Here is a 144,179-nt window from a genome sequence, read left to right on the forward strand (position 1 = left end):
ATCTGTCGTTCTGCACCTGAACAATGCAGTTAACCCACTGTTCCTAGGCCGTCATTGTAAATAAGAATTTGTTCTTAACTGACTTGCCTAGTTAAATAAAAAAACTAAAAAAACCTGTGTCTACAAAATGGAATAGGGGTCCACACAAGCAGTGTAAATTTGGACGTTTTTCTTTTTTCCAGAAATATTACATCTCGATGCTGTCTGAAGGTGTACCACAAAGACCCTGCACATGCCTTCAATCGCAGCAACGCAAGGCCTAACAATGCTGAGGGCAGGGTGAGTGAAGCCCAAATGATAACACAGCCAAGCACACAAACTCCCCTAAGTCCCCTAAATCCATCTGTCTAGTGCTCTACCTTTGACATCAAGGAAGCTTCCGGTCCTAAATCCCTAACCATGGGCCCTTAGCTCATCATTCTGAGACACACACAGGGATAAAAGCAGCCTTGTGTATTCTTGATTGTAATAGAAGTAGGATCAGAAGCAGGGTTATTCTTCTCTATGTTTGGGTATACCCTGCCAATCAAATATTTTTAGTCACATGCGCCGAATACAACAGGTGAAATGGTTACTTATAACCAACAATGCAGTTTAAAAATGTGAATAAGAAATAAAAAGAACAAGTAATTAAAGAGCAGCAGTAAAATAACAATAGTGAGAATATATACAGGGGATACAGGAACAGAGTCAATGTGCAGGGTTAGTCGAGGTAATTGACATAATATGTACATGTAGGTAGAGTTATTAAAGTGACTATGCATAGATAATAACAGAGTAGCAGCGGCATATAAAAGAGGGGGTGTGGGGAAATGTAAATAGTCTGGCTAGCCATTTGATTAGATGTTCAGGAGTCTTATGGCTTGTTGCTGTGCGGTATTAGAGAGAACGGTCTATGACTAGGGTGGCTGGAGTCTTTGACAATTTTTAGGGCCTTTCTCTGACACCGGCTGGGTTAGCGGTCCAGGATGGCAGGTAGCTTGGCACCAGTGATGTACTGGGTCGTACGCACTACCCTCTGTAGTGCCTTGCGGTCAGAGGCCGAGTAGTTTCCATACCAGGCAGTGATGCAACCAGTCAGGATGCTCTCGGTTGTGCAACTGTAGAAACGTTTGAGGATCTGAGGACCCATGCCAAATCTTTTCAGTCTCCTGAGGGGGAATAGGTTTTGTTGTGCTCTCTTCACGACTATCTTGGTGTGCTTGGACCATGTTAGTTTGTTGGTGATGTGGACACCAAGGAACTTGAAGCTCTCAACCTGCTCCACTACAACCCTGTCGATGAGAATGGGGGCGTGCTCAGTCCTCCTTTTCCTGTAGTCCACAACCATCTCCTTTGTCTTGAACACGTTGAGGGAGAGGTTGTTGTCCTGGCACCACACAGCCAGGTCTCTGACCTCCTCCCTATAGGCTGTCTCGTCGTCGGTGATCAGGCCTACCACTGTTGTGTCATCTGCAAACTTAATGATGATAGTGTTGGAGTCGTGCCTATCCGTGCAGTCATGAATGAACAGGGAGTACAGGAGGGGACTGAGCACGCACCCCTGAGGGGCCCCTGTGTTGAGGATCAGCGTCGTGGATGTGTTGTTACCTACCCTTACCACCTGGGGGCAGCCCGTCAGGAAGTCCAGGATCCAGTTGTAGAGGGAGGTGTTCCGGGGTGTTCCGGGGTCCTTAGCTTAGTGATGAGCTTTGAGGGCGCTATGGTGTTGAACGCTGAGCTGTAGTCAATTAATAGCATTCTCACATAGGTGAGCCTTTTGACAGGGTGGGAAACGGCAGTGTGGAGTTCAATAGAGATTGCATCATCTGTGGATCTGTTAGGGCGGTATGCAAATTGGAGTGGGTCTAGGGTTTCTGGGATAATGGTGTTGATGTGAGCCATGACCAGCCTTTCAAAGCACTTCATGGCTACAGACGTGAGTGCTACGGGTCAGTAGTCATTTAGGCCGTTTACCTTAGTGTTCTTGGGCACAGGGACTATGGTGGTCTGCTTAAAACATGTTGGTATTACAGACTCGGACAGGGAGAGGTTGAACATTTAGTGAAGACACTTGCCAGTTGGTCAGTGCATGCTCGCAGTACACTTCCTGGTAATCCGTATGGCCTTGTGAATGTTGACCTGTTTAACGGTCTTACTCACAACTGCTGCAGAGAGCGTGATCACACGGTCGTCCGGAACAGCTGGTGCTCTCATGCGTGTTTCAGTGTTATTTGCCTTGAAACGAGCATAGAGGTAGTTTAGCTCGTCTGGTAAGCTCGTGTCACTGGGCAGCTCTCGGCTGTGCTTCCCTTTGTAGTCTGTAATGGTATGCAAGCCCTGCCATATCCGACGAGCGTCGGATCCGGTATAGTACGATTCGATCTTAGTCCTGTATTGATGCTTTGCCTGTTTGATGGTTCCTCTCTCTGTAATTCCAACCCAATTTTCGGGCAACCCAAGAGGAAACACCGGCGTTACAGAGGCAAGAGAGGGTGGATCGGTCACCTCTTCCCTCCATTCTACTAGCTAATGTACAGTCACTTGATAATAAGATGTATCACCTCCAATCGTGGATTTGCTACCAACGGGGACTCTCAATATTCTTTGCTTTTCAGAAACATGGCTCTCGGACAGGATAACCGCCATGGCTATCCAACTCGATGGCTTCTCCATTCACCGAGCGTACAGGACAGTGGAGTCGGGGAAATCGAGGGGGGGAGGGTTTTGCCTCATGACTCTGTACTCTTGCTTCCGGTTTACAAGCAGAAGCTGAAACAGGAAGTACCCATGGTTCTCTCTGTTGAGAAATGGTCACCAGAATCAGAGTTTATGCTATAGGACTGCTTTGCTAGCGTTGATTGGAATATGTTTTGAGACTCCACCCATAACATTGATGAGCTAACCACCTCCGTCACCTGTTTCATTGGAAAATGCATCGGCGACGTTGTACCCACGGTGAGGGTTCGCTGCTTTCCCAATCAAAAGCCCTGGATTAACACCAAGGTTGGCACTAAACTAAAGAGCAGGGCTACCGCACACAGAGCTATCGTAGACAAACCTGATGCTACGGCCAAAGACAGGAATAAGTACAAGAAGGCCTGCTATGACCTCCGCAGAGTCACCAAATGAGCTAAAGGACAATATAGGAATAAGTTGGAATCATATTACACAGGCTCTGATGCCTGCCGCAAGAAGCAGGGGCTACAGTCCGTTATGGATTACAAGGGAAGACCCAACCGTTATCTGCCCAACGATGCCTCTCTACTAGACGAACTCAATGTATTTTATGCACGCTTTGACAACAACATTGAGCCTCATGCCACAATGACTTCCGCCCTGTAGCACTCACTTCTGTAATCATGAAGTGCTTTGTGAGGCTGGTTATGGCACACATTAACTCTCCCATCCCAGCCACCCTAGACCCACTCCAATTTGCATACCGCCCCAACAGATCCATAGACAACGCAATCTCAATTGCTCTCCACACTGCCCTCACCCACCTAGATAAAATGAATACCTATGTGAGAATGCTGTTCATTGACTACAGCTCAGCGTTCAACACTATTGTCCCCTCCAAGCTCATCACCAAGCTTTGGACTCAGGGTCTGAACACCTCCCGCTGCAACTGGATCCTGGACTTCCTGACGGGCCGACCCCAGGTGGTAAGGGTAGGCAACATCACTTACACCACGCTGACCCTTAACACAGGGGCCCCACAGAGGTGTGTCCTTAGTCCCCTCCTGTACTCCCTGTTCACCCATGACTGTATTTCCACGCACGACTCCAACACCATTATCAAGTTCGCTGACGACACGACGGGGGTAGGCCTGATCACTGCCGATGATGAGTCAGCCTACAGAGAGGAGGTCAGTGACCTGGCAGTGTGGTGCCAGAGCAACAACCTCTCCCTCAACGTCAGCAAGACCAAGGAGCTGATCGTGGACTACAAGAAACGGGGGGGAAAGCAGTGGAGCAGGTAGACCAAGTGCTCCTCAAGTGCCTCAGTTTCCAAATCACTGAAGACCTAAAATGTTCCAAACACACATGCACAGTTGTAAAGAAGGCGCAACAGTGCCTCTTCCCCCCTCAGGAGGTTGAAAAAGTTTGGCATGGGCCCTCAAATCCTGAAAAGGTTCTACAGCTATACCACTAAGAGCATATTGACTGGCTGCGTCACTGCTTGGTATGGCAAACGCACCGCTCTCGATCACATGGCGCTACAGAGGGCATTGTGGATAGCCCAGTAGATCACTGGGGCCGAGCTCTCTGCCATCCAGGACCTATATTTTAGGCAGTGTGAAAAGAATCGCAAACAAAACAGCTACACGGACTGAGTTTACCTTGTATCTTTATTTACCTTTTATTTCAATAGTCGCTATGCACACTCACAGGGCCCTGCACACTCACACACACTGTCACTCCAACACACACACACACTAACTCCATCATTTGGTCACTGACACATAATATTCACGTACATTCATACTGACTACACACCTGCACACCCACTCACATGCAAGCTGCTGCTACTCTGTTTATCTGGTATCCTGTTGCCTAGTCCCCTTACCCCTATATACAGTGGGGCAAAAAAGTATTTAGTCAGCCACCAATTGTGCAAGTTCTCCCACTTAAAAAGATGAGAGAGGCCTGTAATTTTCATCATAGGTACACTTCAACTATGACAGACAAAATGAGAAAAGAAATTCCAGAAAATCACATTGTAGGATTTTTTATGAATTTATTTGCAAATTATGGTGGAAAATAAGTATTTGGTCAATAACAAAAGTTGATCTCAATACTTTGTTATATACCCTTTGTTGGCAATGACAGAGGTCAAACGTTTTCTGTAAGTCTTCACAGGGTTTTCACACACTGTTGCTGGTATTTTGGCCCATTCCTCCATGCAGATCTCCTCTAGAGCAGTGATGTTTTGGGGCTGTTGCTGGGCAACACGGACTTTCAACTCCCTCCAAAGATTTTCTATGTGGTTGAGATCTGGAGACTGGCTAGGCCACTCCAGGACCTTGAAATGCTTCTTACGAAGCCACTCCTTCGTTGCCCGGGCGGTGTGTTTGGGATCATTGTCATGCTGAAAGACCCAGCCACGTTTCATCTTCAATGCCCTTGCTGATGGAAGGAGGTTTTCACTCAAAATCTCACGATACATGGCCCCATTCATTCTTTCCTTTACACGGATCAGTCGTCCTGGTCCCGTTGCAGAAAAACAGCCCCAAAGCATGATGTTTCCACCCCCATGCTTCACAGTAGGTATGGTGTTCTTTGGATGCAACTCAGCATTCTTTGTCCTCCAAACTCAACTCGTCGTGTTTTTACCAAAAAGTTCTATATTGGTTTCATCTGACCATATGACATTCTCCCAATCTTCATCTGGATCATCCAAATGCTCTCTAGCAAACTTCAGACGGGCCTGGACATGTACTGGCTTAAGCAGGGGGACACGTCTGGCACTGCAGGATTTGAGCCCCTGGCGGCGTAGTGTGTTACTGATGGTAGGCTTTGGTCCCAGCTCTCTGCAGGTCATTCACTAGTTCCCCCCGTGTGGTTCTGGGATTTTTGCTCACCGTTCTTGTGATCATTTTGACCCCATGGGGTGAGATCTTGGGTGGAGCCCCAGATCGAGGGAGATTATCAGTGGTCTTGTATGTCTTCCATTTCCTAATAATTGCTCCCACAGTTGATTTCTTCAAACCAAGCTGCTTACCTATTGCAGATTCAGTCTTCCCAGCCTGGTGCAGGTCTACAATTTTGTTTCTGGTGTCCTTTGACAGCTCTTTGGTCTTGGCCATAGTGGAGTTTGGAGTGTGACTGTTTGAGGTTGTGGACAGGTGTCTTTTATACTGATAACAAGTTCAAACAGGTGCCATTAATACAGGTAACAAGTGGAGGACAGAGGAGCCTCTTAAAGAAGAAGTTACAGGTCTGTGAGAGCCAGAAATCTTGCTTGTTTGTAGGTGACCAAATACTTATTTTCCACCATAATTTGCAAATAAATTAATTAAAAATCCTACAATGCGATTTTCTGGATTTCTTTTTCTTTTCATTTTGTCTTTCATAGTTGAAGTGTACCTATGATGAAAATTACAGGCCTCTCATCTTTTTAAGTGGGAGAACTTGCACAATTGGTGGCTGACTAAATACTTTTTTGCCCCACTGTATATCTACCTCCCTCACTCCAGTATCCCTGCATATGTAAATATGGTATTGGATCTGACTTTTTAAATATTTAATGTATATAGTGTGCTTGCTTGCTTACTTTATTGTGTATTTCATAAATCCTTTTCTTATTTATTATGTGTTTTCTATTAATACGTTGTTATTGATTATTGCATTGTTGCGTTTTGAGTTTGCAAGAAAGGCATTTCACTGAACTTGTGCATGTGACATTAAAACTTGAAACTTGAAGAATATCATACAAAATTATTTCCTGATGATCTTCTGAACTTTCCAATACCTTTCAAACCATACTTCCTTCAGATTGACAGTATTTTTGACTGTATTTCAGACTGATTTGTAATAGACTTTCATAGGTAATCAACGGCCAACTAGCTAACTTTTGTTTTACATGGTGGGGTCGCAAATTTCATTTTATATCAAAATAGGGTTGCGGGCCAAAAAAGTATGTTTTCAGGAACTCTTCTGTCAGTCAGTATACTATGACCCTGATAGTATGAACAACTCTCATCTTGTAACTGTCTTTTTTCCAATAATCACATTAGCCATGTCATCCCACTAGGCAAAAACTGTGGTTTCCACGTTATTTCAACAACAACAACATTTTATGTGATGACTTTGATTCAATGTGGAAAACTGATTGGATTTGCAAAAAGCCATCAACATAAAGGAATGTAGTCTTTTTTTTAACCCAACTTTTAACCTAAATCCTTGATTTCATGTTGAATTCACATTAGTTGACAGCTCAACAAAATGTAAATAAAAACTAGATGTTGAAATTACGTCTGTTCACAATGGGATAGGATCACTTTATTGGACTGAATTGAAAGCATGCCACTAATGTACTACTGACTATGTTGATCCTTTCAAGGCAAGCTCCCATTCTGGATTAGAAATTACAAGTATTTACTGTAGAATTTTCTGAACGTCTATTACAGTTACAATCTGTCTCCGAAATAGTTACACTAGGATATTATTGACCATCACGGAGTTAGTTCATGTCATATAGAAATAAAACCAGAGGAAAGTAATACTCCACTGTAGCCTTCAGAAAGTATTCATACCCCTTGACTTATTCCACATTTTGTTGTTACAGCCTGAATTCAAAATGGATTAAATATATATTTTTAGCCTCCATTTATACACAATACCCCATAATGACAAATTGAAAACATGTTTTTAGAAATGTTTGCAAATTTAATAGAAAATGGAGTACAGAAATATCCAATTTACATAAGTATTCACACCCCTGAGTCAATACATGTTAGAATCACCTTTGGCAGCAATTACAGCTGTGAGTCTTTCTGGGTAAGTCTCTAAGAGCTTTGTACAGCTGGATTGTCAATATTTGCACATTATTCTTAAATTATTAAATCTCTGTCAAGTTTGTTGATCATTGCAAGACAGCCATTTTCAAATCTTGCCATAGATTTTCAAGCAGACTTAAGTCAAAATTGTAACTAGGCCAGTCAAAACAGTCAATGTCGTCTTGGTAAGCAACTCCAGTGTATACTTGGCCTTGTCAGAGCTGATAGGAGTACTGGGTGGAGGAGTCAAGCGCAGAGAGCAGGTATTCAAGAACGTGGATTTATTTCCCCTTAGACAGGGAAAACGATCATGCCCAAACACACGGGCGCATGAAAATACCAGTCCAAACACACAGGACTAAACTGTCCGGAAAATAAAGAATCCACATAAAAATCCAACACCAAGTAACAGAGAACAAGCCCGCACAAAAGCCAGCGGGCCTACTGCCCTTAAATGGCCTACCCACAAAACTAAACTCAAAACAGGTGCACCCAATCAGCCCAAACTAACAGAAACAAAAAGAAGAGAATCGATGGAAGCTAGTAGGCCGGTGACGACGACCGCCGAGCGCCGCCCGAACAGGAAGAGGCACCATCTTCGGCGGGATTCGTGACAGTACCCCCCCCCCCCCTCTGACGCGCGGCTCCCGCAGTGCGCCGACCCCGGCCTCGAGGACGACCCGGAGGGCGAGGCGCAGGGCAATCCGGGTGGCGGCGGTGGAAATCAACCAAGAGGGAAGGATCTAAAATGTCCCTCCCCGGTACCCAGCACCTCTCCTCCGGACCGTACCTCTCCCAGTCAACGAGGTACTGCAGGCCCCTCACCCGGCGTCTTGAGTCCAGAATAGCTCGTACTGTGTACGCCGGGGACCCCTCGATGTCCAGAGGGGGCGGAGGGACCTCCGGTACCTCACCTTCCTGAAGGGGACCAGCTACCACCGGCCTGAGGAGAGACACATGAAACGAGGGGTTAATGCGATTAGTAAGAAGGGAGTTGCAATCTATAACACACCTCATTTATCCTCCTCAGGACTTTAAATGGCCCCACACACTGCGGCCCCAGCTTCCGGCAGGGCAGGCGGAGGGGCAGGTTTCGGGTCGAGAGCCAGACCCTGTCCCCTGGTGCGAACACAGGGGCCTCACTGCGGTGGCGGTCAGCGCTCTTCTTCTGCCGTTCACTGGCCTGCCTGAGAGAGTCCTGGACTGCCCGCCAGGTCTCCCTAGAGCGCTGTACCCACTCCTCCACCGCAGGAGCTTCGGTCTGGCTCTGATGCCACGGAGCCAGGACCGGCTGGTACCCCAGTACGCATTCAAATGGCGACATGTTAGTTGAGGAGTGGCGGAGTGAGTTCTGGGCCAACTCTGCCCACGGGACGTACCTCGCCCATTCTCCTGGCCGGTCCTGGCAATACGACCTCAGAAACCTACCCACTTCCTGGTTCACTCTTTCCACCTGCCCATTACTTTTGGGGTGATAGGAGCCTTACTCTGTGCGCATACCGAGCAGGAGGAGACATAGAGTCTCACGTCCTTAGCCAAGGTGGGCCACCAGTATTTCCCCTTAAGACCCCGCACTGTCCTCTCAATCCCCGGATGACCCGAAGAAGGTAGTGTGACTCCTCCAGCACCGGTCCGAAGTGTGTCCTCTCCGGCCACAGTAGGTGCAAGAGGAGCCACCTCCTCCGGTCCCCCTAGATGCAGCTCCTCCCAACTCCATCGGAGTTGGAGCGGGAGGGCTGGGAGGTGGAATTGACAGGACCCCCTCTGAACGCCCGCGGGCAGCTAGCAGGTTATCTAGTCGGATCGACATGTCTATCAGTTCATCGAGGGAGAGTGTGGTGTCCCGACAAGCTAGCTCCCGGCGGACGTCCTCCCTGAGGCTGCAACGGTAATGGTCTATTAAGGCCCTGTCATTCCACCCCGCACCAGCAGCCAAGGTCCGGAACTCTAAAGCGAAATCCTGGGCTCTCCTCGTCTCCTGTCTGAGGTGGAACAGACGCTCACCCGCCGCTCGGCCCTCCGGTGGGTGGTCGAACACCGCTCGAAACCGGCGGGTGAACTCCGGGTAGTGGTCCCGAGCCGAGTCTGGGCTGTTCCAGACTGCGTTGGCCCAGTCCAGGGCCCTACCCGACAAACAGGAGACAAGGAGGCTTACACTCTCCTCACCCGAGGGAGTCGGACGCACGGTAGCCAGGTAGAGTTCAAGCTGGAGCAGAAATCCCTGGCATCCAGCTGCTGCTCCATCGTACTCCCTCGGGGGGGGTGAGACGCAATGTGCTGGTCCCAGCCGATGACACGGGAGGAGTGGGTTGTGTCGTCTGCAGGGGAGCTGAAGGGGGCGTCTGGAGACCACTCATCTCCCATCGCTCCATCCTCTCCATCATCTGGTCCATCGCTGACCCGATTCGATGGAGGACAGCTGTATGATGACGCGCTCCTCCATTGTTGGGAGAGGGGTGGTCGCTGCTTCTGCTGACTCCATTGGGTGGTGCGGGCTTCTGTCAGAGCTGCTAGGAGTACTGGGTGGAGGAGTCAAGCGCAGAGAGCAGGTATTCAAGAACGTGGATTTATTTCCCCTTAGACAGGGAAAACGATCATGCCCAAACACACGGGCGCATGAAAATACCAGTCCAAACACACAGGACTAAACTGTCCGGAAAATAAAGAATCCACATAAAAATCCAACACCAAATAACAGAGAACAAGCCCGCACAAAAGCCAGCGGGCCTACTGCCCTTAAATGGCCTACCCACAAAACTAAACTCAAAACAGGTGCACCCAATCAGCCCAAACTAACAGAAACAAAAAGAAGAGAATCGATGGCAGCTAGTAGGCTGGTGACGACGCTCGCCGAGCGCCGCCCGAACAGGAAGAGGCACCATCTTCGGCGGGATTCGTGACAGGCCTTGTGTTTTAGGTTATTGTCCTGTTGAAAGGTGAATTTGTCTCCCAGTGTCTGTTGGAAAGCAGACTGAACCAGGTTCTCCTCTAGGATTTTGCCTGTGCTTAGCTCTATTCCGTTTCTTTTTATTAAAAAATTCCATAGTCCTTGCCGATCACAAGCATACCCTTAACATGATGTAGCCACCACCATGCTTGTAAATATGACGAGTGGTACTCTTTGTTGGATTTGCCCTGTGTTTGAAAAATGCACTGCTTGACTGAGGGACCTTACATATTACTTTATTTGTAGGGTACAGAAATGTAGTCATTCAAAAATCATGTTAAACACCATTATTAAACACAGAGCGAGTCCATGCAATTTATTACGTGACCTGTTAAGCACATTTTTACTCCTGAACTTATTTAGGCTTGCCATAACAAATGGGTTTAAATCTTATTGACTCAAAACATTTAAGCCTTTCATTTTTTTTCTTCCATTTTGACATTATGGTCATTGTGTGTAGGCCAGTGACACACAATCTCAATTTAATCCATTTTAAATGTAATCTGTAACACAACAAAATGTGGAAAACGTCAAGTGGTGTGAATACTTTCTGAAGGCTCTACCCTACCAAGCAAAGAGCAGTAACTGCTCATAGAGTGAAAATGAGAAATTACTTCTAAGTTTTTTTATTTTTTTATTGTCCAGCCAAATGAATTGTAGGCAGATCGTTGGAGATGTGGTTGTTTTACTATGTTATTTTTTTATTAATATTGACCCTGACCTCTGATATGACCTGTGACCCTAGACTTCAGTTACTGCCTTCTTGCTTGGTACACCCACTGGAATACGCTTCCATGACAACATTTTGTTTTAACACAAACTTGTTTTCATATTTATTTGTATGTGGTTGTCAGTGTCATATAGTTTGTTACTTGTATCAGCAAAGGACAATAAATAATGCCAAGGTAAACCGTAGACACTGCAGCCCAAAGATCAGTGAAACCAAGGTAAAAGGCAGTAACTGATGTGAGTGATGGCAGTTACTGCCTTTTTCCTTGGTTTCAATGGAATTTTCTGCAGTTACTGCAAACATGACCCCCCCCTCCCCAATTTTCTCCATAACACAACACAATGGAGGCAGTATATTTTGTCCACATGATAAAGCATGTATTTAATGTATAAAATAATAACACTTTTTGACCAAATGTGCATCGACTGCTCTTTTGCTTAGTAGGGCAGAGCTGTGTCTTAACAAACTGTTGAAAGTTATTTGATATTGTCTCGTTGTTTTGGATAATGGACGTCTGCACAAGTGGAGGCTCCTCAGAGGGGGAAGGGAAGGACCATCCTCCTCAGTGATTTTATTTTATTTAGTGAAACATAAAAAAAGTTATCCTTTTTAGATTAAACTATACTAAATATATTGACATGTCACCAAATATTTGATTAAAACATAGTGCTTTGCAATGAAGCACTCTAGGGTAGTCCCATTGTGTAGCCGGAGGACAGTTAGCTTCCGTCCTCCTCTGGGTACATTGGTTTTCACCTGCTTCCATAGACTTACACAGTAATTATGACAGGTTGGAGGACGTCCTCCAATCAGAGCTTTTGCTGAATGAACTGCGACATGTTGTCCACCAATCAAAGGTTTAGAGAATGCATCTAGTACTAAAAGCATAAGCTACAGCTAGCTAGCGCTGCATAAAATGTGGTGAGTATTTGAAACAGAGAGAATGACAATAGTTGAATAGTTTTGACAAAATTAATTTCTACAAAAATGAAGGAGAAGCAAGAGAGCTATATTTAGTCATTTTTATTCACTTTCTCTTTTACTTACTTAGCTAGCAAATGCAGCTAGCTAGTTAAGCCTACTCAAACACCCAGCTCAAACGGAGAGGGATGCTATGTTATCTAGCTGGCTATGACTATCCAACACTGGAACTCTTCCAAGTCTAGGCAAGCTTTTGGTCTTACTAATTTATTGCCACCGGGGCCCGCTGGTGTAGCTGCTAAACTGCTTACTGACTTACTGTACTGCATGATTGTAGCGGGTTTGCTAACACATTAGTTCTATTTGCTATGTTGACTATGACATAACTTTAGCTAATATGTTGACAACGATGTAGGCTGTGTGTAGTGGTTATGATATGGTATGGCTTGGAAAGGTTTTTTCACCTGGTCACAGACAGCTGTTGTGTTGTGCATTGAAGTCCACAAGCGAAGGGAAAAGGTGAGAGGAGGAGAGCGAGTAGATGCCTGAAGGAATACGTGGCTGCTAAGAACGTGAACTGTGTTTACTTGTGATCAGGTGTGTATTCATTCCACCGATTCTGTTGAAAAACGTTTCTCACACGGAACCAAACAGGGATAAACATACCTGAATTTGTCTAATAGAAACTATTTTACAACTGTTGGACCAATGATTACACCCCTAGATCCACTAGATGTAGGCAAGAATATGCAAGGCGGTATTGAATTTGACTATCATGTAGTAGCCTAAATCTATCGATGTTACATTGAACTGGGTGAATAGAATATGAATGACAGTCATCCAATATGCTGTAATAGAAATAAGGCCACTCTCATAAAAAGTAAAAAATGTCCTCCCTCATCTTAAACGGCTCTGACCGCCACTGGTCTGCACCATATTGACATAGTGCAGGGGTAGGCAAACCTGGTCCTGGAGTGCTGCAGGCACTTCATGTTTTTTATTTAACCAACCTGGAAGGACAGGTGTGTTGAATTTAGGCAATCACTGAACTGATCAATTAGCTCAGTTGGTCAGGTGCGCTCCTGAGTGGCCCAGAAATTGGGAGTAGGGTTGCAAAATTCCAGGAACTTTCAATAAATTCCCTGGTTTTCCCTCCTGATTCTGGGAATCCTCCAACCAGGATTTCTGGAAAACAAGGCACTTCGTTGAAAGTTCCAAGAATTTTGCAACCCTAATTGGGAGGCATGTAACCCTGCTGGGAAAGAGCTCAAATTCCTTTGGTGGGTGTTGTTCTCAGCACGTTGTGTTGTGGTCTGAGGAGAAGTTGTGCCTAGTGATCAGAGGCCTTGTTGCTCGGGAAAGTAGAGTTCTGTTAGGTTGACGGATGGACGTACTGTGTACAACCTTGTGTTGCAACACCGAAGGAAGTGGCCGACCATCCTGGACATTCTTTATTCTCAGATCCACTTGATTTAACTCACACCTCACAAGATATATATATATTTTTTTTTTAAAGTGTCACATACACCTGATGGGTGCAGTGAAATGTATTGTTTTACAGGGTCAGCCATAGTAGTAAGCCGACCCTGGATTAAGTGCCTTGCTCGGGTATTCGAACCAGCAACCTTTTGGTTACTGGCCCAACACTGTAACCGCTAGGCTACCTGCTGCCCATAAATGTATGTGATGTCTGTGGTAGTGCAGATCTTCCTCTTCACAGAAAGAAAAAATGTGCTCCCTAGAACCCGAAAGGGTTATTCGTTTGTCCCCATAGGAAAACCCTTTGAAGAACCCCTTTAGGCTCCTTGTAAAACACTTTTGGGTTTCAGGTAGAACCTTTTTGAGTCCCATGTAGAACCCTTTCCACAGAGGGTTTTACATGGAACCCAAAAGGATTCTACCTGGAACCAAAAAGGGTTATCCTGTGTGGACAGCCGCGTAACTCTTTTGGAACCTTTTTTTCCTAAGAGTGTAGGCACAGAGACATTTAGGCTTGTGGATGAAAGATGATAACACTTTTACCCTGGTCTGGAATGCATGTCAGCATGAAAATGTGTCTTTGTTTAAGTTTATTACTGTACCCACTGGTGGTCAGCCCAGCATGTTTTTCCATAGATGGAATAGCCCCATGTGTTTTAGGGTGTTTCTGACCAGATAAGATTGATAATGCCATATTCTCAAAATATTTCCTGTTTGAGGCACTCCTGTTGTTTTTGCACAGGTTGAGAAAAGGTGAAATGGGGGAAAACAAGAAGAATATTTTCATTGTAGGAGGCCTATGTTAAATGTGTCTGCTTTGTTGTGGAAATATTTGGGTATCAATGTTATGCGCAAAAGATCATGAAGGGAATTTTGCTAGAATTATGCACAAACAAGAGTGTAAAATACTACAACAAACATATTAGATGACTTGTTGTGTATGAACGAGCTGCTCTCTTATTTTCATAAAACAATACAACCGGTTTTCACTTTATTCCCAGTCGTTGTGAATAAGGTCACCTGTTTGACTCTAGGGTTATTCTAGAATATTCCAAATGCAGTTTTATCTGTTATGACAAGCCACCTTATGAAAGGTGAATAGATAATCCCTATGAAAAAGCAGAACGCAAAGTTAGCCAACACCCCTCTTGCATCATGCAACGGTTCTATAACTTTCTGATCACTGTTCAAATCTGCTGAACTGCTGAAGGTAAAGCATGTACCTGCAGCACGAGGACTAGGAAGAGTGTGAGTACCATAAGTATATTCTTGAGTCTATAGTCAACTATTACTGGCTAATGTAATTTTGCTTAGATTAGCTCCAGTTCAGTGATTGGCATGTTTACACATCAACTGACAATGCTTGATTAATGGACTTTTTCACGGGAATCGTGTCAAGAGTCCATTTTACGTGATTGTATGATCTGAACAAGTTGTCTTCAGATTGTTGTTGTGAAAAGACTCTGAAATGAATACAGACAAAGATGCAGATCAGGGAGAATTATGTGTCAATGGTAATGTTGGGAGTTACTCATACTGCGTATTGAACTAGTCCTGCACGCACAGCATACACAACAAACGCTCTGTTTCTTCACTCTGCACAGTGACACATGACTGTGCAACAACGACATGTCTAAACAGAGTGTTGTTTACCTGTGGTACAATTCCACCTTTGTGGATGTGGTTTTCCTCTTTTTCTCCCACACTGTGTTTGGCCTTTGTCAAAACAGATGCACATTCTGTCTACGATTTGTCATTTTGAAAGCAACATTTGATTCATAGATTAATTTTTGGGGGGACAGACATACCGTTAACCTAATGACTGTGAGTCTCTCTGCATAGCACATCAAGTCTCTTTCCATTGACTTTGATGATCTTTTCTCTGATTTTCCTCCTGTCTACAGATACCAAGGGAGATACTGTATGGAAGTCATAGCCCTGTGCACACTTTACAATCCACCTGCAGTCCTGTCCACTCCATACAGGGGTCCATGTCTCCCCCCACAGTCCGCTCCATGCCCTCCTCTCCCTCCAGGATCCCCTACAGCCCCAGAGCTGGGGGAGGGGTGCCAGGCAGTGCCACCCTCCCCAGGGCCGGTATGTCCAGTGGGCCCCCCAGCAGGTCCGTCACACCCTCCCCCAGTGCCATCCTGGAGAGAAGAGACGTCAAACCTGACGAGGACCTGAGCAGTACAAGTATGGCGCTGGTGCGTGCCGACGGGTTGTATGTCAACGTCACTGACCCCTACGCTGTCCAGGAGGGCCGGCTGAGTATCGCCTCCTCCCAGGGGGGCGGCCACACGGGAGACATGGTCGACATAGGTGGTGGTAGCCTCCACCGAGCCTTGGTCAAGTCCACAGCCTCCTATACAGAGAACCCGGAGCAGCAGCACTCCCTCTACAGGCAGAAGTCTCGGAGGTACGGGGAAAGCCAGGGGCCCCTCGGCACCAAAACCCCGCCCCCTTCCCCTCACAGATTGAACGACAACCACGGCCTTGTGGCCTCAGAGAGGGGCTCTCCTATTCGCCGGTCTCTGCGGAAGGAGAGTAATGGTAATACAGTGGAGGTGGTGACCAGGACCAGGGGTAGTGTGTCCTCTGTGTCCTCCTCTCCTGTGTTCGTGGAGCTCCCCCCAGGGCACTATGGGGACAGGCTGTTTCAGGGACACCTCACCCCCAATGACCCCCAGACCAGGTGAGACTCAGACATAGAATTACTCATTCTATAACTATGTTGATACTCAGGTAACAGAGGGCTCATTTTATTTGTTTAGTCAGGATAGTCCACTCAGTAACGACTGCCTCTGTTTTCCAGGGAGTCCTGGGTGACTAACTACCACTTCAACTTTGGGTTTTTGATAAAGCACGTTAGAAATACAATGCGTTGTTGTTGTTGTTGTTGTTATTATTATTATGTATTATAGGTAACTGACAAAATAATGGAATATCTTGAGTAAATGAGGGATACAAAGTATATTGAAAGCAAGTGCTTCCACACAGGTGTGGTTCCTGAGTTAATTAAGCAATTAACATTCCATCATGCTTAGGGTTATGTATAGAAAATCCTGGGCAGGCCATTATTTTGGTTACCATGGCTATGCCCCCATAGGATGACAATGCCCCCATCCACAGCACAGGAGTGGTCACTGAATGGTTTGATGAGCATGAAAACGATGTAAACCATATGAGAGATTCGGGAGCGGCACCTGAGACAGCGTTTTCCACAACCATCAACAACATTTCTTGTGATTTTCTTGTGAAAGAATGGAGTTGCATCCCCCCAATAGATTTCTTGACACTTGTAGAATCTGTGCCAAGCTGTTCTGGCTCGTGCCAAGCTGTTCTGGCTCGTGGTGGCCAACGCCCTATTAAGACACTTTATGTTGGTGTTTACTTTATTTTGGCAGTTACCTGTACATTGCACAGTATTGTTTTTGGCTGAACATGTATTGCGTTTTGCAGTGAGCGAATGAAGGCCATGGAACAACAGATTGCCAGTCTGGCTGGCCTTGTTCAGCATGCACTTGCTATTGGGCCAGCTGAGATCGATAGGAGGACTGCTTCTCCTTTCCATGTTAACAACAGTGCAGGTGCTGTTATTACACAACTATTAGTGTTACAAAGTCAAATCAGGATTTGTTTTTGTGGTTTCATGCATGGATAATTAAAGTTATTTTGAATCTGCCCTATTTTAATCTCGCATTACAATAACTCATAGTTGTCTCACTGATCTGATGTGTAGGAGTGTCACCAGTTCCTGCATCCAGAACCCCTGCCCTCTTTGCAGATGGCTTCAATGCTCTAGACCCTCAGGCCCCTTCCCCTGACTCCACCCTGCAGGTCACACTGACCACGGTCAGGAGGAACGTCACTGACCTCCGACAGCAGCTTCACCAACTCCGACAGCTACAGGTACTTAAGACACCTGCACATTACATTCATCCATTATCAGAATTGTTTAAAGATGCACTATGCAGAAATCGCTCCGCCCTTTCCTGGTTGCTAAAATTCTAATAGTTCGCCTAATTTCAGTTTGTCACAAAACAAGCAAGTACAGTGTAGAGAATCATTGTACCATCTAAACCACTGTGAAATATATTTTCCATAACCAAAAATATTGTATTTTCAGCTGTTTGAAACTGAAAGTCAAAGATGCAAAAACGAAACTTAAGAACGGGAAGCCGCTTCTTGGACTTGCTTTCAATGGGAATGACACTTCTATATATAACACACATTTCTATGTGAATTTGTTTGGGTCGCCCAAAAAGTTTCCTATTGCAGCTTTAAGTGATACCTCTTGTCATCCAAGAACCATAAGTGAAAACACAAACGTAAAAGACAGATGTACAATATTCACAATAGTGGTATCTGAGAGAATCTGCATATATCTTGATCCAATATATACAGTATACCTTGATATGGTGTGTGTTCATATTATGTACTCCGTTATATTCCTCCATCACGTATAGTGCATCTCATTCATTGGGTGAGTGTTGTAATGCCACTGTGTATGGTCCATTACTAGATGCAGAACCAGGACAGTGTGAAGCGGATGCTGAAGAGAGCAGAGGAGGAGCTAGCTGAGGTGATGTCTGAGACCCTACAGAGACAACAGCAGGAGACCGAGCCTGGCCAGAGACAGAGGACCACGGTGGACGAGGAGAGACACAAGTACCAGGCCATGGAGGAGAGAGTGCTGGCCCAGCTCAGGTAAGGGTTTGGAACCCCACACACTGACTGACAGGATATGTAATTTATTGAAGGCATTGACTTTGTTGAGCCCACCTTACTTTTACACAGCTATTGTTAATAACAAGAGTACAGATTATATCCTATGGCAACAAAAAGAGAAATCATCTACTTCCTACAATAAACAGTGATCAGACGATAGTAATACGTAATTGCTCCAGATGCCCTATTCGTTTTTTTTATCTGGCTAAACTGCTGAAGCTAACATTGCAACAGAAGATCACGCTCACAATGTGAAATAATTAGTTGCAGCTAAAGTGGGATTAGTTAATCTACTCTGATTATGTAATCAGAACAGATTCCAGTGAATCAGAACACAGTCTATCTACCAGCATGTGGTACGTACACTAACTCAGCTATGGAATGAGTCATTGGTATTCAACCAAAAATTGTTAGTAATGTTGCACAATGTTTAAATGAGTGCTAATGAGGTTGTTAAATGTGTGATCTGGGGGGACTGTGGTACTGACGGGGATGGGAGAGATTAGTAATGGAGTCAAAGCCAATGTCTTACTTTACTAATGTCAGATCACTGGGCCAAATTCATCTTGGGGACTGGGGGGGTTAGACAGTACTGTATGTGTTAAACACCTGTGTTACTGTATGTAGCTGTTATGTAATCTTGAGAGCACCATTTGGGTGGGAAAACGGATATTGGGAAACATTTCTCACACTTTTTCACACTTAACATACACTATATATTCAAAAGTATGTGGACACACCTTCAAATTAGTGGATTCGGCTATGTCAGCCACACCCGTTGCTGACAGGTATACAGTTGAGCACACAGCCATGCAATCTCCATAGACAAACATTGGCAGTAGAATGGCCTTACTGAAGAGCTCAGACTTTCAACTTGGCACCGTCGTGGGATGTCACTTTTCCAACAAGTCAGTTCGTCAAATTTCTGCCCTGCTCTAAGTGCTGATATTGTGAAGTGGAAATGTCTGGGAGCAACAACGGCTCAGCCGTGAAGTGGTAGGCCACACAAGCTCACAGAACCGCCAAGTGTTGCAATACTCACTACCGAGTTCCAAACTGCCTCTGGAAGCAACGTCAGCACAAGAACTGTTCGTCGGGAATTTAATGAAATGGGTTTCCATGGCCGAGCAGCCGCACGCACACAAGCCTAAGGTCACCATGCGCAATGCCAAGCGTCGGCTATAGTGGTGTAAAGCTTGCTGCCATTCAACTCTGGAGCAGTGGAAACGCTTTCTCTGGAGTGATGAATCACGCTTCACCATCTGGCAGTCTGAAGGACATGCCCCAATGCATAGTGCCAACTGTAAAGTTTGGTGTAGGAGGAATAATGGTCTGTCGCTGTTTTTCATGGTTCTTGCTAGGCCACTTAGTTCCAGTGAAGGGAAAACTTAAAGCTACAGCATACAATGACATTCTAGACTATTATGTGCTTCCAACTTTGTGGCAACAGTTTGGGGAAGGCCCTTTCCTGTTTCAGCATGACAATGCCCCCGTGCACAAAGCGAGGTCCATACAGAAATGGTTTGTCGAGATCGGTGTGGAAGAACTTGACTGGCCTGCACAGAGCCTTGACCTCAACCCCCTCGAACATGTTTGAGATGAATTGGAACGACGACTGCGAACGAGGCCTAATTGCCCAACCTCCCTAATGCTCTTGTGGCTGAATGGAAGCAAGTTGCCAGCAGCAATGTTCCAACATTTGGTGGAAAGCCTTCCCAGAAGAGTGGAGGCTGTTATAGCAGCAAAAGGGGGACCAACTTCATATTAATGCCTATTATTTGTCAAGCAGTTGTCCAAATACTTTTGGTCATTTAGTGTAGACGTTTTTTTATTTTTTATTTAATCTTTATTTAACTAGGCAAGTCAGTTAAGAACAAATTCATATTTATAATGACAGCCTAGGAACAGTGGCTTAACTGCCTTGTTCAGGGGCAGAACAACTTTTTTTTTTTTTTTACCAGCTCAGGGTATCGATCTAGCAACCTTTTGGTTATTGGCCCAACGTTCTAACCACTAGGCCGCCCCCGGTTGGGTTGTTTAGCAACAAAACCGATGTGTGCGCAACCCTTGGGGCAAAACAGACAGGGTTGGCTTAGAATCAAAGGATTGTTATCAACATGTAAACTATATTTCCTCTCCAAATTTATGACGTTGTCAGGCAACCCAACTATAGTTTTTATGGATAGTGAGGCCTTTCTAGGTCCAGACATGCATGTACTTTCTTTGTGACTTTGGATTAAACATAGTCACTTCAAAGAGTCCAACCTTTGGTCCCTTTATATTCGTCGTAACCATTTAATAAGGAAATTAATTGACTAATACTTTTAGATTGGTCATTGTCATTGTTCTGCATCTGGCCATCAAACACCTGTTTTGAGTGTTATTTTATGTGGAGTACTTTGATAGCAGCAGCTGACAGAGACTGCTCGTCAGACTGTTGTCAACAAACAGCTTCTGACTGAGCACGTCAAACAGGTTTCTTATCTGTCAGCAACAGTGTGTCTTTAAGTTTGAAATCCCTCCTGACATAACATCAGTGCTTGCTTAGAATTGGGTAGAAGGTTAATGGGAAGCTTATGTTTTGTCTATAACTACGGAAGCTCTGAAGCCCATGGCAAATAAATAAAATAAAATGTAGACTCTTAGAATTATTTTGTTTGAAAGACTTAGTCGTTCAGATGAGATACTAAGTAGTTTAAACAAGATATTAAGTCGTTTGAACAACTTAATTGTTATTTTGTCTAATTAGGCATAATTTTTGTTATGCAGCTTGTCAGACTGTGTAATGGTTGCTGCAGCCATTAGTTCACTGATTCCATCCATTTATATGATTATTCATTGACAGCTCTTTGATAGCCTAAAGCAGGGCTGCTTTTAATGCCAGAGTATATAAGTGGGCGAGTGTGGAGAAAGTAATTCAAGCAAATTTTAAAAAATAAAAAAAATAAAAAATGTTGTTGGCCTTCTCCTGCTCCAAATTCACTTTGGTACTGCTTAGCCACAAGCTCTGGGCATGTTCTCCCTAGCATTTTTTTGTTTAATTAGGCCTATCAGGTTGTAATTATTTAGCCTACCCCACCCACAGTAGCCAATATCTATACTGAACAAAAATATAAAAACAACATGCAACAATTTCAAAGATTTTGCTGAGTTACAGTTCATATAAGGAAATCAATGAATTTAAATAAACTCATTAGGCCCTAATCTATAGATTTCACATGACTGGGAATACCGATATGCATGTTTGTCACTGAAAGATTAGTGGAATCTGTGTGGATAGCTGGACAGGTAGGATGACTGACTGTGAAGGTGAACAGGTGGTCACAGGTCAAGTGACCGAGGAATGGATGAGACTGAGGCAGGAATCACTTTAACCATAAAGTGGTATATTTACTGGGTCGTCTGTCCTGCATAACAAAGGAAACAGAATAACATGTTATAACATGTATCCAATCAAATTGATAATCACAAAGATCAAATCATGGCATTCATTAACATAATTAGGTAATTTCAGCAATTCAGTTTAATAAGAAGTCAATAGGAATCATCCTTGAGTCATTTAGGCTTGTAACTATTCATCATAATCATGAGAAGAATAATACAAATAATTCAATCAGTGGTCGGTTATTCAATCTATAATCCCCATTAGTTTGATATCAGAATTGATCAGGTCAGGAAACAATGACGTTTCATATTTCACCCTTTCAAGTTTGTCTTCATATGTACATGTCATTTCATTACATATTAACCATATCGATGGTATAATTGGCCTGTGATGATCTGTAGGGCTGTGATCATTGACCATTTACATCACACAATAGGTTTGAAGCGTGCGCTCCAAGCCGCCCCTCGTGGTAATAACTACACTGCTCAAAAAAATAAAGGGAACACTTAAACAACACAATGTAACTCCAAGTCAATCACACTTCTGTGAAATAAAACTGTCCACTTAGGAAGCAACACTGATTGACAATAAATTTCACATGCTGTTGTGCAAATGGAATAGACAACAGGTGGAAATTATAGGCAATTAGCAAGACACCCCCAATAAAGGAGTGGTTCTGCAGGTGGTGACCACAGACCACTTCTCAGTTCCTATGCTTCCTGGCTGATGTTTTGGTCACTTTTGAATGCTGGCGGTGCTTTCACTCTAGTGGTAGCATGAGACGGAGTCTACAACCCACACAAGTGGCTCAGGTAGTGCAGCTCATCCAGGATGGCACATCAATGCGAGCTGTGGCAAGAAGGTTTGCTGTGTCTGTCAGCGTAGTGTCCAGAGCATGGAGGCGCTACCAGGAGACAGGCCAGTACATCAGGAGACGTGGAGGAGGCCGTAGGAGGGCAACAACCCAGCAGCAGGACCGCTACCTCCGTCTTTGTGCAAGGAGGAGCAGGAGGAGCACTGCCAGAGCCCTGCAAAATGACCTCCAGCAGGCCACAAATGTGCATGTGTCTGCTCAAACGGTCAGAAACAGACTCCATGAGGGAGGTATGAGGGCCCGACGTCCACAGGTGGGGGTTGTGCTTACAGCCCAACACCGTGCAGGACGTTTGGCATTTGCCAGAGAACACCAAGATTGGAAAATTCGCCACTGGCGCCCTGTGCTCTTCACAGATGAAAGCAGGTTCACACTGAGCACATGTGACAGACGTGACAGAGTCTGGAGACGCCGTGGAGAACGTTCTGCTGCCTGCAACATCCTCCAGCATGACCGGTTTGGCGGTGGGTCAGTCATGGTGTGGGGTGGCATTTCTTTGGGGGGCCGCACAGCCCTCCATGTGCTCGCCAGAGGTAGCCTGACTGCCATTAGGTACTGAGATGAGATCCTCAGACCCCTTGTGAGACCATATGCTGGTGCGGTTGGCCCTGGGTTCCTCCTAATGCTAGACCTCATGGGGCTGGAGTGTGTCAGCAGTTCCTGCAAGAGGAAGGCATTGATGCTATGGACTGGCCCGCCCGTTCCCCAGACCTGAATCCAATTGAGCACATCTGGGACATCATGTCTCGCTCCATCCACCAACGCCACATTGCACCACAGACTGTCCAGGAGTTGGCGGATGCTTTAGTCCAGGTCTGGGAGGAGATCCCTCAGGAGACCATCCGCCACCTCATCAGGAGCATGCCCAGGCATTGTAGGGAGGTCATGCAGGCACGTGGAGGCCACACACACTACTGAGCCTCATTTTGACTTGTTTTAAGGACATTACATCAAAGTTGGATCAGCCTGTAGTGTGGTTTTCCACTTTAATTTTGAGTGTGACTCCAAATCCAGACCTCCATGGGTTGATAAATTTGAAAAAAGTATTTAATAAGAATATTTCATTCATTCAGATCTAGGATGTGTTATTTTAGTGTTCCCTTTATTTTTTTGAGCAGTGTATAAACAATAACTGATGGCCCGCTCTCCCGATCACAACAGATAGTTCAGATGAAAAGGTAAGATTTGGTGGACTTACGTGGATTCATGGACGCGCAGAACATCTGGATTAGACCGAGTTAAGGAAGAGAAAGCAGCGAAGTCGGGCGATGGCAATTTCCTACTTTTAATGAGTTGAGATCTGTCGGACATTTCCACCTGACCTAATTAAAGCGCCCCTGGCCCAGCTGAGCAACTGGCCATGAATTAAAGGATTCTTCCACCAACTCCATGGGCCTTTTCTACAGTCACAGATACCTTAAAAAAATTTAGGGGTGTACATCCAAAAACCAGTCAGTATCTGGTGTGGCCACCATTTGTCTATGCAGCCCGACACATCTTCTTCACTTAGAGTTGATCCGGCTGTTGAATGTGGCCTGTAGAATGTTGTCCCACACAATGGCTCTTCAATGGCTGTGCGAAGTTGCTGGATATTGGAGGGAACTGCTCAATGGGTGACATGTCTGGTGAGTAAGGAGGCCATGGAAGAACTGGAACATTTTCAGCTTCCAAGAATTGTGTAGAGAACCTTGCGATATTGGGCCATGCATTATCATGCTGAAACATTAGGTGATGGCGGCGGATGAATGGCACGACAATGGGCCTCAGGATCTTCTCATGTTCATTGTCCGTAGCTTATGCCTGCCCATACTATAACCCCACCGTCACCATGGGGCACTCTGTTCACTCCGTTGGCATCAGTAAACCTCTCGCCCACACGACGCCATACACGTGGTCTGCGGTTGTGATGTCGGTTGGACATAGTGCCAAATTATCTAAAATGACAGAGGTGGCTTCTGGTAGAGAAATTAACATTGGGTTCTCTTGCAACAGCTCTGGTGTACATTCCGGCAGTCAGCATGCCAATTGCACGTTCCCTCAAAACTTCAGACATTTGTGGCATTGTGTTCTGTACCAAAACTGCACATTTTAGAGTGGCCTTTTATTGTCCCCCAGTATAAGGTGCACCTGTGTAATGATCATGCTGTTTAATCAGCTTCTTGATATGCCACACCTGTCAGGTGGATGGATAATATTGTCAAAAGAGAAATGCTCACTTACAGGGATGTAAACAAATTTGTGCACAGAATTTGAGAGAAATACGCTTTTTTGTGCTTATGGATAATTTCTGGAATCTTTTATTTCAGCTCATGAAACATTGGACAAACACTTTGTGTTGCGTTTATATTTTTGTTCAGTATATGGTTTCTACTTTTTAACATTGGTATACAGTTGAAGTCGGAAGTTTACATACACTTAGGTTGGAGTCATTAAAACTAGTTTTTCAACTACTCCACAAATTTCTTGTTAACACACTATAGTTTTTGCAAGTCGGTTAGGGCATCTACTTTTGCATAGTAATTTTTCCAACAATTGTTTAGACAGATTATTTCACTTATAATTCACTGTATCACAATTCCAGTGGGTCAGAAGTGTACATACACTAAGTTGACTGTGCCTTTTAAACAGCTTGGAAGATTCCAGAAAATGATGTCATGGCTTTAGAAGCTTCTGATAGGCTAATTGACATCATTTGAGTCAATTGGAGGTGTACCTGGTGGATGTATTTCAAGGCCTACCTTCAAACTCAGTGCCTCTTTGCTTGACATCATGGAAAAATCTAAAGAAACCAGCCAAGACCTCAGAGAGAAATTGTAACCGCCACAAGTCTGGTTCATCCTTGGGAGCAATTTCCAAATACCTGAAGGGACCACGTTCATCTGTACAAACAATAGTACACAAGTATAAACACCGTGGGACCACGCAGCTGTCATACCGCTTGGGAAGGAGACGCGTTCTGTCTCCTAGAGATGAACGTACTTTGGTGCGAAAAGTGCAAATAAATTCCAGAACAACAGCTAAGGACCTTGTGAAGATGCTGGAGGAAACGGGTACAAAAGTATCTACAGTGGGGCAAAAAAGTATTTAGTCAGCCACCAATTGTGCAAGTTCTCCCACTTAAAAAGATGAGAGGCCTGTAATTTTCATCATAGGTACACTTCAACTATGACAGACAAAATGAGAAAAAAAAATCCAGAAAATCACATTGTAGGATTTTTAATGAATTTATTTGCAAATTATGGTGGAAAATAAGTATTTGGTCAATAACAAAAGTTGATCTCAATACTTTGTTATATACCCTTTGTTGGCAATGACAGAGGTCAAACGTTTTCTGTAAGTCTTCACAAGGTTTTCACATACTGTTGCTGGTATTTTGGCCCATTCCTCCATGCAGATCTCCTCTAGAGCAGTGATGTTTTGGGGCTGTTGCTGGGCAACACGGACTTTCAACTCCCTCCAAAGATTTTCTATGGGGTTGAGATCTGGAGACTGGCTAGGCCACTCCAGGACCTTGAAATGCTTCTTACGGAGCCACTCCTTCCTTGCCCGGGCGGTGTGTTTGGGTTCATTGTCATGCTGAAAGACCCAGCCACGTTTCATCTTCAATGCCCTTGCTGATGGAAGGAGGTTTTCACTCAAAATCTCACGATACATGGCCCCATTCATTCTTTCCTGTACACGGATCAGTCGTCCTGGTCCCGTTGCAGAAAAACAGCCCCAAAGCATGATGTTTCCACCCCCATGCTTCACAGTAGGTATGGTGTTCTTTGGATGCAACTCAGCATTCTTTGTCCTCCAAACACGACGAGTTGAGTTTTTACCAAAAGGTTCTATTTTGGTTTCATCTGACCATATGACATTCTCCCAATCTTCTTCTGGATCATCCAAATGCTCTCTAGCAAACTTCAGACGGGCCTGGACATGTACTGGCTTAAGCAGGGGGACACGTCTGGCACTGCAGGATTTGAGTCCCTGGCGGCGTAGTGTGTTACTGATGGTAGGCTTTGTTACTTTGGTCCCAGCTCTCTGCAGGTCATTCACTAGGTCCCCCCGTGTGGTTCTGGGATTTTTGCTCACCGTTCTTGTGATCATTTTGACCCCACGGGGTGAGATCTTGCGTGGAGCCCCAGATCGAGGGAGATTATCAGTGGTCTTGTATGTCTTCCATTTCCTAATAATTGCTTCCACAGTTGATTTCTTCAAACCAAGCTGCTTACCTATTGCAGATTCAGTCTTCCCAGCCTGGTGCAGGTCTACAATTTTGTTTCTGGTGTCCTTTGACAGCTCTTTGGTCTTGGCCATAGTGGAGTTTGACTGCGTGTGACTGTTTGAGGTTGTGGACAGGTGTCTTTTATACTGATAACAAGTTCAAACAGGTGCCATTAATACAGGTAACAAGTGGAGGACAGAGGAGCCTCTTAAAGAAGAAGTTACAGGTCTGTGAGAGCCAGAAATCTTGCTTGTTTGTAGGTGACCAAATACTTATTTTCCACCACAATTTGCAAATAAATTCATAAAAAATCCTACAATGTGATTTTCTGGATTTTTTTTCTTCTCATTGTCTTTCATAGTTGAAGTGTACCTATGATGAAAATTACAGGCCTCTCTCATCTTTTTAAGTGGGAGAACTTGCACAATTGGTGGCTGACTAAATACTTTTTTGCCCCACTGTATATCCACAGTAAAACAAGTCCTATATTGACATAACCTGAAAGGCCGCTCAGCAAGGAAGAAGCCACTGCTCCAAAACCGCCATAAAAAAGCCAGACCACGGTTTGCAACTGCACATGGGGACAAAAATCATACTTTTTGGAGAAATGTCCTCTGGTCTGATGAAACAAAAGTAGAACTGTTCGGCCATAATGACCATCGTTATGTTTGGAGGAAAAAGGGGGAGGCTTGCAAGCCGAGGAACATCATCCCAACCGTGAAGCACGGGGGTGGCAGCATCATGTTGTGGGGGTGCTTTGCTGAAGGAGGGACTGGTGCACTTCACAAAATAGATGGCATCATGAGGAAGAAAAATGATGTGGATATATTGAAGCAACATCTCAATACATCAGTCAGGAAGTTAACGCTTGGTCGCAAATGGGTCTTCCAAATTGACAATGACCCCAAGCAAACTTCCAAAGTTGTGGCAAAATGGCTTAAGGAAAACAAAGTCAACGTAATTTGACAAAAATATTTAAATTATAATCGATGGTGGTCTTTAGAAATGTAGTGTTATTAACAAAATAAATTACTTGCAATTCTTTAGTGGTCTGACTTATACTTTATTTCTCAAGAAAAGCAAAATGTTTATTTTTTGGTTTCTATTTTTTAACATTCTCTCGCACAAATTGTGGGCAAACCTGACTCAGTTACACCAGCTCTGTCAGGAGGAATGGGCCAAAATTCACCTAACTTATTGTGGGAAGCTTGTGGAAGGCTACCTGAAACGTTTGACCCAAGTTAAAACTTCTTGATGCACGGATCCCTTTAGCGGGATCATTTTCGTAAACAGCCGCTGAATTGTAGAGCGCCAAATTCAAAAAGAATTGCTAAAATATTTGTATTCATGAAATCACATGTGCAATATAGCAAAACACAGCTTAGCTTGTTGTTAATCCACCTGTCGTGTCAGATTTTGAAAATATGCTTTACAGCGAAAGCAATCCAAGCGTTTGTGTGAGTTTATCGATCACTAGACAAAACATTAAGAACACCTAGCAGCAATGTATATTGGTCACGAAAGCCAGAAAAGCAATAAAATGAATCGCTTACCTTTGATGATCTTCAGATGTTTGCACTCACGAGACTCCCAGTTACACAATAAATGTTCCTTTTGTTCGATAAAGATTATTTTATATCAAAAAACCTCCATTTGTTTGGCTCGTTATGTTCAGTATTCCACAGCCTTAGGCAGGTCATCAAGGCTTGACACAAATTCCAAATAGTATCCGTAAAGTTCGTAGAAACATGTCAAATGTTTTTAATAATCAATCCTCAGGTTGTTTTTAACATCAATAATCGATAATATTTCAACCGGACTGTAAACTATTCAATACTGGAGAGAAAGAAAATGTCGAGCAACCAGTGTCGAGCGCATTAACTAATGTAAGGACTTCCGTCTATCCACTGACGCGTTTTGATAAATCTCGCTCATTTTTCAGAATAAAAGCTTGAAACTATGTCTAAAGACTGTTTACACCCTGAGGAAGCCATTGGAAAAGGAATTTGGTTGATATCCCTTTAAATGGACGAAAGGCAGGCAATGGAACAGTGATTTTTCAAAATAAGACTCACTTCTGGGTTGGATTTCCTCAGGTTTTCTCCCTCAAAATCAGTTCTGTTATACTCACAGACAATATTTTGACAGTTTTGGAGACTTTAGAGTGTTTTCTATCCTACTCTGTCAATTATATGCATATTCTAGTATCTGGACCTGAGAAATAGGCAGCTTACATTGGGAACGTTATTTTTCCAACATAAAAATTCTGCCCCCTAGCTTCAAGTTTAAATGTATTTGGCTAAGGTGTATGTAAACTTCCGAATTCAACTGTATGTATTTTTTCTATTTTAGATGACTTTAAATGTATTAATGGATGTTTTAGGTAGGCAATACATAGGCTAAAATAACATTTCATGTATTTTAGTTTTTCTTGGAATAGAAACACCATAATATACATTTTAGCTTTCACTATGCAGAAATCGCTCTGCCATTTCCTGGTTGCTAAAACTCTAATAGTTCACCTAATTTCAGTTTGTGGCAAAATAAGATGGTACAATGATTCTCTATGCTATACTATCTAAATTTGGTCGGGTCACCCAAAAAGTTACATATTGCCATTTTAATTAAGCTAAAATATCAGAAATAAATCGTAAGTAATGAAGGCCAGTATCAGCTTCTTTTCATAAATAAAAGAGAATAATTAATCTCAAACTGTAGCAGTCAAATGATTTGCGCACAAAAGCAAGCTCCAATTTAATTTGCATTTAGCGTGGGAAATGCTCTTTACAAGTGAAATATTAGTATTATAAAGACAGAAAAATACACGTCAAAGTTTAATTACACAAAGGAATATTAGTGGGAATATAACCATAATATAAAGAAGAGAATGGAATATATTTGAAAAGCCTAAAATTGAAAAATACATCCCCGTGTGGATGCTATTTTCCTTTCTTTTTTTTCTTTTTTTGATTGGAGAGAAAAAAAACAAGTAGGCGGCAAGTACGGTGCAATAGACTTTAGTGAACCATTTCCAGAAAATGTATACAAAAGAACACATTTAGGAGCAAAACATCCTGAATATCAGGACGCACAACTGCAACGCGTTTCGACTACTAATTCATACGCACATTGCATCTGAAACTGTTCTTTAGAGATTGCAAACCATCTGTCCCCATGAAAAGTATGTTTAGGGCTCCATCTACGTTCATTCCACCTGGGACAGGACAAATCGTATTTGTGATATCAGGCCAGGTTTAGCAGAAGGCATGAAGAGCTCTGCTTAGCTTCAAATGCCCAGATTTATGCATTGTGACACTTTTGTTTACCTAGGGCCCCACAATAAGACATTAGCTAAACTTCTTCCCGCTAATGAAAACAACTCCACAAAGTATTATTGTCCAAATAATCTGTGCACACCTCAGATTATTTTGGCCCAGTAGGTGGCGTTTGACTCCTTGTAGCTTGAAGTGTTTGAAATAGTCTAATTGGTCTGTGTCAGCCTGTGCAGAATAGTAAGGTAGTAATCATTTTTTATGAAGTCTGGTACACCCTCCTGTAGACTCTTAAAAATGGTTCTTCACCAACATCTTCCTCAGTGTTGGAACCAAATAATGTCTCATTATTTGTTTTTCAGATTAATCTTGTGTTTTGAGAAAGTAGATAACAGTTTAATACTAACATGTATGAATAATTTAGGTAAAAAGTTGGATATTAAATGATGTGTGGTCTGTCGTGCAGTCGAATTTTACAATATACAGCGTGTCCCCCAAAATGTGTATATACAGTGCCAGTCAAAAGTTTGGACACACCTACTCATTCAAGGGTTTTTATTTATTTAGACTATTTTCTACATTATAGAAAAGTAGTGAAGACATCAAAACTATGAAATAACACATATGGAATCATGTAGTAACCAAAAGTGTTAAACAAATCAAAATATATTTTATATTTGAGATTCTTCAAAGAAGCCACCCTTTGCCTTGATGACAGCTTTGCACACACTTGCATGAACTTCGTTTACTTCGCTGCCATCTGATGTTTATTGCTCGTTATTACATTAGGAGAAATCACCATGCAAAAACTACAGCGCCTGGGAGAAGATGCAAAAACTGAACCATTTATTAGTTGAGCAGTGAGCACCATCATAATGTAGGCCAATCACCAATGTCTTTCCTTGTCATGCCAAACATGAACATTGGTTTTACTGTAATGTTATGACCAGATGTGGAACCTGTGTCTCTCAGGGAGCTGGAGGAGTATGTGGACCGTCTGAGGAGAGACTCGTCCTCCGGCAAAGGTCAGCTGTCAGTCACCCTCAGGGACGTGGAGGAGGGAGCTGTCAACCTCAGGAGGGTGGGAGAGGCCTTGGCTGGACTTAAAGGTGAGCACTGTCTGGAGCTGCTGCTAGAGGTTAGCACATCATTGACCACAGGTAGATGTTCAAGTGATTAAGTTACCAATAGCAGGAGATACTCCATAGCAGCATTAATCATATACAACCAGTCAGTTCTGTAATGTTTTAAGATATGTGAAGGGTAAGAAAGGACACCGTGGATAGCTGACGCCTCTTCGATGTGTGACAACTTTAGGATTTATGGTCCCTCCCTCCCCTCTGTCAGGTGAGTTCCCAAGCCTGCATGGGAAGATGCGGACGGTGCTGCGTGTGGAGGTGGAGGCGGTGCGCTTCCTGAAGGAGGAGCCTCATAAGATGGACAGCATGCTTAAGAGGGTCAAAGCCCTGACAGAGGCTCTCAGCGGTCTCAGAAGGTACATGCTGACCCTATATATCATCCAGGACATGTAAGAGGATGATTGATGATCTGAGTAGTCAAATAAAGTCGTGCTGTGTTCCCTTCAGATGTGTCACAGAGAATCATCCTCACAATCCCGAGCCTGGAGCAGCCAAAGCAGCCACAGCAGAGGGGGGTGTAGAGCCTGCCACTGCCCAGTCTGAACCCCTCCGGAAGAATCTCCCCACCATGGAATCCCCCAAACCTCAGCCCAGGCCCTCTGTCAGACCACCCCAGCCACAGGTCAAGAACCCTGCAGGCAGGCCAGACACAGCCCCCACCTCACCTGACATTGTCCACCGTGTGAAGAGCTCTCCCGTCAACATGCAGCCTTGTCAGCACTCAGCGGCTCTGCCACACCACCCCAGCCCCCCACTGACCTCCACCCACGGTCGAGACTCCCCCACCGTGGCCAAGGTCAGTCCCCGCAGCCGGGAGAACAGCCCGGCCCTGCAGAAGAGAATAGTCCCTTGGTGTGGCGATGGACCGGCACCCACGGCCAGCAGCACTGAGACCACCTCACAACCACCTGGCTCAGAGGAGATCCACACCAACAGGGGCAGCATCAAACACATCGTCATGGATGTTGAGGTAGTCATAGTCAGTCTGATAATCCTAGTAATTATTTTATCGTCTGTAAAAACACATGGGGTCAGTTTCCTGTTTAAGCCTAAACCGAGAAAAAAAATATTCAATTGGGGTTATTTTTAGTCTAAGACTGGACTTAATCTGGGTCCGGGAAACTTGCTCAAGGTAGCTGGGTTGAGATGAAGAAAGTCTTTAAAACTGAGATGACTGTTACTTACTGTGTAATGTAATATATACCACACTATCACTCAAGATGATTAAACAGAGCCCTCTACTGAGATTGGTTTATGTTAGAGAACTGGCAAAGTGCATCTACATTTCTGATCGGTATGCATTGAGATGTCTGGGCCATTCTCCTCCACCCCACAGACGGCAGAGAGAGAGCAGGACCTGGAGGAGGGGAGGTCACCACAGAACTCAGCAGCCACCTCTTCTGGGAGTGAGTTTGAGCAGATTCTCCAGGAGGCCCAGGCCAGCCTGATGAAGGCCATACCTGACCTGGAGGTGACCGAGACAGGGAGAAGGGAGGCTCAGTCCTCCCCTCCACCCCTAGCTCCAGACCAGCCATCTCTCCCAGACCCAGAGCTTCCCCTCAACACTCCACTGCCAGACAAAGTAGATGCCCCTCAACCTACTGAGGCATCTCTTCCAGGTAAGAAACTATGGAAGTTAATAGATCAATTCAATTGTTGGAAGCATCAAAGTTACCAGTTTGCTGTAATTTTGGGTATTTTTGTAAGAAACTCTGGAAGGACGCAGAATGCAGAACCATTGTACAAACTGGCAGATTTTTCATCATCCCCAAACAAAACTGAAGGTGTAAATAATCATAATGATACATAAGAAATGTGGAAATAACCATCTTGGTGAAAGGCAAAGACCAATAAGGCAGAATCACTTTCCTTAAATGTATCCATAATGGAAAGAAAATTGCCTTTATTAATGTGTATGCTCCAAATTCATATTATCCTACTTTATTTGATTCTCTGAACAGCATATTGTTAGAATTAACTGAATTCCATCTGGTTATTGGGAAAGACATGAATGCCATTTTGGACATGCGGGACAAATCTAATAAGACTAACTACAATCCACATGCAACCAAGGCTCTCCAGCATATACTCTCTGATTACAATCTCAGTGATGCCTGGCAAGCACATAATCCAAAAGCAAATTAGTAAATGATCTACTCAAACAGGCATAAAACATTATCCTGAATCAATTGTATATTATTTATCTACACCTCTATTTTCTAAAATTAAGAAAATAGAAAATCGAGCTTGTCCGATCACCACGCCTACTACTGCCAGTTACACATTTCAGATTCTCCTACAAAATGGCGTTTCAACGTTTTATTACTACAAAATCCTACATTCTGTGATCAATTTGAAATTGAACTAAATTGATTCATAATGATCAATAAAAATTCAGGCGAATACCCCCAGATTCTATGGGATGCCACCAAAGGTTTTTATTTTATTTTAAATAATGCAACTGCATTTGCATCTGGGTTGAATAAATCACAATTAAAGAAGATATCAGAATTGGAAATGCTGTTAACTGCGTTAGAGCGTTCTCAATAAACACTTTTTTCAGACTAGGTAGCTGTTACTCTTTCCAAAGTCAATACATAACTTAATTTATTGATAAGACAGAGAGCATAATTTGCCGTCTTTCGAGTTAGACTCAACCATAACTTCCATGGTAATCGTCCCAGTTGTTTACTGGCCAACAAGCAGTAATGATCAATTAGCTGATATAGCAACTATTGTATCTGAATCCTAAATACATTTTTTTTTTAAATATATTTTACCTTTATTTAACTAGGCAAGTCAGTTAAGAACAAATTCTTATTTTTAATGACTGCCCGACTTGTTCACGGGCAGAACAACAGATTTTTACCTTGTCAGCTCGGGGATTCGATCTTGCAACCTTTCGGTTCCTAGTCCAACGCTCTAACCACTAGGCTACCAATCAAAGCTTATCCCCCTTCTATAAAGAACTGTACACCTCTGATTGTGAATCCACACCAAGCCAGACTAAGTCCTTTCTAAAAGAATAAAGAACTCCTCTTCTCTCAACAGAGGAAGCCACCTCGCTGGGAGCCTAAATCTCTCTCAATAAACTCAAAACAGCATTGGATAGCATAAATAAAGGCAAATCACCTGGATGGGATGGTATTGCCCCTGAGGTCTATACATTTCTTTGGAATCAATTAGGTCCACCATTGCTCAAAATTATTTATACAGCCGTTCACAAAGGTTCATTTGGGAGAAATGTGTATACAGCACTAATTTTGTTTTTATTTTAAAAAATTAAGAATGCCACCCAGTGTTCTCACTATCTTTGATAAACACAGATATTAAAATGTTTTCCAAAATGTTGTTGTCCCATCTCAAGACTCAAAACCTTTATCCTCGGATAACCTCCATTGACTATTACATATCTTAAATGCTTCATCAGAAACAACAGCTGTTTTATTTTATTATTATCTTTTACCAGACCCATCAGCTTGTTGCCAGATCTTAGAAAACTGTTTTGCCTTGACCAAATACATTGCCTTGACCAAATACAATGCTATTTCTCTGTGAACAAATTGACAACAGACTTTCAGCGTTCTTATAGAGAAGAGCACTCAACATGTACTGCATTGACACAAATGACTCATGATTGGTTGAAAAAATATATATAATAAGATTGTGGGAGCTGTACTGTTAGATTTCAGTGGAGCCTTTGATATTATTGACCATAACCTGTTAACTTACAGTAGAAGTCAAAAGTTTGGACACACCTACACAAAGCAAAAGGTGGCTACTTTGAAGAATCTGTAACGGCATTCCTCCTCCTCTTCATACGAAGAGGAGGAGTAGTGATTCGACCAAAGTGCAGCGGGTTTTGAATACATAATGATTTAATAAAGCAAACGACGAAACACGAAAACAAACACTTGGAAGGATACAAAATAACAAAAACGAATGTAGACTGACCTAAACCATGAGAACTTACATACAACACGAAGCACGTAGGAACAGGTACAGACTATTACAAACGAACGAACAAACGCTACAGTCCCGTGTGGTGCGCAGACACAGACACGGACGACAATCACCCACAAACCAAACAGTGAGAACAACCTACCTTAATATGACTCTCAATCAGAGGAAACGTCAAACACCTGCCTCTAATTGAGAGCCATACCAGGCAACCCAAAACCAACATAGAAACAGAAAACATAGACTGCCCACCCAAAACTCACGCCCTGACCAATAAACACATACCAAACAACAGAAAACAGGTCAGGAACGTGACAGAATCTCAAATATAAAACATATTTTGATTTGTTTAAAACTTTATTGGTTACTACATGATCCCATGTGTTTTATTTAATAGTTTTGATATCTTCACTATTATTCTACAATAGAGTAAAAATAAAGAAAAACCCTGGAATGAGTAGGTTTGTCCAAACTTTTGACTGGTACTGTATGTTTTATGCATTTTCAACCTTAGATTGCCATATCGTGGATTCAGAGCTATCTAATTGAACTCAGAGGGCTTTCTTTAATGGAAGCCTTTCTAATGTGAAACTTGTAGGGTGTGGTGTACCGCAGGGCAGCTCTCTAGGCCATCTATTCTTTTATATTTTTACCAATGACCTGGCACTAAACAAACCCTTTGTGTCACGGTTTTCTCGGTGCTCCGATCCAGGGCGAACAATTTAATACTTGACCAACACCTCCCCCACCGTGTTAATGTTGTAACATTTAATTTGGAATCAAACCCAATTTACTAATCTGGCTTTTTTTCTGAGAATGTTGGCATTTTTATCGTAAAATGTTGAGACAACAACAGCCGCGGGCCACAAAGGAGCAGGCCTCTGCTGAAACCTCTGGCTCACCTGACACGGACTCTGATCCCCCCCCGACCTAGACATCGTAGTGGTGGCTATCATTAAATCTGAACAGACTGTGCTGGCTAAGGTGGAGTCATTATCCACTGACCTTTCCACACAAATAGCTATTCTCACCACCGAGGTCAACATAAAGATCGACTCTGTTAATGAAGACTTGGTGAGACATGACACCCGTCTGAATAGCCTGGAAGATGGTGCAAATATTTACTCCGACAAAGTGGTGACACAAAGAGCAAGTCACCCGGCTATCATCAGATGTCGTCAAACTCACTTCCAAGGTTGAGGACCTCCAGAACAGACAGCGCCGGGGGAACAGTCAAATTTTCGGTGTGAGAGAGGGACTCGAGACCGTAAGCGGAATGCAACCTACCCTGTCCATAGCTAAACTGCTACAGGAAATTCTAGGCCTCGATTACGCCCCCACCCGCACAAAAGCATACAGTCCGCACCGAAAAGTTAGTTAAATTCCACTACATTCAGGAGAAGGAGGATGTCTTCCGTAAGGCAGCGCGAGAGGCTCCCATCACCCACGACGGCCGGAATATTTGCATTTTCCCGGACTACACGGTGGCAGTCATGAAGAAGAGGTCAGCCTTCAACGAGGTGAGGGGGCTCCTACACCGCTGTCTGGACACCAAGTTCGGCATTCTTTACCCAGCTGTACTGAAGATAACTACTCCCAAAGAATACATTGTCGCGCACCTACATCCACAGGAGGACAGGCGGCATAATACTAACTAGCCATTGTGGGCTGATACTGTGACCCTGCACTATCCGTGCTAACTCAACCAAGGACCAACTAGTGAATTCATATCTTGATTAGAAACGTACCTCCACCCTGCTGCCAAAAAAATGACAATTATTCATCCAGTAATTTAACGCTATGAACAATGATGGTATGTATAGGGTGACATGTTCTCACAAGGACAATATAGTTTGAATAGTATTTTATTTACAGTACATGGCACAATTGGCTTTTACCAACTAGCTGCGGCTGTATAGGCACAGTGCTAGGTGACGCGGTAATAATTAGCCTAGTCGCTGCCTAAGGCTAGCCACTGAGCTCTCTTTCCATGCCTTAATAGGATACCCTACTAACATACTGTGAGCATGTTTAATACATATACGTTTATACTCCCAAAGGACCATGTGTATTATTCTTTACTATTTAACTGGTTGGTCCGCTCTGGTGCTTGTGGGCGGATGGCACGGGTTTGCAGGTTGTATAGCCGAGCGACGGGTATTAATTACAATGCCAGTCCATTTTCAGTGTTCTGGCTTGTTAGGATGTTCAACAGAGGGTTATATTTATGCAAATGTTGAATTTTACTGGGTTTGTTTTCCTATTTACTTACTTAATTAAATGTTTTTGGTGTGTGTATATATATTACACACACACACAGTTGAAGTCGGAAATTTACATACACCTTAGTCAAATACATTTAAACTCAGTTTTTCACAGTTCTTTACATTTAATCCTAGTAAAAATTCCCTGTCTTAGGTCAGTTAGGATCACCACTATATATTTAGAATGTGAAATGTCAGAATAATAGTAGCAAGAATGGTTTATTTCAGCTTTTATTTCTTTCATCACATTCCCAGTGGGTCAGAAGTTTACATACACTCAATTAGTATTTGGTAGCATTGCCTTAAACAATTTAAACTTGGGTCAAACATTTTGGGTAGCCTTCCACAAGCTTCCCACAATAAGTTAGGTGAATTTTGGCACAATCCTCCTGACAGAGCTGATGTAACTGAATCTTGTTTGTAGGCCACCTTGCTCGCACACACTTTTTCAGTTCTGCCCACAAATTTTCTATGGGATTGAGGTCAGGGCTTTGTGATGGCCACTCCAATACCTCGACTTTGTTGTCCTTAAGCCATTTTGCCACAACTTTGGAAGTATGCTTGGGGTCATTGTCTATTTGGAAGACCCATTTGCAACCAAGCTTTAACTTCCTGACTGATGTCTTGAGATGTTGCTTCAATATATCCACATAATTTTCCTGCCTCATGATGCCATCTATTTTGTGAAGTGCACCAGTCCCTCCTGCAGCAAAGCACCCCCACAACATGATGCTGCCACCCCCGTGGTTCACGGTTGGGATGGTGTTCTTCGGCTTGCAATCCTCCCCCTTTTTCCTCCAAACCTAACGATGGTCATAATGGCCAAACAGTTCTAATTTTGTTTCATCAGACCAGAGGACATTTCTCCAAAAAGTTTGATATTTGTCCCCATTTGCAGTTGCAAACCGTGGCATGGCTTTGTCCTTTGCTGTTGTTCTGGGATTGAATTGCACTTTTCGCACCAAAGTACGTTCATCGCTAGGAGACAGAACGCGTCTCCTTCCTGAGTGGTATGACGGCTTCGTGGTCCCATGGTGTTTATACCTGCGTACTATTGTTTGTACAGATCAACTCGGTACCTTCAGGTGTTTGGAAATCGCTCCCAATGATGAACCAGACTTTTGGAGGTCTACAATTCTCTTTTTGAGGTCTTGCCCGATTTCTTTTGATTGTCACATGATGTCAAGCAAAGAGGCACTGGATTTGAAGGTAGGCATTGAAATACATCCACAGGTACACCTCCAATTGACTGAAATGATGTCAATTAGCCTATCAGAAGCTTCTAAAACCATGACATAATTTTCTGGAATTTTCCAAGCTGTTTTAAAGGCACAATCAATTTAGTGTATGTAAACTTCTGACCTACTGGAATTGTGGTGAAATAATCTTTCTGTAAACAATTGTTGGAAAAATTACCTGTCATGCACAAAGTAGATGTCCTAACCGACTTGCCAAAACTATAGTTTGTTTACAAGAAATTTGTGGAGTGGTTGAAAAACAAGTTTTAATGACTCCAACCTAAGTGTATGTAAACTTCCGACTACAACTGTATATGTGTTTTAAGTCATCCCAAGTGAATGGGGTTGGTCGGGGGGGGCATATACCTCCTTTTTATATATTGTTTTCCTAACCCTCAAATATGCATATAGCATAAGATACCTTGGATGGCTGAGGTGGTTCTATCAGGGCACAAGGCGAGACCCAAATGCAGAAACAGGAGCCAGATGGTATCGCTCCGATATTTATTATAACAAAGGGAGTGGTCAAAGGCAGGTCGGGGACAGGCGAGAGTTCATAAACCGGGTCAGAGTACAAACAGTACCAGACGATAGGCAGTCTCGAGGTCAGGCCAGGCAGGGGTCAGAAATCAGATCCGAGTCCGAAACAGTACAAGGGGATAAGCAGGCTGGTGGTCAGGCAGGCGGGTTCGGAGTCAGGACAGGCAAGGATCGAAACCAGGAGGACTAGAAACAAACAGAGACTGGGAAAAAATAGGAGCAAGGAAAACCGCTGGTTGACTTGGCAAACAAGACGAACTGGCACAGAGAGACAGGAAACACAGGGATATATACACCGGGGATAATAAGCAACACCTGGAGGGGGTGGAGACAATCACAAGGACAGGTGAACCAGATCAGGGTGTGACAGGTTCCCTCCAGAATCCCCTTCCCTAGGTGTAAACTTGATTATGTTTGCCCTGGATAGAGCTTTACTGAGGTTGTTTAACACGGTAGCATGTTGCTCTAGTCTAGGAGAGGTAGATGCAGCCTTCCAACAGGGGGAAGGCCAGCACAGGGGTCCAAGTTTTTCTTCAGGGTATTTTACTGTTTTTAGCAGTTTTTTTAATTTTCTTTATATTTTATTACTCTGACCTTTCAGCACACTGGCCATGTGATTGTACTAACATTCATTTCTGATTACTATGATTATGCCTAATTCACATACTCTAGGCTCCACTTGCTTTATCAGCTGGAACGTGATAGGAATTCACCAGGTGGTCAAGCGTATCTTAAGTCCTTAAGTCCGGACATGGTTTCTTTCCAAGAGACCCATCTCCGGTCCAGCGACCATGATAAACTAAAGAGAAAAGGGGTAGACCAAATATTTCACTCCAACTTTGGTGCTAAGGCCAGCGGGGTAGCCATCCTTATCAGAAAAGGCACCCTGTTTGTCTCCTCCAAAGTAATTTCATACTAATGGCAGATATACACTGCTCAAAAAAATAAAGGGAACACTTAAACAACACAATGTAACTCCAAGTCAATCACACTTCTGTGAAATCAAACTGTCCACTTAGGAAGCAACACTGATTGACAATAAATTTCACATGCTGTTGTGCAAATGGAATAGACAACAGGTGGAAATTATAGGCAATTAGCAAGACACCCCCAATAAAGGAGTGGTTCTGCAGGTGGTGACCACAGACCACTTCTCAGTTCCTATGCTTCCTGGCTGATGTTTTGGTCACTTTTGAATGCTGGCGGTGCTTTCACTCTAGTGGTAGCATGAGACGGAGTCTACAACCCACACAAGTGGCTCAGGTAGTGCAGCTCATCCAGGATGGCACGTCAATGCGAGCTGTGGCAAGAAGGTTTGCTGTGTCTGTCAGCGTAGTGTCCAGAGCATGGAGGCGCTACCAGGAGACAGGTCAGTACATCAGGAGACGTGGAGGAGGCCGTAGGAGGGCAACAACCCAGCAGCAGGACCGCTACCTCCGCCTTTGTGCAAGGAGGAGCACTGCCAGAGCCCTGCAAAATGACCTCCAGCAGGCCACAAATGTGCATGTGTCTGCTCAAACGGTCAGAAACAGACTCCATGAGGGAGGTATGAGGGCCCGACGTCCACAGGTGGGGGTTGTGCTTACAGCCCAACACCGTGCAGGACGTTTGGCATTTGCCAGAGAACACCAAGATTGGCAAATTCGCCACTGGCGCCCTGTGCTCTTCACAGATGAAAGCAGGTTCACACTGAGCACATGAGCACATGTGACAGACGTGACAGAGTCTGGAGACGCCGTGGAGAACGTTCTGCTGCCTGCATCATCCTCCAGCATGACCGGTTTGGCGGTGGGTCAGTCATGGTGTGGGGTGGCATTTCTTTGGGGGGCCGCACAGCCCTCCATGTGCTCGCCAGAGGTAGCCTGACTGCCATTAGGTACCGAGATGAGATCCTCAGACCCCTTGTGAGACCATATGCTGGTGCGGTTGGCCCTGGGTTCCTCCTAATGCAAGACAATGCTAGACCTCATGTGGCTGGAGTGTGTCAGCAGTTCCTGCAAGAGGAAGGCATTGATGCTATGGACTGGCCCGCCCGTTCCCCAGACCTGAATCCAATTGAGCACATCTGGGACATCATGTCTCGCTCCATCCACCAACGCCACGTTGCACCACAGACTGTCCAGGAGTTGGCGGATGCTTTAGTCCAGGTCTGGGAGGAGATCCCTCAGGAGACCATCCGCCACCTCATCAGGAGCATGCCCAGGCGTTGTAGGGAAGTCATACAGGCACGTGCAGGCCACACACACTACTGAGCCTCATTTTGACTTGTTTTAAGGACATTACATCAAAGTTGGATCAGCCTGTAGTGTGGTTTTCCACTTTAATTTTGAGTGTGACTCCAAATCCAGACCTCCATGTGTTGATAAATTTGATTTCCATTGATAATTTTTGTGTGATTTTGTTTTCAGCACATTCAACTATGTAAAGAAAAAAGTATTTAATAAGAATATTTCATTCATTCAGATCTAGGATGTGTTATTTTAGTGTTCCCTTTATTTTTTTGAGCAGTGTGTGTATATATATACTGTAGTAACCTGAAATATTTATGTTGAGTATTATGTTTACCAATAGATGGCAGTATTGATTCAATACAGGGTTTGCTTTCTGCTATCCGTCGACGTTTAAATGTCTGCCATATATATCGTGCTCGAGAAAGCCTCAGGTAGTTTTACACCAGGTGCATTCCGGTAAGGTTATTCAAAGTTACCATTAAATACTAAAACATACTTACGTGTCCAGTGTCATCAATCTAAGAAGCATCCTAAGATACTACATATACGGTACCTACCTCGGTTAGGGGATAAGGGGTAGGGGGCAGGTAGATAGAGATATGGGGGGGTGGGGACTGACAACCAACCTGTATTGCCAGGCGGGTGGTAAGGGGTGGAAAACATGGTTTAATGAAACTTCTGTCAAGATGTGTATGTATTATTTATGCTCTACATACAGTATAAATTGTCTGTGTATGTGTGTTGTTACCTGACAGAACCCACTCAGCCAGCTGATGTGGCTGCTGAGGTGACTGTTCAGGTCAGCCCTGAGCGACCACATAAGTCTATGGTTGAAAAGCCTCGCAGGCCCAGTGTGGAGAGAGAGATGAAGAACAGCCCAGAGAAGTCAGGGAAGTCTCTTCCACCACCCCCACCACAGAGGTTCTTCCCTTCACTGTCAGGCCCAGGGCTGACCACAGGGAGGTCTGGAGAAGTCATCTTTACTACCAGGAAGGAAGCCGCCACCGCCCAGGTGTGCGACTCATTTGTTGGCAATTTCACTAGTCAAGCAGCATTCCCAGACAGCTGTCATCAACAGGATAACCTCATAACACTGTCAGTCAAATGGTTGTCTTTAGTATTGTATGCACACATGACCTAGTGGGGGATACAGTGGCAATTTATCTAAGCCAGTTTTGCTCTGTCAAGTATTCCAGTGTCCAAGTCAGTGTGTTACTATCCCCTTCAGGATGATGAAGAGGTGGTGGTCCCTCAACCCAGTCCCAAACCCACCAGACAGCCCCCAGAGGTCAAGCCCAAGCCCCAAACCACTCCTGTTTTTATAGCCTCAGTTGAGCCAGGGGAAAAGGAGGATGAAGAAGAAGAGGATGATGATGATGAGGAGGAGGATAAATTCATGAAGGAACTACAGGTAAAAATACACTGTCACATGTAAACCACAAATATGTACAAAGCCTTTGTCTATTTTTTTTTTAACCTTTTTTAACATAAACAGTAGCACTATTGTATGTGGTCTTATCTTACCTGCATTACTACGAAAATCTCATGAAAATGTGTTCATGTCTCCCTCTGTTGTTCAATGGAGGAATGGGTTTTGTCTGTGTGAACAAGAATATGCCTGGCCTAATATCAGTTACTGTGATATTTAACTCAGCCTTTGTTGTACAGCCACAGAGGCCTTGTCATGATATACGATCTGTGATCTAATCAGTGCAATTTGACCTCCTCAGGTGTTTCAGAAGTACACTCTTAGAGATGTAAGCACAAAGTGTGTCATAGACCTTACAAGCACTGCATCTCAAGTCAGACAGATAGAGCCAGAACTCTCCCTCTCACCCAAAGACCCAAAGGTAACAGATGTGGTACCCTTTTTCTAACCCGTTCCGGCCCCCTTAGGCATGCACATCTTGTAACTCACTCACTGCTTATCTGGCCTCTAACACTAATCTGATCTGGGGCCTGCCTGTCTGTGCTGTCTGTGTCTGTGCTTACAGCTTAATCAGCCTCTGAATCTGGTCTGAGCTTGGATCTAAAGCTTGCTTTTGATTGAATGTGCTTCTGAACACTGGTCTGACTGCCAGTCAGTGCTGTGTTCAGCTATTGCTGCTATTGGAATGGCCTGGGGGGCCGGAGGTTTGGTGTTTCTTTTGGTGTTTCCTGTCATGTTATCAATGCCTTTCAGAGAATTGGCTGATCTCATATAAAAGGTGTATGATGTCTCTTGGTGTTGGAAAATGTTTGCTCTTGATTTCCAAATGTGATATTATCTTCAACTAATTTCCATTTCCTTCCACTCTGATATTACAGACTTGTCATTCACACTGTGCAGTGTTCTTGCCTGGCTCCGTGAATGAATCTGCATCTGATATTTTGTAGCATATCTCTCTTATGACATTGTGCTTGACTCTATTTCCCTTAGTTTTCTAAGCATGCTCTCTTGGCTGCCAAGGCTGGTCTCCTCAATGTAATTTGAAATGTAAACTGAACTCAGAGAGCTGTTGTGCAATGATGTTATCTCCTAAACTATCCTAGCAGAGTCAGGAGAACAAGGGTAAAGAGAAAAGTGTGCTCAACACTGATGAAAACAGAGTTGACATTGTTCCAAAGAGTCCCAGGGTAAGTCTTAACTCCCCCATGTTCCTCAGTCAGAATACAGTATATACAGTATATTTTTTTATGTTGATATTTCCCCGTTTTTTTTTTCTCTCCCCCAGGTCATGTATTATGTCACAGGACAGTTATCCAATGAGAAGCCTCCATCGGGAAAAACAGACCAATCGGAAGGCAGGGAGGGAACATTGTCCCCCTCACAGGTGGCAAACTCAAATACATTTGACTCCCAGCAGCCAGAGTTACTAATAGCAGACACGTCACCTCTGGTATCATGTAACTCAGTGCTGGAAAGCCAAGATTGTCCTCCTAATACACAGAAGATAGCAGTTGGAGAAGATAGTGGGAAGGAGAGCCTCGTTGATGAGAATATCCGGAAGGATCCTGTTCAGAGTCAGAAAGTGGGGGTAGTTGAACCTGTGTCTTCTCCAATACCTGCAGAGAAGCAGGACATATCTGAACCCTCTCAGCAAGACTGTTATCTTACTAACAGTAAACCATCATCTTCGTCATCATCACCACCACTTCCACTATCATCATCTTCACCAGTACCAGTAATCCAATTTGTGAGTAGTACAGGCCAAGAGGTTTCAGGTAGTCCAGGGTCTCCACCAGAGAGCAGGGGCCTGGGTGACAGCCAGAGCCAGCAGGTAGTGTTGAGGTCCTCCAGAAGCAGAGCACCACGGTATGTAGAGGAGGGCAGCAGCCTGAGCCCTGACCTCCCAGATGAGGAGGGCCCTCCTCCCCCTGAGAACATCTCCTTCATGATGATCACCAGCAACAGAGTGCAGGCTCTGTCCACTGGGGAGTACCAGGAGATAGTGAATGGTACCAGCATGTCCGAGGTTCAGACCGTCAGTGTGGGGAACGACACCACCAGTATCAGCCAGGAGCACAGTGGCTTCGACAGGAAGCCTGTGATTATCATATTCGACGAGCCCATGGACATCCGGTCGGCCTACAAGCGTATGTCCACCATCTTTGAGTGTGAGGAGGAGCTGGATAGGCTGCTGCACCAGGAGAGCATCAAGGAGGAAGCAGAGGAGGCAGGATCAGAGAAGAGTGTACCTCAGGTAAAGCCTAACACTTATCTACATCAGGCAAACAAGACAGCAGTGACAGGAAACACTGCAACCAGTCACAATAATACTCCTGCTGTGGTTGCGCAACAGAAGAGTACAGCAGAGTGCTCATTGCCAGAACAGTCTAAAACAGAGCCCTCAAACACCAGCAAACCAGAAGCCAAAAAGAAGTTCAAATTCAAGTTCCCCAAAAATAAGCTGGCGGCCATCAGCCAGGCGATTCGCACTGGGACCAAAACAGGGAAGAAGACACTTCAGGTGGTGGTCTATGAGGACGAGGAGGAGTGGGACGGACACATGAATGAGGCCGAAAGGTTTGAGATCAACAGCAGTAGCATACCACAAACTGACTTTAGTCACCTCACCTCTGTGGATAACATCACGTCACCAAGCACTCTCACCAGGTCAAACTCTAAACGCAGAACAGAGGAGATCTGTAAGAATGCCTACGACTCCATAACCAGTCTAGAGGAGACCATTAAACAGCTGGAGATCACTGTGGACAATATAAGCCCAGCAGCGGCTAACACAGACGCCTGTGAAGAGTCTCCAGCCACAGTGAAATCCCAACGAGAGAGGGAGGGCAGTCCCTCCAAGAGGCCTGCCCCTCCTCAGGTCTCAAAGTTCCTGAAGCATCCTCAGAGTAAGAAGTCCAAACCAGAGCTTCCCAGGCCATCCATCACAAGCAGCTCCAAGAAACAGGTCTCTCTTAGAGATCCTTCCCCCTAACGCTGCACTGGTGGCTGGGTCCCTGCGAGGGCTGGTGGCTGGGTCCCTGCGAGGGCTGGTGGCTGGGTCCCTGCGAGGGCTGGTGGCTGGGTCCCTGGGAGGGCTGGTGGCTGTGTCCCTATGAGAGCTGGGCTGGTGGCTGGGTCCCTGGTAGATTCCCACCTTCTCCCTCTAGCCACTAAAGATTAACATGTTTTTCAGGCGCTGCTGGGGATACAGCTGGGATCTACCTCTGCTTATAAGCTGTCTTTGTGGTGTCAGCTGACATGATTGTTGTACCTGGGTTGCTATGACGTGTGTTTGTCTCCTAATTGTGGACTTTGAACAGTGAACTTTGTCTGGTTCAAAGTGACTGGCTTTAAAATGACTGGCTTTATATTGTGGCCATGGTTCCACTGTGCATGCTTTGATCTCAGTGTTGATGGAGGCGGGTCAGTGGCTCCTGAACTTTAGGGGGGAAATGAGGACTCCTAACTTGACTCAGCAGCTTTCTAGATCTTCCCAAAGCCTGTATCACAGGCAATATAATGTTATTACTTTATGAGAACATCTCTGGCATACCGCAACACCATAAATAAATATTCTTTGTTATTAACCATCAATTACAAGGGTGCTAATTTATCCTCAGCTGATAGTAAAATAACTTAATTAGCTTTTACTAATAATGTCCAAACAGCATGTGAAACTATAAGTGCAAACTACACAAAGAATACAGCTGAACACAAAATCCCCCATTACAGTCTCAGATTACCCCCTCGAGCTGGTAACTCTACTAATACCTCCATTTGGGAAAAACAGATCTACTGTAAGCATACTGCCATCTTATCTCTGGATACATGTCTTTTTTGTTGTTGTTGCTTTGGCTCTTAGGTGTTTTCACAATCTGTTCCTAATATATGATTTTTGTCTGTTTTTGAATATTTACAGAATACCAGTGGCTCTCCTTCGAGTCAGATGTCACTTTCTGTGTCTGCAAAGTCCTGGCAGCAACCAGCCGGGTCAGCTGACAAACCAGGAGGAAAAACTCAGAAGCTCCAGGCCAATCAGAAGCAGTTTCCACAGGTAGTTTTACTGTAAGATGGCCTGTGTTTGGAAGTATTGGAGAAACTACTTTCATGATTTCGAGAAGTTTACATGAAGCCTTGGAAAACTGTACAATTGTAGGATATGTTTGTTGAATCCACTCACTCTCTGTCTTGTTCTCCTACTGTATGTCTTCAAGACCTTTTGACTTTTACCATCTGTACCCTCTTCTTCACCTCTATATGCTCCTTGAGCATGCTCACCATGTAACTGTAATTCACTTGGAGGTGGAGGCAAGGATAGAAGATTGGCAAGGATATATTCACTTCACTTTTTCAACATCTTCAACCTTAAACTAAATCAACTAAACCTATTTTCAAACTAAACTCACCCTCTGTCAACTGTCAAAATATTATTTAACCCTCTATCTCACCCTGAGAAGCATGATATTTATGTCATAAACACTGCATGTGTGTGATGAGTTAGTGCATCGAATTAGTGAATTAGTGGGCATCGTTAACCCTGTAGATAATTTCCTACTACTTCATATTTTCTATGAATCATCTATAATTAGTGTATTTTAGTGCCATCTCTTTGCTTTCTAACATGATGCTTATTTATCTTTGTATAATAACCCTTCTTTTGCCTTTCTTGACATTCCATATCTCCCGCCATCTTTGTTTCGCAGGCTAACAGAAGTGCTGAGAAAGCTGGTGGGGATAGTAACCATTATTTCCTTGCTTTACCTGCTTCTAAGATCCCAGCCTTTTGTCATAGCTCTGGAAAAAATATGTCATTGCCCGGTCCAAACACTGTGTCTAACCCTATTAAATCACCTTCCTCCTCCCCGTCCTCCTCACACAAATCTTTCATCCCGTCTCTTAATCTGAGTCGTCTCGTCCCTCCTAGCCCTTCTCTCAATGACAGACGTCAAAATCTTTCGCTCTCATCACAAACCCAAAATGGCCGACCCAGCCCTTTCTCTCACTGCTCATCTTCCTCTTCCTCCTCCACCTCCCCCTCTTCCAACTCCTCCTCTTTGTCCCCCACATCCACGTCCTCCACCTCCTCCTCCCCTCCCTCTCCTTCCCTCCTCTCCCCGACTGCCATGAGTCAAGGTGCGAGGAGTATCCACCGCATTGCACATATACCCAGCTTCACCGGACACAAGATGCAAGGTGGATACAGCAGCAAAACCACACATACACCAGCAGCTTCTTTGTCCAAGGACATATGATTATCTTTTTATATCTATATGTAACAAAGTTAAGAACGTATCGTAAGCTCATGCCACAGCTTGCTTGAAATGTTGCAGATGGAGCCATCCAATTTGTACATTTTGGTTGGCTCAACACGTTGGAACATTGTCAAGGAGAACGGTTATATGTGTTGCGAAGCAGAGGATCACTGGTTCGAACCCAGTATGGGGCAGTCGGACAGTGGAGGAAGCTTTTAGCAGCACACAGACCCCTGTTACATAACGGTATATGAAGTATAGTGGAGGGAAGTGCTGTTTTCATGGCAACCTAATACAATTGCAGGGCATTCTCTCATTTCTCTCTAGCTTTGATAAGTTTTTGATCATGATCAATTTGAGTTCACATACAAAAACAGAGAATAGCGTGAGCTGGTTTTCATTCCATGCTCCCTTTGAGAAAGGGGACCTTTTTTAATTTCTGCTTCAGTTTATGGGTTGTTCCACGAAAAGAGCGCCTTTTGCGTCCCTTTGATATTTTAAATAGAAAGTGTGCACCAGTATTGAATTGTAAAAGCCTGTTATATTAAATGAAGTGCCCTTTAATATAGACTCCATGGAGAATTCAATGTTTAAAAAAAAATATGAATAAAGATTTGCTAAAGTGCCAATTCAGCATTTTGACATGTTCCTCCATCAACCCTGTGTCACTTCTAGGAAGATTTCAACCCACTTAATCCAAATATTTCTCCATAATTTCACCATCATTGTAAAGCCCTAGTTGTTGCTTTGACAGTCATTTCTGAAAAGTGTTTTTTATTTCATGTGATTAGTGATTCATTTAAATCTATCTCTCATTTTGGAGGCAAGTAGTTTAGCAGTTAAGAGCGATGGGCCAGTAACCAAAAGGTTGCTGTTTCGAATCCCCGAGCTGACTAGGTGTCTGTGCCCTTGAGCAAGGCGCTTAACCCTAATTGCTCCTGTAAGTCGCTCTGGATAAGAGCGTCTTCTAAAAGACAAAACATTTACATTTTAAGGTCAATCCTGTTACATTAACTGAAATCTGTTTTTAATATGGTGAAACTATTCCTTAAAAAAAAAATGTAACATAGTCAAATCATAGTGTAAAAGCAGGTGAGCCGTTTCTACTCTTTTTGGCCATTTTCTGGTGTTTTGTGGTGGAAAACTGAATGGGTCGAGCAAAACGCATAGATAAGACAGGCTAGAAATGTTTAAGCTATTTCATTGTTTTTGTGAAGCTTGCATTTAATTGCCACTCCCTGTTGCACACAACAAACTTACATTCCCCCTGTCACAAGGGGATTTATGGATGATTTAAGATGAAATGTTACTTTATTTGGCACTTAATAGGGTCTCTTTTTTTTACGTGAACTTGTTTTTTATGAAGTTAAATGTGCATTTTATGACCGAATGTAAAAAAAATTAGTGAAATCAACATTTTTTTTTTCTTCCAAGTTACAATTCTCAAAAGGCACCGAATTGGTGGAACGACCCTGTTGTATGATGATAACCATATTCACAAGATAACTACATGCTTTACAAATGATCAACACCAAACGGTGCAAACATTCTAGAGTTAATGCTAATGTAGTTTAGTGGTGCTGGAAATCTAGTTACATTTTTATTGATGTGAGAAATCTGTGATTTTAACAGATGGTGTTATATTTTATCCGAATTTGAGTGACACTTAATAATATAAAGATTTGATCTAAAATAACAATTTATGTAAAGAAATCAAATCATTTATTTACATTTTTATGGTGGATAAAGGTATAGGTGCAGACTTTCATCTAGCATCAGTCATTCAGATGTCATCTCTCTTATGCAATGATCTTAGATGTGTAAAGTTGTGCGAGTGGAACTTTGAAGAACAAAATGCTTGGTGATTTCTCAAGCTTCCGATGCACAGCCAAATCCTTTGAGCCAACAAGATAGCGACTGTACATGCAAAATAATGTTTAGAGGCCTTTTATGGCAGTAGATGTACTAACATGCTTGTACTAAAGTGTTTGGTTTTGCAGATCATGTATCTAAGACATGCACTATGTGGACATTGTAATGTTTACCTTTGGGATGGCAACTGACTTATATTCATATTAGTAACTGGTGTTTACATTCATAATTAGTGACAGAAGTTTACATGCAAGTGTATGTATTTAAGAGGGTTTTGTCTTCAGAAAAGTATTTTAACTTGCCAAACTTCACTCCTATGCATGCCTTTTTAGAGATTTTAGATATTTATCTGTCATGTTAGAAAACTATTGTTTGCACAACTCTGTAAATATTTAGTGTTCTCTGATTTTGTAAACCATGTTGTAAAAAGATATTGTAGAATTTAATGCTTTTGAGGTTGAGAAACTAATAAAGGGCTTTCTGTTAGTGATTTGCTGTATGCTTTATGTGTTCATGTTATATTAATCTGTGTGATTGTATTAAAATCGGTTCACTGACATATTGTAGGAATCAATGCAAAATCAGTTTGCGCTTCCTATTATTGCCCAACAGAGGTCAATATACACATGCAATTGTACAGGAAAGAGAGCAGCCAGCCAGCAAAACTGAGGTTTGCATACCAGTATTTTTTAAATGTTCTGTATAATTTACCTAAAATAGCTATACCTAAATGTAATACTATTTGTTTCTATATCAAACACATTTCAAACAGCTCCCCATGATTGTGAAGCAATCATTTGTTTCAAGTCCAAAATAAAATCTGAAATTCTAAAACGGTCTTATGATTAGGTCATGAAAGGATATTGCTATTACAATGAAAAAACTACATGAAAACACATTTAGACATTTGACATTACAAACAATATCTGTTAGTGAATGTCATTAACACATTTCTTGAAACAATTTGTCCATACTGTATATGCACACAGTCCATTGTGGAATCACACTAAGAGAGGAAAAAAAACATAATGAGATATCTCATCCTTTTAATTAGTAAAATTATTAGTAATTAGTTTCATTAAACGATAATTAGCTCATGTAAATTCCAGACATAATGAATCCCAATGCCCATCTACGGTAATTAGCATATCATCATTCTGCATCATATTTAACACAGGAAAGTTGAAGAGAGTCCAGATTGTGAGATGCAACACAGAGGGACGGATGGCTGGTAATTAAAAATAACTCACTTTAGCATCATAGGGTTAATTATGATCTCTCCCAATGCTTTATAGTAGTGCCACATCAACAGCACAAGTCTAGGAGGACATCCACAAACCAACAAGGAACTTTCTGTCAGTTAATCAAAGATGTGGCTCCCTAATTTGCATTTCTAATTGGAATTACTGTAATGAGGGTGTCAATCAGTATGGTTGCCAAATTAGCCAAGTAGTTTTCTGTAAGTAATACTAGAAATGTGAATTAATTTGTCATGTTGTTAGATCTTCGGCAACAGCACAAAGCATGAGCGAGGTGAAGATGTTAACCCAGTAAGGATAATAAATATCTACAGATCAACATGCCAACATATCCAGTACCGACAAGATTTAGAATTAACAAATTACACCATAGATTATTAGTGGAACAAAAGCAAGTGTTAAAGTGTTGGTATTTGGCAGGAACAGAAGTCTACAAACCCTGTAGCTCCCCATGACCCTGTAGCTCTCCATGACCCTGTAGCTCTCCATGACCCTGTAACTCCCCATGACCCTGTAGCTCCCCATGACCCTGTAGCTCTCCATGACCCTGTAGCTCCCCATGACCCTGTAGCTCTCCATGACCCTGTAGCTCCCCATGACCCTGTAGCTCCCCATGACCCTGTAGCTCTCCATGACCCTGTAGCTCCCCATGACCCTGTAGCTCCCCATGACCCTGTAGCTCTCCATGACCCTGTAGCTCCCCATGACCCTGTAGCTCTCCATGACCCTGTAGCTCTCCATGACCCTGTAGCTCCCCATGACCCTGTAGCTCTCCATGACCCTGTAGCTCTCCATGACCCTGTAGCTCCCCATGACCCTGTAGCTCTCCATGACCCTGTAGCTCTCCATGACCCTGTAGCTCCCCATGACCCTGTAGCTCTCCATGACCCAGTAGCTCTCCATGACCCTGTAGCTCCCCATGACCCTGTAGCTCTCCATGACCAGTGTTGGTGACCACTGTGGGTAAAAGCAATATTTCCCATATGGTGGGTCACACTCTATGGCCACCATCTACGGTCCTGGCTAAAAATAGATTAGGGGGGAATGTGGTCAAATCTATTGTCTTCATTTTTAACTCTGTTGCCCTAAATCAATGAAAGTGCATCATGTGAGTGCTGACCTTTTTTGGTATTTAGATAGGTCATCATAGCAAAGTTTAGCAGCCAGTACTGCAGAGAGCAAACAAAGAATCCTTGGTAACTTTATTATTATTTATTTCTCGTGTTACTATTTTATTATTATTTTTAACTCTGCATCGTTGAGAAGGGCTCGTAAGCACGCATGTCACGTTAAAGTCTACACCAGTTGTATTTGGCGCATGTGACTAAAATGTATTTTTATTATGGAGTTGCAGGCAGTCTGTACAGTGGAAAATGGCTGTCAGTGTTTGTTCTTGGGGGGGTCACAAGAACATTCAAAAGGCTCTATTTCATTACCTTTATCTAGGCAAGTCAGTTAAGAACAAATTCTTATTTTCAATGACAGCCTAGGAACAGTGGGTTAACTGCCTTGTTCAGAATGACAGATTTTTACCTTGTCAGCTCAGGGATTCAATCTTGCAACCTTTCGGTTACTAGTCCAATGCTCTGACCACTAGGCTGCCCCTCTAGAAGGGTCATGGTAAAAAATATGTTTTGGAACTGTTGCTGTAGGGAAAAAGCAATGCTTCATTACTGAATTGTACATTACATTTATTTTTTTATAATTAATGAAAGTGGGTGCAATATACTCTTTGTTCAAGTACAGTGGCTTTATGCAATACATTTTAAGAGGGAACTAATGGAAAGCTCTGGGATATATAGACATTTATTTTAGTTCAATATTAGCTAAAACCTATTCATCATACTGTAGGTACTGAAAATATTTTTGAGGTTGATGCAATGGACTATGGATCTCTCCTCTTGCCCACATCTGTCGGCAAATGTAACCTATATTTCTGTTAATACTGATTTGGTACGTCCTTTGTTTGATTATAGAGCTAGGTTTATTTTCAGATGACTATGAATCCCTGTACAGCGCTAGATTTCTTAAAACCCAAGGGTCTCAAGAAAGAGGATATCCTGTTCATAGTTACCTATGGATCCATTACAGTAGGCCTATCAAGGTTATTAGTAATACCTGTGCGGGAAATGAAGGTTATTCAAAATAAAGTTATATAACGTCAGTTGAAGATAACAGCATTGTGTACAGTACATCATATTTAATATGACACAAAGCATATTTAGAAGCCCAAAATGTTATCCACAATGGACCAACAATTACTTGGTTCCAGTTTTCCAAACTTCAACATCTTTGGTAACATGATCAGCTCCCCAAAGCGTATCTGGCACACGACCTTGGATGAGGCACTAATTCAATTGTTTTTGAGGGCATCACCTCAGGCTATTCACCCACCAGAGGGGCCAAGAGATAACTCCAGGCTCTTGTCTGACAGCAAGCAATTTTCGATCACCAGTAACTACTTTAATACATCATTAACAATTAATTAAATCAAGTCTTTGAGGAATTATGTCTTAAAAGTAAGATCAAGAGTAGAGACCATGTTCAATTTGGTAGTTTGGAAAAGTCTGGTATGACAGTAGAATTTGATCATTAAATTATGTTGCTTAGTGAAGTTTGGTTCAATACATGAACCGTAACAAACTCTGCTTCTTATGTTGTGATTGTAAAATTGTAAGAGTTTTGGCACTGTACCATGAATATCTAAATAGTGACATTTGTGAGAAAGCAAAGAAATTCTCAGATTAATTTTGACAAAGTTCTGATTTTATTCCAAAAGTGTTGAATAATTGCTGGAACCTTTTGACAATACAATAAAACATGTTAAAATCAATCCATAATTTAAACATTCAGTCCACAAAAATAACATACATTTATGTATGTATTAACGGTTGTTACAAAAAGCTACAAAACGACCGATTATCTATCCACAGGGTACAAAATCTTGCAAAATATCAAGAGTAGTGTGACTGTACATTGCGCCTTGTTTTAGCCTTCCTTGCTGCCTCCTCATCTTCACCTTCTTGTCTTCGCCATCATGTGAATTTATATGTGAGATTGTTAAGGAAAGTGGTGAGCTGGGCTTTAACAGAACAACAAATTGGATATCACAATCAGAATCACTACAATCAATTGACACGATCTTAAAACCCAGGTTTTATTTAAAAGGATATGATTCATAATCCATGTTCTGTGTCAATACACCAGTCAATATAAACTCAGCATTGTGAGTGTCTGTTAGGAAGAAACAGGGGAGACAAGAAGTAGGTTTAGGCTAAAGTCAAAACAGGATGTCGAAACAATCGGCCACATCCAAAGCACATGTGTACATTTACAGGTTTCTCTTACCAATGTTCTTCAAGAAGTACTCTCTACATAGATGAAGATCATTCTCACAGGATATCAGGATGATCTCAGCAAGGTTCTGAAAATAACAGAAAACATTCCATGAGTTCAGTAATAGAACATCACCTCACATGTCACATTCTTCAAGTACACATTTATAACACAATGCTGTGACAACATGGAGAGGACCAGTACCTTGTTCTGCTTGTGCTCCATTATTTTGCGGAAGGAGGGCTGCTTGGGGAGCACCTTGCCTCCTGCGCTCTCTACAATGGCTTTCATAGTGATAAGGCTGGGACAGATCCCAGGGGTAATGTAGAAATACTTGCCCTAGAGAGGGAGAGAAAAACAGAAAGGCATGTTTAAGAGCCAGTTGGGTATCTAATGTAGGGCTGCAAGATATGGGCAAAAAATGTCATTGTGGTTTTTTTAACCAAATATTGCGATTGCGATTTGACTTACACGGAGTGTACACAACATTAGGAATACTTTCATAATATTGAGTTGCACCCCCGTTTGCCCTCAGAACAGACTCAATTCATCAGGGCATGGTCTACAAGGTGTCAAAAGCATTCCACAGGGATGCTGGCTCATGTTGACTCCAATGCTTCCCACAATTGTGTCAAGTTGGCTGGATGTCCTTTGGGTGGTGGACCATTCTTGATACACATGGATAACTGTTGAGCGTGAAAAAACCCAGCAGTGTTGCAGTTCTTGACACACTCAAACTGGTGTGCCTGGCACCTACTACCATACCCCATTCAAAGGCACTAAAATATTTTGTCTTGCCAATTTACGCTCTAAATGGCACACAGACACAATCCATGGCTCAATTGTATCAAGGCTTAAAAATCCTTCTTTAACCTGTCTCCTCCCCTTCATCTACACTGATTGTAGTGGATTTAACAGGTGATATCAATAAGGGATCATAGGATTCACCTGGTCAGTCTATGTCATGGAAAGTTGTTCCTAATGTTTAGTACAGTGTAGCTCAAAACACTTGGGTGACTGTTGGAATCATGGAAATAGAGTGATTCATATTAAGAAGCAAAGTGGAAAGCACCATCGTGCTTGTTTGGAACAATCTGTTGACTGCATTTGACAGAATAGCATGCAAACTTATAGTGACTCTAACAACAGGGCTAACAGTGGGGAGGAGGAACTGCGTTGCTTGAGTGACGGGTTGGGGCTTGGTGTGTGGGAAGCAGCCGCAAGAGAAGGAGAGCGATGACAAACATTGGAAACTACAAATGGACCTTACATGCGGCTGACTGGCGTTTCAAAATATTGCATGCAATATGGATATTGCACATCTCAATATTGCGATTTCGATGTGAATTTGATTAATTGTGCTGCACTAATTGAATGCATCCAATCAGACAAATTCACTCGATAACAATCTGATGACTCGACAGAACAAGTATATACACATTGATGTCCACTGTCCAGGCAGATAGACATTGGGGATAGATTCCATAAGTGCATTGTTTCACTAACCTTGAAGAGTGGTGCAGTGTGGGCCCTCTTCAGTGACTCTTCCAGACTGAAGCCAAACAGCACCTCTGCCTCTGCATCTCTCAGCATGTAGTTCTGCTCATCTGAATAAACAAACACGTACTATAAGAATAGACATACTCTAACGAATACACACATACTGTAGTCTAAAGCAGGGATCATCAACTAGATTCAGCCAAGGGATGATTTTCTTAAGCAGATGGTCAGGGGGCCAGAACATAATTACAAGGGATGATTTTCTTAAGCAGATGGTCAGGGGGCCAGAACATAATTACAAGTAATTTGTAGTCTGCAAATTGACAGCAAGACGTCAAAACAGATCATATTTGACTAAAACATAATAGTTTTATACCTTAGATTAGATTTGTATACGATCACACATACTGTATCTATCTATTATGCATGGGAATACTTTGGAACAGATTTCCTAAATTAATATCAGTGATTTGCTGGTGTTTTCACAGTCTTATGTCCAACAATAAAACATATTTTAAATGTAACTTTTAAAATAAAATCACCCACGGGCCAAATTCGGTCAGCGGGCCACCAGTTGGGGAACCCTGCTCTAAAGAATGTACAAAAACTCTAAAACCAAACACACTCCCTCTAAGAACCCACATACACTCTACAAAGCTACACACTGTTGTGATCGCTTACTTTTTGTATCTCGCAACATGAAACTCCCTCACACAGATCTATTCTCTAATAACTGAATGCATATTTAACGTACCGACAAACTTCTGGCTCTTCCAGCTCTCTTCTAACCACTCAGGGGTGACGATGTGCTTGACGATTGACATGGCTGTGAGAAACTTCACCGTCCTCGTCACCTTGTTGGCCACCAGATGGGTGCACTTCTGAGCGCTCTCTGCAATCTCCCCTCCAAGGTTGTGCAGCCTCTGGAAAGACAGAAGGAGACATTAGATGCATTGTTAGAGGCTGGTCTGCGAGTGCTGAGAATCAGAAGTCATCCTGTGATACGTTTTGATAAATATTGGTGACTGATAACAATAATTCTAGACAATGACTGTTTCCTGCAGACTCAGCTGCGCAGAGGCATAAAAAGGCAATTACCTTCATGAATTGTTGGACCTGTGTTGGCTCAAAGCCAGTAAAGAAAATGTACGGTGTCGACTCTGGTGGAAGCTTCTTGGTTGGGGATTGAATCTCCTCAAGTCTACAATTGGGAGAACATTTGGATCATTGGATGAGAAACTTTAGGTAATTGCATTGTATCCATATATACAAATAAATAAATAAATATAAATAAATATATTTTTAGAAACAAATACTTTTCCTAACACAAATTTTGCAGATTGACTAATTCAACATACTGTGCTACACAACACTGTGAAATTTAGAGTGATGGAGACTCACCTTGGCTTCTTATTTGGAGGCTGGGAGTTGGACTCAGACTGTCTCTGCTTCTGTTGCAGCTGCAATGCTGCCAACGCATCAGGTGAAACCTTCACAGGAGTCCTCCAAGCACCTAAAATCAAAAGGAGAAAAATATATATAATCCACACCTGTGTTTAAGAATTTTGTCCATCACCCTCAAGAAAATGTTTTTATTATTACCCATATACAGTGCATTCGGAAAGTATTCAGACTCCTTGATTTCCCCCCATATTTTGTTACAATAGTCTTATTCAAAAATGTATTATATTAACAAAAAATCTACACTCAATACCCCATAATTAACAAGAAAAAACAGGTTTTTAGAAATTGTTGCAAATTTATATTAAAAAAAACTACTGAAATATCACATTTACATAAGTATTCAGACCCTTTACTCAGTACTTTATTGAAGCACCTTTTTGTGATTACATCCTTGATCCTTCTTGGGTATGACGCTACAAGCTTGGCATACCTGTATTTGGGGAGTTTCTCCCATTCTTATCTGCAGATCCTCTCAAGCTCTGTCAGGTTAGATGAGGAGCGTCGCTGCACAGCTATTTTCAGGCCTCTCCAGAGATGTTCGATCGGGTTCAAGTCCGGGCTCTGTCTGGGCTACTCAAGGACATTCAGAGACTTGTCCTGAAGCCACTCCTGCGTTGTCTTGGCTGTGTGCTTAGGGTCATTGTCCTCATTGGAAGGTGAACCTTCACCCCACTCAGGTCTGGAGCAGGTTTTCATCAAGGATTTCGCTATACTTTGCTCTGTTAATCTTTCCCTCGATCCTGACTAGGCTCTCAGTCTCTGTCATTGAAAAACATCCCCACAGCATGATGCTGCCACCACCATGCTTCACTGTAGGGGTGGTGCCAGGTTTCCTCCAGACGTGACGCTTGGCATTCACGTCAAAGAGTTCTATCTTCATCAGACCAGAGAATCTTGTTTCTCATGGTCAGAGTCCTTTAGGTGCCTTTTGGCAAACTCCAAGCAGGCTGTCATGTGCCTTTTACTGAGGAGTGGCTTCCGTCTGGCAACTCTATTATAAAGGCCTGATTGGTAGAGTGCTGCATTTGTGGTTGTCCTTCTGGAAGGTTCTCCCATCTCCACAGAGGAACTCCAGAGCTCTATGAGAGTGACCATCGGGTTCTTGGTCACCTCCCTGACCAAGGCCCTTCTCCCCCGATTGCTCAGTTTGGCCGGGCGGTCAGCTCTAGGAAGTGTCTTGATGGTCCTAAACTTCTTCCATTTAAGAATGATTTAAGGCCACTGTGTTCTTGGGGACCTTCAATGCTGCAGAAATGTTTTGGTACCCTACCCCAGATAAACACAATCCTGTCTCGGAGCTCTATGGACAATTCCTTTGGCTTGGTTTTTGCTCTGAAATGCACTGTCAACTGTGGGACCTTATATAGACAGTTGTGTGCCTTTCCAAATCATGTCCAATCAATTGAATTTACCACAAGTAGACTCCAACCAAGTTATAGAAACAGCTCAAGGATGATCAATGGAACTAGGATGCACCCGAGCTCAATTTTGAGTCCCATAACGAAGGGTCTGAATACTTATGTAATAAAAAGGTATTTCTGTTTTTTAATCAATTTGCAAAAATGTCTAAAAAGCTGTTTTCGCTTTGTCATTATGGGGTATTGTGTGTAGATTGATGAGGATTTATTTTTTTTTTCATCCTTTTGGCTGTAACGTAACAAAATGTGGAAAAAGGTAAGGGTTCTGAATACTTTCCGAATACACTGTAAAGTCCCCTTGTCCCCCACTGTAAGACTTCTGAACCCTGTACCCAGTAGGTTCTGAACCAGATGCTGGTTGGGGATGAGTGGTTCCTGCAGGTTGAAGTTGGAGTATCTGCTGTGCTGCATCTGCCGGAGAGCCTCAAAGTTCCCCAGGAGGATGTCACAGAGCCACTGGGCGTTGACGCAGGGGATCCTCCACTCCTTGGCCTTCTCATACTTCAGACCACTGGGCCTGAGGAGACAGGGATGGAGAGGGTTAACACAGGGGATTCCAACAGCAAAATAAAACAGACATGATGCAGGCATAAAACACACACACACACACACACATATATATAAAACCTGCAACCCATCCACACAAATTCTGAACATGATTACGCCAATGACTTGACTGTGTCTACAACATTTACATGCCATTCTAAATAGGTGAAAGCATATCAATATCTTCTCGTACTCTTTACAGATGAGCACAGTGTTGCTACGACAGAGGTAGCCTGTGTATCTGGCTCCTGCCAGGTAGGCCATTAGCTTCAGGTCATCACGGTCTGAGTCCACAAAGCCAGTCACAGAGATGATCTGAGGAGGAACGAATGTTAGGAACGTCAATGGACTTACTATTGAAGCTATGAACTCTACTTCTGAGCTATTCATTACATAGGCCTAGTTCTCCTTGGAATTCTAGTCATTACCTCATCATACACCAATGCAAAATGTATGATTGTACCCATGGGTGTGGTGCTGCCGGAGCAACACTCCGCCACTTCTCAGAGTGCAATGGTGCTCATTTAAATCATGAGGCCAAGACTCAACAGAACGTGCCACTGGGCAAAATATGTGCTTCGACAAACAAAACACAGGGAGGCTGTAGCTTGTGAACTCCATCTGCTCTAAAATGCACTCAAACAGTAGGTTATGTACATCATTCAAGAGATCTGAAAGCATATACCCATGAAACTGATTTAGATCAAATGGTTGGCATACAGCTTGGACATTTCATCCGTAAAACGTGAAGAACTGTCATTCACGATTGACTGATGGTGCCCTTTATTTTTATTTTTTGGTAGGCCTAATTTGGTGTTTGAGGGTATTAAAAATGGAAAAATGTATTTGAGCCAATTTGGAGGATGCATTTTATACATATTTTAAAATTATATCAGGTCTATTCAATAGGCTACATGTCGGAACAAACTTTGATTGCGAAATTATGGGGGGGAAAATAGCACACCACTGATTGTACCATTGTTCAAAATTAAAAACAAATGAAAGCAGTTCCCAAACCATGTTAGATGTTTTGAATGTGGCGAGATAAAGAGGAAGTGATGCGTACGTGTTGTGAGCAGGGCTTGGCTCCAGGTGGGAAGGCGAAGGGGAGGTGTAGGGTTCTGTGGGGAGGAACCATCTTCTTTTTTTTCAGGATTGTGTTCAGCCAGTGGGCAGTGACACAGCGCCTCCCCTCCCGTAGGGCCTAAGGTACAGCAACAAGAGAGATTACCTTTAAAACCTAATATAACGGACACACACACACTAGAGTCCTGCACGTTTTGTTGTTTATTTTCACAATGAGATGCGACACAGACGACTCTAATCCCTCTGAAAAAAAGATTGATTAAACTAGCGCATTCGCGAAAAAAGCACTGTCGTTGCACCAATGTGTACCTAATAGAGGTCGACCGATTAATCGAAATGGCCGATTAATTAGGGCCGATTTCAAGTTTTCATAACAATCGGAAATCGGTATTTTTGGACACCGATTTGGCCGTTTTTTGGTGTGTTTTTTTTACACCTTTTTACACCTTACACCTTATTTAATCTTTATTTAACTAGGCAAGTCAGTTAAGAACACATTCTTATTTTCAATGACGGCCTAGGAACGGTGGGTTAACTGCCTCGTTCAGGAGCAGAACGACAGATTTTTACCTTGTCAGCTCGCGGGATTCAATCTTGCAACCTTACAGTTAACTAGTCCAACGCTCTAACCACCTGATTACATTGCACTCCACGAGGAGCCTGCCTCTTACGCGAATGCAGTAGAAGCCAAGGTAAGTTGCTAGCTAGCATTAAACTTATCTTATAAAAAACAATCAATCAATCATAATCACTAGTTAACTACACATGGTTGATGATATTACTAGTTTATCTAGCGTGTGCCTGCGTTGCATATAATCGATGCGGTGTGTATCGTTGCTCCAATGTGTACCTAACCATAAACATCAATGCCTTTCTTAAAATCAATACACAGAAGTATATATTTTTAAACCTGCATATTTAGCTAAAAGAAATCCAGGTTAGCAGGCAATATTAACCAGGTGAAATTGTGTCACTTCTCTTGCGTTCATTGCACGCAGAGTCAGTGTATATGCAACAGTTTGGGCCGCCTAATTTGCCAGAATTTTACATAATTATGACATAACATTGAAGGTTGTGCAATGTAACAGGAATATTTAGACTTATGGATGCCACCCGTTAGATAGAATACGGAACGGTTCCGTATTTCACTGAAAGAATAAACGTCTTGTTTTCGAGATGATAGTTTCCAGATTCTACCATATTAATGACCTAAGGCTCGTATTTCTGTGTGTTATTATGTTATAACTAAGTCTATGATTTGATAGAGCAGTCTGACTGAGCGGTGGTAGGCAGCAGCAGGCTCGTAAGCATTCATTCAAACAGCACTTTCCTGCGTTTTGCCAGAAGCTCTTCGCTGTGCTTCAAGTCTATCAACTCCCGAGATTAGGCTGGTGTAACCGATGTGAAATGGCTAGCTAGTTAGCGGGGTGCGCGCTAATAGCGTTTCAAACGTCACTCGCTCTGAGACTTGGAGTAGTTATTCCCCTTGCTCTGCATGGGTAACGCTGCTTCGAGGGTGGCTGTTGTCGTTGTGTTCCTGGTTCGAGCCCAGGTAGGAGCGATGAGAGGGATGGAAGCTATACTGTTACATTGGCAATACTGAAGTGCCTATAAGAACATTCAATAGTCAAAGGTTAATGAAATACAAATGGTATAGAGAGAAATAGTCCTATAATTCCTATAATAACTACAACCTAAAACTTCTTACCTGGGAATATTGAAGACTCATGTTAAAAGGAACCACCAGCTTTCATATGTTCTCATGTTCTAAGCAAGGAACTTAAACGTTAGCTTTCTTACATGGCACATATTGCACTTTTACTTTCTTCTCCAACACTTTGTTTTTGCATTATTTAAACCAAATTGAACATGTTTCATTATTTATTTGAGGCTAAATTGATTTTATTGATGTATTATATTAAGTTAAAATAAAAGTGTTCATTCAGTATTGTTGTAATTGTCATTATTACAAATAAATAAATAAAATCAGACGATTAATCGGTATCGGCTTTTTTTGGTCCTTCAATAATCGGTATCGGTCGACCTCTACTTTCATTCCACCCGCCAGCTGATTTTGTTGAGGGTCAACAGCGGGTATCCGACCCGATGCAGGACTCTAACACACACACACACACTTGTCCTTCAAACAAGCCTTTAGCTGAGATGAAAAACTCTTTAGTGATGCTTACCTGGACATACATGCTGCTGACTTGAGTTTCACAGAGCAGGTGAGTGCAGCGGTTGTTGAGAGAGGAGTCCACAATTCCACCATAGGCCTGGATAATCTGTGATTGACAAAATACAACTCAGCAATGCAAGGGGAAAAACAGTAGTTTAACAAATGCAGTTATAATGAATGCTGTTTGCTAAGACACAAGATAAAGATAAGTCCAAGAAAATAATGAACGTTTTTTTTTCTTACTCTCTTCCACGTGGCAAGGAGCTGCTTGTCTGCCATCTGCTCTGGGTAGTCAGCAACAGCAAACACACAGCCCACCAAGAAGCCATCTTCTGGAACTACAGCAGCAAACAGAACAATGTTTGGTTAGTCAAACAAATCAGAACTATAACCATTAAAAACAGCATGATGATCATTGGATGTATATCATCTGATCGCGATTGTTTTTTTAATGTATTTTGATGACTTTTTGTAATGAACTGAAACTGAACTTGAAATCAATTGTGTCTTAGAGAACTTACTCTCCTGTCCTGGCTCGTGGCCAAACAACTGGTGCACTTGAGGCGGCTGGAGCTGAGGCTGTAGTGACCCTTGCTGCTGCTGCGGCTGCTGCTGCTGCTGGAGTGGCTGCTGGCTCGGATGCTGCTGCAGTGACTGCTGCTGGCTCTTCAGATGCTGCTGCTGCTGTTGTTGGAGCTGCTGCATGTGCTGCTGCTGCATCTGTTGCTGCAGGAAATGCTGCTGCTGCTGCTGTTGGAGGTGTTGTTGATGGAGTTGCTGTTGCTGTTGGTTCTGCTGCTGTTGCTGCTGCTGCTGTTGCTGCTGCAGCTGTTGCTGGAGCCTGTGCTGCTGGAACTGCTGTAGCTGCTGTTGTAAAGCATGCTGCTGCTGTTGGAGCTGCTGCTGCTGCTGCATTGGTGGCCGCAGGAGCTGCTGCGGTCGCAGTTGTTGCTGCGAGAATGCATGTTGTGGTTGTTGTTGTTGTTGCTGGGTGAAGATCTGTTGTTGGTGGATCTGCTGTTGCTGTGGCTGCTGCTGGATGAACTGATGGGCTTGTTGTTGTTGTGGCAACTGAGGAGGGAAACCTGGCTGAGGAACCTGCGGCTGCTGCTGCTGTTGTTGTTGTTGTTGTTGCTGGTGGTGCAACTGCATGAGTTGCTGTGGTGGGAGATGCTGCAGCATGGGGTGCTGCTGCTGTGGCAGCTGCTGAGGTGGGTGTTGTTGTTGTGGCTGTTGTTGTTGTTGTGGCTGTTGTTGTTGTTGTGGCTGTTGTTGTTGGGGGACCTGATGAGACTGTTGCTGCAGTAACTGCTGCTGTGCTTCGGCTGTGAGCTGCTGCTGACCTTGGGGCTTCGCTTGGTTGAACAGGAGCGGGTTGGGTTGGGCGTTGGGCTGGCCCTGGTTCGTTTGCTGCTGCTGCTGCTCTAATGTCTTCGTTGAGGCAGAGAGACTCTGTAGGATCTGTGGTACGAAACCAAACAAATGTTGACATTTTATCAAAGACATCAACTTTTTCAGTTGATGGTATCGCACCAATGCTTTGCCGCTACGTGACCATAATGACCTGTATCCCATATGTACCTGCATTCCATACAGAACCAGGCTAATAATGACTTGCCATATTTTAAATTAGCATGCCCTTGTGTTCTTAGATTGATTTGGATAGATTTACTCAGGGTTAAAAAACCTACTGGCCCGAACATAATTTCTACTGGGTATTTACATTTTTTAACCTTTATTTAACTAGGCAAGTCAGTTAAGAACACATTCTTATTTACAATGACGACCTACCGGGGAACAGTGGGTTACTGCCTTGTAACTGCCTTGTTCAGGGGCAGAACAACAGATGTTTACCTTGTCAGCTCAGGGATTCGATACAGCAACCTTCCGGTTACTGGCCCTACGCTCTAACCACTAGGCTACCTGCCGCCCTCTCTGTAACTAGAAGAACAGTAGTTGCGTTGAAAACTATATTTTTCCCACAAATGCATTTTGAGCAACGGTCATATGCTTCTATGCTTATTAGAATGCATCCCTCTCTCCTCCATGGGCACAGTAGGGAGAAGGAGTGAGAGTGGCTCGCTCACATAGCAGACGACAGCGAAACAGGGGCAGGCAGATACTTTCATATGGTTTATATTTGGTCAAATGCACATAATGGTTTGAATAAATCATGATAAAAGCATTTTTTTAAGCAAGTTGTTAACCAAAAAATTAACGTGACCAACTCCAGAAAAAAATTGCCAAGTCAAATGGTTGCAAATGCGAGAGATCTGGTCGCCGTTTCGAACCCTGATTTCACACCACTACTGCAAAAGAAACCAAGCAAGAAAGAAAGCTTGAGAGAACGCCAAAGAACGGTGTTCTTACGTGTGCAACGTTGGGGGGCCTTGTGGTCTGCTGGATGTCAGAGTTGTTGGTGATGTTCCGTAGTGTCCTGGCTGCTGGGCTCCAGCCTGCCATGCCCTCTGTCCTCTCTGCCCCCGGCTGGGCAGCACTGGGTACTAGGGCAGCCCGGGCTTCTGATGGCCCTGCACTGCCTGGCACAGGGGGAACACTGGCACAGAGGTTGATCAGGCCAGAGTCCTTCACTGGCTGCAGTCTACGTTTAGGACCCAGGGGCGGCCCGGTCATCTCCGCTGGGGTCCAGTTCAGGTTCCGCTCCTCCTTCTCCGTGGAAGAGTCATCCGAGTCATCAAACATGAGTTCGTCTCGTCGCTCGGCTTTGGGCGAGGTCCCTCCTCGGCCACTAGCAGGGGAGTCATCTCTTGATGAGGGGCTGGATCTCCGGGACCTGGGGCCTGGGCGCCTGCGGCCTGGAGGGCTGTAGCTGCCCTCGGAGCGCGACTCGTACTCGCTCTCCTCATCCTCTTCCTCCTCCTGGTAGGTCAGCCGGGGGTGGTACAGAGCCTCGTCCTTCCTGCTCTTGTCCAATGCGGAGTGTGTGATCCACTCCGGCGTGACAATTTTGATGCTGCTGTGCTTCAGGGCAACCTCATACTTTTCCTGGAAAACACAATTCACGGCGTGAATGTACAGACATAATACGTTTCAGGTGTATGATTTATTTTTCTGTGTACTGCAAAAATGTGTGTTTTGGCATCATCTGACCAACACATTGTCCCAAGATGGCATAGCAGTCAGACGTCCTTTGTCCTCATCTTGTCGTGTCCCGTGTATATATATATTTACATCTTCCTTCGCATATCTTTTATACATTTTATTTTCCAAAAACTCAACTTCAAAACACTCTCCTGCAACCCGCCTCACCAATTATATAAAAAAAAGTATTATTTACCTCAAATCTGAAACCCACAATAGAAGCTAGCCAGAAGCTAACCAGAAGCTAGCCAGAAGCTAGCCAGTTTACTGGCTAACGTTAGTATTCAGCTAACCACGGTTTGTGGTCATCAGCTATCCTTTAGCTCGAAAAGCTAAGCTCGAAAAGCCAGTTTTGTACAACGCGACTCAGACCAGAACATATCGGACCTATTTTTCTCTCCATATCCCCGGATTTTAACCGCAAGCTCTGGAAATTTACACCTGGATCTCGCAGCTAGCTAGCTGCTATCCGTGTGACTATTGGCTTACGTCGATCCCGGAGCAAACATCAATTATTCCAGAGCTAGCCAGCTGAAGAGCTCCATCAGCCACTCCTGGGCTACAATCACCTATCCGGACCGGGAGTTATCCAACTGGCCCCTCCGTCGCGACGTTACCTGAACGCCCATCTGCGGCCCGCTAATCATTAGCTGTCTTTCTGAATAGGTCTATCTATCGGACTACTTTTCTTGGGTCACTATAACTATATCTATTTTGCCAATTGGATTGATCCCCTCTACCACACGGAACCCCACTAATCTACCGTCGGAAACGCACGAGGTGGCTAAAATCAGACCTCCATCCTATGCTAGCTTGCTTCCGATGGCTCAGCTAGCTGTCTGCATCGCCGTTACCCCAACCAACCTCACTACTCACTGAACCCTTATGATCACTCGACTAAGCATGCCTCTCCTTAACGTTAATATGCCTTGTCCATTGCTGTTCTGGTTAGTGTTTATTGGCTTATTTCACTGTAGAGCCTCTAGCCCTGCTCATTATACCTTATCCAACCTTTCAGTTCCACCACCCACACATGCGATGACATCACCTGGTTTCAATGATGTTTCTAGAGACAATATCTCTCTCATCATCACTCAATACCTAGGTTTACCTCCACTGTATTCACATCCTACCATACCTTTGTCTGAACATTAAACCTTGAAGCTATTTTATCGCCCACAGAAACCTCCTTTTACTCTCTGTTCCGGACGTTCTAGACGACCAATTCTCATAGCTTTTAGCCGTACCCTTATCCTACTCCTCCTCTGTTCCTCTGGTGATGTAGAGGTGAATCCAGGCCCTGCAGTGCCTAGCTCCACTCCTATTCCCCGGGAGCTCTCTTTTGATGACTTCTGTAACCGTAATAGCCTTGGTTTCATGCATGTTAACATTAGAAGCCTCCTCCCTAAGTTTGTTTTATTCACTGCTTTAGCACACACTGCCAACCCGGATGTTCTAGCCGTGTCTGAATCCTGGCTTAGGAAGACCACCAAAAATTCTGAAATCTCCATTCCTAACTACAACATTTTCAGACAAGATAGAACTGCCAAAGGAGGCGGAGTGGCAATCTACTGCAAAGATAGCCTGCAGAGTTCTGTCCTACTATCCAGGTCTGTACCCAAGCAATTTGAACTTATACTTTTAAAAATCCACCTCTCTAAAATCAAGTCTCTCACCGTTGCCGCCTGCTATAGACCACCCTCTGCCCCCAGCTGTGCTCTGGACACCATATGTGAACTGATTTCCCCCCCATCTATCTTCAGAGCTTGTGCTGCTAGGCGACCTAAACTGGAACATGCTTAACACCCCAGCCATCCTACAATCTAAGCTTGATGCCCTCAATCTCACACAAATTATCAATGAACCTACCAGGTACCACCCCAAAGCCGTAAACACGGGCACCCTCATAGATATCATCCTAACCAACTTGCCCTCCAAATACACCTCTGCTGTTTTCAACCAAGATCTCAGCGATCACTGCCTCATTGCCTGCATCCGTAATGGGTCAGCGGTCAAACGACCTCCACTCATCACTGTCAAACGCTCCCTGAAACACTTCAGCGAGCAGGCCTTTCTAATCGACCTGGCCGAGGTATCCTGGAAGGATATTGATCTCATCCCGTCAGTAGAGGATGCCTGGTTATTTTTTTTAATTAAATGCCTTCCTCACCATCTTAAATAAGCATGCCCCATTCAAGAAATGTTGAACCAGGAACAGATATAGCCCTTGGTTCTCTCCAGACCTGACTGCCCTTAACCAACACAAAAACATCCTATGGCGTTCTGCATTAGCATCGAACTGCCCCCGTGATATGCAACTTATCAGGGAAGCTCGAAACCAATATACACAGGCAGTTAGAAAAGCCAAGGCTAGCTTTTTCAAGCAGAAATTTGCTTCCTGCAACACAAACTCAAAAAAGTTCTGGGACACTGTAAAGTCCATGGAGAATAAGAACACCTCCTCCCAGCTACCCACTGCACTGAGGACAGGAAACACTGTCACCACCGATAAATCCACTATAATTGAGAATTTCAATAAGCCTTTTTCTACGGCTGGCCATGCTTTCCACCTGGCTACCCCTACTCCGGTCAACAGCACTGCACCCCCCACAGAAACTTGCCAAAGCCTCCCCATTTCTCCTTCTCCCAAATCCAGTCAGCTGATGTTCTGAAAGAGCTGCAAAATCTGGACCCCTACAAATCAGCCGGGCTAGACAATCTGGACCGTTTCTTTCTAAAATTATCTGCCGAAATTGTTGCAACCCATTTTACTAGCCTGTTCAACCTCTCTTTCGTGTCGTCTGAGATTCCCAAAGATTGGAAAGCAGCTGCAGTCATCCCCCTCTTCAAAGGGGGGGACACTCTTGACCCAAACTGCTACAGACCTATATCTATCCTACCCTGCCTTTCTAAGGTCTTCGAAAGCCAAGTCAACAAACAGATTACCGACCATTTCGAATCCCACCATTACCTTCTCCGCTATGCAATCTGGTTTCAGAGCTGGTCATGGGTGCACCTCAGCCACGCTCAAGGTCCTAAACGATATCCTAACCGCCATCGATAAGAAACAATACTGTGCAGCCGTATTCATTGACCTGGCCAAGGCTTTCGACTCTGTCAATCACCACATCCTCATCGGCAGACTCAATAGCCTTGGTTTCTCAAATGATTGCCTCGCCTGGTTCACCAACTACTTCTCTGATAGAGTTCAGTGTGTCAAATCGGAGGGCCTGTTGTCCGGGCCTCTGGAAGTCTCTATGGGGGTGCCACAGGGTTCAAACCCTTCTTTGGACACTGTGTTAACAACCCTCCAGACGAGCTTCAATGCCATACAACTCTCCTCCGTGCCCTCCAATTGCTCTTATATACAAGTAAAACTAAATGCATGCTCTTCAACCGATCGCTGCCTGCACCTGCCCGCCCGTCCAACATCACTACTCTGGACGGTTCTGACTTAGAATATGTGGACAACTACAAATACCTAGGTGTCTGGTTAGACTGTAAACTCGCCTTCCAGACTCACATCAAACATCTCCAATTCAAAGTTAAATCTAGAATTGGCTTCCTATTTCGCAACAAAGCATCCTTCACTCATGCTGCCAAACATACCCTTGTAAAACTGACCATCCTACCGATCCTCGACTTCGGCGATGTCATTTATAAAATAGTCTCCAATACCCTACTCAATAAATTGGATGCAGTCTATCACAGTGCCATCCGTTTTGTCACCAAAACCCCATATACTACCAACCACTGCGACCTGTACGCTCTCGTTGGCTGGCCCTCGCTTCATACTCGTCGCAAAACCCACTGGCTCCAGGTCATCTACAAGACCCTGCTAGGTAAAGTCCCCCCTTATCTCAGCTCGCTGGTCACCATAGCAGCACCCACCTGTAGCACGCGCTCCAGCAGGTATATCTCTCTGGTCACCCCCAAAACCAATTCTTCCTTTGGCCGCCTCTCCTTCCAGTTCTCTGCTGCCAATGACTGGAATGAACTACAAAAATCTCTGAACCTGGAAACACTTATCTCCCTCACTAGCTTTAAGCACCAGCTGTCAGAACAGCTCACAGATTACTGCACCTGTACATAGCCCATCTATAATTTAGCCCAAACAACTACCTCTCCCCCTACTGTATTTATTTATTTATTTTGCTCCTTTGCTCCCCATTATTTCTATCTTTACTTTGCACTTTCTTCCACTGCAAATCTACCATTCCAGTGTTTTACTTGCTATGTTGTATTTACTTCGCCACCATGGCATTTACCTCCCTTATCTCACCTCATTTGCTCACATTGTATATACTTCTTTTTTTTCCTACTGTATTATTGACTGTATGTTTGTTTTACTCCATGTGTAACTCTGTGTTGTTGTATGTGTCGAACTGCTTTGCTTTATCTTGGCCAGGTCGCAATTGTAAATGAGAACTTGTTCTCAACTTGCCTACCTGGTTAAATAAAAGGTGAAAAAAAATATTATAATAATAAAATAAAAAAAATAGTACAGCTATCAAGATCTTGAGATTAATTGTTTCCTTAGAATACAACCTGAAGTAACACAAAGACCTGTTGTGTTCAGGCATTTCTCAGTGGCCAAGCAAACACTAGACAACCTATGGGCAGGCTCTACCTCCTGGTGCCTGAGCATAAAGACAGCAGTAAAACAAGACATCCCCTTCCTGCAATAACCATCAGACAGACCAGTGCCAAAGCAAGGCCTATAAAATGTCCAACACAAACACGAGCCTCAGCAGGCACCTCAATAAATCCTAAAAATAGCAACATGCAGACATTCTTTTTCAAAAGACTGTTCCAATTCACCAATTTGTCCATCTTCTCCAAAATGGGTGAACACTTTAAATCGTGTTTTTCCCCCCCATATTTTCTTGTGAATCGGAAGAGCATTGGAATAATTTTACATTAGAAAAACACAAACACCACACAAGAATGACAAAACTTAATATGGCAAGAATAGTACTGAAAAATAATTACCCCTTTTGGCTCTGGAACAATCAGGTGAGTACATTTCTTGTTTAGGTTGAGTTGACAGTCACCACCATAAAAAGTGATCAAGGCCCAAAGAGTGTTCAGATCTTCTGGTAGCTAAACAAAGAAATGCATGAGAAAGATCTTAACATGATATAAAATACTTATCCTAATAAATCCATAAAACAATATATACGTAAAAGTACATACTTTAGGTAGACATGCCGTGACACCGAAGAATATTTGTCCTGACTCTGGGGAGAAACCGGTAACTCTGAATTATCTTATGTTAAGAAAGTCATTCAACTCAAATGTTCAGCTATTCGTTCAGCTAAAGTGTTACCGTTAAAATATAATTCAGAAACATCAATCAATTGTTCATGAAATTAATTTCTATGAAAAGATACGGTAGCAGGTCTCCACATCTGACGGACAAAGTCACCCAAGACGGCTGAAAAACAGAGTTTAAAACGGTTGAACTTTTTCCCTTCACACCACCAAGGCTACAGGATTTTTTGTGAATTGACTACATAAAGGGATATACAGGTACCTGCCAAAATAAAGGAAACACTTGAGTAAATGAGGGATAAAGTATATTGAAAGCAGGTGCTTCCACACAGGTGTGGTTCCTGGGAAATAAGCAATTAATAGCCCATCATGCTTAGGGTAGGGTAATGTATAAAAATGCCCAGTTGCCCATTATTTTGGATGCCATAGCTACAAGAGATCACAGTAACAGTGGTGTAAAGTACTTCAGTAAAAATACTTTAAAGTATTACTTAAGTAGTTTTTGGGGGTATCTGTACTTTACTATTTATATTTTTGACAACTTTTACTTCATGTACTTTATACTCCATACATTTTTCCTGACACCCAAAAGTACTCGTTACATTTTGACAAGAAAATGGTCCAATTCACACACGTATCAAGATAACATCCCTGGTCATCCCTACTGCCTCAGATCTGGCGGACTCACTAAACACAAATGCTTTGTTTGTAAATTAGTGTGCCCCTGGCTATTCGTCAATAAAAATGTAAAATACAATTGTGCCATCTGATTTGCTTAATATAAGGAATTTTAAATGGTTTATACTTTTACTTTTGATACTTAAGTACATTTTAACAATCCCATTTACTTTTGATACTTAAGAATATTTTAAACCAAATACTTTTAAGACTTTTTCTCAAGTAGTATTTTACTGGGTGACTTTCACTTTTACTTGAGTAATTTTCAATTAAGGTATCTTAACTTTTACTCAAGTATGACAATTGAGTACTTTTTCCACCACTGCTTAGTGACTTTGAAAGAGGGGTCTCAAAGGAGCATAGATGGTTTAAAGGGTGAAGGGAGATACATAGTCATTTGTACAACAATGCATCCAACTGAAATATGTATTCCGCATTTAACCAGATTTCAACCCAATAGACCACTTATGGGAGATTCTGGAGCGGCGCCTGAGACAGCTTTTCCACCACCATCAACAAAAAACCTGGGGTGTAATCATTAGCCAAACAGTTGCAAAACATAACTAAAAAGAGAGCTGCTATTGGACAAATTCAGGTAGGTCCCTCCCCGTTTCATTCCATTGGCTTCCGTTAAAGAAATGTTTTGCAACCGAATCTGCATAATGAATACGCCCCAAATTATGGAATTTCTTGTGGGAAAATAATGTTGTGTCTCTCCAATATACTTCCAGACACTTGTAGAATCTATGCCAAGGAACATTGAAGCTGTTCTGGCAGGTTGTGGTGGTCCAACGCCCTATTAAAACATGTTATGTTGGTGTTTCCTTTATTTTGGCAGTTATCCATGGAAAATTCACACCCTTACCTTGACAACTGGAAGGTCAAAGACCTCTCGTGACTCCCCAACCTCTGGGTTATCTCCATCCTCTGCTATAATGTGTGTAGCCAAGGCATTGTATGAGACCTCCTTGCCTTTCCCTGCTTTCAGCAGCTGGACAACCTAAAGTGCACATGAAATCACATCAATGAAATAAAACACACATGATCAAATCAAATCGTATTTGCATAATACAACAGTGAAATGCTTACTTACAAGCCCTTAACCAACAATGCAGTTTTACAAAAGTATTTAATAAAATCAACTTTTGTAAATATATATATATATATATATATATATATATATATATATATGATAAATGATATGATAAATGTGTACAATTCCAACCAAAGTGTGATAAGGAAAGGCAGTAGGCATCAAAGACGTTATTCATCAATCATGGGGTGGCCTGTATATTTAAGAAATTGACGTTATCAATGAGCAGTAGAAGATACTGTTGATTATTAACTAGCTAGTAAGTGACAATAATATGCACGGTATAGGCCAAATCAATCTCAGTGGGATTAATTATTTGAAGCATAGTTTGAAGGAACAATTTGAAAATGATCGTGGTGTATTTAACTAGGAATATACATCGTATGTACACGATAAATCAGTTTATAAACACAGGCGCGTAAATTAAAGGCATTATTTGGCAGGAAGTTGCCACTTGCATCTCTACAATGGCGGATTTGTCCTCGCATATGCGCAATGACAGGCGCACAATTCAGCAAACCGACAATGGTCTTTCACCTCAATATTATCAATACATCTCGTTCTAGCTATGGTAATCCATACAATGCAAAACAGGCCAAATGTATATTTATTGTATTACTAGCTGTGTTGCAAAATAGGATAACCAAGTCATAGCAATGCCAGAATACTGGTTGGCTAACCTGCACTAGTAGAAAACTGGCTAGCTAGCTAAGCATCCAACTGGCTACGGTCGCTAACTAACCTCATCTGGATCAATGACAACTTCATATATATTTGTAAAACGCAGTGCATGCATTAGTTTATACACCAGATCTGCAAACAATACGGGTTACAAAAGTGAAATGGAAACAGACTGGTTGTTAGCGTTTCGCTATGCTATCCGTCTAGTGCGGTAAACGTCATTGCTTCGCTAGGTTAGCTAGCTAGCTATATGTCAACAGTGATAGCTTCACCTTTTGGTCAATGTCCCCGACCACGTAAAATTTAACATCTTTAAAGAGATCCTCTGGGACCTTCGGTTCTTCATCCGACATTATTATCCATAAAATGCTAATCAAGATATGTAAAAGAAAATCACTAAAAAGTCAAAAGACATTAAAAAGTTATTCCCCTCAAGGCAACACACTAGCGCCAAATCTCACTGAGCGCGCCTGTACCAGAGCGTGACGACAAAGGGGGTGGAACGGAATACCATTGTTTCATTTATGTATTGTTTCTCAGATATAGTGATGTATTGTGTTATACATATTTATTATATTCATTACTAAATGCATTGCCTTACATTCAACAGACCTCTACAAACATTTATCAAATAGAAATGCTACCCCACAACAATTTGAAACATGGCACATCTATGGGAGGAGTTAAGTAATGACGCAAGGGGGAAAAGCCATGCTGAAGTGCCAAAATACTGATCAGTGCAAAGGGCAGGTACAAACGGGAGGGGGGTATTTTCTTAACTAACTTTATTGAACGTTAAACAGGGATCTCTTTACCAGCTACAGAAAATAGGTCTCATGCAGACAGATATAATAATGCAGGTAATTGGAGAAGCTTGAGGTCATTAATGAACTCTGTTAAAAGCTGGAGATGCCCCAGGGGTCTGGGCCAGTGGCCCCCAAAAGCAAAACTGTCCTCATGTCAGGCAGCTCCTATGCTCTTAGAAGAAATGGTTCCAAAATGGTTATTTGGCTGTCCCCAGAAGAGAACCCTTTTGGGTTCCATGTAAAGGGTTCTACATGGAACCCGAAAGGGTTCTTCAAAGGCTTCTCCTATGGGGACAGCCAACAAACCCTTTTAGGTTCAAGATAGCACCCTTTTTCTAAGAGTGTAGACAGGGCTTGAAGCAATGTTGGCCTAGTGATGATGGCCTTTAATTTAGCCTAGCAGTGGAAGAGCAGGAAAAGCTCCATATTATCAGACTGTCGCAGACACAATTTATGATTTAATGAGGCAAGTCATGCAAACAAAGACAGATCATACTGTAAGTGTGGCCATGCAGACTTTTTAAAAGGCCTCTCCTCCCCATGAAAATGTATAGAAAATGTGCTATATTCATGTTTATGGGTGATAACGTGTATGTTAGATTAAGGATTGTGACTGCTAACATCTACTATAGGACTGATAAAGATTAATTTTCTATAATCTTGAGATTGTAACATGTTTTTCTCCTATGTTGCAGACACATGTAATTCACCTTTTCGAAGATCTCATCTACTATGGAATTCATTCCTCCACGGTTCTTAGTTAATTGGCCTAATTGTTTCATTAATTAGGTGTCAAATTGAAGTCCTATCAAACCGGCCATAGCAGGGGTGTGTATGATATAGCCATAGTGAATTATGGACATCAGTGTGAAAAGACCTTGACAAACTCTGAAATGCATCCAATTAAAGCCGTAATTGGATCACTTCACTGACAGTTACATTACATATGAGAATGTGGCCTTGTGACCTCAGAGTTACAATTTGACATCCTTGATCTGGAGCTTTTGACAAGGTGAAGCAGTTTGATTTAAGTCAATTTTACCCATATGAGCATATTGTCTTTCTCCTTTACAGGTATAGCATGCTCAAGAGGATTATATTAATCCAGCATGACTATCAAGGTCACCCGCGAGCACATTGGTGTAATGCCATTTAATAAATTAAGAATTGTGACCATTATGGCTATATGATCTCATGACAGGGAGTCCATCATGAAGCCACAGCTAACAAACTGTGCCGAGGTCCTTGGAAAAATTTTGAACATCAGAAACATCTGATCCTTCATAGAGCACATAAATTTAAAAAAAATGTTGGGTTACTGATTCTCTGGTTCCATAGGCTACTCTCTATGAGGTACATTTGGGTGAACTTTCCATTTAATAATACACCTTATTCTGAATCAACTGAATGTTTTTACCAGGACTCAAAATGACACACAGCATCACAAGTAGACCTTGTAGTCTATTTTTTATTTTAGTTATTCATTTGAATTACACTGAGACATCCATCTTCTCACTAACAGGACTGCCACCAGGCTCACCAGCAGCAACCATCCTGTATCAGTCCCTTCCCTTCTGAGGCAGCGTCCTACATAGTCCTGGTGGGGGACTGACAGTCAGCCTTCCGCCCAGAGATTTCTGGGAGCAGGGCCAACTTTTCCTCCCTGGATCGATTCCATGGTAACCATTTTGTTTCTTATCCCCAGCTGTGCCTCAGGTTGTGAAGATGAGTGTGTTCCATCCAAGAATTGTGGATCACATGTAGCCTATGTTGATAATTTTGTAATGACAATTATTACTTATATTGACATATTTACATAACAGATTGTTAGGGCAATTACCATAAACCAGTTTTTTTGTTTATCGTGTTTACATGGTTAATAAAAATCTGATAAGTCTTAGTTTTCTTAGATTACAATTGGAAAATCAACTGAAATAAATTATTTTAAAAGTATTTAATAAAATCCCATGTGCATCCAAAATATCCTAACCCAAATGTACCACTAGATAGCACTGTTTACACTTTCTCTAATACGGTAGTTATTTACAATCACTCAGGATAATGCAAAGAAGAGACCCCTGCTGGAAAGATACAACATTCACTATGAATTGTTTTGCCTCTGACCAGAAATGTAATTCTAAGTGAGAGCTGTGAATGAAATCACAGAAAATCACTCATACAAACATGTGCATTTTGCACACACTTCAAGGCACTTTCAAACAGTTTGTAGGGCAAACAGGTCAAACCACCAACTTTTATGGTACAGTATACCTACTGTACTGTTGAAAGTTCAATATGGGGGTAACATCAATTAAATTATGAACATATTCTCTAAAGTAATAGTGAGCAGATCATCAGGGCTATTACATTTTAATAACATTCTGTTAATTGAAAACCTGAAAATGACCTGCTGGAGCAAAAGGGAAAGAGCCAGCATGTCTAATAAAATATCCCTGGGGTCCATATACAGTAGTACTTACACAGAGATTCAATCAGCAAGCTCAGATTAAAAAAGGGAGCAACACATTTTTAATTAGGGCATTGTTCCCCGATATTCTATCAGAAATACTATTTGGTTGATGAAATAACACCACTAAAGTACTGTAAAGGAGATGGCTTCTCAATGTTATTTTATATTAGGTCAAGGTCATAAGGTTATCAATGCATATTCGTTTATGAGAAGTTATTGAAAACACTCATATGAGTTATTATATGTTATTTAATGGTCAATTATGATGCTGAATAATCAAGCCAGTTACACCTAGCACAACACACTAGTGGTCTGAGTCTTTGAAAATATCAATATGTCTAACTAAGCCAGTGCCTTTTGTGATTTGCTTCTTTGAACTGAGTACAGTATAGGCTATTGTTCACCAGTATAGGCTATGTTTACCCTTCATGCTGACAGAGATTGTCAAATAATATTTAACATAAAGCAAAAGCATTGACTGCACTTTGACTGAATAAAGTTTTGCACAAAAGTTCTCACATTTCTGCTTTCCACCCTTTTCATCTGCCCTTGTCTCTCTAGCTCTGAGAAAGAGTGAAGATCTTAATGAAGTATTCTTAAAATCTATGCTAAATGAATATGAGGAAATGCATTATAATGAGAAGTATCTCTTCTGTCAAATCCAATGTCACATATGAGCCATCAAAAGATGTCACTCAACAGTGGAGCATGCCATAATGTATTATACACTCACGATTGAATAAAGCCCACCTATTATACTTTTTAATGTGCATATACATATTTGTACAGGGCTAAATGAGTGTACATGACTAAATGAGCGTAAAATCATATATTATAATGGATGATTGATAAACTTTCTCTATGATGATCAATAAACTTAATACATAATTGATTACTGAAGACAAACAAAAGTCAACTAAATCCCTATTATGCACATGCGAAAACACATGGCTGGAATCCTTATGTCTTTAAATGGTGACAGAAACTATGATGGGGAAAATGCCATCAGGATCAAGACAACTTTGCTTAGCATTTTCAATTGGTCCTAAATTGCACTGCTGGTGTCAGTTAAATTCCAGTAAATGTAATTAAAGATGCAATTCTTTATATTTCTATAGGCCTATAATCATGTATCAAGTAGCCATGAAACACGCTATTATTTCTTTCCTGAACTGACCGAAATTAAAACACAATGGACCAAAACACTTTTTTTCCCGCTGTAGCCTGATATAGGCTATAGTTGCTGCAACCATGGTCACCAAAAAGTAGCGGAAAAGGCTGGGGTTGAGTTGACTGGAGAAACCCAAACTGGCTCAGTTTTCAAACGCCTATTCAGATGGGATTTATCCACGCCAGGGCGATCAGGGGGATTAACCAGTAATTAAACCCCATAAACAATCGTTCCATTGGCCTTTTCAACGTCTTGTTGAAGGAGACTTGGTCACTTTGCACATAAAGGAAAGTGCGGACAGAGGGAGGGACAGTTTAGATCAATGATCTATAAGTAAATAGCAAGCACATCCTAAAGTATTTCAAATGTCATTTATCCAATAAATTACATGTTTATAGAAAATTATACATTTAAATGACACGTAGGCTATACATTCAAATGCAAATACTGACAGCAAGCAGTTGAGTTCAGGATTCATGTAACTGGAATATGACATAATGTGAGGGTAAACGGGGTAAACATAATTAACGGGGTATGAGTATAAATAAATTCGCATAAGAACAATTTAAAATGTGTCGGGAGATTAAGTCATGCCAATAGATAATCTACATAATCGAACCAAAAGGAAACCACTATGAAAATTGGATAGGCTATGTCCTGGCCAGAAAAACCTTATCAGGGTTGAGACCAGTGTGCCGCACAGTTTTCACCAACAGCTTTCCAGACTATAGGAAGTGGTCAGTAGGCCTAACCTTTATCCTCATCCTCGGGGACCCCCTTAGTGTTTTCTCTCTCCGTTTGTTTTTCAAAGGCCAACAGGAAGCGCCAGGATCCAACATGACCCCTGCATTGTTACAGAGCAGATATCACATCCATTCAATGGAGCACATCTGTGTGCTGGTGATCTGGGGCTATGATCTGTGAGCTGCAGCCAACGCTATGGCGTTCATTCACAAATCCCTCTGCCCCTGTAGCATAACCCTTTCTGATGGAAAGTAAACCAAATAGAAAATAGAAAATAGACATTTACCGAAATAGAAAGTTTGGGCTGGGTTAGGAGAGCTAGGATGAAAGTTACGAAAATGGGCACCAGATTGCCTAGGCCTATTAAAATTGTCGGTGGATGATTCTGTTAGAATAGGCTAGACTGGAATTATTGGACTCATAAGGAAATACTTTTCCAACTGCCAATAATTGGCTGTACAGAAAAGTGTTTTAGGAAAAGTTGCATATAGGTTGAACTGCTATGTTTTTAAATATGAGCAATAATTTAGAAAATATGAGTTGGCCTAAGATTAACTCCGTAAAAGAACGATTGAACATTTGCAAACAATATGCCAAATTCTATTTATGTTTGACAGACAGTGTTGCAGATTGTGAGAGTTGGGGATGTCAACATGAAGGACAGAAACGTCCGTCAAATATTTTAAATGGCTAATATTCACATCTCTGCACATTTGTTAATCTTTCCACATGATTTTCAATATTTCATAAGACAAGGTTATGAATGCAATTCATAAATGCAATAACATTATTATAAGCCAACTAAATTACACAAGAAAGGAATAGTCACCATTTCAGTAGGCTATCGAATCTGCATGAGCTTGGATTGAACATTTTACAACCTTGTTGTGATTTATTAATTAGTTACAGTTACTGTTCAAAGGTGAAGTGAGTATTTGGACTTTTAATGGTGTAAATCCCCTGGAATGAGGTTAAATAAAAGGTCATTGGAGAGTGGATCTACTTTCTCTCACCTGCCCTGATTAAATTGTGGAAAAGTTGCCTAGGCCTATAGAATATCATTCTAGGATCCTTGTTTTGCCTGAGAAGTTCAAAGCAGGTTAAAATACATTTCGAATAAGTGTGCAGGGAGGGGAGGGGGTCGGCGAAATACAGCTTCTGAAAAAATATAAGCTTAACAAAACACATCTGACATTGCTTGGACCTCTGACAACTTCAAGCTGCATGTCTTTTCGATTACAGGGTCCGACTTCACCAACGAGTCCTGGTACATTTTCAAATAAACATTGCAGAACAGCGTAAATAATTTCAAATAACGTCAACAAGTCTGCACGTGTTTTTCAGCAATATGGGATTGGAATTTCATTGTTTGCTTCGTCGCAAGGCACACCTAGTCTACATGCAAAGCTGTCCTTTTAAATGCTACAGGCATACAGTATGAATAGTCTATATGTCACATTTAATGCAGGTGCACCAAACATTAACAATCAATGTAGCAATTAAACATTAACAATCAATGTAACAATTAAATGCTAAAATAGGCAGCCTAATATCCTGTATCAGGACAAAAATAGGCACACCGTAAACAAAACTAATCACAAAAATGAATTAAGAAGACACTGGGACTACAAAAAACACAAATTTTGCTGAACAATTGTATTTCTGGAATATAAATTATTAAAACGTGTATGATTTAATACAGCCATATAACGAATGATTTGACCATTATAACTCAGTATTTCATGGACACATGTCTTTTTTCTGTTTTTGCTATATGCAAGGTTTTTTTTAATCTCTCCGTGATGTTGTCTATAAACCTGTAACCTCTACATCCAACTATTAGGAAAATGAAAAAGGGGAAAGGATAATGAATACTAGATCAAATCAATCCAACTCAATATTCTCAAACAAAAGCCAGTCTTGGTAATTTAATATTTTCCAAGGAGAAGTCCAAAAAATCTAGTAATAGGCTATTCTTGTGCATTATTTGTTTACAGTAAAATTTTGCGGATCGTTAATAACATCTGGAATATCTTCTGCATTCTACATCTCCAACTAGGCCAACAATAATGTTCAAACGCTGTGTAATAACACATAATTATGCAACATCATGTTTTTGGTGATGCCATGACACAACTAGGCTATCAAATAGAAAATAACTATTTGTTCAATACGGCTGCACTATATATAATGCACACCCAGTTCACCATGTTTAGAGAGCAAGATGCGCGCTTGTTGACCTGAGCTCATTTCGCTCATCAATATGTCAAAATATATCCCACTTTGATTGTATACGACAGTCAGAAAGTCTACATTTTACCGAAAGACTTGACCTGAGGACATCACCCATATGCATAGGCCACCGAGAGAAGAATAGTCTTCAATTCTTCAACGCAACATCTGATATCACAGCTGTTTGGTGGCATCGCCAATTTTTAAAGCGCCACGGTCCTTTTTACGCGCAAACCGATTTTGGCTATTGACTGGACTAAAGACCAAACAGATTGTCCGCGTCCACTAGAGCAACAATCGTATGATAAAAACTATAGACTACATTACCCATGCCCTTTAGTGGTTATAGATAATATTGGATAACCAGAGACCAATGGATGACTATTACGCACAATATTTGATTAGGCTACCATGACAACATAGGGGAATATTAAGTTGCATTCGCATATAATTTGACATAGGGCTACTTCACGTGCAATAGACGAAGAAACGAGTAGCCTAGCAAGTGCACCTCCCATCGTGTCCCCCAAGCCAACTATGCGCTACTCTGGGAAACACCGTTGGAAACTTATTCAGTAATGTTGGGGACTGCTAAAGCATTTTGCGGAGTGCTGGCTCATCCCTGTTTGGTAATATATCTCAATCATCCAGAATTTTTGGGGGAAGATTTGAGAAACATATTTGAGGTTTCACACCCCTCCCCCATTCGAGGATACCCCATTTTCATGGGCAAGTCTTGTGTGCGCTTTGAACCGAAGAACCAACGAAATGTGGAGACATGTCTATAACAAAAAAACTTTTTTTTAAACTCTCAGCAGAAAATGTTTTTTTTTTTATTATAAAAAAACAAACTGGGAAGGCTGACTGAATCAGAAATGGTGTCCTACTTGTTTATGTTTTTTGAATACTACAGCTTTGAGGATTGGGTGAGGTGTAGGGGTGCTGTCATCGGTCTTCTAGTATTCTGGAGTCATTGGTCATGTGGTAACATTTCACGAACTCTATTGGTCCAAGGCACGTGTCTTAGATACCGGACTGCAACGTCACTGGGGGGGCTCGTAGCCTATTAAAAATAAGAACGAAAATCCATAGTGAAAGTATTTCAGGAGCAGTTAGCGCCCCTTTATCTACTCGTAGTTTAGTAGTTGAAGCATCAAGATTGGATTGGTTCTGAAAGGGGACTACTACTACTCAGTATTTTAAATGGTAGTCTACTTTCTCAACAAATAGATCGATCGCAGCAAGCCGGAAAAATACATTTGAAGTATGTTTTTTCTTTGTGAAAAAGGCAAGAGGCGTGGTTTTATTACTACCAAAACTAGATACTGAAAAAAAACGGATTTCGTTTTTATTTCCAATTACATTGTATTTTAAAAAAACGCAGTGGACAAGGAAAGCTAAAACATTCATACATTGGAATTCATAATTTTGTGTGGGAGAGCGAGAAAGGTAGGCTACCAGAATTGGACATTGAGTATTTCACCATGGAAGAAGATGATAATCGCAATGGAGAGCGTCAAGATTCGGGCGAAGAATTCAACAGAGCTATTCTTCCTCTTCTTCAAGCACCTGGGAACCAGCAACCGCACCGAATCACGAACTTTTACATTGATAATATTTTGAGACCAGACTTTGGACGGCGGAAAGACGGGACTTTTAATTATGATGAGAATCACCTCAATGGACGAGAGAATAGTCCTCGCCTTCCCCCAAAATCTGGGCAGTTAGGTGGGACGGTGGCAGGGGAAGGAACATCGAATTCTCGTTCAGTCGGTGAGCCAAAAAAAGATATTGTTGGAGATGCGCCTCTCAAGCCCCGAGGAGAAGTTGGAGATCAGTGCCTAAGCTCCGACTCGGATAGTTCTCAAGCCAATTCTGCACCTTCGTCGAAACCTATGCTCTGGCCAGCCTGGGTGTATTGTACAAGATATTCAGACCGACCATCCTCAGGTAAAGTATAGTATTTTCCTTGCCTTAGTATAAATAGGAATACCATGAACCATTGGATCACGTGTGCAATATAAACTGACTCAGTGAACTAAATAAGTCAAAATATAAACCTGAAACCATCTCCTGCAGCCGCATTATACAAACATAAAAAGTATCCCTTTGTGTAGCCTATTTTCAATTATTTGTCCGAAACTTTTAGGAAATGAATAAAATTATTTTCTAATAATTTTTTGGTTGCCAATTAATGTTATTATTATATATTTTTTTATCCATAACGACAAGGAAGATTTCGATTGACCTAGAATTCTGATTGGATGATAATGGTGGTTACAAACCAAATATTGGGCATAGGCCTACTATAGGCAATGTCATCGTATTGTTACTGTTATTATAAGTATCTCCTTAAAAATATTTGTCAAGTCATGCAATTATTATCAAGCTGACAATTCCGTTTGAGTAGCCCTAATAAAGAAAACAATGAAAAGGATGAAAAAAAGAGAAAAGTCAATACTTTTTGGAGGAGAAAAAAAGGATTGAAAGTATCGAAGTATTAAAAATATTGAAGTAGTTAACATGTAAAGCAACTTTTAAATCAGTATTGAAACGCAGTTTAACGCCATTGTTCCTCACTCGTCTTTGTTAATATTTAATTAGCATATTTTTTTGACAATGGAGCCAGGCAAAAAGTATTCCATCTATATGCGAAATGACTGAGATGCGTGCAATCAGACTTTTAGAGTGCAAAGTTTCGAGAGAAAAATTGGACAGATATTAAGAATAAAAACGTCGTTTTATAGTTACTTTTTACTTCCCTCCTCTGCTATATTTAGCCTGTAGTTTATCTTATTCTTAAACTATTCTCATATTTGGATATTAGGCCTAGCATACGTGTTTATCTACTGCTGTAGGATGTGATTGTCAGATCTTCCATTATGGCCTATAGCCGAATGTTTGTTATATTTTGAGCTTTTTCATATAATGCCGAAGTGAATACACTTCAAAAGTGTATCAAAGTAACAATTATAGATACTGTCCGTTTTCATTTCTAGGCTATTTAATTTCTAACTAACATCGTTTAAAATTAGCACATTGTTAAACTACATTGGATTATCCATTCAGCTATTTAGAAGCACTAACATGAAGTTAATATCGATAATATGCCATCGTCGTATAACATATAGGCCCTATATTATGCATAATGAAATGAATACATTAACTTCTCTGAACAACTCGAAAATAGTAACAAAAGAAAGTTCCATTACTAAACAAAAAAAGTTTCCACTGTGTTTTATGTTGGTCTCATAGCATAGGTCTGCATGTAACGAAATAAACGGTATAAGAAACTTCATTCCAGGAGTACGGAAAAATTTGCTTCGATGGAAGATAGGCCTATTGATCATAATAACATCCAAATGCTATTGTGAATCCCATAAACGTGTAGCTGCGAATCGATCTCTTATTTGGTGTAGAACCAGCCAACTCAAAAACAGTTTTATGAAATGTTCACGATATTCATTACATATTTATGAAGCTTATAAATTTAGTTCCTATGGTAACAACGAGAAAGGGGCGCCTATACCCCCTCCCTCTAACCCCACCCCCATCAACACCCACCCATCATCCTCTCCTATGCACACAAAACCCTGCACCCTTTTAGAATACTTTACATTCTAATACAATTTTCGGTCTACAGCTTATTGTGCCTATACTGGCAATTTGGCTAATATTAATACCACCACAATACTTATTCTGCCCATTGGGCCTAATACTTGGTTACTACTGCTATCCTACTAGGTCTATTCTAGCATGTTAGAGTGCTACGAATCTGTTTTGATCGACATGATCATCATATTAATTAGTCAGGCATTAGTGATCATGTTATTGAGGACGTTGAAGGCCTCATTTTTGTCTGTTTCAAAGTCTGATTGATCATTGAATGTATTCTAATCTACAGGGCCAAGATCTCGTAAACCAAAGAAGTCGACCACTACTACCACGACAACGACGACGACCCCAAGCAAGGATGACAAGCGTCCAAGAACGGCCTTCACAGCAGAACAACTCCAGAGACTAAAAACGGAGTTCCAGACTAGTCGGTACCTGACCGAACAGAGAAGACAGAGTCTGGCACAAGAACTCGGCCTCAACGAATCTCAAATTAAAATCTGGTTTCAAAACAAGAGGGCCAAAATAAAGAAGGCTACCGGGAATAAAAACTCTTTAGCTTTGCACCTGATGGCACAGGGACTATACAATCATGCCACATCATCTAAGGATGAAAAATCAGACAGCGATTGAAGAAAATATACAAAGCAATAAATAACTTTAAAGGGCCAGTGTACAAAAACACCAGCAAATATTTAAAACATGAATGAGACAGGATTTTGCAATATTCTGTAGCTATAGTTTTTTTTTTTAAACTGTTACTTTGCTAGGTATTATTACTGCACTGTTGGAGCTAGAAACACCAGCATTTCGCTGCACATGCGATAGCATCTGCAAATCGGTGTTTGCGACCAATACACTTTGATTTGATTTAAACCATTTTGTGTTATAAAACGTTTGCCATGTTCTCCCTGGAACTTTAGAATTGCTTCAGCATCAAAGTGTGTTTTATTTTTTTTATTTTTTAACAAGTTTTGTTTTTATCACATTTGACCGAAATAATGGAAACATGCTGATGTCCAAAGATTTGTTCTGCTGCATTTTGGAAACTGTGAATTTAAATAGCCTAAATAGTGTTTATCTATGTTTTTACGTTTTTTTTATCACACTGTTTCCTTGTACTTTGATATTCATGTTGAAAATATGTTTTCTGGGGCTCCTTCGTTTTGTGTAAAAATACAGCCTGTCTGAGTTGATAAGGGAACCATACGCATTAAATGATGCGTATTATCTGATAACAATGCATTTTTATATTCAAGTACTGCATTAACTATAGCTATCTCGTGAGCATTCAAAATGAATAAATTCAGTAAAATAATTCAGCTTTGGGTACATGTATTGATATTAAACTGAGATTTGATGAAAAATAAATACATAATATATTCAATAGGCCTATAAATTACTTTAAACTTGACCCAAACTATAGAAATGAGTTGAGTCATTAAAGGAATGTAGCCTAACTTCACTTTCACGAAAGGACCTATCTTGAAATACCTATAGCATATAGTAAGAAAAACAAAACAGTATTTTATCAACCGAAATATTTGTCTGGTATGCAAGCGCGTAAAACGAACTTTCTTGCAAGTCTACCATTGGTTAACAATGCTAGGATTCACCCCAAAGTTCAAGTTATGCGCGCGTAGCTCATATCCAATGGTTAAATAGGGAGGAGTGGATGACAACAATGGGAATTGAACAGATATCCACTTGGAATTATCATGGAAATGCATCCGTTTTGGGTCACTTCCACCACCAACAAAATCCAATTTAACCCCGGCTCAAATCAGGATTTCAGTGCCAAGCAAGGACCTTTAACTTTGTACCATAGGCCTATATGGAACATCTTCACTTCAATCATTATACTCTCATGAAACACTTCACCGCTGAAGTAACGTCAATGGGCATCATATATAGGTCTACTGTACAAATAATGTATCTCAAATGGTCCATGCATTCCATAGTTTGAAATACAATTTATTGTTATTTGCAAATAACATAATATTCATATTTACAAACAATACTCAGCGGCCATATTGTTTCTCTAAAAGAATGTTTACATAACTTATTTATCTTGCAATAACTTCTTTTTGTGAATGAAACATTTAGAGGCCTTTGCATGAAATCTGCAATCTGTCACCTGTATATCACGAGACAAATGTTGCTGTATCTACCAAATTGTGGTCTTATGATGTGAATGATCTTTTATTGTCAATCTTAAGTGTGTGTAAATTAAAATCCAAATTTAAAACACACTTTGCCTTAAAAATTCTGTAAATGAACTTTTCTATGAGAACTGTGCTACAAAGAACTAACACATTAAATGTTTATATCAAGAATGGGCTATTGCCATTAGAGATGGTATACAACGTGAATTTACAACAGAATTTTTAAGCATATGTATAAAGAAGGACAAAGTTTTGGTTGTATTTTTCTGTCAGTATTCTTTGATATGAGACAAATGTAAATAATTTGTATCATACTGTGAAATTAACCAATAAGTAAATAAACCACAAGAATACTAAGACAAGTTTAAATCCTTTACTTTTTTTATAGTGATATAAACAACATGTCAATAATCAGAGGGCTCTAAAAGTACAGGCTGACCAATAGTCTACTGTTAATTCACAAACTGCCACTCTGGGAATCATTTCTGAGGCATAAATGTGATATGTCCAAGCCGCATTTAAGTTGAAATAACTATATATCAATTTGCATAACAATTACTGGCCTGTCTTGAAGGTAAATGAGACAGCAAGGAGAATTTAATCGAAGTACAGAACAAATAATGCCACTTAAAAATATTGTCCTCTGATAGGCAATTGGTGGGTTTATGTATGATGCATGGTCATTTCCTTGATACAAGGAAATGGCCCCATGCCTCTTTCTGGATGGGCTAGCTCTCAATGGGCTAGCTCTCAATACACATATTTGTGGACGTGTTTTCTCACACAGAGTAGACTGCATTGTGTGATTTGCTATTTGCAGGTGGTCATCAGCTAAATAAACCTATAAAGAAGAATACATTATTTCATGCATGGGAATAATGTATTAGACTTGTTTTACAGTCTGCAATTTAAGTGGTGTTTACATAAATGACATGCTGGTAATGAGCTAGTAGGCCTACTTGCATTCTGGTTTCTTTGGGTTTTATTCAAACAAGCAGCACATGCACAAAATAGCAGGTAGTTATAGTTGTGTTGATTTCTTGAAAGTGGCAACAGAAGTATCCATAGTTACTGTATAATGTCCTTGTAAATACCAGGGAAAACGCAAGTGAAACAGTAAATTAAAGTAACCCTACAGTAAAGTAACAGCACTGTAAAGTATTAGTTAAATTACTAGAGTTCAAATTACTTTCAAAAGTTCCAGTCTTCAAGATTAAGTATGAGCAGAATTCAATCAAACTTGGTATGCAGAGAAAGCATCTTGTGCCTGCACCAGGAATGGCATTTTTTTTTTTTTTAAATGACAATGGAAAGGACGACTGTTGGTTTCGCCAGGCAAACATAGTCTACAATGTATTTACTAAATGCAAAATACTAAAAAGAAATGTTGACCACAAAGAAAAGTTACACATAACTTGCACCAAGGTGCACCATGATGTCTAAGTTATATGCAGTAGAGTATACCTCATTTTAGTTTTACAATTGAGTAGTGGTCGGGTGACCGCCACAACTCATACCAAAGTCAAAATACAGTCATTGGTGCACAATGCTGAATGCAGGCCGCCTATACTTAGGAGTCCTGAATAGAGTTTAAAGAGAAAACCCAGCATCTCAAAAAGGTAAAGTACTCATTTCTGTCTTCCGAAAAGTGATTAGATGTGCAATAACTCTGCAATGATCTCAAAGGTGTTCTAAGAATCCCACGACAGCAATTTCACTCAGTATTCCACTCAGTTGCTATAACATTCACCTTCAAGTAATTTGCTGTCAAACATTTCCACAGCAGAATAACAAACAGGGAATTAAAAGCTTATGGAAACATTAAAACTAGTAGGTTCAATATAATACATATCCTCATAAATGAGCCTTTTGAGACTCGTGTTGTTTGGTTACAGAGGAGTTAGTAATCCAGAATGCTGAAAGCTATCCCATCACCAGTTTCTGACTGTAACAGAGTCTCTCATCAACAAAGTCAATTTCCCCTCACATGCATCAACCAAGTAAGATTGATCAAATCCAGAAAAATAAGGACACCTTTTGAATATGATCATAATACAGTATACTCATATGGATTTCAAAACTGCCATGCATAACCAAACACATCAAACTTCAGTCACCAATACAGGTCACAACGTTCTGCAGTCTCAGTATTACCTGATGCTCTCAAACATGTATAGAAAGGCCCCAAAAAACAGAAAAAGGATCCAAACACAAAAGGGAGAGCTATCTGTGCGGACCATTCTCAGCATTGACCTGCTCCTCAATGCCCCAGAACCTCATCTGCATTTCTATTCTTGCCCAGCTTGTGTATGTGGAAGTAACGCCCAACGGTCACTGACTTGATGAGCTCTCTGGGTTAGAAAAGCTGGTCCCTTAGACGCTGAGCTGAGCAACTCGGTTAGTTCCTCAATGGAGTCTGTGGCCGGGATCCCCTGATGAAGGTCAAAGCCCTCGGTCACAGCTGCAGGTGCTCATTTCCTTTAACGCATCACTTCTTCTACACCTCAGAATTCAAAATGTCCCTAAAAAGGAATCTCATTAAATTCTGTACATTTCTACAAAAATTCCATCGTCAAAAAGCTTGTACGTTCTCTCCTCCAACTCTCCATAACAGTGATGCATGATATCTTTTGACCATCAAATACACAAAAAGTTCCTGCATAACTCTTCATGTTGATGAAAGTTAAAGTTTGGATAGAAAGTTCTGCCACAATTTCATTCCCTGCGTCTGGACATGAAAATGAACATGATTTCATCCACAACATTCCAGCCACCACTTTAGTCACGAGACTTTAAGAAGGTCCAAATGCAAATGCCCACAGACAATGAAGAAATAAATAGCCTGCCCTACATCTTAGTTATCATAAGTTCACATATCCCATGTCATAAAATTTAACCTCTCCAATTGGCAGAGGCAAAGGGCAGTCTGACTCAAAAAGAAAATACATATCAGAAAAGTATTGATGTCTCGTGTGTTTCTCAAACAAAAGACCCATCCTGTCCCTTCCCCCCACTGAGTTATTTATCCATAGTTCTTAAATGCTTCCTAGTCAAACTTGAATATGGAATGAAGCGTTAGGCTTTGTGGCGGAAATATAATTAAGCTGGTGAAAGATGTATAAGGTGAAGAATAGGGATGACATCAGGCCAATTTCACACTTGGCACTCGGATGGCCGGGCCCAAGCTAGGCTCTTGCCACGCAACACAGATCAAAGCACACTGCTACTACCAAAAAGGCAAAGGAGGACTTAAGTATGCTAATCTCCAGGACAAATATATTTTAATCTTGTTAGAATACAAGTTAATGCTGCAGATCAGTGACTAAACTTTATAGAGAGTAAGGGAAATATTCACTTTCCCAACATTTCTGAATGAGATGGTATTCCTGGACCATTGAAATTGCATTTAAGAAATTGTACAAATGGTTTATCATATAGTCCTCATTACCTGTGTGAAGGTTGCATTTCATCTGAGAAACCCCCTCCAGGAGTCCACTCAGCATACTGCAAAGGCACTAACATGCGTAGGAAATGAGCATTTAGTGGTCCAGTTTGCCCCGCCACTTTGAGCCCCTTGCCAACAGCACCTTGGTAACCCTTGATCTGTCATGAAGTTAAGCTCAAGCCCTAGACATCCAGAGACAGCTATGCACACAAAGCAAAGCTGACACTTTCTTAAGCCAGAATAAACTCCCAACACACAACTTCTAGGAATATACAACAAGTTGAAAACTTTTGTTTTGAAAGAACTGGATGTGCAGTTGGGGGAAATGCTGTAATTCCTGATAATAATCGAAATTATATATCCTGTTAGTATTCAACTTGCCTGCTTCATAGGGTTTATTTTCAGTCACATGTAGTCAGTGGAAGTTTGACCCATACAAAGCTTGACCCATGCATTTGTTCTTCGTTCCTTAGCAAAGGAGGTTTACATTTTTTTCTCCAAAACCGACCTAAATCTTTCCACAAATAAGTGTAGATACATGTTGGGTAAAACTTTCCAAAAATGCTAAATAATATTTAGACCATAAAGCCCCAAAATACACATGTGATTATTTGTCATTATTGGATGAAGCTGTGAGGGTCATTATATGAAAAAGGAACAACATTGTCCATGGGGTTTTGCATTTCCCTGGCATATAGCAGTGTGTTCAACCTGTAGATGGTGAATTTACAACCTGTGTTCTCTAAGATATGTGTTATCACAATTTTGTTGATAATTTACCTGATTTAGGAATTTACAAATGTTTTTATAGGGAGATAAGCATATCAGGCTATGTATATCTACCAAGGCTCTCCTGTAGGTTCTTTTTCCCCACCTTGCACATTTTATTTTGTAACACTGAAAATTCTGCTTATCATCGAAAAGGGCTATTTTATAAAAATTGTTGGATCAATTCTCATAACATTTGACATACTTCCCCATATGTCAGAGCACATACTAATGTTTAATATGTTACCACGACTGGAATTCAATTGTTGGAGTCGGCAGATGATGGAACGAGGACTGCCCATTTCAAAATCAGGAACCAACTCCCTCCTCCACCCAGGACACACAGAGCAAATCAAATGTAACCTGGCATGCGGAAATCCACTATCTCCAACAGTTGAATTCTGGACAAGAAATGGCCTGTACAATCAACAGATTTGGAATTCTGTGACATTACAAACAATTCTAAAACTGATCAGCTTATGAAAGTGAAAGCACAAAAGTGGAAAAAAATGCTGATCCAGCTCATCTTGACATTGCCTGTAGGACGCCACGCCATCTTTTTTTGACATGGGTGCTTCCTCACAGTCCCTCAAGGCTGAGTATAGCACATTTAAACTTGGTTATTTATTTTTACACACATCGTATCCTTATTTTGAGTGCTACTTCTTCCTCCTGCATATTTAAGAAATCATTTATAACTTTTTGACAACAGCACCCAGCTGGAAGTTACTAGAACTACCTCTAAAGAAACACCTGACTTTCTATATCATAATACAATCCTGTGGATTTGACAACGTTAGTCCAGTATCTCAATTCAAAATAGAAAACTTTATTTGTAAGTATTCAAGTTGATTGATACAATGTCCTTCAAGAATGATTTCTTCATTTGAAATATATATCTAAACTGGTCCGGTCATCGGCAGCAGAGATGCATGTAAAACTATAGTTCGTCACTCTGGAATTTGGTGCCTTTACAGTGATCTGGAAATGAAATATAGACAAAAATGAATCCGCCATCTTGTCAGATGGCCTATTGAACATAACTATCAATTATTGCAGACATCCAGTAGAAGACACACCATTTAGTGCAATGACACCTGCCAAAAAAACGAATTACATCATATTGAAAACATACGAGAGATAGGAGCTGTGGTTTCTTTCTGATGATGAATTCCATATAACCTTGATACTCAAATAGCAGCGAAGAGGCCAAATCCGTCCTGACTTTCTTCACATAGCACATCTAAACTATCGGCCTACGACCGCGATCTTGTTGAACAAAAATGGCCCTTTAGCTTCTCTAATGGAGTACTAGTTTCATATAGGTTCACAACATCATCCTCTGAGATGTTAAATTGTTAAATAAACTGTTTCAGCTCAGAAATAGTACTTGGCCGATTGCACTGCTGTTTCAGAACCCTCACTTAACAGGGTTGAAACAAAATGGTGGATCAAAGATGTCAGTTACGTAAGGGGGAAATCATGACAATACAAATAGAGCTGTAATAAAGGTAGTTAGTGTCTGGATGTATACATTTTCATATTCTGTTTTCAGATGCATAATAAACAAAAGTGGTCATGTTTGTATTCCCTGGTAGCTACACGGTACTCTTCTAAACATGTTTGGGGTCGCACAATCAAAAAACAGCAACATTAAAACGTTCAGATCACCAAATTTAGTATGTTGTAGGGTATCTGTCCGCTATTCTTTACAAATCAAAGCTCTTCAAAGCCCAAACACCCAGATACAGTGATTATTTGTTCATACAAAAAAGAGTGATTAGTCATTTTAATAAACTATAAAAGCAAATCAAAACCTAATGCTGTCATCTATACTCCATTTGGGTAATGATGTGTGTGATAACATAGTTCTAGGTAGTATCATTTGGGTAATGATGTGTGATAGCATAGTTCTAGGTAGTATCATTTGGGTAATGATGTGTGATAGCATAGTTCTAGGTAGTATCATTTGGGTAATGATGTGAGTGATAACATAGTTCTAGGTAGTATCATTTGGGTAATGATGTGAATGATAACATAGCTCTAGGTAGTATCATTTGGGTAATGATGTGAGTGATAACATAGTTCTAGGTAGTATCATTTGGGTAATGATGTGAGTGATAACATAGCTCTAGGTAGTATCATTTGGGTAATGATGTGAGTGATAACATAGTTCTAGGTAGTATCATTTGGGTAATGATGTGAGTGATAACATAGTTCTAGGTAGTATCATTTAGGTACTGATGTGAGTAATAACATAGTTCTAGGTAGTATCATTTGGGTAATGATGTGAGTAATAACATAGTTCTAGGTAGTATCATTTGGGTAATGATGTGAGTAATAACATAGTTCTAGGTAGTATCATTTGGGTAATGATGTGAGTAATAACATAGTTCTAGGTAGTATCATTTGGGTAATGATGTGAGTAATAACATAGTTCTAGGTAGTATCATTTGGGTAACGATGTGAGTAATAACATAGTTCTAGGTAGTATCATTTGGGTAATGATGTGAGTAATAACATAGTTCTAGGTAGTATCATTTGGGTAATGATGTGAGTAATAACATAGTTCTAGGTAGTATCATTTGGGTAATGATGTGAGTAATAACATAGTTCTAGGTAGTATCTATGCAGTAAGGGGCAAACAGGAGGCCTGGTCAGAGAGAAACCACAACATGTCTGAAACGTACCTGATACTTCATTGCATAACTTGTCGACCACATGGTCTGTCTCTTTGGCAAAGAGAGAGATGATATAATCTTCAAACTCCTCCACAATGCTTTCACACTGTAACAGAAGAAAGGGGATAGGTTGCCACTCGACAGACAGCAAAAACAGGTCCTCCGCACATGAGAGATTCACAAGCATGTAGTTTCACACAATAGTGGGCATGGCCGTGAGGCAGACTGCCATTTTTCCTCTCGCCTTGCCGTTCAGCCATCTTGGATGACTCATGTAACCTAGATAGGCAACACGATTGTTGGCGATTCCACACACACACACACACACACACACACACACACACACACACACACACACACACACACACACACACACATCTTTGCGCATTATACGATTTCTTACTTGTGATGCCTAACTTGATCTTAAATATGCGGAAATTACGTGTAAGACCGCAATATAATTGTAAATTAACAAAGGCAAATGCGTTATTGCCTGCATTTTGGGTTAGAATACAGTACACCCCTGGCACCAAAATGACAAACTTCAACACTGAATGTCACACTGTAATAACTGTTTAAAAATAATACAATAATGAAAAATACAAATGCAAGCTTTAATACACATGTTTTCAGATTTCTTGTTATAATTTCAATTAATGGCTTTCTATATTACAGACTATGATGCATGCAATATATCTTAATTAGAAAGGTCATAAGTAAAGTGGAGAAACAATATCAATGTACGTTTTAATGTTACGGGCACAACTATCAAGAATGTAAATGGATTTTCAAATAATATCAAGCTGTGATATCAAAGGCCAAGGTATAACATTGACTTCTGTGCTTTAAATTACATCAAAGTTTCATCCTGGTTAACAAAACATAATAAGCCGTTTCCCTCTGCTACCAATATCTCTATTCAACCTTGAAATACTTCATTAATAGGTTAAAAAAAAGACTTGGAAATGCAGAACATAGGAAAAAATTTCACGTGAACTTTGAAGTATGTACAGCATGAGTGAAAATAAATGAATAAATATGTGAGTAAATTAATAAATTATTGCCACACTTACCACAAATTGTAGGGCATTGGATCCCTCTGGGCCGTCAAACTTGAAATTGTTAAAATCAGGAAAATCCCCAGCATCAGAACTTCTTGGAGCAAATCTTTTGTATTGCTTTATCTTGGTGTCTGGGTCCACATGAAGAGCATAGTCACTCATGCTACCACAAACTCCATCCAGAAGCTCACTCAAGTTGGCCTCAGACCTAGCAAGAGGGACCTGGTGGATAAAAATATAAAAATAAATTAAAAATAATAAAAATTAAACTTAACCGAGTTTGATTCCAGTTCTATGAAGTTGCTTGGGATCCGGCCGGGTCATGTTGGTGACCCCTAACCTCCATTCCCATCACACAAACAACCCCTACTTCCCCTATGCTGGAACTATGACATTTAACCTGTAGAAGTATACCCCTTCCCCTTGGAAACAGGACAACACATGCAATGGTGTCTAGACAGGTCAAGGTGCACTATGCTCCCGCCCCCGTGGCCTCCCCGGAAGGAGAGAGGGGAAAGGGTGACGGGGGGCAGGGGCAGTGAAAGGGCCAGGGAGGGGGGCTGAGTTAAGGAGCAGGGGGAGGCCTAAACAGCAGCCAAGTGCAGGGTAAACAGTTCAGTCTCATCCTTTGGTCCCTTTTGGCGGTTCATCTCCTCCACCCTCCAATGATCAAAGCAGGAAGTTTTCCTTGTCAATCCCGGTCAAAAGGTGCTGGGCAAGGGGAAGGGGGGGCATATTGCAGATGAACTGGATTTTGTGCAATGTAGATATATCCCTGACCCTATTGTCCCCTTTCAGCCTCAGTATGGACCCTTCCGGACCCACTGATTACATTATAGAAGCATTTTCCCCCTCCTCTTTTTTTTATATCTGACTCGTAGTGACACAAAGGGGCTTCCGTGGCTCACTGCCATCTGCTCACAAATAAGATAAAAAGGTTTCAGGAAACTGCCTGAACCTTGGTACACATTTCTCTCCTTTTTCAATGTACAGAGAGCTAAGTAGTTAACATTGAGGATGGTCTATCAACAAAAAAAATGGTTTGACTACTTCAACATTAATGTTTAACTTTTAACTAATAAGTCACTTCAAAACAAAAAGTGGAATATCAACCATAGCAGCAATTTTTAGCTAAAATTGAAAACCAAAAATTGAGCTATTCTGATTATTATTACATTTTATTACGCCATAGGTGTATTTCTATGAATATGTATGATGAGATCTTGACTTGATTGGTCAGAAAAATCTGCCTTAAATATTTGTACGTTTTTTAAAAACACCAAAAACGTCCAGCATGAAAAAGTCCAACGTCAAGCCAAATCCTTATCATGCAATCCTGAAAATGGTGTGGAATTAAATTCCTTCCTTACCAGTCTGAGGGGTTTGAAAGGGACCTGTCAATCACACATTTCCTGAAGAATGAGGAGGGGACTAGGCAGACCTTGCAGAGAAAAGGCTTCTCAGGGATGCTATCCTCCATTGAATTCCCATTGGAAAACCAGCCATTATTGGAAAGGGGCTTTCAATTTCTGGTGTGAATAATATGGACCAATGAAAACACACAAATTCATAAAAACTAGAACCTATTAATGCCACCATTTACAACAATGTGTAATATTGTTATAGTCTTCAGAAAAGGAAATATTTGCATAAACACACAGACAAACGATTGCTGCAGTATTTACCTTTATCGTGACAATACAGAAATGTAATTTAATGAAGAGTGACAGACATTTTTTTTCATGGTCCAACCAGAAACATTGAAAGCCATTCGTTGAAAATGAATACATTTATGAAATACAATCTATATACGAATATAAAAACATAAGACATGAACAACTTCCATCAACTTATTCATCTAAGTTCAATGTCTTTGGCTTAATGATTCATTGTTGTAGGTTTAACTTTGTGGTGTGACTGGTGTCAACCTTCCTTCAGGGAGCCCTGCTGCTTTCTGAGGAGAGCAAAGGAGACTTAAGACCAGCAAATCTCCTATGATGGCATCTAAGCTTGAACACCCCTCCCTCCTTGATTCAGACAGGGTCAAAAGCCAGTGAGGTGGGGTGGGGGAGGGTTTCTTGGATTTATGCTCAGAAGTCAAAACAAGCCAGTGATTAGTGCAAAAGGTACACTTCCATAGGGCAGTAAATACAGAAGTTGATCAAAAGGTACACTTCCATAGGGCAGTAAGTACAGAAGTTGATCAAAAGGTACACTTCCATAGGGCAGTAAGTACAGAAGTTGATCAAAAGGTACACTTCCATAGGGCAGTAAGTACAGAAGTTGATCAAAAGAGTTGATGTTGGTCATTTCACGTAAAAGTCAGTGTGCTTACCGTTCAGAGCACTGTAAAACCAGGTACATAATTCAATACTTAACTCTTCTCTTACTAGTATTCATTTTGATTTAGTAATTATAGTGGAGCTATATCATTGCATTCATACTCTCTCTCTACTAACAACAACAGGGGTATTGCAGAGGCACACCCCCACAGCTTGAGGGCAAACAAAATGGAATATGAACAAGACTCACAGGGGTATAGAAACTGTAATTAGCATTTATTTTCAAATTAACCCTATTTTAGGAAACACTTAATGAGAGTCTGTGAATATGACATACACACCTGATCCATAGACAGCATAATAAACAGGAAGGACGGAGACTAACTGATGGCAAAAAAACTATTCTCATGTAGCAAGAGCATCCTCCAGGAAACCTACAGCACCCGATGTCACAGGAAGGCCAAAAAGATCATCAAGGACAACGACCACCCGAGCCACTGCCTGTTCACCCTGCTACCATCCAGAAGGCGAAGTCAGTACAGGTGCATCAAAGCTGGGACCGAGAGATTGAAAAACAGCTTCTGACTCAAGGCCATCAGACTGTTAAACAGCCATCACTAACACAAAGAGGCTGCCGCCTACATGCAGGCTTGAAATCATTGGCCACTTTAATAAATGGATCACTAGTCACTTTAATAATGTTTACATATCTTGCATTACTCATCTCATATGTATATACTGTATTTTATACCATCTATTGCATCTTGCCTATGCCGCTCTGCCATTGCTCTTCCATATATTCCATCCCTTTACTTAGATTTGTGTGTATTAGCTAGTTGTTGTGGAATTGTTAGATTACATGTTAGATATTGCTGCACTGTCGGATCTAGAAGCACAAGCATTTCGCTATACTCGCAATAACATCTGCTAACCATGTGTAGGTGACCAATAGAATTTGATTTGATTTGAAAAGAGAAGGTAAAGACGATACTTCAAGAAAAAACGATTCCAACTCTATAATGTTTGGTATACTATGCCTATGGAATGTTTGATTGAACTCAAATCTATATGAATGAGAGATAATTAGTTGTCATATTAGGAGATATAATATCAGAATCCCTTTTACTTGAAAGTGAACTTGAAATGGCCACGGGGGAGAGGAAAAACCACAAACAGCCTAGCTAAATGAACAGCACGTTACTAGCTATCAATTACCATCAAAAGGGGATTAACCCCTGAGATCAATAGGGGAGCTGACCAGCTAATGACGGTCCCTGGACACTAGTGATAGGACACTGGAACACTACCAGGTCTGACCTCTTCACACCACAACAATGCTTGGTTCGAAAAAGGGGGAAATACAGTGGTTTGAATATTCCAGAGGGAAATACAGGTGAAACAGTAATAAAGTGGGTACCAATGCTTACAACCACCCAAACTGAAATGAAGTTACATACTGATATTTCTTTTCTTCTGCCGGGATGTTTCACAATACACTAAATTCCATTATCTCAAGGTATGAGATCCAGGAAACCAGGAACTACTATGAAACCACTAGACCTATGCTTTGTCAAGTATTTTAAGTATGAATATGCATTCTTCAATGTATGAATGATGCATCGATCTCTTAATCCATAAATCATCAAAAAAAAATTTTCAAGAAAGTTCAATTGATAGCTTTATGTGTACTATGAGATATTTTGATCCAGTGGAGCACACTTTGGAATAATTTCTTACTTTTGCAACATGATTTTACTGTGGTAGCTACCTTTTTATCAGTCAGGCTCCCATCAGGGTTGAGTCTGAAGCCTCCCACATGGATAGTCTTCTTCGGATCAATCTGACTGATTGAATAATTGAGCTCATCAACAATAGCCCTGCATGCTAAAAGAAACAGACATAGATTAGAACAATCCACAGCACTCATTTACTATAAAATAAGTATTTATAGATCCATATTATGCCCACAGCTAGCGAAAAGCAAAAGTAAAACGGCAATAATATTATTTCTAATGAAATAAGCTTGATAGAAAAAATGTGATAATACAGGGTGCACACTAGAAACAAAAGTAAATAAGTAATTATGTATACAGAACTGTTGATAAGAAAACATATATAACTCATAATACACTATATATACAAAAGTATGTGGACACCCCTTCAAATTAGTCGATTTGGCTATTTCAGCCACACCCATTGCTGACAGGTGTATAAAATCGATCACACAGCCATGCAAACTCTGAAGACAAACATTGTCAGTAGAATGGCCTTACTGAAGAGCTCAGTGACTTTCGACGTGGCACAGTCATAGGATGCCACCTTTTCAACAAGTCAGTTTGTCAAATTTCTGCCCTGCTAGAGATGCTCCTGTCAACTATAAGTGCTGTTATTGTGAAGTGGATAAGTCTAGGAGCAACAACAGCTCAGCCATGAAGTGGGAGGCCTCACAAGCTCACAGAACAGGACCGCCGAGTGCTGAAGTGGGTAGTGCACAGAAATCGTCAGTCCTCGGTTGCAACACTCACTACTGAGTTCCAAACCTCCTCTGAAAGCAACGTCAGCTCAAAACTGTTAGACAGGAGCTTCATGAAATGGGTTTCCATGGTCGAGCAGCCGCACACAAGCCTAAGATCACCATGCACCATGCCAAGCTTCGGCTGGAGTGGTGTAAAGCTCGCCGCCATTGGACTCTGGAGCAGTGGAAACGGGTTCTCTGGAGGGATGAATCACGCTTCACCATCTGGCAGTCCGACGGACGAATCTGGGTTTGGCGAATGCCAGGAGAACGCTACCTGCCCCAATGCATAGTGTCAACTGTAAAGTTTGGAGGAATAATGGTCTGGGGCTGTTTTTCATGGTTCAGGCTAGAACCCTTAGTTCCAGTGAAGGGAAATCTACAGCATAAAATTACATTCTAGACGATTCTTTGTGGCAACAGTTTGGGGAAGGCCCTTTCCTGTTTCAGCATGACAATCCCCCCATGCACAAAGCGAGATCCATACAGAAATCGTTCGTCGAGATCGGTGTGGAAAAACCTGTCTGGCCTGCACAGAGCCCTGACCTCAACCCCATAGAACACCTTTGGGATGAATTGAATTGAAATGCCGACTGCGAGCCAGGCCTAATCGCCCAACATCAGTGCCCGACCTCACTAATTCTCTTGTGGCTGAATGGAAGCAAGTCCCCGCAGCAATGTTCCAACATATAGTGGAAAAGCTTCCCAGAATAGTGAAGGCTGTTATGGCAGCAAGGGGGGGACCAACTTCATGTTAATGCCCATGATTTTGGAATGAGATGTTCGACAAGCAGGTGTCCACATACTTTTGATCATGTAGTGTATATATATTTTTTTATATATACATTCAAAGGTTTTTCTTTATTTTTATGATTTTATACAATGTAGAATAATAGTGAAGACATCAAAACTATGAAATAACACATCTGGAATCATGTAGTAACCAAAAAAGTGTTAAAGAAATGAAAATATATTTTAGATTTTAGATTCTTCAAAGTAGCCACCCTTTGCCTTGATATTTTCATTTGTTTAACACTTTTTTGGTCACTACATGATTCCAGATGTGTTATTTCATCATTTAAATGTCTTCACTATTATTCTACAATGTAGAAAATAGTAAAAAATAAAGAAATCCCTTGAATGAGTAGGTGTGTGTCCAGACTAGTACTGTATATATACACATTTCTCAAAAAAATAAAGGGAACACTTAAACAACACAATGTAACTCCAAGTCAATCACACTTCTGTGAAATCAAACTGTCCACGTAGGAAGCAACACTGATTGACAATAAATTTCACATGCTGTTGTGCAAATGGAATAGACAACAGGTGGAAATTATAGGCAATTAGCAAGACACCCCCAATAAAGGAGTGGTACTGCAGGTGGTGACCACAGACCACTTCTCAGTTCCTATGCTTCCTGGCTGATGTTTTGGTCACTTTTGATTGCTGGTGGTGCTTTCACTCTAGTGGTAGCATGAGACAGAGTCTACAACCCACACAAGTGGCTCAGGTAATGCAGCTCATCCAGGATGGCACATCAATGCGAGCTGTGGCAAGAAGGTTTGCTGTGTCTGTCAGCGTAGTGTCCAGAGCATGGAGGCGCTACCAGGAGACAGGCCAGTACATCAGGAGACGTGGAGGAGGCCGTAGGAGGGCAACAACCCAGCAGCAGGACCGCTACCTCCGCCTTTGTGCAAGGAGGAGCACTGCCAGAGCCCTGCAAAATGACCTCCAGCAGGCCACAAATGTGCATGTGTCTGCTCAAACGGTCAGAAACAGACTCCATGAAGGTGGTATGAGGGCCCAACGTCCACAAGTGGGGGTTGTGCTTACAGCCCAACACCGTGCAGGATGTTTGGCATTTGCCAGAGAACACTAAGATTGGCAAATTCGCCACTGGCGCCCTGTGCTCTTCACAGATGAAAGCAGGTTCACACTGAGCACATGAGCACATGTGACAGACGTGACAGAGTCTGGAGACGCCGTGGAGAACGTTCTGCTGCCTGCAACATCCTCCAGCATGACCGGTTTGGAGGTGGGTCAGTCATGGTGTGGGGTGGCATTTATTTGGGGGGCCGCACAGCCCTCCATGTGCTCGCCAGAGGTAGCCTGACTGCCATTAGGTACCGAGATGAGATCCTCAGACCCCTTGTGAGACCATATGCTGGTGCGGTTGGCCCTGGGTTCCTCCTAATGCAAGACAATGCTAGACCTCATGTGGCTGGAGTGTGTCAGCGGTTCCTGCAAGAGGAAGGCATTGATGCTATGGACTGGCCCGCCCGTTCCCCAGACCTGAATCCAATTGAGCACATCTGGGACATCATGTCTCGCTCCATCCACCAACGCCACGTTGCACCACAGACTATCCAGGAGTTGGCGGATGCTTTAGTCCAGGTCTGGGAGGAGATCCCTCAGGAGACCATCCGCCACCTCATCAGGAGCATGCCCAGGCGTTGTAGGGAGGTCATACAGGCACGTGGAGGCCACACACACTACTGAGCCTCATTTTGACTTGTTTTAAGGACATTACATCAAAGTTGGATCAGCCTGTAGTGTGGTTTTCCACTTTAATTTTGAGTGTGACTCCAAATCCAGACCTCCATGGGTTGATAAATTTGATTTCCATTGATAATTTTTGTGTGATTTTGTTGTCAGCACGTTCAACTATGTAAAGAAAAAAGTATTTAATAAGAATATTTCATTCATTCAGATCTAGGATGTGTTATTTTTGTGTTCCCTTTATTTTTTTGAGCAGTGTATATATAAAACGGTGTGTATAGACAGTATGGACAATATATGAATAGAAAAGGTGTGAAGAGCAGTAGTTATATAGGATGAGCCATGACTAGAACACAGTATATACAATGCCTTCAGAAAGTATTCCACATTTTGTTGTGTTGCAGCCTGAATTCAAAATAGATTAAATATTAATTTTTTCATCCATCTACACACAATACTCCATAACGACAAAGGGAAAATGTTTTTCGAAATTTTCGCATATTTATTGAAAATGAAATACAGAAATATTTCATTTACATAAGTATTCACACCCAGGACTCAATACATGTTAGAATTACAGCTGTGAGTCTTTCTGGGTAAGTCTCTAAGAGCTTTCCACAGCAGGATTGTATAATATTTGGCCATTATTCTTTTCAAAATTCTTCAAGCTCTTTCAAACTGGTTGTTGGTCATTGCTAGACAACCATTGTCAAGTCTTGCCATAGATTTTTAAGCATATTTAAGTCAAAACTGTAACTCTGCCCCTGTCTTGGTAAAGAACTCCAGTGTAAATTTGGCAGTGTGTTTTAATATTATTGTCCTGCTGAAAGGTGAATTCATCTCCCAGTGTCTGATGGAAAGCAGACTGAACCAGGTTTTTCTTTTTATCCTTAAAAACTCCCCAGTCCTTAACTATTACAAGCATACCCATAACATGATGCAGCCACCACTATGCTTAAAAATATGGAGAGTGGTACTCAGCAATGTGTTGTATTGAATTTGCCCAAAACATACCACTTTGTATTCAGGACAAAAAGTTAATTGCTTTGCCACATTTATTCCAGTATTACTTTAGTGCCTTGTTGCAAACAGGATGCATGTTTTGGAATATTTGTATTCTGTACAGGCATCCTTCTTTTCACTCTGTCAATTAGGTTAGTATTGTGGAGTAACTACAATGTTGTTGATCCATCCTCTGTTTTCTCCTATCACAGCCATTCAACTCTGTAACTGTTTTAAAGTCAGCATTGGCTTCATGGTGAAATCCCTAAGCAGTTCCCTTCCTCTCCAGCAACTGAGTTAAGATGTATCTTTGTAGTGACTGGGTGTATTGATACACCATCCAAAGGGTAATTAATAACTTCACCAAGCTCAAAGAGATATTAAATATCTGCTTTTTCTTTAACACATCCACCAATGGCTGCCCTTCTTTGCAAGGACTTGGAAAACATCCCTGGTCTTTCAGATCTAATTAAGTAAATTTTTATTTGTCACATGCGCCGAATACAACATGTGCAGACCTTACCGTGAAATGCTTACTTACAAGCCCTTAACCAACAATGCAGTTCAAGAAATAGAGTTAAGAAAATATTTACTAAATAAACTAACGTAAAAAATAACAATAACATGGCTATATACAGGTTAGTCGATGTAATTTGTACATGTAGGTAGGGGTAAAGTGACTATGCATAGATAATAAACAGTGAGTAGAGGCAGTGGGTGGTGGAGGGGGGTGTCAATGTAAATAGCCCGGGTGGCAATTTCATTAATTGTTCAGCAGTCTTATGGCTTGGGGTTAGAAGCTGTTAAGGAGCCTTTTGGACCTGGACTTGGAGCTGCGGTACCATGTGCCGTGCGGTAGCAGAGAGAACAGTCTATGACTTGGGTGACTGGAGTCTCACAATTTTTTGGGTCTTCCTCTGACGTGGTGTCCTGGATGGCAGGAAGCTTGGCCACAGTGATGTACTGGGCCGTACGCACTACCCTCTGTAGCGCCTTACGGTTGGATGCCGAGCAGTTGCCAAACCAGGCGGTGATGGAACCGGTCAGGATGCTCTTGATGGTTCAGCTGTAGAACTTTTTGTGGATCTGGGGACCCATGCCAAATCTTTTCAGTCTCCTGAGGGGGAAATGGTGTTGTCATGCCCTCATCACGACTGTCTTGGTTTGTTTGGACCATGATAGTTTGTTGGTGATGTGGACACCAAGGAACATGAAACTCTCAACCCGCTCCACTGCAGCCCCATCGATGTTAATGGGGGCCTGTTTGGCCCTCCTTTTCCTATAGTCCACGATCAGCTCCTTTGTCTTTCTCACATTGAGGGAGAGGTTGTTGTCCTGGCACCACACTGCCTTGTCTCTGACCTCCTCCCTATAGGCTGTCTCATCTTTGTCGTGATCAGGCCTACCACTGTTGTGTCGTCAGCAAACTTAATGTTGGTGTTGAAGTTGTGCTTGGCCACACAGTTGTGGGTGAACAGGGAGTACAGGAGGGGACTAAGCACACACCCCTGAGGGGCCCCAGTGTTGAGGATCAGCGTGGCAGATGTGTTGTTGTCTACCCTTACCACCTGGGGGGGCGTCCTTAGCTTAGTGATGAGCTTTGTGGGCACTATGGCGTTCAACGCTAATCTGTAGTCAATGAACAGAATTCTCACATAGGGCAGTGTGGAGTGCAATTGAGATTGCGTCATCTGCGAATTGGAGTGGGTCAAGGGTTTCCGGGATGATGGTGTTGATGTGAGCCTTGAACAGGCAGGTTACCTTCACTTTCTTGGGCACAGGGCCTATGGTAGTCTGTTTGAAACATGTAGGTATTACAGACTCGGTCAGGGATAGGTTGAAAATATCAGTGAAGACACTTGCCAGTTGGTCCACGCATGCTCTGAGTACACGTCCTGGTAATCCGTCTGGCCCCGCAGCCTTGTGAATGATGACATGTTTAAAGGTCTAATTCACATCGGCTACGGAGAGCGTGATCACACAGTCGTCTGGAACAGCTTGTGCTCTCATGCATGCTTCAGTTAGCTTGCCTTGAAGCAAGCTTAAAAGGCATTTAGCTCGTCTGGTAGGCTCTCGTCACTGGGCAGCTCACTACTGGGTTTCCCTTTGTAGTTCGTAATAGTTTGCAAGCCCTGCCACATCTAACGAGCGTCAGAGCCAGTGTAGTAGGATTCAATCTTAGTCCTATATTGACGCTTTGCCTGTTTGATGGTTCATCTGAGGGCATAGTGGAATTTCTTATAAGCGTCCGGATTAGTGTCCCGCTCCTTGCAGCCGGCAGCTCTAGCCTTTAGCTCGGTATGGATGTTTCCTGTAATCCATGGCTTCTGGTTGGGATATGTACGTATGGTCACTGTGGGGATGATGTCGCCGATGCACTTACTGATGTAGCCGGTGATTGAGGTGGTATACTCCTCAAAGCCTTTGGATAAATCCCAGAACATATCCCAGTATGGACTAGCAAGACAGTCCTGTAGCATAGCATCCACGTCATCTGACCACTTCTGTATTGAGCGAGTCACTGGTACTTCCTGCTTTAGTTTTTGAATGTAAGCAAGAATCAGGAGGATATAATTATGGTCAGATTTGCCAAATGGAGGGCGAGGGAGACCTTTGTATGCGCCTCTGTGTGTGGAGTAACGGTGGTCTAGAGTTTTTTTCCTCTGGTTGCACATGTGACATGCTGGTAGAAATGAGGTAAAACAGATTTAAGTTTGCCTGCATTAAAGTCCCCGGCCACTAAGAGCAATGCTTCTGGATGTGCATTTTCTTGTTTGTTTATGTCCTTATACAGCTCGTTGAGTGCGGTCTTAGTGCCAGCATCGGTTTGTGGTGGTAAAAAAAGATGGCTACAAATAATATAGATGAAAACTCTCTTGGTAGATAGTGTGGTCTACAGCTTATCATGAGGTACTCTACCTCAGGCGAGCAATACCTCGAGACTTCTTTAATATTAAACATCGCGCACCAGCTGTCATTGACAAATAGACACACCCCCACCCTTTGTCTTACCAGAAGTAGCTGCTCTGTCCTGCCGATGCACGGAAAACCCAGCCAGCTCTATATTCTCTGTGTGGTCGTTCAGCCACGACTCGGTGAAACATAAGATATTACAGTTTTTAATGTCCTGTTGGTAGGATAGTCTCGATCATAGATCATCCAGTTTATTTTCCAGTGATTGCAGGTTGGCCAATAGAACGGATGGTAAAGGCGGTTTACCCACTTGCCGACGAATTCTCACAAGGCACCCGACCTCCGCCCCCTGTATTTCCATCTTTTCTTCAAGTGAATGATGGGGATTTGGGCCTGGTCTCGGGGAAGCAGTATATCCTTTGCATCGGACTCATTCAAGAAAAAATCTTTGGCCAGTTCGAGGTGAGTAATTGCTGTTCTGATGTCCAGAAGCTCTTTTCGGTCATAAGAACGGTAGCAGCAACATTATGTACAAAATAGGTTACAAACAATGCGAAAAAACTAACAAAATAGCATAGTTGGTTAAGAGCCCGTAAAACGGCAGATATCCCCTTCGGCGCCATTGTCTTTGTGGTTGAATCTGTGTTTGAAATGAACTGCTCGATTGAGGGACCTTACAGATAATTGTATGTGTGGAGTACAGAGATGAGGTTGTCATTAAAAAATTATGTTAAACACTATTATTGCACACAGAGGGAATCCATGCAACTTACTGTGTGACTTGCTAAGCATATTTTTACTCTTGAACTTACTTAGGCTTGCCATAACAAAGGGGTTGAATATTTATTGACTCAAGACATTTAAGCTTTTCATTTTTAATTCACTTTTAAAAACAAAAAATACATAATTCCATTTAGAAATTATAGGGTATTGTGTGGAGGCCAGTGACAAACATTCTCAATTGAATCCATTTTAAATTCAGGCTGTAAAACAACATGATTAGGAAAAAGTCAAGGTGTGTGAATACTTTCTGAAGGCACTGTACATATAAAGTGGGTAAAACAGTATGTAAACATTACTCAAGTGACCAGTGGTCAATGACTCTATGTACATAGGGCAGCAGTCTCTAAGGGGCAGGGTAGAAAACCGGGTGGTAGCCGGCTAGTAACAGTGACTAAGGTTCAGGGCAGGGCAGGGTGGTGACTGTTTAACAGTCTGATGGCCTGGAGATAGAGGCTGTTAATCAGTACCTCGGTCACAGCTTTGATTCTTTAATGCATTGGTAGCTTGAGAAGTGTTACATAGTCATGCAAGGATAGATGACTCCAAGGTTTGGTAAGACTGCAGTGTTGGGTTCAAAGAAAGAACATGGTGCTGCAATTAAATGTGATGAGCTGCCTTTTACCAAGTTTAACTTGCCTTTTTAAAACATAATTGCTAAAACTATGTAATAGCTGGAAAATGTTAAATATCATGATGACAAAGTTTTCAATAGTGCACCTTTTTTATTTTTAGATAAAGAATATTGTAAATTGTCTTTGTCCTTCTACACGTTTGAAATTCAACATAAATTGTAATGAACACGATGGGAGACAGAGAGTTGGTTTCAAGCGCAGGGTGCAGTAGGTGTTTATTGTAAAGGACCACAGGAGGAGGCAGGTAGCTGGGTCCAGGGGCAGGCAGAAGGTCAAACATAGGGGTCCAAAAGGGCAACAGTACAGGCAGGGAAAAGGCTAGTAACGTAGTCCGGGAGATAAGGCAATAGGTAGTTAACAGGAAATCCGATAGGCTAAAGTACAGTCAGGGAATAGACAAAAACTATCATGCACGGGAGGAGTAAATCACAGGAATAACAGCGCTCCGAAAGAAGTGTATCACAAAACAAACAATACCTCACAGTGATGGGGGCAAAGAACTGAACTAAATAGTGTGTGATAATGACATACAGGTGTGTGAACAGGTGATTAGAATTCAGGTGGTTGGGATCTGGAGAGTGAGCTGCGTTCAGGGAATCTATGTGTTTGAGAGTGTGAGCTGGAAAGTGGGCTGGAAAGTGAGCTACGTTCAGGGGATCTACGTGTTTGAGTTGAAGTTGGAAGCAGACGTTACAGAAATATATTTTTTAAACTGCATGCACAAACAATAAGACCTCAAAATCATTTTACTAATATAATGATTGTCCGAAATTGCACAGTAACAAAAAAACTCTTGATAATCAAGAATACAATCAGATGTAGAACAGGAAATGCAGGTGGCAGGTGAAATGATAGGAAACAAGCTTACAATACATTAGTTTGCTTGAGTTAACTTTCACAAAATAATATATTTTATCACAATACTTCACAACCCTTTGCAAATCTATAGTGTGTATTGACTATCAACAGGGGCTGCATTACATGTAGGCCTAAATCCTGAAAAAAGTACACTGCTCAAAAAAATAAAGGGAACACTTAAACAACACAATGTAACTCCAAGTCAATCACACTTCTGTGAAATCAAACTGTCCACTTAGGAAGCAACACTGATTGACAATAAATTTCACATGCTGTTGTGCAAATGGAATAGACAAAAGGTGGAAATTATAGGCAATTAGCAAGACACCCCCAATAAAGGACTGGTTCTGCAGGTGGTGACCACAGACCACTTCTCAGTTCCTATGCTTCCTGGCTGATGTTTTGGTCACTTTTGAATGCTGGCGGTGCTTTCACTCTAGTGGTAGCATGAGACGGAGTCTACAACCCACACAAGTGGCTCAGGTAGTGCAGCTCATCCAGGATGGCACATGAATGCGAGCTGTGGCAAGAAGGTTTGCTGTGTCTGTCAGCGTAGTGTCCAGAGCATGGAGGCGCTACCAGGAGACAGGCCAGTACATCAGGAGACGTGGAGGAGGCCGTAGGAGGGCAACAACCCAGCAGCAGGACCGCTACCTCCGCCTTTGTGCAAGGAGGAGCACTGCCAGAGTCCTGCAAAATGACCTCCAGCAGGCCACAAATGTGCATGCGTCAGCATATGGTCTCACAAGGGGTCTGAGGATCTCATCTCGGTACCTAATAGCAGTCAGGCTACCTCTGGCGAGCACATGGAGGGCTGTGCGGCCCCACAAAGAAATGCCACCCCACACCATGACTGACCCACCGCCAAACCGGTCATGCTGGAGGATGTTGCAGGCAGCAGAACGTTCTCCACGGCGTCTCCAGACTCTGTCACGTCTGTCACAGGTGCTCATGTGCTCAGTGTGAACCTGCTTTCATCTGTGAAGAGCACAGGGTGCCAGTGGCGAATTTGCCAATCTTGGTGTTCTCTGGCAAATGCCAAACGTCCTGCACGGTGTTGGGCTGTAAGCACAACCCCCACCTGTGGACGTCGGGCCCTCATACCACCCTCATGGAGTCTGTTTCTGACCGTTTGAGCAGACACATGCACATTTGTGGCCTGCTGGAGGTCATTTTGCAGGGCTCTGGCAGTGCTCCACCTGCTCCTCCTTGCACAAAGGCGGAGGTAGCGGTCCTGCTGCTGGGTTGTTGCCCTCCTACGGCCTCCTCCACGTCTCCTGATGTACTGGCCTGTCTCCTGGTAGCGCCTCCATGCTCTGGACACTACGCTGACAGACACAGCAAACCTTCTTGCCACAGCTCGCATTGATGTGCCATCCTGGATGAGCTGCACTACCTGAGCCACTTGTGTGGGTTGTAGACTCCGTCTCATGCTACCACTAGAGTGAAAGCACCGCCAGCATTCAAAAGTGACCAAAACATCAGCCAGGAAGCATAGGAACTGAGAAGTGGTCTGTGGTCACCACCTGCAGAACCAGTCCTTTATTGGGGGTGTCTTTCTAATTGCCTATAATTTCCACCTTTTGTCTATTCCATTTGCACAACAGCATGTGAAATTTATTGTCAATCAGTGTTGCTTCCTAAGTGGACAGTTTGATTTCACAGAAGTGTGATTGACTTGGAGTTACATTGTGTTGTTTAAGTGTTCCCTTTATTTTTTTGAGCAGTGTATATTGCATAGGTAGAAAAGGACAAAGTGGACAAATAAACATCCCAATTTACCTGAACAATACAGCACCGTGTCTTTTTTCCCTTCAGTAGTTTCGGTTAAGATACTCATTGCCACCAAGGCAATTTGAATAATCCATGGTGCCATATTCGTACCCTGAGGGAAAGAGATATGTATAAAGCAGGCAAGCAAAGCCAATTCATTATTCAAAAAAAAAAAGAAGGTATTTGCCATTGAGCACCACCCACAGTCTATCTAGCAAGTCATATTCTGAAATCAGGTTGTGAGGCAAATTACTATAGAAGTAGCCTTACTTTAACACATAACAACAAGAAAACTGATTTCCACAAACTGTCTAGACATAACAGAATGTGTTGAGCTCCAAGAAGTTACATCATCTGTACAGAGCTAGAGTGAAACTGGGTTTAACATGGGCCATAAAACTCAGTGCCTCTTCACAAGTTTATGGGGGGTTGGCCCTCCACAAGGGTATGGGGGGTTGGCCACAAGTCGTGTTATCTTTAGATCAAATATTCAAACAGAACTTAGTCTACAACTTCACTGTGGTATTGATAAATAGTGAAAGGAGGTGTAACACAAACCGGTGTTAGAGGTCCTTGAGGTTAGTGGTCCTTGAGGTTAGTGGTCCTTGAGGTTAGTGGTCCTTGGTCTAGCAAAAAGTTAAGAGTGTAGTGAATGATGAATCTTTGCAGAATCTGTGTAGTCTAGAATAGTGGAGTGCAAAAATATATAGTCCAGAATAGTCCAGCAAAAATATATATGTTTATGTCTTCGGTGATATATTTTCATTGGATGCTGAAGCTGAACACAGTTTGAATGAGAGAAAACATTATTGTGTTGTTATGGGGTTGATAGCCTAGATACTGTTAAAATGTATATTTAACGGTGGAATTAACAAAATGACGTTGCAGGAGCAGCACAGCAGATATTGCGATGAGCAGGAAGCAAGAATTCGCTCGCACACAGTCACACAAAGTATCGGTGCATGTGCACTTACAATGTGGTAGCTATGGGACCAGAGCCACCTCTGTCTATACACCGACTACGCACTGCGCGTAGGGCCCTGCAACCGCTAGGGGGCCCCCGACCCAAAAATGTTTAAATCAAAATAAAATGTTGGAACTCAGTCGGGGTCTGAACTTACTGTTAAGAGTGATAAAAGTAAAAATACACAAGGTGCATTTAGAAATGTGGTAGTGCATCAGCAGTTATCCACTTGTCATGTCAGTCGCTGAGCACGGTTACATTCACAAAATAATATGATTATGTTGGATAGTCAGATTAACATAATAGTTCGATTGAAACGTTTATACATGCTTTCTAAGATGAACAATTTCCTTAATAATCCTGTTTACATGGACAGATCTGAAATCAGGCTACTGAATGCACTCTGATAAATGCAGAAAATCACCAATCAAAATAAACGTTCTACCACATGTTATTTTTGGGAAGCATATTTGATTCTGAGTTCAGACATATAAAGTTTGTATGTGAAAACTACTTCTAAGACGCATACATTCAGTTGTTTCGAAATCACTTCATTCGGTCTAAAGAGGGAGGCTCGCTCGGCTGGTGCTAGCACATACACACATCAAATACACCGCTGGAACACCGATTAAGGTGTTTACATGTTCTAATATTTTGAAAGATTGCTCTGAAAAACAGGTGTTTTAATTGGGGTATGCTTACTTCGATTTTGACCGTACGTTGATTAAGATAAGCAGTGTAATGTGTTTACATGAATATCGCATAATCAGCCTACTGCCATAATCAGTTTAATATCGAATTATTACTGGGCATGTAAACGTACTTACTGACAGTCACTCAATTTGCCCATGTCAGCTAAAAATGTTGATTGCCACTACAATTTGCCTACCGCTCCAACAGATCCACGGAAGATATCCTTTCTATCGGTATTCACATGGCCGTAACCCATCTGGACCAGAGGAACACCCTACATGCTATTCATTGACTACAGTTCTGCATTCAACACCATTGTTCCCTCCAAGGTTGACAACAAGCTCAGAGCCCTGGGTCTGGACACCACCCTTAGCAAATGGATCCTGAACTTCCTGACTGGCAGACCACAAGCTGTGAAGATTGGCAACAACACCTCCTCAACACTGACTCTTAACACAGGGGCCCCCCAGGGGTGTGTCCACTGTACTTCCTGTTCACCCACGACTGCGTAGCTAGGCACGACACCAACTCCATCATCAAGTTTGCTGACGACACCACGGTGGGTAGGCCTGATAACCAACAAAGATGAGTCAGCCTATAGGGAGGAGGTAAGTGAACTGGCATTGTGGTGCCAGGACAACCTCTCCCTCAACATCAGAAAAACAAAGGAGTTGATTGTTGACTTCAGAAAGCAGAGGAGGGAACATGTTCCAATCCACATCAACGGGACTGCAGTAGAGAGAGCCAGCAGTTTTAAGATCCTCAGCGTCCACATCACAGAGGACTTGACATGGACCAACAACACCACCACTCCTGTCAAGACGCCTCAACAGCGTCTGTACTTCCTAAGGCGGTTGAAGAAATTTGGCATGCCACCTCGGGTACTCTCCAAATACTATCGCTGCACCATCGAGAGCGTCCTGACTGGTTGCATCATGGCCTGTTATGGAGTGGTGGTGTTGCACAGATGCAAGGGCCTCCAGCGGGTGGTGAAGGCCGCCCAGTACATCACTGGGACCGTGCTCCCACCCATCCAGGACTACTTGAAACGGTGCCTGAGGAAGTCACGCAGCATCATCAAAGACCTTACACACCCCAGCTACAAGCTGTTCACTCCCTTAACATCAGGGAGACGTTATTGGAACATGAGGCCTAATACCAACAGGCTCAGAAACAGTTTCTATCTACAAACCAATCAGACTTCTGAACACTTGAACTGAACTAACCACCTGCTCTGATTCTCCACACCTTAGCACACATGCATTCACTCACGCACACACGCACACAGACATCCCCCCCCCCCCACACACCTGCTGCTACCAGACTCTTATTATGATTGCTAAATAGTGCACAATTTAAACGGTTGCCCCCCAATACCCCTTCCCAAAACATGTGTAAATATTGGGCTATAAATTGTGCCTTCCTGTATTATACTTATGCTAAAATGTTATGCCTGCAAGGGGGGGCCCCCCAACCAAATATCGCTTAGGGCCCCCAAAACGCTTGAGGCGGCACTGCCCAAGACCAAAACATTAGAGAAGTTTAGCCTTGCTGTGCTCCAACACTCTTAGTCGTTGTGGAAATAATTGACCTGCTATGCTGTTTACTTTGTGCATCTAGTCATATAACTGACTCTATCTTTAAAATCAACTTCCGGTAGATCACTGTTGAAATAAGCAAAGGCATGCGGTATGAAGAAAGCAAGGTAGTGGTGGAAAGAAGGGATTTTGGCAGGAGAAATGCTATAATAGCCTACTATAGGTTGACTGACCTCTACAGAGATATTAGTTAAATCTATACCCTCGTTAAAATGCATTGCAAAGAAAAAGTTCAAGAAATAATTAATTTTTGATAAAAATCCTGGATGCAAAGCACTGTAAATTGATCACAGCACTGTAAATGTGCCTTTAGACGCCTTGCTCTCATTGACAAACAGAGGATTGACTGCGTTCTGGATGCATCACTGGCGGCGCGTTAAAAGCCGCAAAAACGAAGCCTGTGTGAATACAGCATTCAGCCTAGATAAAGTTGTGGGGCAGCCTATTTTCATGTAGCCTACCCATGTCAAAAACATTATAAAGAAAGGACAAATATGCTACCCTGCCATTTTCTAATAATTACACCAGTCGGGTAGCATAATACTGGATTACAATAGACCCTTGGAACTTACCTGATTCAACAGTCAGGTGAGTAAGAATTAGGAACTTTTCAGCACGGTAGGCTACAGCAGTGAAGTCGGATTCAGACGCGAGGGACAACGTTGTGAATGCTGAATGTACATAAAACAAACAGCTAAAGTGAAGTTCGTTTTTTAATTTTCACCTGTTTTGAATTAACCACGATCATATCTACCTTACTGTCAGTGGACAGTGTCTACTTACGTGCTTGTTCCAGGCGTTGCCACGTTCAGCCAGGAAGCAGAACAATGACAGCTATGTGAGCCAATGGTATTGTAAACTCAGCACAGATATCCAATGACTGAACGCTGCCTCACGGGAACGCTGCCTCATACTGAGAACACCGGGCGTCGAGTTGCTCTGAGGTGCTTTCCAAATCGACAACAATCACCTGCTTTTGAGCTAACAGTAACTTGATTATGCTTGTTAATGAGTGAGTCGACTATATAGACGCTGCGCAAATTTTCTTCATCTTTCCAAGTAGTCCTATCCTGTAACACCCTTCCCAGTCGAACCTTGTGAATAAGCCCAATAACCTAATAATGCAATATGAAGGCTATGCTGATCTCTTTGTTAAATGACCCACATCATGTGGGCGCATTGCTGCAGAAATGTGGACAGAAGTGTAAGCCAATTTGCCAAGCACCACAATAACAATCACACAATTTATACAATGTGTTATAACGGTAGATTACATATCCTTAAACTATATAAACTAACAATTAACAGTTTGTAAACTTCTTATAAAACCTTTAACATTCATCAAACAGGTAATGGTCAATACTGTATCCCTACTTTATTGTATAGTAACCATTGGCGTGCTGGTATAATTTTTCTTGCAGGCTTTTAGGATTACCCTTTCACCCCAGTCCATTCTATTAGAAATGAACAATTAGTCATGTTAGCTTAGCTTAATTGTGGTCCTGTGCTTAAGGAGATTTAATTGCTTGTGTTGATTTATACATAATTGTTTTGCATTCATGGGCAGTGATGAGATCATGGTGCTCATTTTCTATACATGAACAATTTTAGTCTCTTAATTTTGGTGGTTAGTAATTCAAAGTAGTCAAGCACTACTAGCAAACTAGAGGTGTGCTACAGTGACTGTTGGTTTCACATTGTGCCTCCAGCTAGTGACAGGTGGGCCCTTTGAGAGGGGAATTTGACCTGGTTTTCTCACCAGTAACTGCATATCAACCACAGATCACCTTCTCTTATAAAGGGGGAGTGTGTGTACATTGAGAATTTTCAATATAGATGAGACAATGTGATAGATATGATAGAGCTGGTTCTTTGTGCTGAAAGAAAATGTTTTGATCAGTCAATTATTAGTTAAAATAAACATGATTTTGATACAGTATATTTATAGTCATCAATGTGAAGCTTTCTACAGAGCCCCCATAGAATAGATCTTGAAATGCAATTGGACAGTACGTTTTTAAAACCATTCGGCATGTACTGTATATCCTGTAAAATTGTCTGTTAGTGATACAATTCCAATAGTATATTATTGTCTACTTGGTCTCCAGTAATGACTGATAGTGATGTACTGATAGTGATGGCTGATAGTGATGTACTGATAGTGATGTACTGATAGTGATGTACTGATAGTGATGGCTGATAGTGATGTACTGATAGTGATGTACTGATAGTGATGGCTGATAGTGATGTACTGATAGTGATGGCTGATAGTGATGTACTGATAGTGATGTACTGATAGTGATGTACTGATAGTGATGGCTGATAGTGATGTACTGATAGTGATGTACTGATAGTGATGGCTGATAGTGATGTACTGATAGTGATGGCTGATAGTGATGTACTGATAGTGATGTACTGATAGTGATGGCTGATAGTGATGTACTGATAGTGATGTACTGATAGTGATGGCTGATAGTGATGTACTGATAGTGATGGCTGATAGTGATGTACTGATAGTGATGGCTGATAGTGATGTACTGATAGTGATGTACTGATAGTGATGGCTGATAGTGATGTACTGATAGTGATGTACTGATAGTGATGGCTGATAGTGATGTACTGATAGTGATGGCTGATAGTGATGTACTGATAGTGATGTACTGATAGTGATGGTTGATAGTGATGTACTGAGAGTGATGTACTGATAGTGATGGCTGATAGTGATGTACTGATAGTGATGTACTGATAGTGATTGCTGACAGTGATGTACCGATAGTGATGTACCGATAGTGATGGCTGATAGTGATGGCTGATAGTGATGTACTGATAGTGATGTACTGATAGTGATGGTTGATAGTGATGTACTGAGAGTGATGTACTGATAGTAATGGCTGATAGTGATGTACTGATAGTGATGTACTGATAGTGATTGCTGATAGTGATGTACCGATAGTGATGTACCGATAGTGATGGCTGATAGTGATGGCTGATAGTGATGTACTGATAGTGATGTACTGATAGTGATGGCTGATAGTGATGTACTGATAGTGATGTACTGATAGTGATGACTGATAGTGATTGACTGATAGTGATGACTGATAGTGATGACTGATAGTGATGACTGATAGTGATGACTGATAGTGATGTACTGCTAGTGATGGCTGATAGTGATGTACTGATAGTGATGTACTGATAGTGATGTACTGCTAGTGATGACTGATAGTGATGTACTGATAGTGATGGCTGATAGTGATGTACTGATAGTGATGTACTGATAGTGATGTACTGCTAGTGATGACTGATAGTGATGTACTGATAGTGATGACTGATAGTGATGTACCGATAGTAAATCTTGCTCACCAGAACTGTGCTGGTATGTCAGATGAAGAGCTGAATGATGACCTTTAGCACAGTAAGCAGGAGGCCCAAACTAAGAGGTTAGATTCACTTTTTTCCCCGTCTACAGTCAGTGGTAAAGGTGAGTGGTTAGTTGAAAGTTAGTTTTTTTATGACCCAGAGAGCTTCTGGATGAGAACAAGGTCAGAGTAAACACGATGTGTTATCTACTCCTGACAAATCAGCAAACAGGGATTACGTGACTGCATTGACCAACATCCGTTTGGAAAATTTAGAACCAGCTTGGCACCACAAGAGCATGCCTGAACAGTTTTCACATGGATTAATAGTATTTTGGGGGGAAGTTAGTGTACATCACTGGAGTTGAATTACAGCATATTGAAAAGTGGTCAGTGGTGTTCATACCTCTTCTAGCCATGGCCTAACAGTAGGCCTAAGCATTGATTCCATAGCCAACCTTAGGTCTTCATAGGATGCACATACTAGATGTCTATGTGAACTGGGGACTGAAGATGGGGGATTCCAGAAAGTGCAGAATAATATTGAGATGTGAGAACGATGAGGCAGAGGTGGATGGAGACCAAACTACACACTGAATGACAAAACGTCCAGGTCAGAGTGAAGCCCACATAGATGACATCAAAATCAATTACTCTCAAGGTAATGCATTTCAAGTGAGTCTTCTTTTCTTTTGAATCTCCAAAGATAAAATGACATTGGCATTTTACAAAAGGTACAATTTCAGATCTATTCTAGTCCCGGGGGATGGATGGAGGGAGGGCTGGAGTTGGGGACGATCACATCTATTATCACTCTCTAGCAGTTTATTTGTCCATCTGTGCCCTGACTGACAAAGTTTGTGCTGACAGCTTGTTTGTGCTGACAGCTTGTTTGGCAGAAACTGACGTTCCTCTGTCATCCTTCTTGGTGCGTTCTGCACTGACCTTGGGAGCTGAAGCCCTTTGGAGAGAGATGCATTGTGCTGCAGAGATCCACTGCCAATTACCAGTGACAGGTAATACAACGGCCTCTGTCTTCACTAAGACTAGATCTGATAAAGTTCTTCTCTGGATAAAAGAGTATTGACCTCTTTAGTTGAATATAATGAGGTCTTGGATGTGATAGGATAATTGTGGCTCCTCTCACTTTGTTTTTTACATTCTCATGAGACACTGGATTACCTTGCTGCTGTTGGAGTGATACCTCTCCAGTGTGGTTGATTTTCTGTTACTTGCACAGGATGTGGTGCAAGGACACTGTAGAAAACCCTCTCTCTTTATCTACACCACAGATAAAGATGTTGCTTCCTGTAATGTCGCAGGACACTGCAGCAAAGTTTTGAAATGCTTTTTGAATCCCGGTATGCAACCAGATAATAAATTATGACTTATTTTATGACTTTATATTTAGCTAACAGTCCTAACCATAGAATGTGTCTTGACATACTGTAGAATTGAGTCATATACCGTGTCTATGATGTTACCCCTAGTTAAATGAAACTAACGACTTATGGTCACCAGTCCATCTTTAAAAATGACCTTTTGTTACTCACTGACGGACCTCTTTTAGTGCCGGACTCAAGAGTCCTGATAAACAAGTACAGATGGCTTCCTCTGTGAGATCCACAGTATGGTCATGCTGCAGGCTCTATGCCAAGCTAGTTTGCCATCATCTATAGCAGGGAGCCACATTGTTTGTGTCTGGAGTGGGGAACAAAAGGGCAGGGAGAGGGGGATTTTGGGGTGGGTGGTGATGCATGGAAAGAGGGGGGGTAGTAGGGATGGGTCACAGAGGGAGATTGGTCGCTATACAAATGTGACAGGCACATTGCTGTTGTTGACGCACTCTGTCATCTTTACTTTTAATGATGCCATCCATGTTTACACTTATGTTGATAAGTATTTCAATAAATTGGGCTGACTGTTTTATCATTCACTGATCTGTGAGAATGAAACCCAGATGTGCCATTTTTGTCTGAAAATGCACTATGATGAAACACAGGATCACCTCTCTGGATGTAGGCAGATGAAATATTGTGTTAACTTATAGTATGTCTTCAGAGGAGCCAAATGCAAATGTTATTTCTATTTTGTCATCACTTTTGACTTTATGTGACAGGTTTTTTATCGGTTGGAAGCACTCCAAGCCCACTGATTGGAGATGTCATCTGAAATCATCTTATTACGGAGGGGTGGTGGAATTAATCTTGACATTAAGTACCAGAGAAATAATTGATGATTCACAGTATTAAAGGAGATTGCCTGTCAGGTTTAATAATATGGAATGTTTTTACTATGTATTAAACCTTCCATCTACAATTCAAGGCCTATTCCTATTGAACCAGGTTATTTTCACAAATTGTCTGTGTTATTGATTTGAACAGTGACGTGCGGTGGCGTCGTGGCTGGGTAGGCATGGGCTATTCTCAAATCCAGATTTACTCACAAATAAACCTTGATGAAGCCCAAGTTCACATACAACAGATAACTCCTACAAACCGGAGTGACATAGGCTATTAACCTAAATTGACAAAAACAAAATCTAATGTAAATACCAATGTAGCCAAGATACACAAGCGATACACTGAGTGTACAAAACATTATGAACACCTTCCTAATATTGAGTTGCACCCCCTTTTGCCCTCAGAACAGCCTCAATTTTGTTCGGGCATGGACTCTACAAGGTGTTGAAAGCGTTCCACAGGAATGCTGGCCCATGTTGACTCCAATGCTTCCCACAGTTGTGTCAAATTGGCTGGCTTTCCTTTGGGTGTTGGGCCATTCTTGAAACACACAGGAAACTGTTGAGGGGGAAAAACCCAGCAACATTCTAGGTTCTTGACACACTCAAACCAGTGTGCCTGGCACCTACTACAATACCACGTTCAAAGGCACTTAAATATTTTGTCTTGCCCATTCACCTTCTGAGTGGCACACTTCCACAATCAATGTCTCAATTGTCTCAAGGCTTAAAAATCCTTCTTTAACCTGTCTCCTCCCCTTCATCTACACTGATTGTGGCATCAATAAGGGATCATGGATTTCACCTGGATTCACCTGGTTAGTCTTTGTCACGGAAAGAGCAGGTGTTCCTAATGTTTGTACACACAGTGTATAATAAATAAGATTCTAACGAAATGTCCATATCAAGAATCAGAATGACTGAAACATGCATTTCAAAATGTAGCCTAACCTACACATTTGCAAAGGAAAATGCATTTAGGTCTACCTTTACTTGTAAATTAAGTCCATTGGTCTGTCCTTCAGGGTGAACCTCTTTGTGACCACGTTGTAGAAGTCAGTATAACCCCATGTCCATTATTTTGTTCTGCATGCTCAGCATAGGCGTCGTTGTTTTGCCTAGCTTGAAGTAGTGTAATTTGTTGCAAATCAAATAAAAGTTTATTGGTTGCGTACACAGTTTAGCAGATGTTATAGCAGGTGCAGCGAAATGCTTTCATATTTTGCCAATTTCATATTTTGCTCATACATATTGCCTAAACATGTTGTGTGGGTATAACCTGGGGTAAGTGCTGCACATTTGGGACGTGTCTACATCATTTGCCGTTTGCATCCCTTGAATTGAACGAACTCGAAACTAGCTAGCTAGCAAAAACAACCTGACAAATGGACACTATACTGCACCCCAAAAATTTTCCAAGTTGGAATAATTTTGTGCGCCATTTGGAGGGTTCGAAGAGTGGAACGTCAACTATAATTCAAGTTAAAACCAGACAGAGGCAGTATACAGGAGCTCTACAAATCAATATGTGTCATGACAGGCAAGTGAACAGTGAGTACTGGACTGTCCACTTGTCTGAAACGTCATTAGCAATTAAAATACTTTTTACCCTGTCTTTTATACATCTTGGACATTTACTTTTGCTTTGTGGACAGTAATGGGAATGGGAATTACTTTTTGTGTTACTGTGAAAATGGAACGCCTTGGGGATGTGCCTCCCATATGACTGGCCCTGCTGTATGCATGAAGAACCACCAGAATGTTTTAGAAAAAAACATTAGATAACAAAAAAGAATTACCTTTTTTTTTTTAGAACATTGTATTTTTTATTTTGCTTTTTATAACAGCTTTTTTTGTAGGTTTTGCTTCCCCTGACTGCACATCCCTGGATTTCAATACTATTACTAATACTTATAGGGAATAACTTCTCCTCAGAAGCTGATTTCTGAAATATTATAAGCACTTCTCTTTCTCCATCATGTTTTTCCTACAGTATTTTAGAATGGCTATTGGTGTGGTGTGTGAAGCTGCAGGAACCCCTATGGTTGCCCTTGTATTTGTATCTCAGCCTCACCATGTTTATGTAGTGGCTATGTTTGCCATCTTCTTTGAAGCTGTTTATGATTTTCAGGTAGCTTCTACCCATCTTTTGACATGTCCTTGTGGGTGTAGTATGAGTTTGCTTTAGAAAATGACAATTAAACCAAGTAATTTGCTTCTCTTATCCATGTTGATACATGGATTATGTTAGATGACTTGGCAGTCATCCATTGTGTGAGCACATGACATTAAATTAAATGTGTGCTTTCCCTGAGATTCAGCATATTGTTCCTTGTTTTTAGGATTTTAATTAAATATTTGTTAGAGCTAAGAATCTAAAAGCATTTAAATGAATAATACAGTTGTCTGCCATAACTGTCCATTTCATAGTCCCTTTAGTCATACTCTGAGTTTTCAGGTGGTGTGTAAGAGAGGTAGTCTTGCGAAAGCAGAGTCAACTGGAGGAGTAACAGCATGGATGAACAGTCAACATCTTTATTCACTGTTGAATAATACTGTACACTCCTCATCTACCGTGGCATTTCTCAGTCTGTTGACAGGTACTTGTATGTGAAGTATTCATGTACAGTATATGGAGCATGTCAGGGCTGTTGGCTTTCTTCAGTGCTCCAGCTGATGTTCACTAAAAGGATGTCACAGGAGATTCAACTGTAGGCCTACAGTAATTGATCTTTACACCACTGCTGTACAAGGTATAACTTCCACAGACAGTTACATGTTCATTCTAGCGTTGGCCAAAAACAAGCAAAATACAAACATACAGTATAGTACACCGTTTCACAAACTATGAATATGCTGCTCCATTCATCCTTGTGTTTTGTTTCCAAAATGAAGCTTTGCCGATGTATTTAGCTAGTCGCTCATTCTAAATAGTTGGATGTGTAATATCTGTCCCTCCGTCTAGGTTGTGTTCTACACTGATGGTCCACTGATGAGTCATTATTATCCGGCGTTCCTCCTGAGTATTGTCCTGCTCCTGGTTTCAGTTCAGGCCTCGTCTCCAATCACAGATTTAATATACACAGACAGCCGAGGGGCTTGTTCCGCGCGTCAGGCAAAAATGTGCCCCCGCTCCTTCACCCCTCGACAGGCTCAATTTAAGCATGGGGTTGTGTTCTCCTCCTACCTGCCCCGGGGTATTCACATATTTGATGTCCTATGTGTTCCTCAACTAAATATGTATGATCTGAGTGTGATCGTAACGATGAAGAATAACGTTTGTGCTGTTATTTCACCACACAACACAGCACACAGGCATAAGCTATGTGAAATGTGTTTTGGGAAGAGGTTGCGTGGGATAAAGTTGAAATGTGAACAAAGAATATGAAACACCTAAAAATTGACGGGAAAGGATGGATGGAATGGGACAATATTGGAAAGATATTGGATTATAATGTTGAGATATTGAATAAATATAATTAAGTGTACAAAACAAAGTGCTTTCTCCCCAGGACCTAGTTGACACTGCTCTGTTACTAAACAGTGTTACATTCACAAGCCTGTAATATATAAAAAACATTTATGCAATCAATATTTTAATGTTAACCTCTGCCTCAGAGGACTGCACTTCCTGGGCTTACCTCGCTGCCTCTCAGGTGAAATGGAAGATGTCTATGTAGGCCTATAGCTACTACAGCTCCTATGCTTTCCAGAGAGAAAGAGTTCTGTTCATTGTCGTTGTATCGAATGGTCTCCTTCCTCTCATTGGTGTGCCCTTGATGTGCTCACAAACCAAACACAAGCCTGCTGTGGGTCCCCAGAGACACCCAGAGAGTAGCAGCTGCTCGCTCTTTCTCCACACCAACATGGGCAGCACACACACAGGGCGATGGGGTGGGGGCGGTGGATGAGGGGGTACTATTTAACGCTCCGCCATGGCTAAACACTGTTGGAGAATCGGTAAACATTGATAGGCATCCTTGCACAACTGGAAAGGTTTGATATGAGTTTCAGGGATGTTATTATTTATTTAATTTAGAGGGCGAAGGGTGGGGGCTTAGTTTTGCTGTGAAGGATGAAGGAGGCAGTCATGGGTTTAGCATATCAAGCTGTACCCCAATGATGGAAACTAAAAAGAGGTTCTAAAAAGTGTTGTTTTCATGTATCACTCTGTTTTGGCTGTCTGCCTATGAGCTTTAACATTTATGTCTTAAAAGTGGTGTGAACATAAACTTTGGATTGGTGAAATTGTGATCAAAGTTTAAAAAATATATTCTTGAGCTAACCCTGGTTCAGTAAAGTGATTCATTACAACGTTATAAAGAGTAAACAGGCTGTGGAGATCTGGCATCTAGCCCCCTCCAGCGTGCAGTAGGCTAGGCGGCATCTCTCCGGTATCAGGTGGCTCTGATTGACACATTGTGGGACAAGCTTATTAATGCTAAAGGTAGCTGGAGAAAATTACGTTCCAGTTTGGGTCACAGCCAGGCTATGTATGCCAAGCCAAGGCATTCACACATCTCAGGGATAAGGGGATGCTCCCTCATTTTGAGCATTTTATTTCCCATATGTACAGTTGAAGTCGGAAGTTTACATACACTTTGGTTGGAGTCATTAAAACTCGTTTTTCAAACACTCCACAAATTGCTTGTTAACAAACTATCGTTTTTTCAAGTCGGTTAGGACATCTACTTTGTGCATGACACAAGTAATTTTTCCAACAATTGTTTACAGACAATTGACAATTATTTCACTAAGAATTCACTGTATCACAATTCCAGTGGGTCAGAGGTTTACATACACTAAGTTGACTGTGCCTTTAAACAGCTTGGAAAATTCCAGAAAATTATTTCATGGCTTTAGAAGTTTCGGATAGGCTAATTGACATAATTTGAGTCAATTGGAGGTGTACCTATTTACGGCCTTACCTCCCTAATCTTACTTCATTTGCACACTCTGTGTATAGACTTTTCTATTGTGTTATTGACTGTACCTTTGTTTATTCCATGTGTAACTCTGTGTTGTTGTTTGTGTCACACTGCTTTTCTTTATCTTGGCCAGGTCGCAGTTGTAAATGAGAACTTGTTCTCAACTGGCTTACCTGGTTAAATAAAGGTGAAATAAAATTTAAATAAAAAAAACCTGTGGATGTATTTCAAGGCCTACCTTCAAACTCAGTGCCTCTTTGCTTGACATCATGGGAAAATAAAAAGAAATCAGCCAATTCCTCAGAAAAAAAATTGTAGACCTCCACAAGTTTGGTTCATCCTTGGGAGCAATTTCCAAATGCCTAAAGGTACCACGTTCATCTGTACAAACAATAGTACGCAAGCATAAACACCATGGGACCACGCAGCCGTCATACCGCTCAGAAAGGAGACGTGTTCTGTCTCCTAGAGATGAACGTACTTTGGTGCGAAAAGTGCAAATCAATCCCAGAACAACAGCAAAGGACCTTGTGAAGATGCTGGAGGAAACAGGTACAAAAGTATCTATATCCACAGTAAAGTAAAGAAAAATTATGTGGATATATTGAAGCAACATCTCAAGACATCAGTCAGGAAGTTAAAGCTTGGTCGCAAATGGGTCTTCCAAATGGACAATGACCCCAAGCATACTTCCAAAGTTGTGGCAAAATGGCTTAAGGACAACAAAGTCAAGGTATTGGAGTGGCCATCACAAAGCCCTGACCTCAATCCTATAGAAAATGTGTGGGCAGAACTGAAAAAGTGTGTGCGAGCAAGGAGGCCTAAAAACCTGATTCAGTTACACCAGCTCTGTCAGGAGGAATGGGCCAAAATTCACCAAACTTATTGTGGGAAGCTTGTGGAAGGCTACCCGAAACGTTTGATCCAAGTTAAACAATTTAAAGGCAATGCTACCAAATACTAATTGAGTGTATGTAAACTTCTGACCCACTGGGAAAGTGATGAACGAATTAAAAACTTAAATAAATCATTCTCTCTACTATTATTCTGACATTTCACATTCTTAAAATAAAGTGGTGATCCTAACTGACAGGGAATTTTTACTATGATTAAATGTCAGGAATTGTGAAAAACTGAGTCTAAATGTATTTGACTAAGGTCTATGTTAACTTCCGACTTTAACTGTATGTAAGTGAAGCTGGTAGTACAGTGACTGTATGTTGATTCCTGGGTAGTGAAAGGAAGGCATGACGGCCATTTATTGCTGTCTGATCAGATTGTGAAATTAATTATGCACACAGCATCAAGCTCAATTGCTGTTAATTTCTCTCCAAATCAATTCATTAATGCAAGCCAATTTCAAGATGTGAAAGATTTGAGAGCACTGCTCTCATAGAAACCGTCCTCTCCATACAAATTGCTTGTGTTTCCACTGCCCATCCCACACCTCATTCCATAGAGTCCCATTGAACAATTTATATTTTTATAAATGGAGGATTAGCCATCAGGAGAGCATGCTCGGTTATCATATTTTCACAAGCATCTCCTTCCTGTATTGTTGTGGTTATTTTAATTAAATCCTACTGAGGGTTGGAGCGGACCTTTTTAGAGGGGATGATTAAGCCCATAATGGTGAGGTGCTCCTCATGTCTGTCTGGTGCTTAGTATGGATGATTAACTGAGTCTGTTAATGGGGACGAGGCTTGACATTGGAAGCTAGATTTGTTCAGTGGAGGTGTTTTCTTCAATCACCAGCGCAGATCACAGTCCTCACCTGCCTGCTGGACTGTAGGTCCATTAAGATGAATAAGGCCAGTTCGATTTGGTGTTTTATAGCATGTCAGATGATCACCTTTGCCTTTGCTGTCATTTAACAAAACTGGTTGTTTTCCTCAATCTGTTAAATATGATTTTTTATCAGTCACAGAAAACTGGTCACTGTATCACTGTATTCTAGTGTTGTTTGCCTTTGTGGAGCCATGCATATATTGATCTCCTGCTGAGTGTTGTCCTGCACCCAAGGTGCAACAGAAGTAGAAATGTCACATTAGCTCAGCGGAAGTGTATCAATATGGCGCCTCATGTTCACTTCCCCTCTTTTTATCTTTTCCGGCATTCAGAGAGCCAAGGTTCCCAGGACAGCATATGTTTGATCAGCAGACCCCAGCTCCACTCATGAATAGTAATGTCCGCTCTCTGGCCATGGTCCCATATAGCTTTTAGCCAGCCTGGGACTAGGGTTTTACCCACAGGGCCAGCCCCCATGCTCCGTAGGGACACTGGGAGGCCCCAGTTTCCTGCCGAGGAGGCCCGTCAACATCAAGCCCACTGTCTGCTGCATGGAGCCCCAGTCTGAGTGGGACTGGAGTGGCCAACCCCAGGCACTGTCTCCCCCTAGACACAGTAGCATGCACCCCCAGCCAGGCCTTGCCTTATTTCTCACAGCACAGGATCACAGGCAGAGGTAGTGAATGACCAGTAACTCTGTGTTATTCTCATGTATCAGTACTCTATGTTGCTTACAATACATGTTAATGTAGGAGTAGTTGACACAAATGACACAAGTGTGACAGATATGTAGGGCATAGGGATTGCCATATTGAGGTACTCAATTGAGTTTCAAACTATTTTAAATTGTTACCGTCAGGATATTGTGATCCATTTTCTAAACATGATCCATGTTTACATCTTTATACTTGTTTTCAGTGTATTGCTCTGTTCAGATAAACCATAACCTAATCAAATGAAACAGTATGTTTAAAATGTAATTGTGTCTTTGTATCACAGACATAATAAATGCCTCATACCTGGCTAAGAGCTATACTGCCCTCTAGTGCTGCCTTGAAACAAATGTCTATGCTATTTTACTGAGACAAAGGTATTACAGTAGTAGCATTTTAAAGATCTGTAGATATATTACAGTGTCTCATCCTGCCCATCACCGAAAGTTTAGCTATCTCCTTTTTAAATCGTGCTATCTCTGAACAAATGTTAGTATTGTATCCTGAAGGGTTGAGCTCAACACAACAACAACAACAGCAGCAAGAGTTTGCCTTGGGTCTAGCGAAGGTGAGAGCCAGTTACAGCCACTATGCAGACTCCCTCCTACCCTCCTGCCTGGCAGGCCAGGCCCGTTGCCAGGCCAGACCACGGTCGTTGCCAGGGGAATGCCCATTACTGGACAGAAGCCCTCCACCCACGCCATAGCCCTCTGCCAAGGCGCTAGCTGTCAGTGCCCAAAGTGCCAGAGTGGAATTGGGTTCAAAAAGTCAAGGAGGAGGAGTGCCTGTCCTCTTAACAACCTCAAGCGAGACTACCCATCTATGCCATCCTCCGTGTTCCGTGAGAATAACGTCTTTATATTTGTTTATGTTTAGCATGAAACTGAATTGTAATGCAGTGATAGGTCACTCATAATAGCCTTTTTTTCACCACATTCTCTTACCAAAGAACAGGGTAAAGTAACAAGTATTTAGGCGTAAGAAACGACATTTGTTTTTCTCAAAATATCTTTGTCAGCTAATAGCAGGGTAGACCCTGTACCTCTTATTCGAAGGTGTGAAGAAGAGTTCTTCTTCCTACAAAGCAAGCCGATGAGAGAGACATGTATTCTCAGCACATAGACCTATTGCTCAAGGTCAAGAGGATTCAATGAGAGCTTTTCATTAGAGACAATTATTAGGTCTGACAATGTGTTGGAAACAGATCAATAGCCCTGGTCAAAGGGAGGATCTTCCAATCAATCTCTCTCACTGGCAGATACACCTTTCTCCTTTTTGATGTTGGAAATTGATGCAACCCTTCTAGACCATAGTAATGTGTATAAATATATGGATGTTTCCAGTCTGTGAAGGACTGTGTTTTTAGGGAGAAGGTTTTAGAGGAAGAGTTATTGCGGAGTGTTACCTATATTAGCATTAAAGCCAGTCCCACAGAGTGTGGAGGAGTGAGCACACCCTAGAAGAGCCCTGGCACGGCAGTATGTCCCAGGCCAGCAGGACAGTGCCCTCTGGCATCATCATGGTTATTTTATCTCAACCCAACTCTAAGGCTGGCTGAGGGGGCCCCTCTCCCCACCCAATGAGTATCTTGATTAATGCATTTCAACTATATTCAAAGTGGTCCTTCTATTCGAGTCTTTTACAATGCAGAATATACTAAGTTATAGATTAAATGAGGTATAGATGCCTTTAGGGTAGTGTATCAGAGTGGGAGAAAGAGGAAATGGATGGGCATTGCATTTAATGCAAACATTTTAGGTATGTAATCTGGGAATTTTGCCCTTGCCTTTCCCATTCCTAATGAATGGAACAATTCTCTCTCATAGGCGGGAGAAAAGATGTTGATTATCATATGCATGTTGAATTCATTCCTCGGCTCAATGCAATCATTCTCAAATTAACCGCCACTCTTGCCGAATAGAACGAAGAATAAAGGCAGTGAAGGGCTGCGTGCTTTTGACTGGCAATGAAGATAACACAGAGTCGGTCTTCAGATTGGTAGAGGTGGATGTCTGTGCACAGGGAAATATCTGCAGACAGCCAAATCAATGGGGTTTCTTTTGACATGATGGTGTAGGCTTGCTGAAAGGCAGATCTGTGAGATGCTGCTACCTTGGGACATTGTTCTCCTGTCAGTCTCGGCAGCCTAACAATGTAATCTCTCTCTCCTCCTCTCCCCTCTTCTCCCTCTTCTTCTCCTCTCTCCTGAGGAGCAAATATCCTTCAGGTAAACGGCAATACATGTCACCCCCTGAAGATGTGCAATTAATATTTTATGTGTGTGTGTGTCTGTGTGTGTGTGTGTCTCTGTGTGTTTGTGTGTGTGTCTCTGTGTGTGTGTGTGTCTCTGCCTGCCTGCCTGTCTGCCTGCCTGCCTGTCTGCCTGTCTGTCTGTCTGTCTGTCTGTCTGTCTGTCTGTCTGTCTGTCTGTCTGTCTGTCTGTCTGTCTGTCTGTCTGTCTGTCTGTCTGTCTGTCTGTCTGTCTGTCTGTCTGTCTGTCTGTCTGTCTGTCTGTCTGTCTGTCTGTCGTGTGTGTGTATGTGTGTGTGTATGTGTATGTGTATGTGTGTGTGTGTGTGTGTGTGTGTGTGTGTGTGTGTGTGTGTGTGTGTGTGTGTGTGTGTGTGTGTGTGTGTGTGTCTGTGTGTGTCTCTCTCTGTCTCTGTGTGTGTGTGTGTGTGTGTGTGTGTGTGTGTGTGTGTGTGTGTGTGTGTGTGTGTGTGTGTGTGTGTGTGTGTGTGTGTGTGTGTGTGTGTGTGTGTGTGTGTGTGTGTGTGTGTGTGTGTGCATACTCAAGAAAACAGCTGCCATTATGGAGGCTTTGGATTGAAAGGCTTATAGCTGCAGATAAGGGAAATTAATTTTTCATCAGGAATAATATGAAGCTTAAAGAAGGCACAAAGCGTAGGTGGAAGTGGACGGGGAATTTGTCAAGTGTTGTCTATCCAGGATAATACTGCTTAGCGTTTGATTGGTGTAATCAAGGGGTGTGATGTCTAAGGCTGGGGGATTAAACCAGTTTTCGGTGGGCTGATTGGGAACCGGTTGAATATTGCTGTTTCACAGGAATTTTGATCAGTCTGATTTTAGTTATGTCTCTGGACATGTTGAAGTATTTCCAACAGATGGAATTGTCAGTTTATCTTGATGGTTTGAACTATAATGTTGAACACAACATATGCATCTACGCCTTTTCATTGTATGATTTAAGATGATAACCCGTATAGAGGCTGACAAATGTCCTCTAGGGTAGTTTACTATGAAAGGAAATTATCAATCTATTCCAATTACTTTATAGTCCATCTTTTTTTGTTAAGATTCCTGTGCTGTAGTTTAATGTAAGCCTACTGCCCCTGCAGTGCCAGTGACCAGTCTCACCTTTGCTCTTTCTCAAATTCATTACCTTAATATCTCCCTTGATGTTTTCAAACGGAGTCACTAACTTGTTCAGTGGTACAGTGTGGCACAGCGTGGTGTGGTGGGTGGATGCTTACATGGAGTCCTCTCTAATTTGTTTCTGCTCCAAGGGTTCTCATTAAGGATCTGTGGTGGGAGGGCTCACAGTGAGAGGAGGAGAGGCCGTGCAGCTAAGGAAGGTCACAAGGACAACAGTATATTCAGATTACTGGTTGTACGGTAGCTCTACATAGGACACCGCACATGAATGCAATGCATCTATTGCATTCATGTGTGGCATCATACATAAGGCTACTTGTACAGATGTGTCCTTAATTGCACTCTATTCCCTATATACTGTAGTGTACTACTTTTGACCAGAGCCCTATGGGTCTTGGTTAAAAGTAGTGTACTATAAAGGGAATAGGGTTTGGGTTGGGTTGTCTCATCTCTGCGCTTTCTGTACCTGCCTACAGTGACCACCTGAGGGCAGAAAACACCACAACCACAGGAGCTGGAATGCCAAACAGTGAGAACCCCAGAACCTCCTACATTAACATGTATTGTAAAACTTACAGGAGCAAATGCAATTTGAATTGTTCATCTCACCTCTCTCAATGAGTGTCTCAAGAAAAAGTCATTTGAAAATGACCTACAATAATGTTTTTTTTTTTTTTTGTTGCCGGTTTCTTATCTCCCATGTATTGAAACATCACGAGACACCAGAAGGGCAAGCTAAATTGGTTGGCTCAGCATACTCCTGGCTCTCGCGGCAGGTCTTTGTTCAGGGGCGCGGCAGTGCCGGAGCGGACCAGATGGGCCGTGGCCGCCTGGTGCCAAACAAACAGAGTGAGAGCAAAGGGAGGAAGCAGCGGACATTCACCTGTCCGCCGTGTCAATTGAAGGGCTTTCTTCGTCAGCAGCTGATGTCCAACTGAAAAACCTGCTGATGTCAGTCGGACCCATTCAGGTAGGTCAAACCTGCTCTGAGCGTCATGCTGTCAGCCTGTCTTTTTACTCGAGAAGGTTGATACGATCAGTGAAATTTACTGTGAAACAGGTTAACCCTTCTGAGGAAGGATCTCATGTTTGGGAATAGAAAGAGATTCCCTTGACACCTGAAACACAGTCTATCTACAGCCACCATGAAAGCTATATGTGTGTGTGTGTGTGTGTGTGTGTGTGTGTGTGTGTGTGTGTGTGTGTGTGTGTGTGTGTGTGTGTGTGTGTGTGTGTGTGTGTGTGTGTGTGTGTGTGTGTGTGTGTGTGTGTGTAATGTGTTGAATATACTGTACAGTGCATTCGGAAACTATTCAGATCCCTTGACTTTTTCCTCATTTTGTTACGTTACAGCCTTATTTTAAAATTGATTAAATAAATTGTATCATCATCAATCTACATACAATACTCCATAATGACTAAGCAAAAACAGGTTTTCCAAAATGTTAGATAAAACAGAAATAGCTTATTTACAGAGATTTTGCTATGAGACTCGAAATTGAGCTCAGGTGCATCCTGTTTCCATTGATCCCATTTCTACAACTTAATTGGAGTCCACCTGTGGTAAATTCAAGTGATTGGACATGTTATGGAAAAGCACACACCTGTCTATATAAGGTCCCACAGTTTACAGTGCATGTCAGAGCAAAAATTAAGCCATGACGTCGAAGGAATTGTCCGCAGAGCTCCGAGACAAGATTGTGTCGAGGCACAGATCTGGAGAAGGGTACCAAAACATTTCTGCAGCATTGAAGGTTCCCAAGAACACAGTGGCCTCCATCATTCTTAAATGGATGATGTTTGGGACCACCAAGACTCTTTCTAGAGCTGGCTGCCCAGCCAAACTGAGCAATCGGGGGAGAAGGGCCTTGGTCAGGGAGTTGACCAAGAACCCGATGGTCACTCTGACAGAGCCCCAGAGTTCCTCTGTGGAGATGGGAGAACCTTCCAGAAGGACAACCATCTCTGCAGCACTCCACCAATCAGGCCTTTACGGTAGAGTGGCCAGACGGAAGCCACTCCACAGTAAAAGGCACATGACAGCCCGCTTGGAGTTCGCCAAAAGGCACCTCAAGACTCTCAGACCATGAGAGCTAAGACAATGCAGGAGTGGCTTCGGGACAAGTCTCTGAATGTCCTTGAGTGGCCCAGCCAGAGCCCGGACTTGAACCCGATAGAACATTTCTGGAGGACCTGAAAATAGCTGTGCAGCAACGCTCCCCATCCAACCTGACAGAGCTCGAGAGGATCTGCAGAGAAGAATGAGAGAAACTCCCCAAATACAGGTGTGCCAAGCTTGTAGCGTTGTAACCAAGAAGACCCGAGGCTGTAATAGCTGCCAAAGGTGCTTCAACAAAGTACTGAGTAAAGGATCTGAATACTTATGTAAATGTGATATTCCCGTTTTCTACTTTTTTTTGCAAAGATTTCATAAAAACCTATTTTTTCTTTGTCTTTATGGAGTATTGTGTGTAGATTGACGAGGAGAAAAAAAACAATTGAATCCCTTTTAGAATACGGCTGTAACATAACAAAATGTGGAAAAAGTAAAGGGGTCTGAATACTTTCCGAATGCACTTTATGTTATCTGTCTAGGGATTGTTTTGTACACTAGGGGCACTTTCACATGGGGTCATTGTTCACATGTATAGGTAACTGCCAAAATAAATGAAACACCAACATACATATAGTGTCTTAATAAGGCATTGGGCCACCAAGAGCCACCAGAGCAGCTTCAATGCCTTGGCATAGATTCTACAAGCAAGGGTGTAGGAGCCGGGGGGAACAAGGGGGACATATCCACCCCAATGTTAGAAAATGCCCCCCCCCCCCAATAAAATAAAATGTGAGTCACTTTCCCCTGAATTTCTCCAGGAACGTGAGTCACTTCCCCCTGAACTTCTCCTGGAACGTGAGTCACATCCCCCGCCCGCACTGACTGCTTCATTCTCACTCTCGGTTGTTAATAGCAGTATGACAGTGTGTGAGTGTGAGAAAAAGCACTGTGCAGCACCACGATCGCTACTAACAACACCGGGTAAAGTAAATATAGTAGGCAACAACAAAGTGTATGCATGTGAATAAACTTTGGTATGTTAGAACAAATGTGGCAACTATAAGCTTTCTCCTGACTAGTAGCTAGTTAGCTTTACATTTACATTTTAGTCAGATTTGATCTAACTAGCTAACGCTGGGTAGTTCGGGCTAGGGATGGGCACGGTTATTCAAATTTTCAAATATCTGTACAGACATTAAGATTTGAATACTTGAAAGAGTATTCATGATTTTCTTTTTATCATAGGCCCATTTTAACAATGAGAAGGCTTTGTCTCAATGAAATATAATTATCTATGCAACATTGCTGCACACAAGGATATACCATGACATTTAAAATTCTTAGTTGAGTAAAATAACAAACTTTTTAATGTAGTTTTTATGACGTGTGCCCCATAAAAAGACATACCGTATAGCCTACACACGTTTTATGTGTGTAATTTGTTGTTATTGTCTGCCAATAAAAGTGGCTCCATGAGTAGCAACGTGAAGTGGGAGATCTCTAATCAATGGAATTAAAATTATGTAATTAAGTTAGCTAAATGAGAAGGAATAGGCTACAATGAGCAACCGACAAGCAGGATGATGTTTAATCTGAATGGAGTTGTTCTAGATAAGGACGGAGAGCACAGCAACATAGCCTCAACTTGTCTAGCTAGCTAGCTACCTGGCCAACTAACATAACAGAAAAAGTAGCTAGCTGGCTATCTTAGCTAGCTTCTTTACATCGTTTTGATGCAGTAAAGACATGCCAGATGGGATGAGAGATAACCTTTGGCGTTTACAAGTTTGTATAAGTAGCGTAAGTCAGTGGCTACTTTTTCTCTCTCTCCCTCCTGTGTCACACACACCAGACCCTGGCCATCCCCCTCCCTGCAGCAATGTGCACCATCTCTCATGAGTCACGCAGGCAGCGCAGTAAGCAATTGTCCAAGTTTAAACAAAGTTACAAAAAAAAACACATGTATTTTGACTGTCCAGATATCCCCCAAAATGTATGATATTATTTGAATAGTGAAATGATTTAAAATGCTCATCCCTAGTTCTGGATGTGTGAAAAACTGATAGTGAATGTTTTGAAGCCAAGAATACAGGCTAGCTACAGAAGTACTTGCACAATCACTGTCTTGGTCTTCATCATAGGGTCAGCAAGTTAGCAATGGATGTGCCACCAGTAAAGAAGAGAAAAAAAGAGGACATAAACATTTTTTTCAAAGGCGTGCAAGGATTGTAAGTAAGGTTCTTGGCAACTGCCCTCACGCCACCACTGGCAAACTTTCTGGTGAAATTGAGATGCTTTCAGCTTAGATGTCTTTAACTTCATCACAATAATTGTGGTTCTTGAAGGTGTGTTCCATGTGTTAAGACTTTGTTTGGTGCGAGCCTGATTATGGCAGGAGAGTCACAGCTATGAACAGACAGACAGGCAGAGAGGGAGAGAGAGAGGCCACAAACAAACAGGTAAGATAGTGAGAAGTGCCTCTCCAAGCTCATAGAGTTCATAGACTGATTATCTGTCATAGAGTGAATCAATCTGAATGATCATATGTTTCAGGAAACTAGGCATATGTCACGCGTCACTACTACACAGGAGAGCCATTTGAGCGTGAACTTTAAAAAAAAATCAAAATGCGTTTTTTGGCAGAAATGCCTGCTGGAACATGTAAACTTTCATGTGCCTTAATAACAAACTTGTATGCCATTTGTAAATATGAATAAAATTGCTAAATTACGAGCCTAATTGGTTTAGCCACAAAAAAAGTAAAGTAACTGTAACGCTCCTCCTCTTCGTCTGATGATGAGGAATAGGAATCATCGGACCAACACGCAGCGTGGTAAGTGTTCATTGTAAATTTAATTAAATAAACTGAACACTGAATGACAAAAAACAACAAAGAGAGTGAACGACACGAAACAGTCCTGTAAGGTGAAAAAACACAAAACAGGAAACAACTACCCACCAACACAGGAGAAGGTATGGTGGGATTTGAAATGGTCGGTGATCTGTTTGTTAACTTGGCTTTCGAAGACTTTAGAAAGGCAGGGTAGGATGGATATAGGTCTGTAACAGTTTTGGTCTAGAGTGTCTCCCCCTTTGAAGAGGGGGATGACCGTGGCAGTTTTCCAATCTTTAGGAATCTCAGACGATACGAAAGAGAGGTTGAACAGGCTAGTAATAGGGGTTGCAACAATTGCGGCAGATAATTTTAGAAAGAGAGGGTCCAGATTGTCTAGCCCACCTGATTTGTAGGGGTCCAGATTTTGCAGCTCTTTCAGAACATCAGCTATCTGGATTTGGGTGAAGGAGAAATGGGGAGGCTTGGGCAAGTTGCTGTGAGGGGTGCAGAGCTGTTGACTGGTGTTGGGGTAGCCCGGTGGAAAGCATAGAAAAATGCTTATTGAAATGCTTATTGAAATTCTTGATTATCGTAGATTTATTGGTGGTGACAGTGTTTTCCTATATTGACATGTACTCCGTGCATGTGCTGACCAACTGGCAACTGTCTTTACTGACATTTTCAACCTCTCCCTGTTTGAGTCTGTAATACATGTTTCAAGCAGACAACCATAGTCCCTGTGCCCAAGAACATGAAGGTAACCTGTCTAAATGACTTCCGATCCGTAGCACTCACGTCTGTAGCCATGAAGTGCTTTGAAAGACTGGTCATGGCTCACATCAACACAATTATCCCAGAAACCCTAGACCCACTCCAATTTACATACCGCCCCAACAGATCCACAGATGATGCAATCTCTATTGCACTCCGCACTGCTTTTTCACACCTGGACAAAAGGAACACCTATGTGAGAAGGGGCTACAGCTCAGAGTTCAACACCATAATGCCTTCAAAGCTCATCACTAAGCTATGGACCCTGGGACTAAACACCTCCCTCTGCAACTGGACCCTGGACTTCCTGACGGGCCGCCCCCAGGTGGAAAGGGTAGGTAACAACACATCCGCCACGCTGATCCTCAACACGAGGGCCTCTCAGGGGTGCGTGCTCAGTCTCCTCCTGTACTCCCTTGTTCACCCACAATTGTGTGGCTCCTGAACAGCGTCTACCCCCAAGCCAAACGACTGCTGAACAGTTAATCAAATGGCTACCCTGACTATTTGCACTGTATTACTATTTCCTTTTATTTATTTGTATTTATTTTTTGTCTTACTTTTTAACTCTGCGTTGTTGGGAAAGGGCTCGTAAGAAAGCATATCACGATAAGGTGACAAATAAAACTTGATTTGATTTGAAAAGGTCCTATTTACCAATATTTCAACAAAGACAAACGTTGTATGAAATATGTTGAATTTGCACCTTTGAAACAATGTCAGGTCTTCAACTTTTTATCCACTAAAAGAGATATAATTTTTATTGATCTCTCTACAGCTATTCATTTGGTCTCCCATCCACAGTTTTAACCAAGCCCAGCTTGGATATTTGTCACTGACTACTACCAATGTGCTATTGTGAGAACGATTATTGAGAGATCTTTTAATAACTAAATATATTCACTGTTGCTATTGAAGTCATTCCAAAGGGTCGGTTTAATAGAGCAAATGAAACGTAACCATACTTTATACACTTAGTGCACAAAACATTAGGAACACTTTCCATGACATAGACTGACCAGGTGAATCCAGGTTAAAGATATGATCCCTTATTGATGTCACCTGTTAAATCCACTTCAATCAGTGTAGATGATGGGGAGGAGACAGGTTAAAGAAGGATTTTTAATGCTTGAGAGGAAAGAGACATTAATTGTGTCTGTGTGCCGTTCAGAGGGTATAATCAGATACTAAATATTTAAGTGCCTGTGAATGGGGTATGGTAGTAGGTGCCATGCGCACCGGTTTGAGTGTGTCAAGAACTGCAACGCTGCTGGGTTTTTCACGCTCAATAGTTTCCCTTGTGTATCAAGAATGGTCCACCACCCAAAGGATATCCAGCCAACTTAACACAACTGTGGAAAGCATTGGAATCAATATGGGCCAGCATCCCTGTGGAACGCATTTGACACCTTGTAGAGTCCATGCCCCGATGAATTGAGGCTGTTCTGAGGGCAAAAGGGGGTGCAACTCAATATTCAGAAGGTGCTACTAATGTTTTGTACACTGTGTAAGTCATATATCATCAATAATACTATTTACGCCTATATAGCATTTGCAAAGTCATCAACAGCTTTTGTTTTTATTCAATCTAGAGTTCAACTAAAAATAGACAATACATATAGGCCTAGAGTTTCAAGCTTTGGTTGATTTCAAATGTAATCTTCAAGTGAATCATTTATATGTTGAATTTACGTCTTCATCTCAACCAAAAATCTAAGTTATTAAAGAATAGGACTAAATTAAAATAAACGTTATTTAAAGTTTGATTAGATTAGATTTAGTCTTATTCTTAACTTAGATTTTTTGTTGAGATGAAGACGTGAATCCAACAAATAAATTATTAACTTGTCGATTACATTTTGAAATCAACCAGAGTTTGAAACCCGAGGCCTGTATGTATTCTCTGTTTTTAGTTGAATTCTGGGTTGAATTCAAACAATATCTCTTGATGACTGCGTAACTGCTGTATAGACCCAAATAGCACCATTGTCGATATACTGTACAGTATGATTGATCAAGTGTGGTGGTTACAGTTAATATCCTCTGTTAAACCTACCCTTTAGAATTACTTTGACAGCATCAGTGAATCTATTTAGTTTTGAAGTGGAGATCTCTCTATAATAATTCTCACGATAGCACATTGGTAGTAGTTAGTGACAACTATCAAAGCTAAGCAAGGCAGGGCTTAGTTAAAACCCTGCTTGGGACACTGAAGAGATAGCTGTAGAGAAATCAGTTCTCCAGTAGGAGGTGCTGGTCAGCCTATATATAACTTTGAAGATCTGACGCTATTTCAAAGGCACAAATTCAATCTATTTTATACAAGGTTTGTCTATGTGGAAAATTGGTTACCATGATGACATAATCCTGTGTTTGAAATTTCACACTCAAACAACTGCCTAAATTGATGACTTTTTGCAAATCCGATGTATTTTACGTGTAGATTCCACGTCACAATACGTTGACAAGTTACAACGTAGATTCAACCAGTTTGTGTCCAGTGGGAGGTCTTCAGGAAATGTTAGCACAGGTGAGAGGAGAAAACATATGGTTCTTGTTATATGCAAAGTTGCTTCATGTTACTTGCTTTTAATAGCTTCAGTAAAGATTTACGTCTGGAAAGCCAATTCTATGTGGACGCGTCATGAATTGCTCTCGTCCTGTGCCAGTGGAGTTTCATAGGGAATTCAGGAGCCAAAGGGGCCTTCCATCATGCCACAAGGAACTTCATGTCACTAGACTGGTAGGCCATAAACATCTCAAGATAGAATGGCTCCTGAATAGAGCAGGTGGACAGGTGGTGAGAAATGCAGCTACTGGGGGTATTTTTATGGTGCTTGCTTTTTATGAGATAATACGCCTACATTCAGTGCATTTATTTTTCAGTGACAATATCCAATGTCCTCATGTAAGGTGGCCCAACACTTCCATGCCATGTAGGTGTCAATTACACAGAAGCCAACATTTCTCCCTGGACAAGTTTATGTTTAGTGCATAGCACCACCTTGTGGGCAAGGCTGCATGGTACTGAATGAAACAGAAAATAAAGGTAAACTCAGACCCTGCTGGTTCACATTCTGAACAGAAAATAAGGTAAACTCAGACCCTGCTGGTTCACATTCTGAGCAGAAAATAAAGGTAAACTCAGACCCTGCTGGTTCACATTCTGAACAGAAAATAAAGGTAAACTCAGACCCTGCTGGTTCACATTCTGAACAGAAAATAAGGTAAACTCAGACCCTGCTGGTTCACATTCTGAACAGAAAATAAAGGTAAACTCAGACCCTGCTGGTTCACATTCTGAACAGAAAATAAGGTAAACTCAGACCCTGCTGGTTCACATTCTGAACAGAAAATAAAGGTAAACTCAGACCCTGCTGGTTCACATTCTGAACAGAAAATACGTTTTATGAAAAATGACACATTTCTGTAAATATGATATTTGATAGGCATACTACCTTTGCCAGTCATCCACTGAAGGTTTTTGAGAGCATTCAGATTCTTTCTAATCTGACAAACTCTGGACCCAAGAGAGGATTAAGGTGATGCTTGTTTTCTCAGTTCCCGGAATAACAACTTTCTACTCTGAAAAGGCCATTACGCTGCTCAAAAATCTATGATTTGCTCTATAAAATGACAAATATAGTGACTGTAGTGACTTTAATAGGTGTTTATTTTGCTCTGTCATAGTCACAGTAAGATACAGTGCATTCGTAAAGTATTCAGACCCCTTGACTTTTTCAAGATTTTGTTACGTTACAGCCTTATTCTAAAATTGATTAAATTCCTTTTTTTCCGTCATCAATTTACGCACAATATCCCATAATGACAAAGTGAAAACAGGTTTTTATAAATCAGAAATACCTTATTTACATAATTATTTTTGCTATGTACCTTTGCTATGAGACTCGAAATTGAGCTCAAGTGCATCCTGTTTCCATTGATCATCCTTGAGATATTTCTACAACTTCATTGGAGTCCACTTGTGGTCAATTCAATTGATTGGACATGATTTGGAATGTCACACACCTGTCTGTATAAGGTCCCACAGTTGACAGTGCATGTCAGAGAAAAAACCAAGCCATGAGGTTGAAGGAGAGCTCAGAAACAGAATTGTATTGAAGCACAGATCTGGGGAAGGGTACCAAAACATTTCTGCAGCATTGAAGGTCCCCAAGAACACAGTGGCCTCCATCATTCTTATGGAAGAAGTTGGAAGAAGTTTAGAACCACCAAGACTCTTCCTAGAGCTGGCCGCTTGGACAAACTGAGCAATCGGGGTGGAAGGGCTTTGGTCAGGGAGGTGACCAAGAACTCGGTCTGATGGTCACTCTGACAGAGCTCCAGAGTTCCTCTGTGGAGATGGGAGAACCTTCCAGAAGGACAACCATCTCTGCAGCAATCCACTAATCAGGCCTTTATTGTACAGTGGCCATATGCAAGCCACTCCTCAGTAAAAGGCACATGACAGACCGCTTGGAGTTTGCCAAAAGGCACTCTCAGACCATGAGAAAAAGATGCTCTGGTCTGATGAAACCAAGATTGAACACTTTGGCCTGAATGCCAAGTGTCACGTCTGGAGGAAACCTGGCACCATCCCACCGATGAAGCATGGTGGTGGCAGCATCATGCTGTGGGGATGTTTTTCAGAGGCAGGGACTGGGAGACTAGGTAGGATTGAGGGAAAGATGAACGGAGCAAAGTACAGAGAGATCCTTGATGAAAACCTGCTCCAGAGCGTTCAGGACCTCAGACTGGGCCGAAGGTTCACTTTCCATCAGGACAACGACCCTAAACCCCACAGCCAAGACAATGCAGGAGTGGCTTCGGGGCAAGTCTCTGAATGTCCTTGAGTGGCCCAGCCAGAGCCCGGACTTGAACCCAATCGAACATCTCTGGAGAGACCTGAAAATATCTGTGCAGCAACGCTCCCCATCCAACCTGACAGAGCTTGAGAGGATCCGCAGACAAGAATGGGAGAAACTCCCCAAATACAGGTGTGCCAAGCTTGCAGCGTCATACCCAAGAAGCCTTGAGGCTGTAATAGCTGCCAAAGGTGCTTCAACAAAGTACTGAGTAAAGAGTCTGAAAATTTATGTAAATGTAATATTTCAGTTTTTTTTATTTTATAAATTTGCACTAAAAAATAAAAAACTGTTTTTGCTTTGTCATTATGGGCTGTTTTGTGTAGATTGATGAGGGAGGAAGAAAACAATTTAATCAATTTTAGAATAAGGCTGTAACGTAACAAAATGTGAAAAAGGTCAAGGGGTCTGAATACTTTCCGAATGCACTGTAAGTCAAGATGATCTTGAATAATGATACATTGTAGAGTTATGTGTTGCATATTTGACAAGTCTGTGTTGAGATGATAAACATGGATAATCACGCATATTCAGTTTTTAGTGATTTCTGTCGGTTAAAGAAATGTGTTTACCCCTGTTTTTGTTTTAGGTGGGGGTTGATGAGAATAGACTGAGCAGTTATTGATTAAGTTGTGTGATTCAGTTCTTGACATGACATCTGTTTGACCAACTGCCAAGTGTGTCAAAGTGGAGCAGTGTTATTGTGAGTAGCCTAAATTACCATGGTTGCTTAGGGAATGTAACCTAGGCCTGCACTAGGGGCCAGGGGTTGAAGAAAATAGTCGACCTCTTAATTGAAGAAAATAGTCGGGCTAAGGTTCTCTCTGATTCATTCTCTCGGCTTTATTAATTCAGTATTTGAGAGCCATTATGAAAGACCAAGAAAGGAAGTGAGAATATGATTGACTAAATGTAAAATATAACTAATATCTGAAGGCCTACTCTTATAAAGAACAGGTGCTTTCTTGCAGGGTCAAAGTGGTAGCTTTGATCAGATCAGATGATATAGGTGGTTCATGGCCACCAGAGGCTCCAGTTGCTCCATGGTTTGATTGAGAAGAAGCAGGCACAGACATATTTCTGACAGTGCCCAATTCTGAGTGGACAGAAGTTGAGATGCATATAGTGATATTGAATTCTAAACCATGCTTAATCTGAAACGTATTTGGCAAAATAAGCCTAATGTAGGCTATTATATTAAAGACTTACAACGTTTGTTGCACTTTCTGAATTAGTCTAATCGTTTTCAGTTGGCTATGGCATTTATGGGTTTACAACCATAAAGGCACTTCTTTCATATGATTACTAATTTCACTGTTGCTGAACCATGTCCATTTTAGAAAACGAAATGTGAGAATGTAGGCTATTTGTTCAGGTTGACATGCAGGCTACATGTTTCAGTGTATAAAAACATAATTTATTGAGGCAACACTATGTTCATCCAAGAAAATATAACAGTCAGTTCACATTTGCACATAACGATCATCAACAGTTTTTTTCTCAAATGTTTAGAAATAAATTCTTCACAGATTGTTCACACTATCCTAGACGACTAAATTCGACTGGTTCATGATAGGAGGAAAACATAAGAGAATAAATAAGAATATACATGTATGGCTCCAGTGCCCAAAAGTATTTCCATCTTTAAGAGCATTCATTTGTGTCTTTGAAATGGACAAATAAAAACGACTCAAGTCTCAGCTTTGGGACATTCCAAGAGGATGGAAGGAGTTTCTGTCCAGCAGCAATGTCCCTATGTGGTATAGAATGTCTGAGTACCAGTGCATTCCATCTCTCTGACGTATGTCCTCGCGCTTTTTGACTAGATCTGTGAAGGACATCAACGCGTGCCCCAACCGGACTGGCGCAAAGGCCCAGTGCGCCCATTTGTGGTCCTCGATTACCGCGTAACAGCTCGCCAAAACATGGTCAACTATGATGGTTCCTTGTGAGGTTACTGGGGCATAAGATCCCTCGTATTCTTCCACGTAAATCCTTTCCACAGTGACTGCCTTCAGGTGGTCTACGGCCTCGTCCACAACAAACACCTGTTGCCCAGGTTTTACATTACTGGCAAACACTGCAGTCATATCGTCATCCGTAACGTTACTGGTGATGAAGACCAGGTGAGCCGGGGTCAGTCTTAACTTTCGGTTGGGCTTCTCTGTTTCAAAAACATAAAATTCTCGTCTTGACACTGGATCTTGGTCCAAGAACATGAGGAAATCGCTGGACACAATATTTCCTTCTATGTCTGCTGCTAACACCTTGTCGCCCACCTCCAGTTCTTTTACCAGCTTGCTTCGACCATCCTCGAGGAGAACTGAGGCGGATCCAGGGAAGCAGCCACCCGACTTTGCAGCAACTGAATTTTCTGGAGAAGAGCAGATAATAAATAGTTAATAAATAAATACTTTGGACCAAGTAACTATTGCCATACAATTCTAAATGTAAACTGAATGACCTGGACAAATATAGGGCTTACTGCTCTAACAAATGGGGTAGGACAGTTGACATTGCAACATGGCTCACAAGTATTGTCTTATAACTGTGTAATAACAAGGGACTGCACTAGGCCTATCGAACAAACCCTAACAAATAAAATGTTTTCTTGACATAGCAACGTGCGTAATAAACAGTCCATGAACGGTTGAGGAAGTCATTTATACTATTTTTTTTACATTAGAAATTTACATCAAAATATTATATTATTATTATTACTATTAATTGTTCGTTCGTTGTGTTTACCTGCTTTCACAGAGCAATGAATATGGGCTTTGGATTCATAATTGACCCAGTCGAATCCTGCCTCCACCGCGAGCCGGGATAACATTCCATATTTGCTCTTATCTCTGTCAGAGGTGGTAATATCTACAGCCCTTCCTTCATAGTGTAAAGATTCTTCGAAATGGTGTCCATCCTCGTCCCAGCCTTCTGTCACGCGCAGCTTCACTCCCGGCCACTGATTCATGACTGAAATAGCCAAAGAGTTCAGTTTGTCCTTACATCTCTGAAAAGCATAAATAGATCATTGAGATGTCAGGAAACACAAGGGGTTAAATTGGAGGGTTACACACACACACACACACACACACACACACACACACACACACACACACACACACACACACACACACACACACACACACACACACACACACACAATATATATGTATATAGCATGCAACTAAAGACAGAGCTTTATTGATTGTATATAGACGCATCTGTTCCAATATATGTTTTTATTAATGTACATTTTTCGATTTGAAAAGAAACGAATAAACATTTTAGAAATGTTATAGATGGTTATGGATTATCGAGTGACGCTGCGAATCTAAATTAATTAATTATCCCTAGTCTATCTCTCTCTCTCTCTCTCTCTCTCTCTCTCACTCTGCGCTTGTGTGTGTGAAAGAGAGAGATAGAGAGGGATGGGGGGGGGGGGGGGGGGGGGGGGAGTAGTCCATAATACAAGTTTATCATAGCCTAACATTAACTGTCTAGAACCAGCCCCTTTAATAAGTGGTAGCAGTCGTGCGCATGGCATCCATAACGACGTGTCTTAATTTTCATGCTCCGATAAGCCCAACTGGAGACATAGGGCAGAACTGTCCATAGACAAAAAGAGTCCGATATGGTGCACAGTTTGTTTGAAATTGTTTAAAATCTATATTATACATAGGTATGCATAGTAACCATAAAGGTACATCATAAATATTGAACAACTGTCACTTCAAATTGAGCGTCATTCATTGTTCTCGTGCCAAATGATCATTCACCCACAATATACATCTTCATGCGCTTTCTCACTATAGCCTACCTGTGTCATAAGTCTGTCAGCATTAGTGTTTTCCTCATCTTTGAAAATAATGTCAGGATTGTAGTTTGGTGTCAGGTCTTTAAATCTTTCAGAGTTCCTTGTGATCTTCCCTTCGTATTTGCCACTGGCCCCAAGGGTCTTCTCCGCCACGTTGGGAATGAACT

The 144,179-nt window shown here is 41.9% G+C and overlaps 4 protein-coding genes across 8 annotated transcripts in view; 1 reads left to right on the plus strand and 3 right to left on the minus strand.

The window, feature by feature from the left end:
* Positions 1-53,967: 53,967 nt before the first annotated feature.
* On the minus strand, positions 53,968-74,046 carry LOC120055891 (PAX-interacting protein 1-like). Of its 2 annotated transcripts, XM_039003927.1 has the most exons (20): positions 73,844-74,046; positions 72,663-72,797; positions 71,239-71,282; positions 71,042-71,105; positions 70,838-70,948; positions 65,114-65,749; positions 63,265-64,204; positions 62,987-63,081; positions 62,754-62,849; positions 60,545-60,682; positions 59,672-59,793; positions 59,265-59,449; positions 57,452-57,563; positions 57,149-57,251; positions 56,805-56,973; positions 56,057-56,157; positions 54,755-54,889; positions 54,563-54,638; positions 54,388-54,448; positions 53,968-54,265 (listed from the first exon to the last, which is right to left on the minus strand). In XM_039003927.1, exons 1-20 carry the CDS (start codon positions 73,922-73,924, stop codon positions 54,250-54,252), a joined length of 3,420 nt encoding a protein of 1,139 aa, XP_038859855.1. In that variant the 5' UTR covers positions 73,925-74,046; the 3' UTR covers positions 53,968-54,249. The 2 variants fall into 2 exon arrangements, with proteins under 2 accessions (XP_038859855.1, XP_038859856.1); XM_039003928.1 differs by lacking the exons at positions 71,042-71,105; positions 71,239-71,282.
* Positions 74,047-82,478: 8,432 nt separating this feature from the next.
* On the plus strand, positions 82,479-85,242 carry LOC120055544 (homeobox protein engrailed-2b-like). The gene is made up of 2 exons (XM_039003409.1): positions 82,479-82,944; positions 84,899-85,242. The coding sequence occupies exons 1-2, from the start codon at positions 82,479-82,481 to the stop codon at positions 85,240-85,242; spliced, it is 810 nt and encodes a 269-aa protein (XP_038859337.1).
* Positions 85,243-91,794: 6,552 nt separating this feature from the next.
* Positions 91,795-114,142, minus strand: LOC120055892 (protein canopy-1-like). Of its 4 annotated transcripts, XM_039003932.1 has the most exons (8): positions 114,028-114,142; positions 113,817-113,915; positions 110,548-110,615; positions 109,999-110,101; positions 98,780-98,895; positions 94,742-94,951; positions 93,678-93,774; positions 91,795-91,968 (listed from the first exon to the last, which is right to left on the minus strand). In XM_039003932.1, the coding sequence occupies exons 4-8, from the start codon at positions 110,090-110,092 to the stop codon at positions 91,928-91,930; spliced, it is 558 nt and encodes a 185-aa protein (XP_038859860.1). In that variant the 5' UTR covers positions 110,093-110,101; positions 110,548-110,615; positions 113,817-113,915; positions 114,028-114,142; the 3' UTR covers positions 91,795-91,927. The 4 variants fall into 4 exon arrangements, with proteins under 4 accessions (XP_038859860.1, XP_038859859.1, XP_038859858.1 ...); XM_039003931.1 differs by lacking the exon at positions 110,548-110,615 and having other exon boundaries at positions 114,028-114,141; XM_039003930.1 differs by lacking the exon at positions 114,028-114,142 and having other exon boundaries at positions 113,817-114,021.
* A 27,750-nt stretch (positions 114,143-141,892) lies between these two features.
* Positions 141,893-144,179, minus strand: part of LOC120055265 (tiggy-winkle hedgehog protein-like) — a 2,432-nt gene continuing 145 nt past the window's right edge. Inside the window, exons 1-3 of the mRNA XM_039003150.1 lie at positions 144,016-144,179; positions 142,944-143,205; positions 141,893-142,569 (exon numbers count right to left, since the gene is read on the minus strand). The exon at positions 144,016-144,179 is cut by the window's right edge and continues 145 nt beyond it. Of these exons, the coding sequence (XP_038859078.1) occupies positions 141,893-142,569; positions 142,944-143,205; positions 144,016-144,179 (1,103 nt within the window). The remainder of the gene's footprint in view (positions 142,570-142,943; positions 143,206-144,015) is intronic.

Source organism: Salvelinus namaycush, chromosome 11 (assembly GCF_016432855.1).
Source record: "Salvelinus namaycush isolate Seneca chromosome 11, SaNama_1.0, whole genome shotgun sequence".
In the NCBI taxonomy this organism is placed as follows: Eukaryota; Metazoa; Chordata; class Actinopteri; order Salmoniformes; family Salmonidae; genus Salvelinus; species Salvelinus namaycush.

Excerpts from the sequence above, each read along its gene's own strand:
- LOC120055891 (XM_039003927.1), bottom strand. The coding sequence starts at position 73,924 with ATGTCGGATGAAGAACCGAAGGTCCCAGAGGATCTCTTTAAAGATGTT. Across the intron at positions 59,794-60,544 it reads CCAAGCCCTGCTCACAACAC|ATCATCTCTGTGACTGGCTT; the intron begins GTACGCATCACT and ends GTTCCTCCTCAG. Across the intron at positions 57,564-59,264 it reads TCTGGTTCAGAACCTACTGG|GTGCTTGGAGGACTCCTGTG; the intron begins GTACAGGGTTCA and ends TTTTGATTTTAG.
- LOC120055892 (XM_039003932.1), bottom strand. The coding sequence starts at position 110,092 with ATGGCACCATGGATTATTCAAATTGCCTTGGTGGCAATGAGTATCTTA. Across the intron at positions 94,952-98,779 it reads GGAGCCTGACTGATAAAAAG|GTCCCTCTTGCTAGGTCTGA; the intron begins GTAGCTACCACA and ends TTTATCCACCAG. Across the intron at positions 93,775-94,741 it reads CCAATGCCCTACAATTTGTG|TGTGAAAGCATTGTGGAGGA; the intron begins GTAAGTGTGGCA and ends CTTCTGTTACAG.
- LOC120055544 (XM_039003409.1), top strand. The coding sequence starts at position 82,479 with ATGGAAGAAGATGATAATCGCAATGGAGAGCGTCAAGATTCGGGCGAA. Across the intron at positions 82,945-84,898 it reads TTCAGACCGACCATCCTCAG|GGCCAAGATCTCGTAAACCA; the intron begins GTAAAGTATAGT and ends TCTAATCTACAG.